Here is a 144,179-nt window from a genome sequence, read left to right as displayed (position 1 = left end):
CTTCCTACCCACTCCACTTCCTACCACACTCCACTTCCTACCCAATCCACTTCCTGCCCACTCCACTTCCTGCCCACTCCACTTCCTACAGGGTGGGACCCGGTTGTAGCTATAGGAGTTACTTCGCCTGGCCATGTTCCAGTCTCCTTTGCAGACAGGGACATTCTGGTGACCACAGCTGCTGTCCCGATGGGCCGCTCAGCCTGTTACTTCCACCAGCCCTCCTCATCCTAGCAGTACCTGATGCCACTGTATTGAAGCAACAAGTTGTCCTATGTAAGCTATGGTCTCCATTTTTATGTTTTTAAAAGTTACGCTGAGTACTTTTGCAGAAACTTGGTTGTTTTTAGCCTCATCATTGGTCTTTCTGTCCCATGGGCACTTTCAAGGGTCAGGGGCATTTCTTATCTGAATCTCTCCAGCACCCCTTTCTAAAACAGAACCTTCTTTCCTGTAGGGAACCCATTCCACAGGAGGCTCACTCTGCCCTTCCTGGTTCACTTGACCCAGAACTGGCCAATCCACATACCCTGTGCTCTTGGACATTGTGGCTTGTTCTGATAGGCACGTGAGCCGAAGAAACCAAATCAGGATCTTCCTTGGATCTTTTCTGATGTTGCCATCGGGAGAGGCCATGTCTTCCTCCTGGGGTTGTTAGGCTGGGAGGGTTTCAGTCTGAGGCTGCTGGTAGCCACTGGGTGAGAGCCTGCTTGAGAGACAGGAGATCCTTGATGGCAGTTCGTACTCTAGATCAAGCCCTGCCTGAAGCCACTACAGTAGAGCACCCTCCAGCCTGCTTTTTATGGCTGGGGTTTGAATGAGGTTTCTGTCACTTTCCCCTGAAAGCATCATAGTCGTACACTTGTATCCACTTGTGTTGGGTTTTTGAAAGTCTTGAAGAATTGATATGATGGAATGAACATGATGTAAAGAAGTGTGAACTAGAGGGTAGAATGAATGTAGGGTTACGTTTGGATTTGCCTTTAAAGACAATGCCACCCATTTACTGAGCACCTACTACTATATCCGCCTTTTGGGCTTCTTACTGCCATCCTTCATGTTGTATTTTATTCATTTTAGAGAGGAGAAAGTTGAGGCTCAGAGGAACTAGGAGACTTGCCAAAGATAACTCAGGTAAGAAGTAATGGAGCCAGGATTTTGCACTCAGATATTTGGCCAAATAACCCTTGTCATACTGATCTGGCTAATACGATCACTTATTTATTCATTCAGCACTTACTGGACATTGGCTTTCTGCTAGGCACTGGGGATGCAGAATAAATCAGATAGTACCCATCCTTCAACTGCTCACAGTCCAGAGGAGGCAATTGCATTAGGGTCATTATTATGGGTAGCATTATATCCTTTTAAAAGATATCTTGAAGCTATAACCCCTTGTATCTGTGGATGTGACCTTCTTTAAGAATAGGGTCTCTGCAGATGTTATCAGGTCAAGATGAGATCATTAGGGCAGACTCTAATCCAATATAACTGGTGTCTTCATAAGAAGGAAATTTAGAGATACTCAGGAAGAATACCGCATATAGATGGAGGCAGAGGTTGGACCGATGCATCTACAAACCAAAGAACGACAAGAATTGCCCGCCGTCACTGACAGCTGGGAGGGAGGCATGGGGCAGAGTCTCCCTACAAGCTCTTCGAAGGAACCAACCCTGCTGAAACGTTGATTTAGAACTTCTGGCCTCTAGGACTGTGAGGCGAGAAATTTCTGTTGTTTTGAGCCACTGTTTTTAGTTTTGGGTTCTTCGCTATGGCAGCCCGAGGAAACTGGTATAGTCATCTAGGGTTCCGCTTCTGGGAACCTGTGTTTACCTGAATCTTGCCTAAGATGCTTGTGGCCCAACCAGCTGCCCTCCTGTAGCCTAGAGCCCCACCCTCTCCATCAATGACATGTCACAGGCAGTCACTGTGCGAAGCCAAGTTTCCATGTGCCTGGCACCAGGACTCACCCTATATGACAACTTTCCCTTCACCTGGCCTCCAAACACATTCTGGCTCCATGGCTGCCTGGGGCCCCACTGTTTGCTTTGGACAGGCAGGTGCCCAAGGCAGTGGGCAGCTGTTACCAGGGCGTTGGCCTCCCTTTGTATTCTACGGCTGTTCTGTCTCCAGGATACGCGTCTCATGATTTCTCCTTTGTGATTAATGTTGAAGCCATTTCTTGATGTACTGTCCTTATAACACAGAGAAGGCGCAGAGCCCCGTTTGCCGGATGTGTTAGCACCTGTATTTGACCAGCCCTCACCCCTGCCCGTTCCTGCGAGTCAGGTAGGCAGCACAGATGTGGAGGAAGACTCAAGATGAGAGGAAATAAAGTCTGAATTAATCAGCGATTTGCCTAGGGTAACGATTAGCAACCATTTGGACCTGCTGCCTAGCATTTTAAGCATTGGCTCAACTTCTTTATGTTTTCAGTTCTCTCTCAGCACTGACAGAACTCTTCTAATAAAATGCATTCACCTGCTGATGTGTTTGAAGAGCAAAATGCCAACTCATTAAAAATGGTGAAACCCCCTGGTAGCTAAAGTGTTCCCTGTGGATGAGCTTAAACTTTCCATACTCCCAAAGAAGGGGGAGATGTCAGTCATAATTATCCCCCAAATGGCTGTCTTCCTGTCAATTAGACCATCAACACCTCAAGGCCACCTCAATATCACCTTTTTTTTTCTTTTTGGTGCCTCTAAAACATCTAACGGAGTGGGTGTTTCTGGCCTAGGACACCTGTTAGACTTGACTGAGTACAGAGCTTAATTCAGGATCTGGTAGCCCTAGTATGTTTGTTTTCAGGGGGTGGTGGTGAAGAACTTGGGCTTTGAGGCTTAGGAGTCAGACTTCCTAGATTAGAATGCCAGTGGCTGTGTGACTCCGGGAACATTGATTAACCTCTCTGAACTTCAGTCTCTCATCTGCAAAATGGTCGTGAGAATGAGTAAATGAGATAATGTACTAGAAGTAGTCAGTATTCAAGAAAAAGAAAGCCATTCTTGTTAAATGGTGACTGACCTCCCTGGAAGAAGAGGGTATTCTGCCTGCAAACTACCTTTGGACTCAAACTGAAATCCTTCCCCGGATCTTCCAGCCTATCACGGGAGGGTTCGGGCCTGCTCAAGTCTCCATGATCATGTGAACCAATTCCTTAAAATAAATGTTCTTTCTCTTTCCCTTCTCCTCTAGATAGATAGAGATATCTTTATATATGTACATATAGATACATATATGCTTATATGTGTGTATAGACAAATGTAGATATTCTGTTTTCATATATCTGTATCTATTCTATATTATATCTATCAGTTTATACACAAGTATATGAACATATATGTATCTATATGGATATACATATAAAGAGATCTATATGTATTTAGATAGGTACATATTTATCTACATAAAGAGAGTTGGTTCTGTTTCTCAGCTGGCTCTATTTCTCTGGAGAACCCTGACTAATGCACCATCCAAGGGACCCTGTCCCCAGAGGCCCACCCTCGGCCCCAGGGTCTCGGCAGCGGTGCTGCAGCTGTGGCAGGGTCGGCAATGCCTCATCTAGCCAGAGGACAATGCCTGGAGCCGCCTTTCAACCCACCTCTCTGTAAACAAACTACCAGTCAACCATTGAACAAGCACTACTGAGCCTTCAATTTTCATTATTTTCTTGGCAAAGGAAGGTGGAACAGTTCAGTCTCAGTGTGAATTTCTGTAAGAGATGATGGGGATGGAATGAGAAGAAATTCCTGAGCTTTACAAATCAACGTGGTTCTGGGAGCGGCTGCTCTGTACAAGGAGTTGTAGAAAAATCACTCTTGTAAAATAATGCACAACATTGTCATTGTCTAGTTACCTATTGCTGTGTAATAAACCACTTCAAAGTTTAGTGGCTGAAAATGTAACGATTTTATTTGCTCATGACGCTGAGGGTCAGCAGTTTGTGCTGGGTTCAGCAGGGTGGTTCTCCTGCGGAATCTCTTTGGAGTCCCCTGATCGCATGACTCTGTCAGCTCAGGCTGCTGTAACAAAAATATCATAGACTTTGTAGCTTAAACAAAACAACAGCATCTTGTTCCTCACAGGTCTAAATGCTGGAAAGTCCAAGATTAAGGTTCCAGCTGATTCAGTAAGGACTCTTGTCCCTGGTGAGTGGATGGACACCTTCTCCCCATTTCTTCTCATAGCAGAGACGGAGACCATCTCTCTTGTGTCTCTTCTTATAAGGGTAGTAATCCCATTCATGCGAACTCCATATTCAGAAGCTGGTTACCTCTCAAAGGTCTCACATCCAAATACCATCACATGGGGGATTAGGGATTCAACGTCTGGATTTCAGGGGAACACGAACACAGTCCATAAGCGTTTGGAACTGGCTGGTCTCAGATGGCCTCACACACATCTGGCAGTTGGCACGAGCTGTTGGCTGGGCTTTTCCCTCCATTTGATTTCTCATCTTCAAGATGGCTAGCTCAGCCTTCCTTATCTAGTGGCCCTGCGTTCTAAAAAGGAACATCTATTGTAAAAATGGAAGCTGCAAGCTCCCTTAAGGCCTCGGCTCAGAAATCGCCAGAACATCACTTTCACTGCATTCCTCTGGCCAAGGCCAGCGGCAAAGCCTTCCCATGCTCGAGGCAGGAAGGAATAGACACTACCACTTGACAGGGGGCAGTGCAAAGTGACATTGCAGAGAGACGTGCGGGTACCCAGGTGAGGATTTATCATGCGCAACTTTGCAAACGATCTACTCAGTTCACTAAGCAAATTGAACTAGTGAATGCAAAGGGTGAGTTATGTCTGGATACATCAGCAGAGGTGACAACACGATACTGATCAGAGCCCAAATCAGAGGGACATCTGGGACATGTGAGGACATTGTCATTTATTGTGCTTTTTGATTGAGAACCCAGCAGGAAAGGTTTGGGGACTCTGCCTGATTCAAAGTCTAGTCTATAAATTTTTTCCCTGTGAAATTAGATATTTGCCTCATCTCTGTCACAGCACAGCCAGAGGCTCTGGTTGGGCCCGTGAACGTATGTTCTTAGGTTTTCCTTGGCAGAAATTAGTTTTTTTTTTCCTTAAGAATTGTTTTCTCTGTCTCCAAGGCTGAGTCTTTGGGTTAATACTGGGGATCCACAATTCATAAATTTGTTCCTCTTGGTTCATTGTTTCAAAATGAGACTTTTAATAGATTCCAAAGACTTAAGAGTACTGCCTAGTCACATAATGAAGTTACTGTGCATGTGGCTGACAGGTAGCAATTTGTTATTATCCTTGTCCCTGATAAGAGTCGTGCCATGACAGTGGGTGCCTAATAAATATTAACTATAGCCCGGCCAGTGTGGCTCAGTGGTTGAGCGTCGACCCATGAACCAGGAGGTCACTGGTTCGATTCCCGGTCAGGACACATGCCCAGGTTGTGGGCCTGATCCCCAGTGCGGGGCATGCAGGAGGCGGCCGATCGATGTTCTCTCTCATCGATGTTTTATCTCTCTCTCCCTCTCATTTCCTCTTTCTCTAAAATCAATAATGGAAAAATAAAATAAAATAAAAATGAACTATAATAACATAAGCAATGAAAGAAAAGTTGTCTCTGTCTCAACAACCATCCGTAATGCATTCTTCTATTATGACCGTGTCTATTTTCTGTCAATGTTATCAATTATATGTAGAGGGGAACTGTACGTGTGTCTTTATTACTGTCAGTGTAAATGCCCTAATTTATCCTGCCACCGCGTTTCGCTGAGCCTAGCAAGTCAAAATATTTTTCTGTCCCTGCAGTGAAAGACCGCAGTAAGTTGATCTTGCTAACAAGAGATAATTATTAGCTTCCTCCGGAATGTTACCACATATGCTCATGTTACTACATAGTCCAGTGCTAAACATTCCAGGAGGATTAATATGTCTATGAATTCTGGACAAGACAAAGTAGTAGCAAACAGAGATAGGGCTGTTTTAATATTTGTTCCTGTTCCATTTGCATATCCATCACTAGCCATTTGTTAATGCCTGGGTGTTTCTATCTGCGTTGCCGCTGAGAACTAACGCACCTCTCTGCTGATACACCCAGCTCCAGAGAGCGAGCCAGGCAAGTCAGAGCCCTGGGTGATTCTGGCCGTCACGAGGTTAGTGTTCACGAGCAACTTCTTCGCAGGGTGACGCTTTCCTGAAAAGTCAGCAGTGAAATGGCAGGTTTGAACGCACGGTTCACTGACGTTCAAGGGTTTCTTCCTCACACGAGCAGAGCTACTCTGGCACTTGGGATTGTGGTTTGTTTGGCTGATTTTTCTGTTTTTGTTTTTTGCTTATTTGTCTTGTTGTGGTGGTGGTTGGGAGCAGGCAAGGGAGAGGCCAGGGGATTAAAAATTCAGCAAGGGATTGCCAAGAGATCCAGAGGTTGGTGGGGCTGCAAAGTCTTTGGTTGCCAACCTAAGGGACCAGAAGAGATGGAAACCTCCTGAGACACCGGGGCCCATTCACACATCGATTATACTAGATGCCCTGACCAGACTGCATATAAGTGTATATTAAAAACATTTAATTCTTTTAATACATTTATTTAGGAAAACTATGAATTCATAAAACTTTCAGTAAATTCATTTATTTAAGAAAACTTTAGATAAACCACAAGTAGGCAAATGTTGACATGTTACATTAATTTGAAGTTAGAATTTGAATGTCATGAAATGCTTAGGAAATATCTAGTTCAATCATTCATTGGTTCATTTCATCAGTCAACAAACAATTGTTGAAAGTCTCATACGGGCCAGATGCACGCTGGGCTCTGGGAATACCAGTTTGCTCCCGGAAGCGGGAGAAAGACAAGCAGACAGGCAGTGCTGATATGATGGCAGTTACAGAAGAGTCAGCACAGAGGGCCACGGGTGCACATACAGATGCCCAGGCCCCATGCTGGGGAGTCTAGGGGAGCCTCTGGGAAAAGTGACCTCTCCGGTGAGGCAGATGTGATGAGAGGTGACGCAGGAGGGGTAAGCAGGGCCCGGTCTGTGGATTCAGACCCGTGCTATGGCCCTGGCCGGTTTGGCTCAGCGGTTAGAGCGTCGGCCTGTGGTCCTGAGAGACCCGGGTTCGGTTCCCGCTAAGGGCATGTACCTCGGTTGCAGTTTGTCCCCGGCCCTGGTTGGTTGTGCGGGTGGCAGCCACTAGATGTGTCCCTTTCACGTCGATGTTTCTCTCTCTCTGTCTGTTCCTCTCTCTCCCTCCCACTCTACCTGAACAAAAAATGGAAAAATGTCCTCGGGTGAGGATAAAAACAAAAACAAACAAACAAACAGACCCGTGCTATGGCGTTTGGCAGTGGGAGGTATAGAAGGCTCTAAGAAAGAAAGTGACATGATCAGAGTGAGGCTTGAAAGACAAATCTGCTTACAGTGGGAAGGGTGGTATGGAGGCGTCTTAGGCTGAGTTACCAAGAAGCTGAGCCTGAGTTTGGCTTCTAGGGCAAGCAGTTTCTTGAGGGAGTGCTCTCAGGTTCAGCCTGTAAAGGTGTGGGAGGAAGCATGGCGAGGGCAGGTGGAGATGTGGTCCAGCCTCAGCCTCAGCCCCGCCGGAGCTCTGGGACACTGGGGGCCAGCCTTGTGCCTCATTATCAAGCAGTCCTGGCTGTGGGTGGTCCCCGGAGGGAAGGCAGAACCTCCCAAGCTCCTCCAGGTGAAAAAGCCTGGAGCTGTTCTCCCAGGGCAAGTCTCAGGAAGGGAGCAGCTAGGAGCTGTTAGCAGCCCCAGCCAGGGACCCGCGCAGGGTACCAGGACCGTCTACTCGCAGAGGGAGGAAAAGGCGGTATAATGCCACTTCTGGAAAGGCAAGGGCAGATCAGTTCTTCTAATGGAACATGTATCGGGCTTTCCAGAGAGAGCTGCTAAGTGAGGGATGAGAACCCGAGGTCCTTTCTGGCGGTTTGGCTGAGGGCAAGACCTAAGAGGTGCAGCGATCAGCCATTAGCCATGAAGAAAAGAGGTCGGCAGATCAGAATGTATCAGAGGAAAAGGCAGTGGAATTGAAGTAACACTGAGGTACATGTCAAGCAAGGCAGTGACGGGGCTATGCCTGCATTCTAAAAATAAATAATTCTCTCCGGTTTCCATCAGAGGCACTCAAGGTAATTTGCAAACATTTGCAGGCAAGTTTTCACAGGGCTGAACTGCAGGCAAAGCTCTCACTGACTTCACAGGGCGCTCCCAGGGGACAGGCAGCAAGGTGAGTCTTTGGTTCTGGGTAATTAAGACTTACAGCACCCTTGTTAGTGAAGAAATGCCTGCACACATCATTGCGATGCAGCGAGCCCTGCAGCCCTCAGCCCCTCGGCTGCCAGTGGCCATGAGAAGCCCACTTGAGCCGTCATTAATGTTGCTATCCTTCGCTTTCCAAAATCAGAGCATGGCATCACTTTGATTAAGAGGGGCAGTGACGTTACAGACAATCAGAGGAATCGGCCTGTGCTGATCAGTGTCCTCAGAGCTGCTCACTGATGGTGGGGTTGGTGCCCCCAGCAGGGAATAGAACTTCTCCAAGATAGACTCCAATTCCACTGTTGCCTTCTGAGCAGGCAAAATTCTACCCACCTGCACTCCCTTTTCACATTTCTCTCATCTTCTGCTTCCCTTCCTGCCCCCTTCTCTAAAACACAAAAGTGCTCACCGGTGGTCAGGCTTGGACAGGAGGAAATCTCTCTAGAATATTCTTTGGATCCCTCCTCTGGCTCAGGGTGGAGGAGGGATGAGCAGATGAATTGGTAGATACACATTGAGCCTCGCCATGTGCAAAGAATTCTGTAGCATATTCCTGGCCCCCAAAGAGCCTAAAATCTTGCAGAAGAGGCGCATCTCTTGCCAGAGTGAGGTGCCTACCAACTGGTGTTAGCAGCCCAGCTGTGGAGACAGCAGTCTGGCTTTGCATCTGGGCTCTGCCACATTATTGGGCAAGTTATACAACCTCTTTGTGCCTCAGTTTTTTCATCTATAATGAGGATAATAATAGTACCTACCTGATAGGGCCACTGTGAAGAATAAACATATTAATGAAAGGGTTTACGCCATGGTCATTACTCAATAAATGTGAGCAAAGCAATCAAGTAGTCATTGTGCTGAGTTCTTTATAGGGTTTATCTCATCTAATCTGCCAGCAACATATGGTCTTTATCCTCTTTTTACCAACAAGGAAGCAGGACTCAGAGAAGGTAAGTAACTTGTATAAAGTCACAGAGCTACCAAGTGATGAAGTTGGGATTTGTACCCAGAGCCAAGGCACTTAGCCATTATTCTACAACGTATCTCTTAAGAAAATCATTGAGAACCACATGCTTTAGGTACTCAGAGAACAAGGAGCTCCCTGGGACCTGGGGCAATCAGGAAAGGTTTCTGCTGAGTCTTCCGTCTGCATGTAGGAAGTTCATTTATTTATTCAGCCAATATTTACTGAGCACATAATATGATCAGGCACAGCACTGGAGACATTGTGAGTAATGCACCATTTCTACTGGCGATTTAAAGAGAAGGAAATTGACGATCAAATGCTACAGCAGAAGGATGGGGGCTCGGTAAGGGGTCACCTTGAGCAGGACCTTGAGGAGAGTGGACAAATCCCTCGGAGATGGCAAGATATGGGAAAAGAGAGAAGGGCAGGAAAGGATACTCGAGGAGATAGAGGCTTAGGGCATAGCTTGGAGGGCTGAAACACTTCAAGAAAACCCTAAGTATTTCTATGGCTAAAGCCAAGGGCGAAAGAAGGTAGGGTGGTAAGAAGTCATTATGATAGCCAACACCCTTTGTGTATTCGTGGTGTGGTAAGTACTTTGCACCGTCTTGTATTCTTTCCCTGGAGTGAACAAACTATGGCCTGTGGGCCAAATCCAGCCCATCCCCTGTTTTTATTTTTAGCCCGTGAGCTAAGAATGGTTTTTACAGATGAACATTTGCAATAGATTTTGATGATGAGAAACACTAACTTTGAACCTTAATTAAGCAAAATGTTATCCTTCTCCCAAAGAGAACAATGGAATTTATTGTTCTCATTAGCAGATCTGTGGTTTAAAAAAAAAAAAAAAATGATCCTCAATTATTATTATATTTCTAACTTTGTCAATGAAATATGTTGTGGAAATTTACTCTCTCTCTAGTTACGTAAGTACCTATATGATAGCCTTATTGTTGCATCTTGATTTACAACACCTGAAATCTTTACCACCTGGTTCTTTGTAAGACAAGCCTGTCAACCCCTGTTCTTTCTAAATGCCCACGTGGCAACATTCTTATTTAAGGGTAAGGGAACTGTGGCACAGAGCATTAACTGGCATGACTCAGGTTGCAGAGCTAAAAGGGGATGGAGATAGGATTTGAACCGAAGTAGTCTAGTCCTGGGCCGCACTCTGAACCACACTCCCACCCGGCATTTGGAGAGGTCTGGGAAAGAAGCCAAGGGCCTGATCTAGCGCAAGGGGAGAGAGAACCGAGGGCCAAAACTGCCTGATGTGGAGACAAGCAAGGAGGTGGCTTCTCCGCTGAGCGAGGCTTCCCTGGCTGCTGTGTGTGGACCCGAGCTCGGGCCATGGGCATGACAGGAGCAAGCCTTGATTCCTGGGAAAGATTTTCTGAGCAGGGGCATTGGATTTCTGGCTCAGATGACGGGGTGCAGCCGCAGTGCTGTCGGAAGAGCAGGTCTGATGGGCTGAGGGGGGGCAGAAGGGACGCTCAGCTTGGACAAGTGGAGCTGGAGATGCCTGAGGGATAAATATGTGGAGACATCCAGGAGGAGGGCAGATAACAGCATCTGGGCTCAGGAGTCTGGAGTTGGGCGTCATTAGCACTGGGGAACCAAAGGCGAGGAGAGTCAGAAGTCATGCACTCAGGGAAGAAATTATTCCCTGTGCCAAGAGGAACTAAAAAGTCTTCCTTCTCAGAATGGGAGTGGGACAGAGCCCTTTTTCATCTTTGTTCCTTTTTTTGTTGGTACGTGCCCCTAGTAGGAACCAAACCTGAGACTCTCTGGTCTGCAGGCTGACGCTCCAACCGCTGAGCCAAACGGTCCAGGGCCCTTTTCATCTCTGAAGCTCTGGGGTGCAGGGGAGTTAAGGCCATGGGTTCAGTGGGTCTGGGAAAAGGAAATGGCTTATCCATGTCATCATGTGTCTCGTCACACACACGCACACGCACACACACTTCAAAGGATCATGAAGGATATATATTTCTTAAACTCCAGTGTGTATTCATTTACACAGAATTATCTGATTAGCTTCAGTGGCTGTTGACTTGAGCATGAAGACGGTCACGTAAAAGCAGAGGGGAAATGCCCCATGTAACTGAGAACGCAAGGAGAATTTCCTTCCAGTGGAGTTTTGAAATAACAAAGGAAGAAGCAGCTCTGATTACGTAATTCTTACCTGGGAAAGGAAAACTCTTTTTTTTTTTTTGTAATATTTTATTTTATTTTTTATCCTCATCCGGGGACATTTTTCTATTTTTTGTTCAGATAGAGTGGGAGGGAAAGAGAGGAAGAGAGAGAGGGAAACATCGACGTGAAAGGGACACATCAAGTGGCTGCCACCCGCACGACCAACCAGGGCTGGGGACAAACTGCAACCGAGGTACGTGCCCTTAGCGGGAACGGAATCGGGATCTCTCTGGACCGCAGGCCGACGCTCTAACCGCTGAGCCAAACCGGCCAGGGCTAAAACTCTTTGATTATCTATGTATGCCCTGCATCCTCAGGGCCCAGAGGAAATCAGACGTGTCTTAAAGGAACCAAGCCTCACCACTGAATTCCCACCACTTCTTTTCCACTCTCTCGTTCCGTGGTCTCCGTAGCCTGGGGGAGCCGGTCTGCGTTAGGCTGAGTGGAGATCAGGTTAGTTCACCTGGAGGAGCTGCACTGCCTGCCGGTGGGGACTCGGGTAGAGGGAGAGGGGTGACATCAGGCAGCCAACTTGGGACAGGACTGAGTCAGCCTTGCTAGCTCCGGGAATTTGTACAGAGCTAATGCTTTCCCAAGAACTCTTGGAGCAAATGAAGAGAAAAATATGAGGCTGTCTGAAGCTGTAGAGGAAGTAAGGGTTTTATCGAGTCTTTGGGTGTGCCCAGTCTTTGGAAGTTTTGCCTTGGGTTTCCTGGGGGTGTCATGTTATAAGGTACCTGTGTGTCGAGTTATAAAACGGGGACCCTGCTGTCCCCAGCCCCCAATTCCAGGCAAGCCCAAGGTGAGGACTAGTGGCAGGGTGGAGGAGTCTGGGGTCAGGGCACAACTGCAACCTGCCCCTCCCCCAGCCCAGGCCTTTGTGTCCTACTCACTAATCTTCGGGGAGAGCAGCATCTGGACAGTGGGTGCTGCGGAAACCTGACGATGGGCAATTAATGCGTGTCCTCTCAAACGCCCACTTGTCCTTGTCCTTGGACAAACAGTGTAGCAATAGGCTTTGGGGCATCTGTTAGTTCATGAGCCCCCTTCTCCCCTGGATTTAACCTTATGGGGGGCATCCAGGAGGCCCTTTAAAAAATTGCAGGCACACTTTGAGTTGCTGGGGTCCTGCTAAATAAATGATCACACTGGTGTTCTAAATAGAACAGAGATCATATCAACAAGATCTAGGAAATCCATTCTAAGAAGAAAAAAAAGATGCAACACGGTTCCATATCTAATACAAGAAGGAGATTTCCATGAGATATCTTTCGAAGAGAAAGTGCATGTGCATATATACACAACAGTTGTGTAAACCACAATGATTATTTTGTCAGGTTTGCAGGGAGCATACAATGTAGGTGGAGGAGAGATTTGTATATTTACCTCTGAACTTGATCTGATTTTAATATCATTCTGTCCTTTCTGCACAGTTCCCTAGTGCCTTGTCAGGAAGAGTCGCTTACTAAGCCACTGCAAGTATCTTATAAAAATAGCAGACAATCTAAACTGTGAATCATTCCACTGAAGCCCAGTGGCCCTAGCACAACGAGACTCTGCGATGAGGTAAACAGTTGTGCAAACATGTGCTCAGCATTCTTCCCATGGCAGATTCAGTGCTAACCTCAGGGCGAAGGCAGATGCATAGGAATAGCCTGGTCTGAAAGGAGTTCACAGCCCAGTAGCGAAGGAGCCAACAGATTTTAAAAAGTCTATACCAGGCAAAGTTAAACCATTAGAGATCACTGGGAAGGGATCGCTCTGAAGTTGTATCGATGAAGTATAGGTCTGTGTGAAGTAAGGTGGTAACCAAGAAGCGGGAAATGACCCGAGTTAGTAGTTCAGGGGAAATGTCAAGCAGAGACATTTGAACAGTGTCTCAGACGATGAATAAGAGTTTGCAAGTGGAAAGGGGAGTCTTCTCAGCAGAGAAACAGCATGGGCAAAGGTTTGGAGACATGACTCTGCACAACTAATAAGGGAACAGTCAAGAGCTCTGCATGGCTGGACAGCACAGTGTACGGGAAAGTGACAAAGGACAAGGCTGGGAAAGAAGGCACGGTGGCTGGGTCAGGCCCAGTGGGAATGTGAGCCCTGAAGGTTTTCAGGCTGAGAAAGGCATGAGCAGATCGGTGTTGTAGATGGATTCTTCTGACGGCCTCTGATCATCAGAGCAGAGTGTCTCAGTGAGAGTCACCTTAGGTACAATACATGGTGGTGCAGTCATTATTCTCACTGACTCAGAAAATTGATGTATTTCCTAAAGTTCTTTGCTTAGTCTCAGGGAGCATTTATACCCTAGAACAGGGATCTGCAAACTATGGCCCACAGGCCATATCCAGCCCACCACTTGTTTTTGTAAATAAAGTTTTATTGAAACACAACACCTCATTCCACTCAGTAGTGTCTAGAGCTGCTTTCCCACTTGGGTTGATTTCAAAGCAGAGTTAAGTAGTTGCAGAAGGGACTATATAACTCTCAAGGTCTAAAATATTTATGATTTGGCGCTTTCCAGAAAAGGTTTGCTGACCCTTGCACTTTGGTTCTCCAAATTTCTTGCCATCTTTCCTGTTAAAATTAGAAACTTCAGCCCGGTTGGTGTAGCTCAGTGGTTGAGCATGAAGCCATGCACCAGGAGGTCACCGATTTGATTCCTGGTCAGGACACATGCCTAGATTGGGGGCCCAATCCACAGTAGGGGGCATGCAGGAGGGGGCCAATCGATGTTCTCTCTCATCAGTGTCTCTCTCTCTCTCCCTCTTCCTTCCTCTCTCTCTTAAATCAATAAAAAAAAAATGTTTTTAAAAACTAGAAACTTCAGAGCTGACTTTGAAGGTTGGCCTCATTATCTTTAGTACAACTCACCTCTGCCTTTATTAAGTAGCCAAATTCAATTGTACTTTTCAAACCATAGTGGGAAACAGTGAAGATTCATGTCCGAAGCAGCAGCAAGACAGGGGGCGCTGAGAACGAGGCAAGTCCTAGTGTTTGACCAAACTCGACACTCCATTTCTTCTCTGGGGAGTCCCCACACGTTACATCAGCAGCCCCCACGAATACCACATGTATTAATTACAAGAGTTCAAGAGCCTTTCACCACGTCCCGTGTTTAAAGCAGAACTAATTAGATGGTTGTGTTGATGGTCAAACTGGCTCCGAAAGTGGACAGATTCATGGGCGGACATCAATCATGGGCAGATATCTAACCATTTCTTCATGACTCTCTGCGTTCTGTCCTGTTCAGCATTTTTATTGGCACAAATAAATCAGAAGCCATGTTTATCAATGTGGAGTTTGCCCATAACAGGGTGGGGTGGGGGTAGGGAACAGCTGATAACTGGCATTGGTATGTCAGAATCAGTGTCCCGAAACATTCCTGATGAGCTGGAGCAGTGACTGAAGTGTGCTCTCGGCCTGAGTGACAAGTGTGAGGCTCTAGCAGTTCCACCCTAACATTCAGGGCCCCCGGGGCAAGAGTACAAATGGAGGCCAGCTCATATGTCCACATATTTAGAAGTTAACAATGCAAGCTCACAAAATGCTAGGCAAAAAGTGTTCTATGCCCCTACCTCGACAAATATACCTTCTTCAGCACCTAGAAGCCCAGATTCGAAGTCAGAGTTTTCTGAGTCCTTGGAATCTTAATGATGGAACGTGGCAGCAGGGGACAGTCAGCCCGATCCCTGGTCGTCAGCTCTTGACCCCTCTTTCTACTTCTGACCTGCTCTCAAGTCGCTTCCTCTTTACGGCCTCGCCAGGTGGTTACAGCTGTCATCTGGTGCCAGGGATCTGGCTCTGCCTTCTAGCTTCTGTGCTTAAGCCCAGTTTCTGCTTCTACCGCTGATTAATCTGTTTCCAGTTGCTTCAGATAACCTGTTATCTAACCTTCAGATAACATCCAGTGGTGTCCCTGATGGATTCCCCGAGGGCTAGGAAACAGAACCTGGCCAATCCCCTCCTACCTTCCAGGTCTTATATGATAACCATGATAACCCCAGGCCCCCACCCCCACCCCCACCCCACCCATGCCACTGCCTCTTGGATTTAATCACAGACTATGAACACACACTTTACTTAAATAAATTTGGGGCAGACAGGGGTGGGAGGTTTTCCCACCCACAAGCAATATATTTTTTTGAACTCCAGTATTTTTATTTTCAAAGGGTCACATATTTTAAGAAAAAGTTTTAATCATGTGATTCATGTATAACATGCATTCCAAAAAGTACACAAAATATGAATATATAACTTAATGAATTATACAGCACATGACCACCTGGTGAAAAGTGTCCCAGAAGCTCCCCTGACCTAGTGTCTCATTTGCTTCTCCCAAAAGGAAAACAACCTCTATTCTTTTTTTTCTTCTTTATTGATTTTAGAGAGAGGGGAAGGGAGAGGGAGAGACAGATAGAAACATCGATGAGAGAGAACATCGACTGGCTGCCTCCTGCATGCCCCCCACTGGGGATCCAGCCCACAACATGGGCAGGTGCCTTGACCGGGAATCAAACCAGCGACCTCTTGGTACATGGGCTAATGCTCAACCACTGAGCCACACAGGCCAGGCTCAACCTCTGTTCTGATTGCTGATGCTACTGTCTGGTTTTGCGTCTTCGGGGATTTTATGCATATGGAATCAAGCACTATTAGTTCCTTTATGTATCATTTGTTTCACTCAACATGTTAGTGAGGTTCCCCTGTGATGCATGGGCAGTTCTAGCGCACATTTTCATTGCCATGTACCTGTTATTTGAGTGTGCCACAATTTATTCATACATTTTACTGTTGGTGAGCATTTAGGTCATATCCAGTTATTGGGTATTATGATTAATACTGCGGTGAACATTCTTGTACATATCTGTTGGTATACCTGAGTGTGAATTTAGGACTGTATATGTCTAGAAGTGAATTGCTGGATCGTGGGTTTTGTATGTTTCCACTTAGTCAGTACTCCCAAACCATTTTCCAGATGGTTGAACCAATCTCTGCTCTTATTTTCAGTCTGTGAGAGTTCTGGTGGTCCCACATTTTTATATGGTTTTGACTGCAAATTCTTCTCCATGATATAGCCATGTTTGTTTCCATGATGAAAACTGTTACACATTTTTTGGTCAAAAGGGGAAAATGATGCTTCTGGAAGGTGCACTGAGTTTATCCTGTGACTTTACCTGTCCCAAGTTGGAGGAGCTCAGCTGTGCATCAACTGAGCTGACTTCTTGGTGGTTCTTCACTGGAATCATGATCACCTAACCTTTCACCAAACTGTTTCTTATGCACGGAACAGCTTCCCTCCTCTGCCCTGTGCAGCCTGTGCATCATATTGGCTGGATGTGTAGAGAATCCTCTGCTGACTTTCAATCCATTTTGCCAAGACAGTATTTATCTGAATAATCTTATTTCGATTACAGGTTCATCTATTTGTCACTTAGATTATTCTCTAAGTCCTTTCAAGGAAATGGACCATATACTTCTTTAATATATACCTCCATCACCTGCAAGAAAACTTGGGACCCCATGGGGAGCAATCAGTATTTGCAAACTGACTGACTGGCTCAGTGTAGCTTAAAATCCATCTTTATTTTTATATGATAGTTTAAGTGATTTAATGAGTGGCTGTCACTGACAAGGCACTTGGGAACTGTGCATAAAATGACACAATAATATAAAAATAAAGCTTTGCTCAGACACTAACACACAGAACTGTATTCTGTGTACACATTGCTCTTTAGACTAGAGAAAACAATTCTTCCTTCGGTCAAGAGAAGTTGTTTTCATTGATAAAAATAAGTAAATCTACATTTCCTTCTACTGCCTTATGTGAATGCTTACAAAAACAAGAATCATATATAATATTCATTTCAGCAATGAATATGCAGAAGGTGCCACATCTCTTTATTTAGGGATTTTAAACATTGCAGTCATGTTCATCATGGTGACTGTAGGCTTTTATAACGAAGACAGACTCATTTCTCAAAGTCATATTTAAATATCTCAAACGGTAGTGTTGGCCTCTTGGGTTTTGCACAACATACAACAGAAGAAGGAAGGTTAACCTCGGTCCCCCCCAAAAAGGAAAGAAATGGAGCAGCTGTAGGAATTTCACATAAGAAAGTGGCGGGATCAGGGAAAAGAAGAGCAGAGAATTCTCGAGGAGCCAAGTTTGCAACGAGAATCTGGATGTTGGCTTCATCTCAGAGCAGAGAGTGGGAGTTGTTCTCTAAACTTAATGATTTGCTAAGTGAGGTGTACAATTTTTGTAGTTGCATGTTTTGTGGCAATTTTCTCTTCTATTACCTTCAAAAATCTAAATACCAAAAATTGACAATCCAGATGGTTACCTGGACTTAAGCACACACACAGTTTCATAACTATGGTTTTTCTCCTCATTTTAGATTTTAGGATAGTTTCATTCATTAATTCATTTACCCATCCATTTGTTTAATTAAATGATCAGGCAACAAATTCTTACGCAGCACCTACTCCATGCCAAGTATTGTGCTCGGTGCTCAGAATACAAGGATGTGTCCTAGCCAGATATTATTCAAACAATCACACAAATAATCAGTGTGGGCACTCTGAAGGAAGAACATGTTTCAGTGGAAGTATATATTAGAAGGATTTGACTTAGGGAGACCTGAGCATGTCCTTGAGGAAGTGAGACTGGGCTGGTATCTGTTAAATGAGCAAGTGAGCTAACTAGGTAAAGTGGGGTCGGGGGAGCCCCGGAAATGGGAACAGCTCATGCAAAGGCCCTGTGGTGGGAGAGAATATCACTTACATGAGATTCAAAGGAATGTCAGGGTGGCAGGAATGGAGAGAGAAGAGGATGTGGGCAGGACCTGTGGGCCCTAAAGGAGCTTTGTCGATGAGCAAAGATGACACACAGGAAAGAAAAGGCAGAGGACCGGAAGGGATCCAGTTTCAGTGTGGGTTGTGGAACTCAGAGACATACAGGGACGAGGGTTTTGGAACTTGTTCTGGTAGAAACACAGCCCCTAGTCCGCAGCTCGGTCGATTATGGGTGTGCTCCGACAGCTGTTAGCTGCTGGGCAGGCTGCTCTCTCAGGCCCCGTGGGTAACAGGGAGGATGCTCAGGGGCGGCAGAGGGACACGCTCTGGCGGCCAGGTCTGCTGTCTCCTCTGCGCACAACGAGCCATTTGGACAGGAAGCCGCTGCTTGCCGCTCGCGGGTCCAAATGTGTTTTGCTGTAACGGTCTGACAGGGAAGCCTGGTTTCCACTTTAACAGAACACAGGGCACCCGACCAACCGCATAATCTCTCGCTTGAAAGGTGATGTGTGGCCTTTGTGTGCTGAGGCTTCAGTTTACAACCGAGATGGGATGTAGACAAATTCAAAATATAAACATTCTGGACTCGATTTATAACGCTAATAATAAAATACATTGTAACAGTGATTTTCACTCTCCAAGTTCTCAGCATTCAGAGCTTCCAAAGATCTGAACAAGATTTTCAGTTCAAGCTGTTGTAATGCATCGCATGCGAAGACCACAGTAACCCTGGGAGGGGCAGCATCCTTGGTATGGGGGCGTGGAGCAAGGGAAAAGGCAACTGTTTTCAGAATTGACTGAGATTGTACAGAGCAGGGTCTCTCAGCCTGGGACTGTTGACATTTTGGGCTCTGTCATTCCTTGATCCAGGGGCCTGTCCTGTGCACCTTATCAAGTTTATCAGTGTTACTCCCTCTACCCATTAGATGCCAATACACTCCACCCCGAGCTGTAAACCAAGCATTTCTCCAGACATTGCCAACTCACCCTGCCCTGGGAACCACTGTAATCAATCCATAATTAATAAACTTGGTGTGCTTGTTCTGTGAAGTAAAAGCAAGGACTGCCAATCATTTGAAGAATGTTTTTACATAAATATATTAAATTTTCTGTAGAATGTGGCTAGAGGTTTTTCAAACTAGAATCAGTTTGACTTCTCAAACTATTTAGACACATTGCCTCCCTTGAAACTTCCCCTTTCTATTCACAGAGAAAAGTGGAGCTTGTGATTCTGTAAGTCAGCTTTGTAACGTTTAAGTTTGAAATGCAGAAGCGGCTTGGCCATTTTTTTCCTTGGCAGAGAAACAAAAAAGAGAACCAGTGGTTGGCTTTTTCTGTGCTCTGGAGACTTTAATATTTCTCCCCATCTCAGCTTCCGTGGGCAATGGGACGGTATGAAGAGCTATGGCACGATCGTTGGGATGCTTACCCATAGCTGGAGGAACTGGAAAACGCTGTAAAATTTCCCCCAGAGAGTGAGATGCTCTGACAGGGGTGCGATGTCCCTTTACCTCCTCTGCTGGGACAGAAGTCACCATCCAGCTGGGGCTGCTGCCATCCAGCAGACTGACAACGTTAGACTTTCCGCCTGTTTACCACGCTGTACGTGAGCGACCTTGAAAACTGGCCAGATCTCCTTGAATCTCCACTGTCCTTTCTCTGAAAATAAAAATAAGAGCAGTGACTGAATTCGTGCCTGAGAGTTGTGAAGTTGAAGGAAATCACAGTTGGGGGGTCTGGTGGTGTCATTTGAGGGCTCTTCCTTCTCACCTTGGTGCTCCCAAGGCTTCTTAATATTTTGCCTATTTCTTATTGTTAAATTGGTTAGGTAGGCAGATGTTTCTTTTTTTTTTCCTAATCTTCATCCGAGGATATGTTCATTGATTTTAGAGAAAGAGAAAAAAGAGCACAAGAGAGAGAGAGAGAGAGAGTCATCAATGTGAGAGAGGAACATTAATTGGTTGCCTCCCATATGTGCCCCAACTGGGGATCGAACCAGCAGCCCAAGTGTGTGCCCTGACAGGGAATTGAACCCGCAACATTTCGGTGCATGGGATGTCACTCCAACCAACTGAGCCATCGGCCAGGGCCAGATGTTTCTTTTATATAATCAGAGATGCAGGATTTAGAAATGTCATGGAAATACCTGTTAACCACCCTAAATTGAAATCTGGTGTGTTGAGGTTAGATATAGACAAGTTTAAACTCATGTATATATAAAATATGCAAATTATATAAACTTACTATATATGCAAAATAAATTTAAGCTCATCTCTAATATATACAGTTGTTTACTCTCTATATATAATATATAAAATAGATTCAAATTATATATGTATATATATTAGAAAAAGCAAAAATCCCCTGGAAAGTATTATGCTAAGCGAAATAAGCCAGTCAGAGAAAGACAAGATCTCACTTATTTGTGGAATATAATGAACAAAATAAGCTGATGAACAAAATAGACTCAGAGACATAGAAGTAGGGTTCAGATTGACAAACCTCAGAGGAGGAGGGTGGGGGGATGGAAGAGATAAACCAAAGAACTTATGCATATAAGCATAACCAATGGACACAGACAACAATGCTGGGGAGGGGGTGGGGGCGGGAACGGGAGGAGGGCATCAATGGGGAAAAAGGAGAAACATCTGAACAAAAATAAATAAATATTAAAAAATAAATAAAAGTACTTGCAAAATTAAAAAAAGAAAGAAAAGAAAAAGCAAAAATCCTGATAGAGTCATAATGTGAATAATAATAAAATACTACTAAAAACATTAATATACCATGGCTTACATGATTTGAAAAAGGTTTTGATCTTTTAGATTTGGAAGATGTAAGCCATATCTACCAAAAATGTGAACAGAGTTAGAAAACAGTTAGTATGAATATCAGAATGCCCTAGAAAGCAGTCATTCCAGGCAGCCTGCTTGCTTATTTGGAGGGGAAAGAATTTATTTACAGCCCCAGAAGAAATATGGAGAGAGGGCTTGCTTTTTTGTTTTTGTTTGTTTGTCTGTCTTTGTGATCGGTGCTGCTGGAAGCGGGACTGGACAGGGAAATATTGGTGTGTTTATATGAAGGCTTAACGACTGATCCTTGGCTAATGTTGAAATGAGCCAGCTGGACTTGAGTTAGTCCAGGGGGAAGGGAAGTAAGCACATGAGTCCAGCATCTTTGAAAACGGAGCATGATTTTGGGACATTCCCGTGGCAGGAATATGAGATGTTTGTCTTACGGCAGAGAGTGGGAGGAAGAGACCTGTGAGTTTTTCCTTTCTGACACCCAGAGGTGTGTGCCCTGAACAATAAGGCTTCCATTCCTGTCCAAAATGACACAAGCAGCCCCAAATTTATGTCGCTTGCAAAGCACTTCCCCAGCTACCATTTCATTTAATCCTCAGAACAATCCCGAGAGTGGCTGTCTTTATTTTCAGCGGATAAAGCGGCTCAGAAGGGTCCAGCAGTTTTCTCAAAGACCTCGACTGGGCATCAGTGGAGAAGCAATTCTATCCCACACACCAAGTTGCTTTCCTTTTAAAATAAGTAAATAAATAAATAAACAAACAAATAAAAACTGAAAGCAGGATTCCAGGTGGAGGTGGAAATCAATTAGAGTGGTTTTATTTGCTTTAAAAAAAAACTTTCTTTCCACCTCATCACCCTTCCTTTTTAAATTTAATTTCCTGCTCGTGGTTTGACTAAGGTCATTTCTCATTTTCAAAAGGTAAGAAAGCCTGTCTTCTTGTTAATCGTCATCTGTCTCCCACGCTGAAACTCTCTGTTGGTTAGTTGGCCAAATCTCAACACGAGCTGCTGGTGAAGTGTGGCTGGGCGATATGTACATGAACAAATACATGTTGTGGTTTTAATTACCGCGGTCTCTCCAAGGACCATCTTGTCCTCCTACGTGCGTGGACTCCAATTCACCAGTTTGCAGATGCACTGAACAGAAGTCTGTTCCTGTGAGGGACAGAAGGTCTCTGCCCTCCGGAAGGCAGGACTCTTCCGATGATGCTGTGGCCGCCCCGCTCACTCTTCAGCCCTGCTCCAAGCATCCACGCCACGGCCACTTTCACTCCTCCTCCTGAAAAATGCCTTAAGTTTCTTGTTTGTTTGTTTGTTTTTGTCCTTCACTGATTCGGACACATTTATACTTTCCGGAGATACGCTTGAACCATTTGTGTTACCATTGGTTTGGTTTTGATGGTGTCCTATCAATAGGACAGTGAGAATACAATTTTAGGAACTCAAAACATGTTTAAACACAACTTAGTAAATGTTATTGCTCATCATTTGGCACTTGACCTTTGCAGTTTCATTTTATTTAATGTCATAATCGACGTGCTTGCTGTGAAATACTCCTGTTTTATTTTTGTCTTGAAGGCAGTAGTTTTTTTTTAATGTACCCCATTCAACTGTCTTCTAATAGCACCTTCCCTCAAAATACAGTGAGTTTCTATAATAATTCATATCTATTTATGTGTGTGCCTATCTATCTGTCTGGCTGTCTGTCTATCATTATTTATCTATATAAACTAGAACTGCTTGCTCTGGAAGGTCCCAGGACAGGTTAGCACAGTACTTGTTAGCCCCCAGAAGTGGTCTTTTGCCATATGGCCTCTGTTGAGTGTCAAATGAGATTACCTTGTCAAATTGAGACATAGTCATCCCCCACTAACACTCCCGACCTTTGATGGAGTAATTCTGCTGCCTGTCCACTTCACTCAGACTTGAGAGAGTTAATTATTTAATATGTTTGCAAAGTACATTGAGTTCCCTAGAGAAAGTGTTCCACATAAATATATATAAATGAATAATTAAAGTTGAAGCAGATTACTTGGTGAGTTCTTCCTTAACAGCCCCATTTTGCTAACGAGGTGTTTTAAAGTCACAAGCTAGGCTTGGTGTTTTGCCCCCTCCTCCTTTCCAGTGCCTTCTCCATCCTCCTCTTCTTCATTTCCTCCTGTTTAATTCTATTCCCCTTCTGTCAATTCTATCAGTGCCTGCCATACTGCAGGCACTCGGCCAATCACAATGATTTAGCGCAAGATCTATAGGTAAAAGCCTTCATTAACTTCCATGGGCGTCATAAGCTCCTCAGAACTCTGGGGTGAGATTAATAATTGGATAATGATTCTCACGCGTGGTGAAAATAAGAAGCCAGGCTCATGAAATGCTGAGCACGGCGTGGTGATCAGTAGTTGAGAAAACCCTTGTTAACTGACCCCCTTTCCCTGATCTGTTTCAAGTAGAACAAGAGCCCCCGATGCTCTGAAAATTAATATAAATGAAGTCAGATCCCTGCTACAACCTCGACTCCTCGTGGGCTAGGACAAAACAAGGAGGCTGCAATTGAGCAGCAGGGTTTGGAGGCTCACTGGACTATCTTTAGGGAACAGAGGACTTACTTAGATCACGTTGGAAGGAGCAACATACAGTCATTGTTTATTGAGTGGGATTATCCAAATCCCAGCTATTCCTTTACGTGAGATTAAGAGGAGTTCGGGAACAGTTCACGTCCATCCTGCTAAACCTGATCCGGTACATTTACATTGTAATCTGACTTCAGAGCGTGAGAGGTAAAATGAGCCCCTCTTATCAATTAATAGCTGAAGAAAAATGTAGATTTCAAGTTCAGTGTAAGAGCCATTTATTCCCAAGCAGGACAGAAGTGAAGAGCCGCTCCCTGTTATGGTGGGGGAGGGGGCAGGGAGGGAACAGGGGAAGTGCTGAAGATCATTTTTTTTTTCTTTCTCTCTTAAGAGTTTGAATTACTGTGCAATCTTGCATTTTCTAATGACCTGTGTTCGAGCCCTGGGGCTAAAGCAGACCTATAATGGATCTATTTCTGTATTATTCGGCAGTGGCGGAGTTTGAAACAGCAGTCATGGTAAATGCATTTAATGAGGCCAATACTTCCTTCTCAGTCCGGAGGTCACAGCCCTGCACAGCCTCTCGAAGTATAGAGGAGAGCAAGCTCTTCCTCAGCTCACTTCCAGAACTCTCCAAGGTTGCCTGTCCGATCCTGAGCAGACTCAGAAGTTGCTTTAGGGAGCTGAGATAAGGGTCCGGAAAAGACTCTGCCCTCACCCCCCAAATTGCCCTGCCCCGCTTTGCCCACCGCCACCCCCATCCCCATCCCACTTTCCACAATCAGAAATCCACTTCTCTGGGTTAAGGTATGGCTCCGTGTTCAAATACCTCCGGGAGGTATAACATATTTCCTTTACCAGTCATTAATAATTTAGTATTCGTTCCACAAACATTTGTTGTTGGATCTATTCATAACATGAATGAATTGGTCAGAGAGTGAGAAGACAGGTTGGCGTCCAACGCTGCCTTTCCGGTGGCAGCATGACCCCTCTGAGCCTCAGCTGGCACACCTGGAAGAGCAGGGGGACGGGTCGGCTGCTTCCAGTCCCAGCACTGTCTACCTCTAAGACAGCTGTGGCCTTGGGCACAAGCCAGACAGTGATGGGACACCTGGGAGAGCGGAGACACAACGGAGCGGGCACAACATTCATCAGAAGGCACAGGGTCTTTCATCTGTTTGTATCAACCTGAAGCCTTGGGTCAAGTTTCCAGAATTCAGCACAGAGCCTGGTACACAGTAGGTACCCTGTAACATTGGGATTAAAAAGTACGGGGAAAATGACGACACTTATATAGTTTTCTAGGGCTGCTGGGACAGAGTACTCCAGACTGGGGGCTTGGGACAACAGACATTTATTGTCACACAGTTCTGGAAAGCGGAAGTCAAAACCATGGTGCTGGCGAAGCCATGCTTTCTCTAAAGCCTCTAGACAAGGGTCTCTTCTTGTCTTTTCCAACTCGTGGTAGCCCAGGTGTCCCTTGGCTTGTGGCAGCAAAATTCCAGTCTCTGGCCATCTTCCCTCTGTGTTCACATGCTGTCTCTCTGTGCATGTCTTTGTCCAAATTCACATCCTCTCAGAGAACCTCGGTCTTGTTGGATTAGGGCTCACCCTATGATCTCACCTTATCGTGGTAACATCTGCAAAGCCCCTATTTTCAGATAAGCTCATATTCACAAGTACCAGGAATTAGAATACAATTCAGCCCCCAACTTAAAATGAACTGAAACATGGGTGTGAAAGCTCTTGCTGATTGGAAGGAGCCCAGTCCGGCCCTTCCTCCCAACCAGTAGGCTGCTCACAAAGAGTTTCAGAATAAGGACTGTGAAGTCCAGTTTAGGGGTATAGAGACCAATGGAGGGGAAGATGATAGAAAATGAGGTCAAGGGCACAAAAAGACAAAGTTTACTACCGTCACAGGGTTGCCTGGACCTCATTCAGGTCTCAAGTGAGGGAAGTGGTCTCAAACACCCATGTGCAAACCCAGACTTCCCAGGATGGGACGGGCCAGCAAGCGATGCCCACCAAGGACACACAGGAGAGAATGCAAATCACTGGTTCACACTCATCTTTTTGTCTCTTATTATCATAGACTCGGAAGGTCACTTAATGTAGAAAAGCTTTAGTAAGCACCAGTGAGGTGTTGAGCATTGTACTATTCAGAAGACAGATATGGTCCTTGACCTCCCGGGGCACCGGTTCTAAGGAATACAAGGACAGCCATGTATATATTTTATATCTTTTTTCCTTTCCTGTTTTGGGGGTTAGCACCAGGGAAGTATTGCATTCTCTTTGGTTAGGAACCACAAGTCTAAATCTCAATTCCAGGCTGAATAGTATTTTTCTTTTCCTGAAGGTTTGAATAAATCATCCAATCTGCTTAAGTTTCAACTATTTTCAGCATTTCTATTTTAATCACTAGTTTGGGCTGCTTAGGATCCCGGAGTCACCAAACCCTTTTGTGACTTAATTTGGGATGGGAAGGAAGAAGGAGGCAGAAGATGCCCTGACAACCGAACAGAGAAAATGAGCTTGAGCTACAGCCTGAAAGATTTGGGCAGACATGAGGGACATTTTCTTGTTAGTGACGACTGCAATTCTTTGGTTTGCAAAACTGTAATTTTGGTAAAGATAGGAGAGATTTTTATTAAAGGACGACTGTTTAGCTTTCACTCTGATTTGACTGCAAGGAGTCAGACGAACTCTCCATTCAGGTAAACCCTGGTACCTCAGGATAGTAAGTGCGTATAATCCATCCTGCTCCCTCTTCACTTTGAATACCAGGGAGCTCAAAGCTACTGATACCATTCAGTTAAAGTATCAATATTAGTCTAGGGCACTGTTTCCGTTATCTATTGAACAAACTACGCCTGAACTCAGTGGCTCAAAACCATTTATTTTTGTCTCTCACGGTTCTGTGATTGACAGGACTCAGAGGAGCGGTTCTCGCTTGGTGAGTCACATGCGGCTCCAGTCAGATGGTGGTTGGGGTTGGACTCTTCAAAAGGTCCACCTGTGGTATATGTTCAGCATGGTCTGCTAATTCACAGGTCTGGGACCTGGGCTGAGACGGCCGGCATGGCTGGAGGGTGGCCGAGCACCTCTCTATCCCTTCACGTGGCTGGCTTCCCCCAGGGGAAACACCTCCCTGAGGGTCATCATGGGAAATGTGGTTCATGGGTGGGGTCCACTTTGGAGATATGCTACCACAGGCGTTTGTAACCTCCTTCTATTCTTTATGGTCTTAGCAGAGATGTGTCCTTTTTTGTGAACCTTTTTTGGAAGCAGGAAAGTGTGAATAATACATATATAATGCTTTACTCTTGTCTAGGGCTTGATCATTCACCATGCACCCACCTGTGCTACCTTACCTGGCCCCCACGGCACCATGGGAGAGGACAGATCAGCGACGTTATCCCATTTCTATAGACCTGGAGACTGAGGTTCGAAAAGGATTAGTGACACAGCTAGAAGTGGTGGGCTAGGCCCTGGACAGGTGTGTCTGACATGACAATCTATGATCTCAAGCACCTGGCAAAGCATTGACAGAGACCTGAGTCTAAAACCCAGATGTGACGCGCCCCCCGCCCCTTGTTGCACAACCCCCGCTTGCCTCTCCATCACCCCCTTCAGCGGCAGGAGTTTAGGGCAGTGGTGTGAGCTGGAGTTCTTGAGCAAAGCGCCTCATCCAACCGAGCTCTGCCGCCTCCTGGATGTGGACCTGGGGTCTTTCCAGTGAATCAGTTTCTTCATCTGTAAAATGAGGCTGCTGCTGATATCATAATTATTAAATGAATTCATGCATCAAAGTAATACTTGATAAGAATTTAAAAGAAATCTCTCAGGAAAAACGGTAGAGATAAGTAGCGACTGAGAGAACTCTGGTCTAGCTTCACCTTCTGCATTGCTTTCCTTGAATTTATACAGACCTTGCTAAGCATCCATACAGGTACAGATGATCTTGACATTTCATTTGACTTGATCCTGTCTATTACTGATGGCCTGAGAGCTAAGTCGATGCTAATGTCTGCCTGAGCAGCGTGCTTTCAGCGGCAAGATGCAGTTGTAAAATACTGTCAGGACTTGTAGACACAACCGATGTCCCCCAAGCTGCCACATGCACTCTCCTCGATTATTTACGGTGACATTCCCTCCCTCAGTGCCCAGCCACTCTCTCCATTCACTCTCTGTCCCAAGTGGATCTGCACGTTCACACTCAGCTGCTCTGCACTCCACTCCTTTTCACACGTGTGTTCTTCTCAACGCAATCGAAGATTTCCTTCCACTCACGGACACACGCCCTTGACTTCTGCCTTCCAGTGTGACTTCCTTCCTCAGACCCTCAGTGTGCAGATATTTCTGTGCTCACTGAACCGGAAATGCTCCCCTCCCACCCCAGGTGCCCCAGGGATGGCGGGAGAGGTTTCTGTGGCCAAGCCCAGCAGGGCAGGACACAGACCTATGTTTCAGTGAGGAAGCTACCTGGCTGCGCCTGCCCAGGGGAGTTCAGTTCACAGAACTCTTTATTGGTGGCCAGAGCCTGGATCGCCCCCTTGCCCACCTGGACACGGCCAAACAGCCCAAGTGCAGTCCAGAGAGCATCTGGCAGCGGCTGCTTAGGAGGCGAGTGCTCCTGACGAGAGACAAGGCTTGGCTGAGGGAAGCCGCCTGCTTCTTCCCAGCTCAGGGTGGGGAACAATCGAGCTGAATATGCACCTATTCAGAAGGGCAAAGAGCCAAAAATAACCAAGAGCAATAGCATTTCGTCTGACAGGCCCAGAAATACAGCTCGGAGCACGCCAGGGCTACAGATGGAGAGATTCGCAGGCCTTCAGCATTCCCACAGACATACCCTGGAAAACTCAGGTTTCACAAATGCTCCCATGCCCTCTTCGCTACAGCTTCTCAAAGCAAGGGCTCTTGGTCCATAGGAGCAGCGTGTGCAGAGTCCCAGGCTTGAGGCTCAAAAGGTGGGGTCTGGCCCTGGCTGGTTTGGCTCAGCGGTTGGAGCGTCGACCTGCAGACCAGAGAGTCCCGGGTTTGGTTCCCGCTAGGGGCACGTACCAAAAAAAAGATGGGGTCTGGGCACCAGGACACGAGGATGGCATCTGGTAGAATATTCTAAGGAAAAAAAAAATAGGGAGTCATTGGTTAATACGGAGGATGCAGAGCACACAGGAAATGGATTTAGGGAAGGTAAATCCTGGGTGTCACGGGAAAAACGGAAGCCCTGACTGTTACACGTGGTGTGCAGATTCTGAAGGTCATCCTTGGCAGGAAAAAGGCCACGGTTTTCCCATCGAGATGGAAAGTGTGTTGTTTGACAGCAGTCGTCTCTTCTATTTTTGTTTTATTCTTTTCTATGTTGATGTAAAAGGCAAATGTCACAGTTCATTCATCTTTATTCTGAACATCTGAAATTGCAGAAAGGGAGGAGGGGTAGGAGAGGGAAGCCTGCAGGATTCCTGAGAACCCTGACTGCAGGAAGAGCACGGAGGAGAGAACCACGGATAAAAACGGAAAAGAAAGAGGGAAGGTAAGAAGGGAGACAGACAGGAAGGGAGGATGGAAGAAAAAGTGAAAAAGGCCCTGGCCGGTTTGGCTCAGCGGTTGGAGTGTTGGCCTGCGGACCAGAGAGTCCCGGGTTCGGTTCCCGCTAAGGAAATGTACCAAAAATAAATAAATAAATAAATAAAAAAAATAAAATAAAAAAAAGTGGAAAAAGGAAGATGATGGATTCGATTTTATTTAGTGAATAAGAACTTTCTATACACAGCATAAAGGGAATACACGGAGTTGATTAAGAAACAATCTTTGGTCTAGCTGGTGTGGCTCAGTGGTTGAGTGTCGACCCATGCACCAAGAGGTCGCCGGTTCAGTTCCCGGTCAGGGCACATGCCCGGGTTGTGGGCCAGATCCCTAGTGCAGGGCATGTAGGAGGCGGTCAATAGATGTTCTCGCTCATTGATGTTTCTATCTCTCTCACTTCCTCTCCCTCTAAAATCAATAAAGGAAAAAAAAAAAGAAACAATTTCTGCTTTTAAGGAGCTTACAGACTTGGAGGAGGAGATGAGGCCAACAAACCGACAGAGATATGAAGCAGGTTTAGCCGGTTGCCACATGGGTGACAGGCAGTGCTCGGTGGGGCAGAGAGACAACTGACTGAGTTTGAACCTGAGGTCATGAGGGGAGGCTCCCAAGAGCTGGTGGCATTTGCCTGGGCCCAGTGGCTTATGTCGGAGGGAAGTGGGAAGAATGAGCATTTCTTACAAGCAGTGAGTGGCCCCCCCTCCTCCTGTAACCCAGAGGTCAGTTGTTGCTGTAGGGGCAGATCTCTGTCTCCTACACATCCGTACTCCCTAGAAATGTCAGCATCCGCATGGACAGTGACAGTCCAAAGGTATGTTCCCGATGGGGCACAGCAAAGCGAGACAAAGACCAGTTATGAGTTTTTCACAAGCAAATTATATTCAGTTTCAAGCACTGTCTTTTATTATGTTGTTAGGTCCTTCCTAATTTGGGGATGGTAAGAGCGCCCTGACTTTTCAATGAAATCATGTTAATACAACATATTGTAAGTGCATCTGGGGGTTGATTTTTGCTTGTTTGAAGTATTTTTACTTGGTAAGTTAATAGTTGGTCCCTGAAGTTTCACTGATCTTACACCATTTCAATATCTGAGAACTACTGGCTAGGATGTCATTCAGTGCCCACCCAGGCACGCAGATTCCGTGAAGGTTCTGCCTTGTGTCTCTAGCCCCTCCCCCTCCAGGCCCTGGTGCTTCTCCAAGGAGCTTTGCTAAGGAACCCTGTTGCCTTCCACCCTCTTCCATGTTGAGGTATGGAGTTCGAGGGGACGTGATAAACGGACTCACTTAGGCAGTAAGAGAGGCACCAGATTAACACAGTCTCCCCAGAGGCCTTCACACCTTAGTAGAGTATGAAAACTTAATTCAAACTGATGAATTATAATGGTAGAATTTTAAACCCTTTCCCAGGACAATGGGAAAGCATGATATTTTTTTTTTTTATCCTCACCTGAGGACATTTTTCCATTTTTTGTTCAGGTAGAGTGGGAGGGAGAGAGAGGAACAGAGAGAGAGAGAAACATCGATGTGAAAGGAACACATCGAGTGGCTGCCACCCGCACGACCAACCAGGGCCGGAGACAAACTGCAACCGAGGTACATGCCCTTAGCGGGAACCGAACCCGGGTCTCTCCAGACCGCAGGCCGATGCTCTAACCGCTGAGCCAAACCGCCAGGGCGGGAAAGCATGATATTTTTAAAATAAAGGGCCTTCTTCTGAAATCAGACCCCACCCTTCAGATTACTGACACAAACGGCTAGAGCGGCAATGGCAATAACGATCTGTCTTCTGGATCAAAATGTCACACTCCACTGTGAATAGAAATCTTGACCTTCTCTTTCTCTGCCCCTCTCCAGTACAGAATTAATCAGTCATTACTGTCACCCCCTGCTCAGGGCCACAGAGTAACCTGCACGTCCCTTGTAGAGAACCAAATTGTGTTTTGGTCATTTTTCTGTATGCCTGCTTCTCCTCCGTCCCATGGAAAGGGACGGCCCTGCCACCTCTGGGTTCCGGGGGCCTCGGATAATGCCTGACACACAGTAGGAGCACAGTGGAAGATAAAAGTGAGACATTGAACATGCCAGATTAAAAATAGCCCGGTCTCCTGGGGGGGGGGGAGGCATACTGACTACAGTTAGGTAAATTCAAACCCTTCTCACAAGGCTTTGAAGACTCCAATTCCATGTATCCTGATTACAAACAACCTGAGGGAAACATTCAGTTCCCGGAAGAACCAACCAAGTCCGCGTGCAGTGAAGGAGAGAAACTCCGCAGAAAGGCCCAGGAAGCCAGGTGGAAAGCCCACGACACTGTGAAGTCCCTTTCTCCTGAAATGGCCAGCAATTTTCCTTCCACATACATTAAGAGGTAGAGTATATATTTTGGCATGCCTGAAAAAAAATATGGACATGATCTGGGTTGAAGTCACCAAGTCCTTTATCCCCTTGGGCACCTGACGGAATAAATGGTTTTCCACATCACACAGGAGAATTTGAATTCTTTGGGTCTGTGGAAGTGGGACAGCGTGATGGTGACATCTGTCAAACAAAGGAAACCTCCAGTGCTTTTATGTGGTGACTGCTCGATGGGAGAGAAGTGACCCTGTCTTCTAAGCCAGTGGTTCTGGAAATGGGGTCTCTGCACCAGCAGCATCAGCAGTACCTGGGAGCTTGTTAGGAAGGCAGCTTCTCAGGGACCCACTGGATCAGAAATTCTAGTGAGGTTGTCCGGCCACATGTTGTGCTCACGAGCCCTCTGGGTGATTCGGATGCAGGCTGAAGTCTGAGAACCACTGATATAGGTATCATCTTGCAGTGATTGGCTCTGGGCCAAGAGCTGGACCTAGGGCCACAGCCCTCAGGTGACCTAAAAATACTAAGGGATGACTCAGCTGAGGAGATGCTGTGGCCAGGCCGGTGGTGAGACAGCTGGGGGCATATCCAGGCCCAGGGGATTCCAAAGCTGGTCAAACCCAGCCCCAGAGACCCCATATTTACCACCAGCCTCCTCCGCGGCCTTTTGCGACTTGATCCACGGTGGTAGCACCTCCACAGGGAAAGGGCTGTGTCCTCTCAGACTCCCAATCTATTATTAGTTCCAATCCACACAAATCCACCAGTGCCGAAGGGAAGCTTTTGCTGACTTTCGAAGGTGGGTTAACTGTTTCGCAGCAGCAACCGCGGGCCCAAGCAGTTGTCTGAGTCCATAGGCATAGCCATGCCCTTCCCAGAGTGCCAGGGCGGGCCTAGAGCTAGGGGTCCCGCTTTGGGCCCCACGGACTGGCGACACAACCCTGGTGGGCGAGCAGCCAGTCCCAACCTGCACCCTGAAGGCCAAGATATGCCTGAAATTTTTTTTTTAAAAAGCTGTTTGTGCACTTCCAGAGCCTTGCCCCCCTCATTTGGGGCTTGAGTACAATTGCATTGGCCTAATTAATTAATTTTCTTTTCCCTCCAAAGTGGAAACCGGGGCACATGGATACAAATTAAATGCAAACCCGCTTTGGGCGCGGATACTCTGGACAATTAAAACAAAGAGCTCGGCGGCGGGGGCTGCAGGGACACCGCACAAAACCCTCAGGGAACAGCCAGAGCCTGCCGTGAACCAGCCGGCAGGGTGGAGCGCAAGCCCGGCTAATAATGTACCCACGGGGAGGCTGCCCCACCCCTGCAGGTGGACAGGTGGAGATCAGCAAGGGTCAAAATCCTTCCTTAAGGGCTGGAAGCTGGGCCGCTGCGAGGCGCAACTCCAGGGGGCACGCTTGCCCGGCGCCCAGCGGGAATGGCGCCCTTGCCAAAAAGCAACCGAACAAAACCCATTGCACCGGCGGGAACTGGGCTGCGCGCCCCGCAAAGGGACTGGGTGGGATTGGGCAAACGAGGGAGGGAGGAATAGAATGAGAAGGGGAGAGAGAAAAGGAGAAAGTGAAAAAAGATGGGATTAGGAAGACAGAGGTGAGAGAAGAGGGGAGAGGGAAAAAGGAAAACGGAGGGAGGGGAGAGGATCGCGAAAAGGAAGAGCGGGTAAGGGGGGCGGGGGACGAGAGGAAAGAAAACGAAAGGGGAGGCGGGCCGGGAGCAGAGCCACTCGGGCGGAGGGGCAGCGGCCGGGGGGCGGGACCGGGGTCCATCCCCACCTGCGTGGGCGCCGGCTGCTGGGAGGGGTGGGAGGCTGGTGGCCGGAGGGAGCGGCCGGGAGGCTGGCTGGGCAGGGAGCAGAGAGGAGGGAGGGGACCGGGACTGGGAGGCGGGGAGGAGCCGGCGCTAGGCTGGGGCTGCGGGGGCGGCGACGGCGGGAGCAGCAGTGGCGGCGGCGGGTCCGGCGGCGGCGGCGGCGGCGGCAGGTGGCCCCGCGCGCGGCGGCCGGCCCGGCCGGGGGCGGGCGGGAAGGTGGCGCCTCGGGCGGGGGCCGGTCCCTGCACCAGGTGACCTGTTCCGGCCCGGATCCGGGCGACCTCGCCATGCAGCGGCGCGGCGCGGGGCTCGGGCGGCCACGGCAGCAGCAGCAACAACCCCCGCCGCCCGCGGTCGGCCCCCGGGCCGCAGCCATGGTCCCTCCGAGCGGCGGCGTCCCCCCGGACCTTGGCGGTCGCCCTGCCTGCGCGCTGCTCCTGCTCTGCTACCTGGTGAGCGCCGGACCCTGCCTGGGTCCTCCCCTCCGCGCGGGGCCCTGGGGACGCGGGTGGAGGGGCCGGGGACTTCCGCCACGCGGAGTGGGTGCGGTGTTGCTAGTTTTCTCTTTTCCTCGCTGCTGCGCCCCGGGCACTCCCGGCACCTGGGATGGGTACCCAGGTCGCGGAGAGCGGTGCGTGCACCGGACTTGCCGCGCTGTGCTCCCGCTCGTGTCCCTTCCTCTCCCTCCCAGACTCGCGCCAGACCTGGGTCAGGTTTCCCCGAAGACCCGGCCTGTCCCCCACTCCACCTGGGATCTAAGGGAACCCGCGTTCCTTCCCCACCCCGCCGTGCCCCGCTCTCAAGACCCCTCCCTACCCGTCTTGCTTTTTTCTTACAATCTTCTCGCAGCTCCTTTTCTTCTCCTGCCCAACTTCGCCTCTCTCTATCCGCGAATGCCACCCGCCTCGACCCTCCTTCTAGTTCCCACCCTGTCCTCATGGCCCGGACCGTTTTCTGCCAGTGCACCGGGCGATGAGCCTCGCGTCTCCAGCGCTCTTCAACTCCTCCATGGTCACTCGAGCCAACTTGCGGATGCCAGAAAGAAAGCTAGTTCTTTGTAACACGCTTACTGCCAGAGTGGTGACTTTAGCTGCGTCTTGAACATTGTCATTTCTGAGAATACGTTTGGCTGATGCATATGAGTTACAATTTGCACACTTCTTGGCTTTCTGTTATAGTCATCAACTAAATGGCAGTAACCTATTTTTCAAAATCAACTCATTTAAAATACCAGAGTAATTTAGATCCTCAGAAAAAGGTGGGAGAAAGATCCCCCAATTCCTTCCTCGGCTTGCTTTCTTCTGCTTTGAGTTCTCAACAATAGTAAATTTACAGAAGGTGACACCCTTCCTGTCCAGCCTACCTTATGTTCCAGGATCCTGCAGAGACCTGGGGTTATCTCGCCATATATTACTGTAAATAAATGAAATGGAAAATGCTGAATCATGAAACTGATGTAATAGGAAATTCACAGAATGTGAAAAAAAACGAGCAGTGTCATTGTCCAGAATTTTTTTCATTTATGTGGCATTGTCATTATTCGGAGTCTGTCTTCTCAGAAGCTAAAAACTGCTTAGGAGACACTTGCAGGAATTAGAATTTGACTCCAAGGAAATGTGCCACCCAGCCCAAGTTTCTTTTAACATTCTTTTCTTCTTGGATGTTTCATGTCTTGAAGCAAGGGAGTATAAGAACGCAAATTGTATTTCTGCTTTTATCTACCTGTTGAGCAATCCATGCTTTTCTTCATATTTTAAAATTAGTCAGTACCAAATTTTGTGGTTGGAGCTACTTCATATTTTGATAAGAAGTTGTCAATGATTTTTTTTCATCCAGGAGATATTATTATTTAATATTTATGGTATAGAGTTACAGTAACAGACTCATAAATAAAATTGCCTTAACAAAAGACAGGGTTTTGGTTTAAACAGATGGTTCTGGTCCACAAGGCACTGGCTACCCAGAGGCAGAAATGATGTATGTGGTAGAGTTTGGGTAAAACATTAATGTACAGGTGGTCTGGAAAGTTCCACGTGGAAATCTTAACACCTGGCAAAGAGAAACTACTTCTTGACAATACCAAGAAATCACACTAAGAAGAGCAAAGCCTAGAGGCCTCATGGTCTGTGGGAGCAGAGACAGATGGTGGACCAGATATTTGGAGCAAGGTGGGTTTAAGAGAACATCATAGACGGGGGGGGAAAGGACACTATGGGTAGACTAGAGTGAGGGAGTGAAGTGGTGAAGTAGGGCTCCGAAAAGGGAGATTATAGAAAATACTGCCGTGTGGGAAATAACTAGAGCATGGATGAATGTCTTGGCAGGCGGGGACAGAGTGGATTTTGGAACTGTCCTGGAGAGGAAATGTCAGTGCTTCCTGACTGTGCAGTGTTCCCTTTAGATGGGCTTCAGGTGGGCCACTGTAAAAGGAAGGCTTTGATAATCAAGAAAGCCATTTTGCAACTGAATGAGAAGCTTTTGCAAAACCCAAGGAAGCAAGAGTGTGACTTGGAAGGTCAGCTTTTCCTTTTGTTCTGAAGGTCTAGCCACTTGCTAGGAATTTTGCTCTAGTATGTGCTACTTAAGATACTGCCAACAGGTAAGGCTTCTTGACCTTGGAGAGGGTTAGCCTGCAAACTGGGGGAAATGTAAACATCTGTGTGAAAAACATGAAACAACTGAGAAAAAAAATCGTAATTGCATGCATTCTGCTCATCAGAGATGATTTCCTGGAGGAAGTGATCGTCTGGGGAGGGAGGTTGGGCGGTGGAGGGTAGAGGTTGAGCAGAATAGCTAGGTAGGATCTCAGGAATATGTAGACACTGGAGGGAGAAAGCTGTCCCATAATTTGGAAGGCTAAATAATAATAATAATAATGATAATGCAAAGTTGTTTATATGCATTATCTAATGTTAATCTTAGCAGTGACCCTCTAAGGGGGGAGCTAATATGATCCCCATTCAGATGAGGTAACTGAGGCGCAGAGAGGGAAAGTTGCCCTGGGCCACACAGTCCACGATTGAAACCCAGGTCAATCCACTTCCAGAGCCCCAGTTCTCAGCCATGCTAACTTATTGCCTTCTGGGTGTAACCCATTCCCCTCATGCATAGATGGATGGGCCATTAGCAAAGCTTTTCTCAATTAGCAGCTACTGTGCAATTGGCCAGGATGTGAGGTCATGTCTAAAGTAGCCTAAAATATACAAAGCAGGAAGCACAGGCCACAGAACAGAAGCAGGATGTTAAATAGAAAAAAAAAAAAAAAAAAAGGTGAAACCAGAAGATATTTGCCGTCTGGAGAGGTAAGAGAGCAGGTCTTTATACAGTCCTGAGGCCGCTGGTTGGCGAAGTTTAGCACTTGAGTTTGTATAAATGTGTGTTCAAGTGTAGAGCCAAGTGTGCCTGGGAATCCATTCCAAAGCCCATTTTCTGTGATTTGGGAGCCAATTCCCAATTTGTGTTATCCCCACTGAGTGGCTTGTTCATAAGAGCTGGAAGTTTCTGAACAGATGCCTTTAAGCCCCTGCCCTCATGGGAAGCATGCTTCCCGGAGCCAGGGTCCAGCGGCGATGGGCTCCTCCCTCTCAGCTGGGACAGAGTAACCTTCAGTAGCCGCCTAAGAATGGAACTGTGACTGTAGCTAGGATACTGCCAAAGCATGAATAATTGTGATGAGGCCTGAAAGATAACTCACAGAATGATGCCAAGCAGATTTCTGAAAAGATGATCTCTGGTTCTAGCAGCTGCCAGAAAAATTCTGAGGTCACCAAAGGTCAAGATGCTGAGAGCCTCCCCAAGGGATTCAAAAGCAAAAGGTAATGAGATCGATTCCCCTGAGGTCACCAGTGCTGAGTGGTGTGGTCCACACAGGACTTGCTCTGCACAGATCCCCTTGCCATTCTCTTACGTAATTAACTCTTACCTTTCTCCAGACTTGGCTAGAACATCCTGAGGCTGCCTCAGCCCCGTCTGTGACAATGGCACTTGTAGAAGCCAGTTTTGTCCATTCTGAACTCTGGTCTCAAGGGAATACTTGTTTTCTTAAATGAGAAAACAAATCTCACAGTGGCTGGTATTATTGATGGTCAGCTGTAGACATTTGCACTTGTTAGACAACCAGAGGACAAAGAAACAAGAGGGTCCACAATGCAGATTTACATGAGGGCTGTTAGCCGATGGTGTCCATGACAGTCTTGTACAGAATTCTCTGTGAGTGGCTACTCGTTATCCCTCTAGCAGTCATCATGCATGGAACACAGGACCTGGAAGAGCAAACCAAAATAAAGAAACCTCATTTGTTCAGCTTGTGCAAGAGTGATTGTGAATATTTGCTATAAGACATCATCAAACTTCACATCAGCCAATAGCTTCCACATTCCTCCTCACCAGAGCTCCTAAGATCTCCCGAGCGATGGTGCTCGCCTCTTGCCTTCTGGCCTTTCTGTTCTGGTTGGTAAAAATGTAGGAGCCACGAATTGGCTAACCGTAGCAGCTGGAAGAAAGGTGGAAGAGAAGACATGAAGAACCCCGGTATTTTACGGAGAAGATGGTGCATTCAAGTAGTCCGTGAATAGCCCACAGTGGATTCAGTTACCCTGTTTATTGGCTCATCCAGTCCCCTGACAAGGGAACTGAGGCGGGAGGGCCGGGCAGCAGGTGAGGAGTGGCCGAGGAGATTCTGATTGGCAGCCCTGTCTCCCACCCTCACCCGAAAAAGCTGGGGAGGTGGCTCAGTGTGGTGTGTGTACTCGTGGACAAGGTAACATCTGCCCTCCCCAGACACAAGGCATAGTGACCCTATAGAATTTTGGCCACTTCCAACCCCTTCACCATGGGAGTGAGGAGAGTCCTGAGACTCCCTCCCCTGTAGCCAGAAAGTGTAGCCTGAAGGTGTAGAGGTAAGTGGGTGAGTTGAGGGTATCATTTGGGGTGTTTCTGGAAGACAAGAGTCACACCATCACAGACTTTGGAGTTAGCAGATACGGATTTGAATTTTTAGTTCTGCTGGTTGACCTTGGGCAAGCCGCTCTGAATCCATTTGACCTCTCTGAATCCATTTCACTTCCGCAGCTGGAATTCTCTGTCCCTCGGGGCTGTTGTGAGGATTAGTTTTGAAGAGAGAAGTTCTAGGAAGTTCTGTGTGAAAGAACAAAGTTAGACCTGAGTGGGAGAGACTGTGCCAATGCCTGGCACACAGGAGCTACTCAAAGAGATCAAATCAAACCAAACCAAACTATGGTTACCCTTGTAGGATTTGAGTTAGAAAGAAATGGCTTATCAAATCAGAGGGGGGAGGATCCAACACAATCTGAGTATTGACCGTTGTCTGTGACGGTGTGTCTCTTGCCAGCTCTCAGGTTTGGGAAGGCGTACTGGGCGACTGGGAATTGTTTCCCAAGGCGTCTCTCGATTTTGAAGTCCATATTGACATCATCGCCCATTCTGCTTAATTGCATGCTTTGTTGACGTAAACAGAATTTTTGCTTATTTCTAGTCGGCAGAAATTGGAAAAGTAGGCCTTTTAAGCCAATACAATTACCCTTTTGACCTATGGAAAGTTTGATCCAGCCAGTTTGGAAAGAAAGCCCTCATGAGCCAAGGTTTTCTTAGGTGACTGATGGGGCAGAATGGGCAGGAATGAGGAAAACAGGATTGTTGTTTGCATATCAGACATACCCACATACACGTATGTGTAAGTGTAAATGAACTTCCCGTAGTGAGATGTGAATGATTTAAGATTTTCTGATCTCTTCCTTCCTTAAGTAACAAGTGGATCATGTAGAGAAAAGAGCCAGGTTTTCTCAGCTCTTTAGAATAAGGGAGGGTTCTTTAAATAGAGTTTCGTCTTATTGATTTTGTTTAAAGGAATCAGATGCAGTCATCTTGAAAGAAGTTTAGGTGGTATTGATAGATTTTTTTTTTTTTTTCCCTCCATCCTGAAGATGCATAAATTCATCTGTTTCTCAATTCCCAAGCTGAACTGAATGCATTTAGATCTTCAGTGTTGGGTCTTTTATCATGAAAACACATTAACCGACCCATTTCTTTCTCTTATAAAAGATTTCAACACATACACAATTGCACAAAGACAAAGAAGTCTGTGTTTTGTGACTGTGTGACGCTGTCAAACTTGACTTTGATTAGGGCTTACTTCTGGTCGAACCAGATGTTTGTGGGCTCAGGCGTCTCTCAGAGCTCATCCCTTGTGTGCAGAGCAGATCAGAAGCTTCTGAGGTGGAACGTGGATGTGGCTGCCTAAATGGCATAATGTGAGGGGCACAGAAATGTCTCCCTACCCCCCAGATACTTTGCTGACAGCCACAGGGCCTTTGGCCTTTGCAGGCTAGGCATCATTCCCACCGGGAGGCACAGAGATGCTGATACGGACACGACTCCAGTATTCTGTCCTCGTCACATTAACATGGATGAACTTGCCAGGTGAACAGGAGTCCAATGGGGGTGGAGCAATAAGACATTTTAAAATTTTTGGTGTGGAGAAATGAAAAAGTTCTAGAATGTAAGGTGGTTGTCTGAAGGTCTGGAGGGACTGGACAACTGGGAGAAGTCCACCCCATGTGGGTATGGTGGGTGCTAGAGTGCCACCTTCCCTGACCTCACTCACAGTCCCCCACCTCAGCTTTGACCCCCAGGGGCCCAGTGAGATGCAGAGCGAATGGGCTCTTTGGAAGGAGATTGGTGAGGCTGGATAGAAAATAGAGAATTGTTGACCCCCCTACTCCACCCCATAGAAGAACTTGTGAATGTCAGGAAAGAGAGGGCACTCACGTTTGGATCAAGTCCTTTGGTTTATATGCAGGTGCCCCAGAGCTGTGGAGCAGTGAGCTGGGACGAACCACCAGGGCACCTGGTAGAAATGCCCATGCCCAGTACTTTGTTTCAGCAAGAAACACTTACCATCCAACTATGTGTCAAGCCGGAGACATAGCAGTGAGTGCAACATGAACTCCGACCTCATAATTTCTAAACAAAGGAACTTTTGGGTCATTTTTAGCTTAAGTTAATGAAACCTGACATGTGAAAATACCTATGAAGGTTGTACACGTGTCATGCCTGTAGCTGAAACTCCTTCAGTTAATTGCCTTGTTTTCCTGGCAGGAAACAGCTCGTAACCACACACATGACTTGAGCCAGGAAATCAGCTTCAGCTTAATCAATATTTAGAGTGTGATGTGTTGATAATCGGGGTTGGTTTTGTACATAACAGAGGTAGCCACAGCTCATGATGTAGCAGCTGCCCACTGGGTCGGCTCCAAACCACGAGATGCCAGCTTGCTACGTTGCATAGTTGCCCAGAGGAGCTTGTAACACCTTGAGGGATTTAGACCATGTTCCTGCAGTTACAATATGGTGACTTTTGGCCAGCACATCCTCAACATATTCAGAAAACATTGCCAATCCCTAAAGTAGTTTTTCTCTTGTACCCTAGCTGTCACTCATGTTTTCCCACTTCTCGAATAATCTTTCTCAATCCAGGCAATTATATCTCTTTTCGGACCTAGCTCCAACTTCTCATCCTGCTTAGATCTTTCTCGAAAGAAACAATAGCAAGATGTCAACACCACCAGGGAACCTCAGCAAAATAACAGGTCACGCCCCCACAACTACACGTGTATGAAATTATGCCTAATTGGGCTATTCATCTCATTTCTCCTATATGATCATAATTCCTTTACAAAGTGTATCTTCCATCACTTTCTGTTCTTTACAACTCTATCTGGAATGAAAGTTTGATACTCTAGAACAGTGATGGGCCGACTGTGGCCCGCGAGCCAATCCTACCAGCCGCCTGTTTTCGTAAACAGACAGAGTGCGCTGGACGACAGCCAGGTGTGTGGGCTCCCAAGTTGTCGTGCCTCAACACCACAGCAGGGGAGGGTAGCTGCGATGGACCCCGAGTGGCCTAAAACCTAAAATATTTACCACGTGGTCCTTTTTTTACAGGAGAAGCCTGCAGATCTCAAATCTAAAAGAGTGCCATCCAGTAGAAATAGGATGTGAGCCACAGGCGCAAACCACATGGAATTTCAGATTTTCTAGTAGCAACATAAAACAAGTAAACTGAAAAAGGTGGAATTAATGTTAGTAATGTATTTTATTCAACTCACTGTATCCTAATATCATTCCAACATCTAGTCAGTATAAAAATTATGAATGAGCTACTCTGCACCCTTCTTTATATTATTTTTGAGGTCCAGTGTATATTTTACCCTGTGATATCCCTCAGTTTGGACCAGCTTACTATGACTCGTGGCTACTATATCAGATAGCATATATCTAGAGCCCATAAACCTTGGATTTACTTTTACTCCATTTTGAAGCAGGTGGGAATGAAATAATCTTTTTATAAGTATGTGGCGGTTCCCTTACAAGCAGAAGGCCCTGGAGAGGGTGTGCAGTCAGGTGTCCTACACCTTCTCCATTCTCATCTGTCACTGCTGGTCTCTGCAGGGGTGAGCGGAGGTCTGGACAGTTGTGGGCCGTCAAGCAGAACTGAAACCGTGCTCAGCACACTGCACTTATTAACACGGAAAAGGGGGCTGGTGCATTTTTCGCAACAAGATGTAAAATAATGAACATGATTATTATAAACTGCACTTTGCAATGAAATCTAGTGACATCAAATAGCCTTTCCCCTAGCATTCTGGTTTTTTGCCAGAGTTCCTAGCATCAGCAATAAAGACGTGATAAAAAAATCAAAGTGGAGAACTGGGCCTGAGTGAGTTATTAAGATAACCTGTACAAGAAAAGAATGAGGAAGAGGTTTAAGTCATTCTTTGCAAAAGAACACGATGTGATATTTAATATACCGCAGCACGCCTTGGATTCTGCTCCCTATTGTCTCATTGTCTCACTAACTAAGCAAATGTTTCCTTCCTGTGAAACCAAGTAAGGGAAGTGTCCAGGCGTTTAGAATGAGGTGTGCCAGCCACCCATCGGCTGCTGTTCTGGTCCAGTTTCCATCAGCACCAGCTTCTTTGGCTTCAGCTGAACTCATCTATGGGCTTAACCACCTTGATTTCCATTTTGAGAAGGGAACCGCATCTTGGCACATCTGGCTGAGCCAATAAACTGCCATCTGTGGACAAATGCCGGGAATATCTCTGTTCACATGAGAGTAGAATTCAGGCTGGAGTTCTCGGGAGCCATGGAATGGCAAGTCTTCAGTCTTTCTGCCGTGTGCTGTGGGGTGGGGACCTGGGAGTGGGAGTCAAGAAAAGGAACCAGGCTTCTGGGCTTGCCTGTCTCTGCTCAGCCACCAGCTGGGTGATGCTGGAGACTGTCATCTCTTGGTTGCCATTTCGTTGTCCAAAACATGGGGTGGCTGGCTCATCACCGAGGGCTCATCTGCTCTAACCTTCTCTACTTCTAATTACAAGATTATTTTTATATTTGTTCTCCCCCCTGTAATTTAGAAGTATAAATGAGAACATAAAACAATTCAACCTCTCCCTGAGGGGGTGGACAGTTTGGAGTTTACATATTTCTTCCCACAGGTTTCCCATCACTCATCAAAAAGAATGGCCAGCCCTTCGAGTCTGTCTCCGCAATGTGGAGGAGCCATATTTTCCATGTTTATTTTTTAGGACAGGTGCTTCTCTCCTGCCCTCATTTTTTGGGAATATTCATGTAGTACACAACTCAATAGATACGTGGGGATGGCCAGTGCAGGTCTCTCCCTTACCCTGTCTCCTGGTCTCCTTGTCCTTCTGCATGTGGGCATCCAATGCTGTATGTACCCAAGCAAATATGTAACTATTTCCTCTCCTTTTTTTAACCCCAAATAGTACTTCTGAACTTTGAAGTTGAGAAAAAAAGAACCCACAAAACTTTGAAGATCATCCCATTATCTGTGCAGGAACATCTTTCTCGTGTTGGTAGCTGTATTGTACTCCAGGAGCAGGGGTACTAATTTACCTAACCAGCCCTGTCTTGACCGGCATTTAGATGTTTCCATCTTTTGCTGTTATAATCAGTGCTGCAGAGAAAAGCTGTAAACATAAGATTTTGCACAAATTTGAGTGTATTTGTAAGATAAAGTCCTAGACGAGGACTCATTGGGCCAGAGGGTAGGTGCATTTAGACTTTCAGCAGGTGCCGCTCGATTGCCGTCCACAGAGTCACGCCCACCAGCAGGATGTACGAGGCCATGATTCCCTCCACTCGAGCCAGTACCCTGTGTCACTGGGCTTTTGAACGGCTGTGACTCTACTAGGTTTAAAATGGCATCTCAGTGTAGTTCCAACGTGCATTTCTCTTCCTTTGAGTGAAAATTACTTATCAATGAACTGTCATTTGCTCATTGTTTTGATCGTCAGCTTTGTTTCCAGGTGTGGACTGGCAGCGCTGTACAATAGAAACACTATCCCTTTTTACAGACATTTTCATTGACTCCTTGCCATCCGTAGGCTAAAAGTCAACATTGTTTTGTGTGTGGTTTTTTTTATCCTCACCTGAGGACATTTTTTTGTTTGTTTTTGGTTCAGATAGAGTGGGAGGGAGAGAGAGAGAGAAACATCAATGTGAAAGGGTCACATTGAGTGGTTGCCTCCTGCACGACCCAACCAGGGCCGGGACAAACTGCAACCGAGGTACGTGCCCTTAGCAGGAACCGAACCTGGGTCTCTCTGGACTGCAGGCCGACACTCTAACTGCTGAGCCAAACCGGCCAGGGCAAAAGTCAACATTCTTTGGGCAGGGATTCAGTGGCCTCCAGAACCAGGACGCTGCCTTCTTTTCAGCCTCATATCCACACGTCCTCTCGTGTATTTTATCCCCTTTGTATTCTCTGGCCAAACCAAGCTGCTTGCCCCCGGTGCATCTGCATTTACAGCCCTGCCTTTTTGTCCCTACTTAAGCTGGCCACAACACTTGCAGTGTCTTCCCTCTGCCTCACTATTTAAAGAACTTCTCTTCATCCCTCAAAGCCCAAATGAAATACCATTCCTTCTATAACACCTGTCCTAGATGCCCCAGTCAGAATTGCGCTCACCTGGGGCTGAGCTCCCTTAGGGCTGACCTATACTTGAGTGCACTGGCCACGTTCTGCCTTATTCACTGCTATTTGTAAATGTGATTCCTTGACCCCGTCTTTCTGTCTTAGCCACCTTGGCCTCTCCTGTAGCCCTAAACTGGAAGTGAAAAAGGGTTTCTATTTCTTCCTTCTTTGGAGGAGACTACAGCAACCTTTTTATTAAAAATCGTGGTAAGCCCTGGCCGGTTTGGCTCAGCAGTTAGAGCGTCAGCCTGCGGACTGGAGAGTCCCAGGTTCGGTTCCCGCTAAGGGCACGTACCTTGGTTGCAGTTCGCCCCCGACCCTGGTTGGGGTCGTGTGGGTGGCAGCCACTCGATGTGTCTCTCTCACATCGATGTTTCTCTCTCTCTCTCTTCCCCTCTCCCTCCCAGTCTATCTGAAGATAAATGCAAAAATGTCCTCGGGTGAGGATAAAAATAATAAAAAAATAAAAAGTGTGGTAAGAATATTCATAGTGTAAAATTTTACCATTTTACCTATTTTAAGTGTACAACTCAGTGACATTAAAGGACATTCAGTGTTGTGCAACCACCACCACCATCCATCTCCGGAATCTTCATCTCGAAAAACTGACGCTCGATGCCTATTAAGCAATAACCCCTCTTTCCCGGCTCCTCGCAGCTACCGTTCTGGCCACGCCAGGGACCTCACATACGTGGAGTCATACAGTATTCTTTTGTGACTAACTTATTACACTTAGCAAAATGTCCTCAAAGCCCCCCCATTTATAGCATGAGTCAGAATTTTCTTCCTTTTGAAGGCTGAATACTGTTCCATTGTGTGCATATCACTTTTGTGTATCTGTTCAGATAAGCTTTGGGTTGTTTCTACCTGTTCGCTGTTATGAATGATGCTCCTGTGAACATTGCTGTATGTCTATGAACATATCTTTTCGAGTCCCTGCTTTCATCTCTTTTGGGTATGATAGTCCTAGAAATGGAATTGCTGGATCATATGATAATTTTTGTTTAATTTTTTGAGGAACCGTTGTACTGTTTTCCACAGCGGTTGCTCCATTTTACATTCCCACCAACAGTGCACAGGGTTCCTTCCCAGTTTCTTGACATCTTTTCCAACACTTCTCTTTTTTTAAAATAAAAGCCATACTAATGAGTGTGCAGTGGTCCCAAGTAACCTTTTTGCGATTGTGTGTTGGGTGCCTGAATCGCAAAGTGAGATTTAAGAGACCTGTCTTAGTACCCATTCATCATGCTCAAAACCTCGCCTCGACTTCGTGGCCCAACTTTCCAGATTTCTTCTGGAACAAATGTCCACATGGAGAGGGCTTGGTCACTCAGAGAACTAGATAAATAAACAGGCAAATGAAATCTTTCTCGGCACGTGTTGCACCAGCCGCGGTGAAAGAATCAGGCAGCACGGTCAGTGGTCCCAGCCCGCCTCTGTGTGATTGGAGCAGTGGAAAGCCCCTGCTGATCCATCCATCACGCATGCTTGTCCTGGCCCAGAACTGACCGAAGAGAATGAGGCCAGGTTGGAGTCCCTGTCGTGTTTCCTCTCCGGTGCACATTGAACTCTGATTTGGCTGCCTCTCTCCAGCGTCTGAAGTCAGGACAGCAGTTTGGAAGTGTCTGAAGGCAGAGTCATCGTGGCTGGATGTGTTAGGAACTAGCTCCTCCATTTGGAAACCAGCTTTGCGGAGTCACCTTGTGATCAGCAGATGCTGCTGAGTCTGGGGAGAGAGTTAATGTGGTCTAATCTTTTGTGTGTGTGTGTTGGTTTTTCTCAAATTGTTCATTGGTGGTTTGACACCTTTTATCTTTTGCATTTGTTGCTTTTATGGAGATGGATTCATTTATTTATTTATTTTGGTACGTGCCCCTAGCGGGAACCAAACCCAGGATTCTCTGGTCCGCAGGCCAATGCTCCAACTGCTGAGCCAAACCGGCCAGGGCTTATGGAGATGGATTTAAAAAAAATTTTTTAATTTTTTTATTTTAGAGAGAGAGGAAAGGAGAGGGGCAGAGAGATAGAAACATCGATGAGAGAGAACATCGACTGGCCGCCGCCTGCATGCCCCCCACTGGGGATTTGGCCCATAACCTGGGCATGTGTCCTGCCGACGATGTGAACTGGCGACCTCTTGGTACATGGGTCGACGTTCAACCACAGAGCCACACCGGCTGGACAGATTTTTCTTTTTATCCCGGGAAAATCATGATTCACGTATCTGTTACTATGATAATTTTAAAATTTTATATATATATTTTTTTCCTTTTCAGAATTTTGTACCGTCGTGGGGCCGGCAGACCTCCCTGACAACGTCGGTGATACCCAAAACTGAGCCGAGCGTGGCTTACGAAGACTTCATCTCTTTCACTGTCGTGGAAGGAAATGTTCGCAACATTTCCGAAGTCCTGGTTGAGTATCTGTGCTCCCAGCCTTGCGTTGTCAGTTTGGAAGCTGTTGCCTCATCTGAGTTCAGAAGTAGCATTCCTGTGTACAAAAAAAGGTGGAAGAACGAGAAGCACCTTCACACCAGCAGGACACACCTAGTGCAGGTGAAATTTCCAAGCATCATGGTTTACAGAGACGACTATTTCATCAGACACTCCATTTCCGTGTCGGTGGTGGTGCTCCGCGCCTGGATCACTCACAGATACAGTGGTGGAGGCGTGAATGGCAAATGGGACGAGAACTTGCTACACGCTGTTGCAAAGAATTATACTCTGCTGAAGACAGTCCCGCCCTTCGAACGCCCTTTCAAAGACCATCAAGTGTGCCTTGAGTGGAACATGGATTATATTTGGAACCTTCGGGCAAACAGGATTCCCCAGTGTCCTCTTGAGAATGGTAGGTCATTCGCCTTGGCAGGAACCTGATTCTCCTGTCTTCAGGTAGCCTGTGCCGTGAGAGGGGCAGGAGAAGCTTATATTAGCAGTGGGGGAGACAAGGGAAAGGGAGCCTGTAATGTTAGACTTTGGGGATGACAGGGGAAGAGTGAAAAGGTGAGGAGAGGAGAGAGAGGGTCAGAGAGAACAGGACTGAAGAAGAAAGAGGGACAAGAAGCCAGGGAAGGGGGGCCTTGGGAGGGGTGGATCTGCTTGAAGTTGGAAAGGAGTACTAATGCCACTGAAACAAGCATTGGAAGGGTCTCCTCCTGTCTCCCCTCAGAAACCCCTCCAGCGTCAGTGAGTTTCAGGGCAGCATTGCTTCTCAGCCAAGTAGCTGGCTTCCACTCCCAGCTCTTCCACTTCCTTTCTGCCTGTGTAATTTCGCAACTCTTGGAGCCTCAGTTTCTTCTCTGTAAAATGGGAATAATAAATAACAATTCCCTCAGAGCAGTGTTGTGAGAATTAAAGTAGATGATAGGTAATAGAGTCCAAACTCTGCATTTTATTCTAAAAGCCATATGGTCACAGCCACTGAACGGTCCATCCAGGAGGCTCCTGTGGCGCCCTTCAGTCTCCCTTGAGCATTGGGTTGGAGCTCTCTGGCTGTCCGCACTTAGAAGAAGCAGCGGTCTGAAGATCTCCCCGTTGGTGTGAAGGGCACCTTGCTAGGTGGATGCTGAGAGCCTGCCAGCTCCTCTCCCTACCCTGCAGTGGGGAGCCATCCTGGGCGTGCTGCCAGGAGCCACCTGGGTCTGGTAGTGTTTCCCGAAGTGTGGCCCTAGGACACACTGCAACAGAATCAGCCAGGACTCTTGTTGCAAATACAAATCCCCAGGCCCCATCCATTACGTGGGGCCCTGGGCTCAGCATTTACATGTTCCCATGACTGACGCGCTAAGGCTTGAGAAGCTCTGTACCAGGGGCGGAGCCGGGGAACTTTGATCCGGGGTTACTGTGGTCAGACCGCCCGGAAGGCTGGGTGGGAAGAGGAAATCCATGGGCCTGGAGCAGCTGAAGGGCCTGCCACCTCCTAATCTTCAAGAGGACTGTTTGGGGCAAGGCGACTTAAAGACATGGGGAAAACAATATTTCCTGGGGCCACCCCCAAACAACCGTGCATAAAATGCAAACAAAGCCCTGTGCATTACATATACACATTACCTATATACATTATAGCCTGTCAGAGGCCACTGGCCATAGAATCCACACATTTGGCAGTTTACAAAACTATTTTGAGATCATTACGGAGTCACAGGAAGTGGCAAAAATGGTAGCGAGTCCTGCGTGTCCTTCCCCCAGCTTCCCCTAATGGAGACGTGTTCCGTAACTAGAGTACAGACAGTGTCAAAGCCTGGAAACTGATGGGGAGCTACACTCTGCTACAGACTTGACTCCGATTCCACCACTGTCCACTCCACTTTTGTGCGTGTATAGCATTCTGTATGATTTCATCCTACATTTTGTTTTAATAGCTGTGTTCTGTGCCTGGCTTATCCCATACTGGTGTGGTGCTTTAAGTAAGAGATATCTAGCCCTGGCCGGTTTGGCTCAGCGGGTAGAGGGTCGGCCTGTGGTCCAGAGAGACCCGAGTTCGGTTCCCGCTAAGGGCACGTATCTCGGTTGCAGTTTGTCCCCGGCCCTGGTTGGGTGGTGCGGGTGGCGACCAGTCGATGTGTCCCTTTCACGTCAATGTTTCTCTCTCTCTCTCTCTCTCTCTCTCTCTCTCTCTCTCCCTCCCACTCTATCTGAACAAAAAATGAAAATATGTCCTTGGGTGAGGATTAAAAAAAAAGAGATATCTAGAAGCGGAAGGCGAACTCCTTCTGTGTGTGCACTGGGTGTGGGGGTGGGTAATTAAATGTTGAAATCGCCGAGCCGCGTGCACTTGGAAGATCTGTGCCGTCCCTCCTCCAGGCAGAAGCCCGCGCTAGCATCATCTGGAAGGCCGTCCACACGGGGACCTAATTTGTTAAGGAGAAGGATGCACAGGGCACACAGCTATAGGTTTGCTTTGCCTTCAATTTTGTCAGGGCTTAATGAATCCATTTCATGTTTGGCCAAATCACATATTTCTCATTAAAGAATGACTGAATTTCAAGCTGGAAGTTTTCAACTGAAGTAATTTACAAACTGGCTGAAGGCTCCCAAACATACCCTTAAAATGTCTTTTTTTTTTTTTTTTGGTTAATCCTCATCCAAGGATATTTTTTTCTATTGATTTTTAGAGAGAGTGGAAGGGAGGAGGAGGAAAGAGAGAAACATCGATGTGAGAGACACATCAATTGGTTGCCTCTCACATGAATCCTGATGGGGCTCGGGTTCGAACCCAGGTACGTGCCCTTGACTGGGAATCGAACCCGCCACCTTCCGGTGCGTGAGCTGATGCTCTAACTACTGAGCCATACCATTCAGGGCAAAATGTCTTTTTTCTTTTCTTGTTCCTTCCCATATTCACAGGCTCAGGTTTTTCTCCCCACCTTGAGGCCACGCCTTTTGGGGTGAGAACCAATCTAATACAAGCATAACGCAGAGGAAAACCCTTTCTGAGAGTCAAAGGTACTGAAAAGAGGGAGGAGCTTCATGCACCCTCTGCGTGCTAGGCTGTGATTTGTTCACCATAAAAGGGGAACATTCCCTCTCTCTCTCTTTAAAAGACAAATCAAAAGAGTGTCTGCAGCAGCCTGTGGGAAGCATCCACGACCTTTGTTCTCAACCTCAGCTGTGCTGTGAACAGGGCCAGGCCTCTGGCTTTTCTTGGCAGGAACCCTTGATGAACAAGAGTCCAGTCAGAACAACGAGGTGGCATTAGGGAGCCTCGGGGGCGCCTTTCATGCCTGGTCCCTGTCTGCAGCCAGCGCTGGTGGTGGGTATGGGGGAACATTTTCTGTGTCAAGTGCCTGGTAGCCTACAAGGGCTCTGCATCTGAACTGAAGTACGTCCTGACTGCTTTCATTTTCTTTTGCCTTTATAAAGAGAGTGAGCCAAAGTTCCCATGCACAGAGTTCGTGAGCACGGCCGGAGTGACTGCACCAAAGGCTGAGGCTAGGCCCCCGAGGCGTGGGCTGTGTGTCCACACCCACACCTGCAGCTTCTCTCCTGTGTCAGGACCTGTCCCAGGCCCAGCCGGGGTCTGATTTTCGGTAGAGGTACAGCAGACTTTTGTCCAGCCCTGCTGCATAAACCCACCCCAGGTCAGAAGTGGGCAACCACTCAGGACCCGTGTGTGCCCAGGCTCGGCCACCTGCCCTGTGGTGCACCTGTTCCTGCTGCATTCCAGGTTGCATGGGCCATAGGTAGCCAGGCTCACCACGCCTGCAGGTCTACTCACTGTTGTCTGTTTCCTTGAGGGAGGGGACCAGGCCTTAGATGTGCTCTCTCACCTGTCACACGTGAACCTGACTCGTGTGAACTCACCAAGAGAAAGAAATCAACCCCCCAGGTCAGTAGCTGTAGGCCCATTGTGTCCTGTCACAGCCTATTGTGAGAGGCCACTAGTCCTGTCCCCTCTGTCTTCAGACTGTATCACATACTCAGTCGCCTCTCACCACAGTATTGCTGTCACATGGTCTAAGCCACCAGGGTCTCTGCCACCACTCCAGCCACAGCCTGCAGGTGGCCCCAAGCTTCGCCTCCTCGCCCACGTAGCAGCCAGTGCCAGCAGGTTACCTCGCCTGCCACAGGCAGTTACTCCTACAGCAGTTACAGAAGGTCAGCCCATGTCCGTTACCGTGGCCTGTGGAATCTGTCCTGCCCCTTCCTGCCCCGTCTCCCGCCCCGTCTCCTGCCATGCTCCCCTTGCCCACCTGTTCTAGCCACGCACGCCTGTTTGCTTCTCCTTGAGTGTATGAAGTTCATTCCCACTTTGGGTGCCTGCTCCCTCCTCGTAAGATGCTCCTTCCCCAGCTCACTTCTCTTACGTCATTCATACCTCTGCGCAAATGTCATCGCAGACGTGTGACTTCCCTGACCACCTTATCTAAGACAGCAGCTCCACCCCCAGCCCATTGTTATCACCTTCATTTTTCTTCATGGCCTTATTGCCACTGAACATTGTCATCAACTTGACTTAGTTGCTTTTTTTGCTGGTTGGGCGTCTCCATCCCAGAAACGCAAGCTCCATAAGGACAGGGTCCTGGTTGGTTTTGTTCCGGAGCCACAGCACCTGCGTGTGTTGAGTGTGCAGAGACTATTTGTCGCTTGAGTGGTGAGACTGAGTAATGGATGCTCTTAGCCAAGGGGCAAGGACCTTTTTCTCTCTTTGCTTATGTGTGACTGTCACACTGTGACAGCATCCTCACACTGCTGTGTTGCCACATTAGGGAGTGTGTGGGGGTAGGCAGTGGCTGTGTGCCTTCCCTGGGGCTCACATCCACACACACAAGCACACTCACACACGCACGCACATGCTCTCACACACGCACGTGCACACAGTTTCCCAGGTGGTGCCCATTTGGACTATGCTGGTTAAGACTGCAGCCTCCGGGTCAGTGATCATCCTTTGTGACCACACATGAGCTCACCTTTATCCAGTGCACCTGTCCTTGTAGTTTGAGTCTGATTAGTTTGATTCTGCACCCCTACGCCTTGGCTAACGCAGGTCCATTTACCTGGGATAGCACCATCCCTGGCTTCCACCCCCCCCGTGTCTCCCCACCACTGCTACCTGCCATGTCTCCCTGGCAAAAGTATACCCATATTTCAGTAGCCAGGTCAAATTTCAACTCTTCCCCCACCCCGCCTTGAAGCATTTTTCTTTGCTTTCTTTCTTTTTTGAACCCCACAATCAGAAATTAACTCTCTACCCTTTGGACTCCCCTAGCCCTCTGTTGTTACCCACCACTTCATATGGTATGCATTGTGTTCAATTTAATTAAACGAAGGGTGATCGAGTGCCTCCTACGTACCAATGTCTTTACTAACTCTGGGTGCTCAAAGATGCAGACACAATCCTTCCTTTCCTCTCTTTAAGTTATGTGGGAGGTAAATACAGCTACCAATGGGAACGGCTGCCTCCATCACTGCCAGGCACTGTGCGAAGTGCTTTTGGTGGGTATGTAATTTAGAGGTGCCCAGTGCTCTAGGTCATATTTACAGAGGAGGAAACTGACTCAGAAAGGTAGAGTAACTTGTCTAAGGTCACATAACTATTCATGATGGAGCTGGGATCTGAACCCAAGTAGTTTGGTTCCCAAATGCCCACACTTCACCATTAGTCTGTACTGCTGCGTGAAACCACGGAGCTCTTTATTTAAGTCATTAATTCATCGGAGAAAAGTTACTGAGCAGTCTTTATGTGTTAGGTGCTTTGCTAGGCTTCTTCACAGAGGAGGTGACATTTGAAGAGACTTGAAGAATGAGTCGAGTTTTCATCGCCAGACAAGCAATGTGGGGAGGGGCATCCAGGCAGAAGGGAAAGTGTGAGCCAAGGCACACCGAGGAGGGAGTGCAGCCTGATGAAGGAATGGTGGTCCTTGGATGTGAGGGATGGCAAATGGGTTTCGTCCTGCATGCCGACCTAGAGTGGTTGGGTGTGGCACCTCCAGGGTGGTGTTGAGAAGGACTCTGAGGCCGAGTCTGTGCCTAGTGAGAATGAGTACCATGTGGAGTGAGCACCAGTGTCTTCCACGCGGTGGACAAGTGGAGTTGCAGCTCTCAAGCTATGAGTTTGTTCAGGTAGAATCTCAAGTGGAGATGAGCCGTGTGGGGAGTAAGAAAGGCAGGTGGGAGCCATGTCAAGGTGTGTTCAACGTTCTCCCCTAATGTTTCCCTATACGAACATGTTTCTCATCTTTCCTTAGTTCAGAAACTGGGGAACGGGGCAGTTTCCTTCTTTTCCACTTTCCTTTTCCTTTCACTAAAAATGTATCCTCATCTTTAGACCTATTGGGTTGGAAGGATGCTTTCTGAGAACAAAGTTCCATTATAACAAACTAATAGAAGATTAAGTCAGATATTGGAGCCAGACTTTACCTGTCCCTGTGGAAAAACCAGTTTATGCAGCAGGATTATTCAAGTCAATGATATGATGATACTTTGTGTAATTACAAGAACTATATATTTGGCACTTAAAAAAAAAAAAAAAAGACTTAGTTCCCCAGTTAATCACAGTAGTCTGAATTTTTCCATGAGAACACTAATTAATGCCTTGTATCTGCATTGCCCTTTACGATTTTCAGAACATGTTTTCCATACACATTGTCTCATTTAATCCTCACGGTATTCCCATAGGAAAGAGTATTCTTCTCGCTCTTTCTTTGTGGAGCGGGGGACCAGGGTTCAGGGTGCTTGTTTGATGGGAGCCCAGGCTTCCTGATCCCTCTGACGGTGCTGTCCCGGCCTTTACTGAAATATGCTCATACTGTCCTAACCCAGGTTCTAAACGAGAAGCAATGCCCCTTTTTGAAGTTGAATTTTTACTGATGTGAATCATCCTGTTTTCCTTACCCACTGGACTTTGTCTCTTGGAAGCAGACTGGACATCGTGGTGGCCCAGGGAGACCTCTGACCATGGCCAGCTCCTCCCTGCCTGCTCAGGAATGCTCAGAGAAATTTTCCTCTTCTCTTTCAGCCAAAAGCAGTAATACATGTACCTGATTTTAAAAATTCAGATAGTGTGAGAGGCTTTGGGGGAAGAGTAGGCTCCCACCCCACCTCCACCACACTCTTCTGTCCCATCCCTAGAGGCAAACTCAGTAACACTCATTTCTCATGTCTTCTCCCAGAAACGTTCTCTGCACCTGCAAACATTAAGTCGATGGCCCCTCTTCCCGTGCGCGCGAGGGAGGACTCTGTTAACTCTGTCCCACACTCACTGACAGTACAGCAGAGATTCTTCCACATCAGTACGTGCTACACAACCTCATTCTTTTCAATAGCCTCTTAGCATCCCGTTGCCCAGAGGTCCATAATGTAACTTGTCTGCTGCGGATGGTCATGCAGGTCATTTTTAGTCTTTTACTATTTACAACAAGGTTTTGCCAAGCACCCTCATTCATATATCTTGGTGCATACACATAAGTATGTTTGGAGGAAAAATTAGTGGAGTGGAATTTATTTCATTCCTAAAGACTCCTTGTCTTGAATATTGCACAGACTCTCTTAGTCATCCACTTCTGTGCCTAGCATCTTTTGGGGGAAGGTCTGACCCAAATCATACTTGCTAGAGAGTGGAGTGTTTGTTCTCAGTCTTCAGCTTGAAGGAAAATAAAACCTCCGCTCACCACTGCCTTTTTAATGTCCTGTGTTTAGCAAGCATTATTGAGTTACCTGCTCCTCCAGGTTGGATAATCTTAGCTTGCTGTCCTCCAGGTTCTGTTTATAGATTTATTGTACAGTTATTCCTTGCAATAAGACTGTCTCTTAACTTCTCCACTAACGAGCTGATCTCAGCTGCATTGTTGTGACTTTTTGGTGCACATCCCAAGTAGGGCTTTGTTATGTGGAAACAGGACCTTCCCCAGAGCAGGTGTGCGTATCAGGGCTCTGGTCACTGAGCCGAACTGGACAGTGGGCTATGCGACCCTCCCAGCCAGCCTAGACAAGGGTGATATTCAAAATACTTAACAGCCTCCTGGCCGGTGTGGCTCAGTGGTTGAGCATCGACCTACGCTCCAAGAAGTCACCGATTCGATTCCTGGTCAGGGCACATGCCCAGGTTGTGGACCAAATCCCTAGTGGGGGCATGCAGGAGGCGGCCAATCGATGTTCTCTCTCTCCCTCTCCCTCTCCCTTCCTTTCTCTCTAACATCAATAAAGGAAAATAAATGGAAAAAAACCAAAATACTAACAACCAAGGGAAGATGGGGGCCTCACTCAGTGTCCCCAGGTGCTGCCCTAGTGTTAAAACAAGATGGTGCTGGGATCCCTGCTGAGCCAGGCTCTACCCCAGAGGAGAGGCTGGGGTGGGCGGTAGGTGCTGGGGTCCTGGATGTTCAAGACAGCACTAATCATCTGACTAATAAGGACATGTTTCAGTGTGTAACAGCCAGTGTGGCCTCATAGGGGCATGCCAGCTGAACACCAGCCCTGTTTCTTGGGGAGGCCTTGTGACATGTGATGAGGTTTAAGGAAAAGCCCATTGGTCTGTAGTGGGAGACCAGGTTTGAGTCATACCTGGGTCTCTTATTAGCTGTGCAACCTTCAACAACCTAACACTTATCCTGTCTCCAGATGGAGGAGTTTGCTCCACATGATATCCAATGCCTTTTCCTGATCAAAAATTGGAAGAAATAAAACAAAATAGTCAAGGGGATGGGTTCCAAACCTGAATTTTTTTCCTGGTATTTTATGTCTATGTGGTAATAATAGCCTTTTCCTACTTAGCTTCCTCATTCTGAAAAAAACAAAGGAATGGATTTGGGGGAAGGACCTGCAACAAGAGAGACTAGTATTTGGCTTGGGCAGCATGGGGCCACATTATAGAATTGTGGAAAGTGTTGGGCCAAAGAGAGGTTCAAATCCTGACTTGGCTACGATAGTCATTTGTTAGTTTACTCTTTCCCTCAGTCACTGTTCTGGGCTTTGGGAATGGAACAGTGAATGAAGTAATGTCCCTGCTCTCTTGGATCATACATGCTAGAGGAATGGGCAGGGCCCTTCACCTCTCTGGACCTCAGTTTTCTTACCTGTGGATTCCTTCTAGGTGATTGACACTGGCTGTGATTCCCCACTCTGGTGCCCAGGAGAGCCAGCACTAACCAATCATAGCGCTCCAAACAGCCCTAGTCAGGTCCTGGAAAAGAAGCCTGTATGTCTTCCTAGGCTAGATAGATTCTGAAGTCCTTTCCTGCCACAAAACTTTATTTGCACTAATTATTTCTAATTAAATGTAAAAACAGTGTAATACCGAGTGGATGCTGCAATAGAACTCCAAATCATAGAACCAGTGAAGCTGTAGATTTTGCAAGAGAACCACCGTCACTTGGGTCTTGTTGGCTGCAGAAGGTGTGTGTTCCTGTAAAATGATTGTAGTTCTCTGGGTCTTAGGTTTTCCCTCCACTGTCTTTGCTGCAGGTTCTCCTGCTCAGCCTGCTTTACACGGATCCTAAGATAAAGGACAGGCTCCTCGACGTTTGCTTTTCATTCCTTTCCCTTTGGAAACCTCCTCCATGAAGCCCCCCTTTACCGGAGTCAGGTTGAGCAGCATCAAATCCTGCTCGTTTTGATAAGTGCTTCTAATGCACACTGGATAACTCACCAGCAATCGCTAACAGGGTGGGGGAGGGGTGCAGAAGGGGCTAACATGGCCATCTGGTCTCTTCTGTTCCACTCAACACCATGGAAGCCAAACCAAGGTTGGGTCAATATCATCCTCTTGGTGATTCTTTTCTCCCAGATTCCAAAGTCACACTTACAGTATTTTTATTTCTAATCTCCCCTCTCTGCCCCCATTGTAGACCAGCAAGTCCAATATGCCCAAATTGAGCTCAAATTGAGCCCAAATTGTAAAGAAAAAAGGTGTGAAGTGTTTCTGTTGGAATTAATAACTCCACCCTTTTGGCTTTCTAAATGTATCTCTACATAACAAAACAGGTAGATTTGTGGGCACCAGGGAAAATTTGGCTTACTTATTTCTGTTAGGCATATACACAGAGGTCTGAGATTATGAAAACTTTGCTCCTATAATTTCCAAGTGATAAGGAACCAGAGGTAACTCTTTCTATAACAAAACATCTTTTCTCATAGAGAAATATGAGCTGGGGTGTTCAGCATCCCAGGCTGAGGCTCCCATAATTTGTGCCCATACTGGCACTTGGTAACTTGCATAGAAATCCACCCTTCCCTCTCCGAGAAGCCAAGGAAATAGATTATTTCCACCATTTAACCATGGACGTTTAAACTAAGGAGCATTTTAAAGGAAGAGAAAAGTGGTCTTTATAACTAGGTTGAGTTCAGTGAATTCATTTCTCTTTGGGGGAAGGGAGGCATAGGAAATAAGAAATTGACATTAGCCTTGTTAAAGCAATAGGTATTAAATATAGACAAAGTAACTCAGCTCTTTCTGTACGATTTGTTATGAACGCCCTCTTTTCCAGAGCCACTGACTTCTCCCGCATTTGCAAAATGAAATGGAAAGCTCTCTATTTAGTTTTAAGAGGTATGGTTCGTAATATTTGCATAGGGTATTGTACTGAGTATATTAGGAGAGTCTACACAGAAGGAAAAAAAAAACTATGCAATTTTAAGAGCATAGATTCTGAAACCAAACTGCTTGAGTTTGAATCCCAGCTCCACCTCTTATTGTGAAAACTTCTCTAAGACTCAGCATCTAGTAAATGGGGATGACGATAGAACCCACCTCACTGACTGTTGTGAAATTAAATGAGATTTTCCCTGAAATGTGCTTGGCATATTCCCTGGGTATAGCCTAAGTGTTAAATATAAGTTATTATTTTAGCAGCCGTGCCTTTATTTCTCCATCTGTAAACTGGGGGTACTCATGGGTAAATGAATTTATTTATTTTTTTACATTAAATTATTATGATTATTTTACAGCAGTTGTTAGCTCTGTGACCTTAAGCAAGTCATTTTACCTCTTCATGCCTCAGACTTCTCTGCGGAATGGGAATAACCGTACAATCTCATGAATGGGTTTGCTAGGAAAACTAACTGGGATCGCTCTGTAAAGTGCTTCGCAGGTGCGGCTGGCATGTATTCCACGTTTGATAAATGTTTGCTAATATTTGCAGACTGTTTCATTTTAACGTTTGAGTGGATTGAAGCAGAGGGTTCCGGGAAGAATGCGATTTGAGTAGCAATGCTCTTCTGGAGATAACAGAAAGGCAACCATCTTGTCCTTTGCAGACGTGGTCACCCTCCTGGGCTGTCTCTACGCCTCCAGTGGAGAGAACACGGGCATCGTGAAGAAGCTGCCGAGGTTTTGGAACCGTGAACTGGAGGCCACCCGACACCAGCGGATAGATTACCCAGTGTAAGAATGGGCAGATGATGGGGGCTGGTGGGGCCATGCTCTTTTTATTTGAGGACCAGAGTAGGCTAGCGGAATCCCTTAAGACAAACCTTTTGTCATATGCTTTGAAAAAAATGTTGAGATCTGCATGGTTTAGGCAGAATTTGTGGACCTGAAAACCTCAACGTATTCTTGAGTTATTCTTGCTCTTAGCAATCCTCAATTTGCCTTAGCTGGTCCATATCACGGTCCCAGGAGAGACTCGAGTGGGGGGCAAGGTGTTGGAGCCTGAGGCCTTTGCAGAGTTTCGAGTGCAGCCTGCCACAGCCAGCACAGATTGCAGCCTTTGTCCTGCCTTTTCTGTCTTGGAAGATTGGATGAGCTGCTGGAACTCTCATCACTCCTGATCTTCGTTGATTTCAGCAAAACCCAGATACATATTTTTTTCCTTCTGCTGAATTAAAGATGCTGAAAATGGCTCTGGGTTCACCTCAGACCGGATGGATTTAGCAGAGTGATTTAATTCTTCCCATGCTGCTGGCTGTAGAAAGATCTTGAGTCACTTTACTGAGCGTATGTTCTTGCTAAGCTTCCTTGTAATAACTTATCTTCATGAGCTTGCTCAGCTGGGTGGGTCAGGAGGGAGCTGTGTGGCACCATCTGTCTGCATTATCTTACTACTGATTTGGAGGCCAGATTGTAAGGCCCAGAATATTCTAAAGAACTTGTTTGGAAATATCCCCAAAGAACTGGAGGCCACTGCCACTTTAACCCACACTATGAATTGGTTAGTGGGTGATGGAGAGAACTCTATGCATTTGTTTTGACCTTGGTTCCTGTTTCACGTGCAAAAATGCAATTAATTCCAGCGCCTCACCTCTGAGCTGCTGGTCACTAACTCAGTGTGTGACACCAAGCAGGTGTTCAGCAAATATTTGCTGAATGATTGTTGGATCATATATCTTGGCTAAATCTGTCCTAGTTAAGTTAATGACTGTTATTTTATCCTTACTCCACAAATCACAGATGTACAATATATATATTTTTTTCAACCAAAGTAGTCCCAATTCAGAAATGGAACAGTTAGATTAGTTGTTGCATATCGATCAGCCAGAACCATGGTACTCAACCTAATGTATGCCTCAAAATTGTATATATGTGTCCCAATTAGCATAGAGTGATGCTATTTGCAGATTCTGATACTTCTACCTTACGCTGTTATCTTTGAAAGAGACAAAATTGCTCAAAAAGCCCTAATTATGTTTTTTTTTTAGCCACCAAAATTAGAATAGCTTATCAAATCACCTCTTATTAAAATCCAGATTCTCATTCTGTGTCTGGCTTGATAAGCCTTAATCAAGAATTCAAATGGCCAGCATGAGAGATTCTCATAGAGGCGTGGAAAGAGGGTTTTAGGCGCGAGGTAGAATGTCTGCTAGTTTTGTACAATAATGCTTAACTCCTGTCTTTTTTTTTTTTTAATTTGTCTTTATTGTTGAAAGTATTACAGATGTCCCTCCTTTTCCCCCCATTGACACCCCCTGCCCCACTTCACCACACTGTTGTCTGTGTCCATTGGTTATGCATATCAGCTCTTTGGTTTATCACACCACCCCTGCCCCCTTCCCGCTGAGGTTTGTCAACCTGTTCCCTACTTCCAGTCTCTGGATCTATTTTGTTCGTCAGCTTATATTGTTCATTATATCCCACAAATAAGTGAGACCATGTGATACTTGTCTTTCTCTGACTGGCTTATTTTGTTTAAATAAGTTACTAGAACCACCTCCTTTGTCTCAAAATCAAGCCTCGCAAGCTGGTCTCCCATGATGAACACAAAGGCAGGTCCATCCCTTCATTGGAAAGAAAGTGATTGACTGGGTCATTGTTAACTGTGATTACCTGTTCTTGGACGATATCAGTCTGCAGAATTTTTTTCCCCCTCACTCTTATAGGTTTACTGTTTCATTGTGGCTTTATTTACTCCATTATTGCAAGGCCGATCTCTGCGGGATTCTGTACTTTGTTAATTCTAATGAGATGTACGGCACGCCTTCTGTATTTCTTACCGAAGAGGGTAAGTATGAAACGGAACCTTAAAACAATATTGTCTTTTCTCATGCTCTGTCTGTGGGTAAATATGCCTGTCTAGAATAAGGAAGGTACTGTCAACGTGGCAATTTAGTGAGAGTGATGGTTTTCAAATGTGGGCTTCAAATTAAACTTTTTTAAGGGAAGCTTACAGTAACTGTCTTCTTGACAATGGAATGCATTTATGAGATTTCTTTTTCTTTTTTGCTTTGTTTTTGTTTAAAGAAAAAAGGAACGTGATCTAGTCTGGTAGCTTCTTAGGATAATTGTTGAAAAGGTGTAACCGCTTCATTCACTCCTGGGTATTTTTTTTGTCTTTTTCATGGGGTTAAATTTTCCTTCTAGGCCACTTGCATATTCAAATGCATCTTGTCAAAGGAGAAGACCTTGCTGTAAAGACAAAATTCACCCTACCTTTGAAGGAGTGGTTTCGCCTGGATATCTCGTTCAACGGAGGCCAGGTACTCGCACGCTGTGGCTCATGGCAGCATCGTCCCTTAGCCTTAAGCGTTGCTGTTAAGTCAGGAAGCAAGAAAAGCCCTAAGAGCAAATTTGTGGTAAATGATAAACTCTTTACAACTGTACATTTTTTCAATCAAACTTTTATTGATGGAAGTTTAAATCATAAGAATCTCATCCCATTTAATTGGCTTTTAAAGTGCTTCTTTCGACCATCTTGTGAATGAGTAAATAAAATAGCTAGCTCTAGAGCCTCAGTCATCTGAGGAATTCAGTGCATTTCCCCCGGCCAGATAGGCCTTGTGGAGATGAATGTTATATAGTGTCATTGGATCAACAGCTTTTTTTTTTTTTTTTTTTTTTTTTACAGGAAATTATTAGTTGAGTAGTCAAGAAATATTTTGACTGTTTTGGGCAGTTGAAACAATTGCTTATGTTTGGCATAAACAGACAAATAATAATTAGCAAACCTAAGCGATAATTCTGGTGGACGAAGAGTGTTTATCTACTTTGCTCTATAAAACAATATTCATAAGTGTTTCAAACTCTCATCATGCAGATACTATGGATTATGGCAAATCTGTTCTTATAATTGGAGACTATTCCATTTTTCAATCTACACAGTGTCAGTATGCTACTTTTTGTCTGATGATTTTATTTTCTCATCAGCTTTTCTTATTGATTTGTGATTTTTCTGGCTACAAAACTGGAAGAGACGTCTTGTTTGTCTTGTGTATTATTAGATAATACGAAGACTTCCCTTGGTGGCTAGGGTTATCACATTTTCTTTTCGGAAGAGAAAAGAAATCAGGTCAGTTCATGTTGCTGTCCTGAGAAGATTCTGTGAACTGTTAGCTGGGATTGTTTGTATGTTAGTCTGTTTCTTTAACGATGTTCCGTGACAAAGCTGCGGTCCGTGTTTTGGCTTCTCATTTACATGACGATTTTGACGGCGTAGCTTGATTTTGAGGTCAGCTTAGTACACTATGTGTCACTTAGGTATCATAGCAGAGCAAATGACATATCTTATTCTGCACCTGCTGTATGCAAGGCACTGTGCTCAAGGAGCTCATAGACTATTTAGGGAATTAAAATTAAGCTGCTGTCGGGATGTCATAAGGTGAGCTTAATTGCCAGATGAGTCACATTGATTTGGAGGAGAGAGACAGTCTTCACGCTGAGGTGCTCAGGGAAGGTTTCACAGAGAAGGCTCCTATGGATGGGCAGAATCGGCATGGAGAAGAGAGCCAGGGTCTGCACGTCACCGGGGGCGAGCGGATCAACCACTTTGACCAGAGTAGAAATATGCAGACTGTGGGACCCTAATAGAAGGAAAAGAGTGTCCTTAGGGCTAGAATATGGAGAATCTTGAATATCGTGGAATTTAGATTTCTACTTACAAAGCTGCAGGGCTTCATGGAAGCTTTGGGAGAAGAGTAAATCAGAGTAGGCCTTCCATTGAAGAGAGAATTCAGTGGCAGAGCACATGGTTGGATAAAGCAGGAGAGAGGAATTAGGCAGACCAGATGGGGTGGAAAGAAAAGAAGATTTTTTTTAAAAGTAGATTTTTTTGTCTTTTTTTTTTTATCCTCACCCGAGGACATTTTTGCATTTATTTTCAGATAGAGCCAGAGGGAGAGAGGGAGGAAGAGAGAGGAACATCGATGTGAGAGAGACACATCGAGTGGCTGCCACCCACACAACCCCTACCAGGGTGGGGGACAAACTGCAACTGAGGTACATGCCCTTAGCGGGAACCGAACCTGGCCTCTCTGGTCTGCGGGCTGATGCTCTAACTGCTGAGCCAAACCAGCCAAGATTTGTCTGTTTTCTTTCCATTCCATTAGTTCTGCCTAAAAAATGTGGGTACCGAAACAACACTTGTTTTTCTACACAAAATCCACCTCTGTGGTGGGGCTACCATATTCTTTGCTTTTACTGAATGGACATATTGACTTAAAGTGAATCGTTGGTTTAGAGAAACAACTGGCTTGAGTCATTTTCTTCATATTATATATGGCTGAATTGGGTTGGGTTTTTTTTTTTTTTTTTTTTTTTTTATCCTCACCCGAGGATATTTTTCCATTTTTTGTACAGATAGAGTGGGAGGGAGAGAGAGGAAGAGAGAGACAGACAGAAACATCGACATGTAGGGACACATCGAGTGGCTGCCACACGCACGACCAACCAGGGCCGGGGACAAACTGCAACCGAAGTACGTGCCCTTAGCGGGAACCGAACCCGGGTCTCTCCAGACTGCAGGCCGACGCTCTAACCGCTGAGCCAAACTGGCCAGGGTGGGTTGGGTTTTTAAAAATATGTTTTTATTGATTTTAGAGAGAGGGGAAGGGAGAGAGACAGAGGGATAGAGAAACATCTGTGTGAAAGAGAACATCGACTGGCTGCCTCCTGCATGCCCCCCACTGGGGATTGAGCCCACAACCCAGGCAAGTGCCCTGACCCAGAATCGAACAGATGACCTGGGGCATGGGAGGATGCTCGACCAATTGGGCCACACTGGCCAGGGCTGGGTTGGCTTCTGTGGGTTAGTTTGTGTTTCATAGACACAGTGTGATGGGGCATCTTTGGGAACCTACTTAGGCCAGCACACGTCTGGTGAACACTGGCTCCGGGCTGGCACCTGGAGACTAACAGGAGCCCCTGAGCTCCATGGGTTTATGTTGTAATCCAAGACGCCGAGGAGAATGCATGACAGCGAATGACAGCTAATCACGTCCGGGACAAAAACATTGTCACCATTGAAATGCCGGTGACAATTCTCTGTGCTTAGGGACAAGGCTGGAAACAGCTGTGCATGAAGCAAGTTCAGCACCGGTCTTGTTTCTCCCTCGGGAGTTCACGGAATTTGAGTAAACTTGCAAAGACTCCGTGCAGTATCTTCTCATGCATTTCCTTGTCTTTCTTTCTCTTTTTTTTATTTAAGATTTTTAATTGATTTTTAGAGAGAAGGCAGAGAGAGAGAGCAAAACATCAATGTGGGAGTAAAACATTTGCCTCTTTGGTTTGTAGTTTGGAAAGACCTGAAACCCACTGGGAAAAGGTGCTTTGATGGATCTTTTTACCAGATCAAGTCATTTAGAGAAATTAAATTTCTTAAGTCTTGCCCTGGCCAGTTTGACTCAGTGGTCATGGATTCAATTCCCGGTCAAGGGCATGTACCTGGGTTGCAGGTTTGATCCCTAGTCCTGGTAGGGGTCACTTGGGAGGCAACCAATCAGTGTGTCTCTCCCACATGGATGTTTCTCTCTGTCTCCCTCTCATTCTCCCTCCCTCCCTTCCACTCTCTCTCAAAATCAGTGGAAAAATATCCTTAGGTGAGGATTAACAACAACAAAAATGTTTTCTTAAGTCTTAAAATATACCCAGGGCTAGTAAACTGTTACTTTTATCTTCGCAGAAACTGATCAGGCAAAAGATTGTGCAGCGCATTTTGAGTAATGTATAAGGACTGAATTGATGTGGGGCTTTGAGGCATAACTGGTTTTTGTGCATCTCTCCCACCGCAGATAGTGGTAACCACCAGCCTGGGACAGGATTTGAAAAGCTACCACAATCAGACCATTAGGTAAGTGTGGTCTTTCTTTTGATCCAAAATGTTGCTGAATGAGGGTTAAGGAATCTTCATGCCTTAGCCCTCAACCCTAACATTATTCCCACACCTCCTTACTCAGCTTTCCCAGCATGGACTCGTCTGCCCTGTGGCTAGTCTTTGTACTTTTTCTGTTTCTGTCCACTAACTCTCCTGTTTCCCCCACAACCTTTTTTCAAAGCAAGAAAAACCTCTTCTCTCTCCAGATATCACTGTAAATTCTTTTTTTTTCATGGCACTTTGTATAATTCATTTTCTTTGAAAATTATCTTCTACGGAGGATTCTGAAAAATAAATCAAAATATTAATTTTGCTTATTGAGAATGCTTGGTAACATTGGTCTAGTATAAAGCATAAAAGCAGACAGTCTTCATATTTATGTTTATAATCTAAATCTGAAATGTATGCAACTGTTGATATTGGTGTAACTTCTCATCTTTATAGAACTGTTCTCTATAAGAGTTACAGAAACTAAGCATTGGGTCCCTTGCCTTGTATTTCATAATTTTTTTGGATTTGCTCCTTTATCCCTGTATAATAGTGGGTTTCATAGTGGCAGAACCATGGGGCAACCTTCCTCAGGAACTCAGGGTGCCCCATCATAACTTGATTGTATCTATAATAAAATGCTTAAGAATAAGTGTAAAGAACAGAAACAGAATTTACCAGCTTCACATGTATAATTTTTTAAAAAAAATGCGTTCAGGACAGCTGGGCACTATGTCTGGGCAGGGGTGGGGTCGTCCCTCCATCCGGCAGTCATTCGACTACTCCCAGCACAAAGCAGCCTTTCCAAACAGCCTCCATTCACTCAGTCCCCTCACAACCCACATTTTCTTGAAAACCAGTTATCGCAGAAAGAAAAGCAAACGGGAGGAGACGGGCTAAAAGGGTGCATGCACACCGCCCCCCCCGCCCCCCACCATTTCTCTTTACATCGAAGCCAAGCTGCTTCCTCCAAGGCCCTGGACACACAGAACAATCCCTATTGTCTGGCCGGATTAAAGGATTACTGTTGTGTAGAAAGGCTAAAGACCTGTTATTCCTCAGCCTGCAAAGAAGCGGTCAGTGGCGGCCTGATAGCTCTAGCGTAGCATAGACACCGAGGCCTAAGACCAGAGCAAAGTCTTCAAGTGCACCAGGTGGGTTTAGACCCATCCAAGAGCAGCTGACAGGCATGTGTTTTGTTGTGTAGCAGGTGGCGCTGGGCTCCTCTCTGAAGAGTTCAAGAGTAGGACGGCTGGGAGTTTGCTTCGGTGAAACAGATGATTGGGTTCCTTTGGAAATCCTTAGGGTGCCCAGTTCCATGCAGGGGGCCCCGGAAATGAAGGGTTTGCGTTTCAGGATATGAAGTCTAAAATAATACCTTCCCCTTTCTCCCTTGACACCCACATCCAACTCCAGGACACTTAAGACAACCGATTGAATTTCACAGGGTCTTTTTCATTTTTTGTGTAAGGGCTTCCTTTCCTGCGAAATCCCAGAAGTCTAGAGGCTGACATGAGAGAACTGTGGACAGAGAGATCACAGTATGATCCAGGGCCGGGAACAGGGTGAGATGAGAGAGACCAAAAAAAAAAAATAACAGCCCTCAGGTTTGTACACGTTTGCTGGGGCTGCCGGCACAAAGGACCACAGACTGAGTGGCTTCACATCAGAGGTGCATTGTCCCACAGTCTGGAGGCTCGAAGTCCAAGGTCAGGGCGTCAGCAGAGCCGCCAGCCCTCTGAAGGCTCTCTCCGAGCTGAGTGGTCCCCCATGGCGGCAGCATCTCTCCAGCCTTCTCACGGCATCCCTCTGTGTGCGTGGCCGTTTCTGTCCGAATTTCCTCTGAGTGTGAGGACAACAGTCACATGGGATTAAGGACCCCCGCATGGCCTCTTCTTAACTAACGACACCTGCAATGACCCTACTTCCAAATAAGGTTACAGTATGCGGTACCGGGAGTTCGGACTTCAACATAGGAGTGGAGAGGGGGGACACAATTCAACACCTGGCAGTAATCACGATAACTAACATTTACTACAATATTTTCTACAGTCAAAATTAATGTAAAGAATCCAGGATGAGCAAAATATCACAATGTTAAGAAAGGACAAAATCAGTGTGGTCATAGAAGATTACAGAGATGCAGACTGACTTCCAGGTACATACCAATTGGACATCCCAGTTAAAGCCTTGACGTGACTCCCTACCTGGGAATACTGGCAGTGCCCAGACCAGGAGTGCCCTCACCAGCACCTCAGCTGCCCTTCCCCCACCCCTGGAACCTCCCCCATCAGCAGAGCAACTAGAGAGTTAACACCTGGCCCGCTGGGGTCCCAATGCTTAGATATTTGGAATCCCACTTTCAGAGCAGGCCAAGCCAGTGAACTGAACGTTCCAGATGTTTGTAGGTGTTCCAAGGAAAGCCTTTTTCCCTTCCTTTCTATTTGTCCTTGGAATGCAAATGTAATGGTAGCTGTCCCAGACGCTGGTGTAGGAAGAGCAGTAACCAAGTGCTCAAAAGTGCCGTGCCACTCCTGCTTGGAAGGCTGCCAGTAGCACTTGGTGACAGGGAACAGCAACCTGCACAGTACTGAAGTCATTCGTCCGTCCATCCATCCACCCATCCATCCATCCATCCACCCATCCACCCACCCACCCATCCAGTGCATATTCACTCATCCAGCACACTTTCCACATGCCAGACATAACGCTGGGCTCTGGGATTAAACACAGTCAGTCCCTGCCTTCATGGAGCTAAAAAGTCTAGTGGGGGAGGCAGATCTTTAAAAAATCACAAATAGATATGAAATGACAAATTGTGGTGCATGCCGGGAAGCAAGAGAATGCGGCAGCCTGAGAAGATGACAATGGCGGGGTCAGCATTCAGAGCAGATCCTGGGAAATGACATTGAAGACGAGCATTACTCTGAGGATGAGGGAGGCAGCTGATTGGTGGCTCTGAGTTCCCCTGCGAAACCCCCTGGAGCTGGACCTGTTTCCTGATGCCGAGCCCTGTGTAACAGCATTGCTGCTGGTGCTCCGCAGTGATCAACCAGAGCGCTCTCCTCTGTCCAGTTCGAGTAGACACTGTGCCAGCATGTCTGAGGTTTTCAGAAGGGACCGGCCTGGGCTCTGGAAGAGCCCAGCTCAGCATTTATGTCAGCGAAATGGATGGCTGTCAGGCAGTGCACAGTGCAGGGAACCACGTGCAATTCAGTGCAGCCGCTGAAGGTTTCAGGGGAGGAGGATGTTGGCGATCAAGCTGGAGAGAGCTCCTATTTGGTTATAGTATCATAATGATGAAAAACTGAAAAATACAGTCCAGCACCATAGGACCTAGTGATTTATTGGTCAGTTGAAGACTTCAGTTAAAGCAAAGATTCATTTAAAAAAGATACCTTAGATGTTTTATTTTAATTAAAAAATAGACAGGTACCTTCTTTTGCCCGCCTTCCTGGGTAGGGCCTTTCCTCTGAGGACGGATCTCCTGACTGGAGTTCTCTCTGATGTTTGCACAGACGACATGCCGTTTCTGTGTCTCCCCATGAAAAGGCAACAAAGGCCCCTGTGAAATGATCAGAGCCCACAATTCGTCTACATGTCTTCAGTTTCTTTTCCCAACCTTTCACAGTTATCCTAATTCCACAACAGTATTTTTAGTAACCATTTTTTACTGAGTCGACCCAAAGTGTTCAACTCAGTTTTTACAGAATGAACACCTTCTGCCTCATCCATATTTTACTGGGTACCATAACATTTAACTGGATTGTACGATTAAGTGATCGTACGGTTAGCATCGACAGACTTGGGAACAAACACATCTTACTTGTACTAAGCATGTCACTCAAAAGTCCAACAGTGGACTAGTTAATAACAATAATCATAAAGTTATGGTGCTTACTCTGTGCCAGGTACTGTTCTAAACGCCTTGTTTAAATGCTAGTTCATCTAATCCTCACAACAGCCCTGTAGACAGGTACTGTTACTATCTCCACTGATGAAAGGAGAAGACTGAGCTCCAGCGTGTGGGGATGGGCCACCAGGAAGCTGGTGCGCTGAGCAGAGTTCCGTTAAGAGCTTTAACTGCAGAAGCTTTGCCCCACATCCACTGAGTGCCAGGTATCTCAGGAGGGTGGTTCGAGTCTTTCCAAGGCCTGGAAAAACAGAGTCGATTCACAGCTCAGAGATAATAACTTGGGGTCCCACTTGAAAAAAAAAAATAGTGAGGAGGAGACCATCATCTCCTCATACCTTCAGTTCTGAGATTCTGCAAAGAGAACTCTCAGGAGGTGAAGCGCTTCTTTTCGTGTGAGTTACCTTTGTATGAAGCGCATTTTGAAGTGTCCGCTCCGGCTGCAGACAGGGGATGCTCTCTGCCCATCTCGTCACTCCTTTGTCTTCCTCTACAGCCAGTGTACCTGCTAAGGGGCAGGTTCCTTGCTAACCGTCAGTCCCTCTCCTGGGATGACCCCGGTTGCTTGGCTTTTTCGATCCAACTCCGGTAGCTTGCTCTGTCCCCATGAGCATCACCCTGGCCCGTTGCCCCTGTGGTTCACCGGGCTCCTGGCAGCCTGCCTGACATTTTGTGCTCTTCTGACTGCCTCCATCTGCCCTCTGTGCGCCCTGGCTCTGTGCTCTCTGCCTGGCTTCTCACTTGGTACCTGCTTGACGTCCCCACCGCCACTTGCTGTTCACATATGCTCCGATCCCACCTTTCCTATTTTAATTTTTATGCACATGGTTTTAAAAAAATCAAAATTATATGCAAAGATATACAGTTAGATGGCTTGCTTCTATCTCTGGCCCCATCTATTCTAACCCCTAACACCACTACCCCGACCTCCCATGCCATGGGGAAATACTGTATTTGTTTCTTACATATACTTACAAAGTTTTTATGCAAATGCCATAAAAAAATCTATCTCCTCTTTTCCTCGATTAAAAGTATACCCTTTGTTCTGCACTTTTATTCTTATGTTTTTCACTTCACCGTGTATTTTGCAGATCTCTCCAGGTCAGTACCCAGAGTCCCCTGTCCCTTTCTTTCTTTTTTATCCTCACCCGAGGATATTTTTCCATTTTTTGTACAGACAGAGTGGGAGGGAGAGAGAGAGAAACATCGACGTGAAGGGACACATCGAGTGGCTGCCACCCGCACGACCAACCAGGGCCGGGGACAAACTGCAACCGAAGTACGTGCCCTTAGCGGGAACCGAACCCGGGTCTCTCCGGACCGCAGGCCGACGCTTTAACCGCTGAGCCAAACTGGCCAGGGCCCCTGTCCCTTTCTTAAGCTGTATAATAAGAGAGCTCCTGGCCAGGCCCACGGGTGGATGTGGGTCTGTCTTCAGGAGCAGACACCTGAGTTGCCTGTCTTTGGTGAATAGAACCAATGCTGCAGGGAACAACTTTGGGCATTTTATTTGTGCTCGATCCCTTGAGTCTTTGCAAAATGGACTTGCAGTGTGTCACCCACACTCACCTTTTATCTTTGACCAAGACTTTTGACCTTACTGTGTCCTCTTCCTCCTCACTTTAAATTTACATAAGTTCTTATCTAATAGGATATGTTTTACGTTTTCCTCCACAGATGCCTTCTATCCACTCAACAATTTTTTTTCCTTTTAGAACAAAAATAGTTCCTGTATGACTAGCAATTCCAAATAATTTTAATAATTCCAAGCAATTTCACCAGCCTCAATAACCAGTACTTTTTGACAGTGAGCCAGGCACTCAGCTAGATGTGTTTTGTTCGTTTTTTATTTTTATTTTTTTTATCCTCACCTGAGGATATTTTTCCATTTTTTGTACAGATAGAGTGGGAAGGAGAGAGAGGAAGGGAGAGAGAGAGAGAAACATCAACGTGAAGGGACACATCGAGTGGCTGCCACCCGCACGACCAACCAGGGCTGGGGACAAACTGCAACCGAAGTACGTGCCCTTAGCGGGAACCCAACCCAGGTCTCTCCGGACCACAGGCCAACGCTCTAACCGCTGAGCCAAACTGGCTAGGGCTTTTGTTCGTTTTTTAATCCTCACCCGATTTTTTGATATTTTGTTCAGATAGAGTGGGAGGGAGAGAGAAAGAGAGAGAGAGAGAAACATCGATGTGAAAGGGACACATCGAGTGGTCACCACCCACACAACCCAACCAGGGCCGGGGACAAACTGCAACCGAGGTACGTGCCCCTAGCGGGAACCGAACCCGGATCTCTCTGGACCACAGGCCAATGCTCTAACCACCAAGCCAAACTGGCCAGGGCTCACAGCTAGATGTTTTATGTGTTCATATTTCACTTAGCTCTTTTAAGGATCCTATAAGTGAGGAACTAATTTACTAATGAGAAATCTCAGTCTCAGAGAGGTTAAGTGACTGAGTCCAAGGTCACAGAGCTGGTGAATAGCAGAGTTGGAATCCTAACCCAAATCCACCTGACCCCATAACCATCCCATCTGCTAGAATTCAGAGTGGATGGGCTTATGGAAATTTGAGGTAAGTCAGTGAGGGTCAATGAAAGAGTCTCTTTTTAAAAATCTGGTTCAAACACGATGCCTTTGTGTTTTTCTGCAGATTCCGGGAGGATTTCCATTATAATGACACCGCTGGGTACTTCATTATTGGAGGGAGCAGGTATGTGGCCGGCATCGCAGGGTTTTTCGGACCCCTGAAATACTACCGCCTCCGCACGCTGCACCCTGCACAGGTGAGCCCAGGGGATCGAGGCAGAGTTTGGGGGTGCTCGTGTGTGTGTGGCTCAGGGGCCTGGAACCCCACGTAAACAAAAGCTTTACTTAAGCTGGATCTCTCATCCTCTCTGTCATCAAACATTATTAATATTGAGTCTTTCCCCCTAGCTAACACGATAATAGATTTCTGTTAATGTTTGGTTCATTTAGTACTCATAAAATGGAAACCATTTACTTCCCCTGTTTTAATAACCACTGGTTTAATTATAGAGTAGGTTTTTTATCAGGCTGTTGCCTATCCAGTGATTAAACTAATGAAAGGAGAGAGTCTTAGTTATTTGGTAAAGCTTCCTTTATATGCTATTATTTAAAGCAGCAGAAGAGGGGCCGCTCCGGCAGATGAGACTCTTGGTTGTGTTCACGGCCCCTCAGAGACGGGCCTCTGGCGCACTCGGGCTGACGCAGGGGGCTTTGCGTGCAGAACTGCATCTGCGTCTGGAGGGCTCCCATGTCCACACCCACGCACAGATGGACCTGGTGGGGTTTCCCTGCCACAGCCGGCAGGGCTGCTGCCCTGTGTGCAGGCTGCCCACAAAGGGCCCTTGACAGCCCTTGTTTTTCCTGCCTGGGCAAGGAGGTCACGGAACACCTGAACAAGGAGCTTTCTGTCATTCCTGTGACCCTGAGGGGTTCGTTCTGGGAAAGGTAGGACTCACTAGACAGTCATTGAGGAAAAATGAGGATGCGTACCACCCATAGGTGCATCTTAGAAGAGGGGAAAATGAGATTTATTCGTCTGTGCACCCGATACTGAGCTCGGCTCTGTGCCAGGGGCTGCGGTGTCCAAGGTGAAGTAAGATAGTAGCTTTTAAACTTTTTTTAAGGTGGTCCACAATAAAAAATGTATTGAATATCATGAGCAGTACATGTGTATACGTACACATATATACACACATAGACCTACACACACATACATATATAACACAAAACTGAAACAACAGTTTTACTAAGAATATATACCCATGCTGTATTCATTGTACTCAGATATTTTGTGTTTTACTTTATAAAAAAAAAAAAATTGCCCTGGCCGGTTTGGCTTAGCAGTTAGAACATCAGGCTGCAGACCAGATTCCCAGGTTTGATTACGGTCAAGGGCACATACCTCGGTTGCTGTTCAGTCCCTGGCCCTGGTCAGGGTCATGTGGGAGGCAACCAATCAATGTCTCTCTCTCTCTCTCACTTCCTCTCTTCCTCTCTCCCTTACTCCCTCCCTCCCAATCTATCTGAAGATAAATGAAAAAAATATCCTCGGGTGAGGATTTAAAAAAAAAAATTATTGCTTATTACTACCCACTGAAGTGATTTCATGACCCTCTAATGGGTTACAACCTGCATTTTGAAAAACACTGAGTTGAGATAAGGCTTCTGCTCTTAAGGAGTTTCCTTATCCCTCTTCAGCAGATACATCATGAAAGAATGTGGTATGTGCATTAATTCAGATGTGAGCATGGTGTTTGGGAGCGCCGGGGCGGGAGCATGGGCGTAGGCAACCAGGTGAGGGTGGGGCGAGCTGTTAGGGAAGCTTCCCTGAAGTGATGACCTTGAATCTGGCCCTTGGAGGTTGAGTAGGAGCCTGCCAAGCAGAAGAAACTGGGAGGAAGGTGTCAGCTGGCACAGCGCAGCAGACTTAGCACCCCTTGAGAGCTGAAGGGGAACGAAGATGATTTTCTGGGGGCAGCACGTAGCGGGGAGCAGGCAGAGGGTGGAGGCCTGGTCTCTGGGAAATCCTGACACTTAAGAAGCTCTCTGGAGGAGAAGATGCCACAAAAAGAAGCTAGAAGGAAGTGGCCAGAGCCAGCATGTCCTTGAATGACACCCTCCCTTTGCAAATCCAGATTGGACGATCTGAGTGGGCTGGTGATCGGTGGGAGAAGGAAATCAACCCGAACACAGCCTCACAGGTATTGATGGGTGTTTGATGACAATTGTTGTTCATTCGATCCTCTGCCTTCTTGTAGATTTTTAATCCCCTCCCTGAGAAGCAACTTGCTGAACAAATCAAGTTATATTATGAGAGGTGTGCGGAGATTCAAGAAATAGTGTCCGTGTACGCATCCACAGTACAGCAAGGGGGCAGGAGCCAAGACGCATGTAAGTATTGAGCTTCAGGAAAGCAGTCTTTAGCTCTGGGCGTTTGTGTCAACACATTTGGCTTCTTTCTAATGGGGTGAAAATGGAAAGTACATGACTTGGCCGATGGGGAGAAGTATGACCTCCGCAGATGGATGCGAGGGAAGGTGTACATTCCACACTCCACCTGAATTCCAACTAGACCAACAGCCAACACGAACCCCACCTGCCTCGTAGCTTTAACCATACATGACTTAGTTTAAGAATACAAGTGAGAGTGTTTTGAGTCTCGCATTTCATTATTCCCATTCATAATGGGATCTTAGGCCAGTCTAAGAAAATAAAAATGAATTGGAAAATAAATTAATCATTAGAAATGTTTCCCCATCGGTGCACTTTTGTCTTGGATCATTAATATCCGAATATTAGCTTTCAGAAATGTTGAACAATGACTTTGTTGTTTGGGGCTCGGTTTTATTTTTTAAATCCTTGAAATCGACTCGTTCTGGAAGACACTGGTAATTTGTAACAGAAGGAATGAATTTCAAGTAGACGGCTTTCCTGCCTGCTCATATTTGCACGGACATCCTTTCGCTCAGACAGGGTGTTTATCTGCTATAAAACTTGGTCTCATCTTGTACTCCAGTGTTCCAGCTTGGATCTGGCACTTATCAATTTCTCTGGGCTATAGATCTTCTTGCTTGATACGGTGGCAATGGAGTTAGTCACATATGTTCCTTCTGGAAGGGAAGTTCCTGTGGGGCCTTTGCCACCAGCAAAAGCAAATTGAGTATTTCAGTCCTGCCCACATATCTCACAATCTCCAGAGCTGCACTTGCCGTTCCAGGCTATGGAGGAATGGATGCGTCTCAAACACACCCCAGTCCGACAGGGTTCGCAGGAGATGGTCCCAGGGAGTGATTTGAGATGGAGATAGGTAAATGTGGAAAGACTGGACTTCCCCGTTCAATTTAAGAATAGGTTATACTGGTCCCCAGCTGCTGCTCTCTGTGCTGAATCATCCAGAAAATACGGTGCTGTCAGAGAGAGAAAGATATATAGGAAGAGTAATATCTTGAACGGGAAAGAAGCTGATATTGATAACTGCTGAGATTTTAGGAGAGATGGCCTGAGTTGGCAGGCCAGCCTTGCATGCTGATCCGTTTGGGGGCATTGGGAAGATTTCCCTAACGTCCACTGCCTTGCCTCCCTGGGGATCTTTGGGCTTGGCTCCTCTGCTCACGCTGCCAACAAAATGGCCTAGATATTGGCCTCCTGGGGACCAGTCCGAGGCCAGTTGCTCATTCTGTAGAATTATTCAACAGCCATCAGCAACTTTGGCACATTTCCCTTTGACTTGGCTTTGAATTTGTAACCTCAAGGCAACGGCATCGTACCAATTTCAGATCCCTAATGCAACCCAATCCATATCCAGTAACATTACATCTGACCTCTGATTTCCAGTTCCACTTAGGGAGAAGGGGTGCGGAGGGGTGAGACTTGCCCTGTCCTGAGGGGAGTGGTATCTTATGCTTCCCTTTCCTGCAGGTGGCCTGCGGAACTCCTACCTGGACCTGAGCCGCAGGTATGGGAGACCCTCGTGCCGAGCCTTCCCCTGGGAGAAGGAGCTGAGAGCCCGGCACCCCAGCTTGTTCCAGGCCTTGCTGGAGACGGGGCTGTTGACGGGTAATTGTGTCTGTGCCTTGCCTTTGGACCCCGGTTAGGAAGGAAGGCTCCCTGTTTCCCACTGTTTGGCTTCCCCTCTTTTGTGATTTATGCCTCCAAGTTATTTTTAACCCTACTCTTCTAGCTTAACTTTAAATTTAAATTCTCCCTTGTCCACAACCTTCAGTACATCTATCCATATGCCCAACACTAAATACAAAAACTTATACTTAGGAATCACTCGAGCAATTCTTATTTCAAGCCAAGGCCACAGGTGGACAGTCTGCAGCCAGAGCTGGTCCCCAAGTGCAGTAGGTTTGGCTCACACAGGGTTGTCAATTAAAAAAAAAAAAAAAATTAGCAGTATCAAAAACCTTGTGTAAAAATGCAGATTTTTAGCTTTTCTCAAAACGTTCAAAAATCTGGCAACCTGAAAAGGAGAATCATCTGTAACAAAAATTAATCAATAAAAAAAAAAAAAAACAATCTGGCGACCTGGCCTACATGGCGGCGACCCCGGAGGTGAGTGGTTGGCACAGGCTCGCTCGGGCCACTGTGGCCTCTTCTCCTGGGCCTTCGGCTGGCACCTGCCTACCCCTTTCACGGGTCTTACTGCCTGGCCATAGACACGTGAATTTGAGACCCTGATTTAAAGCACACTTTAAGCACCGTCTCAGTCTTCTGAAATGTGGGGCCAGCCTCTCCTGTCACGGTTTGGGTTTGCTTAGGAATTCAGTGCACCCCGTAAGGCCACCAGGTCTCTCGAAACCATGTCTGTTAGGAAGAGGAGAGAGGCTGGAGAGGTGCAGCCTGGGGCAGGAGACACCAGCGGGTGGTGACGATAACTGTCTTAGTGGTCAGAGGCAACCTGCGGTGTTCCGGGCACACAGCTAGACCCTTGAGTCCAGGCATTGCTGAAACGGACTGCTGCCTCACGTAAGCACTCCGTAGGAATGGCAGTATTCCATGGGAAAGCGCCCCCCTCCAGTGTCCTGAAATAACTCAAGCCATATGGATGTTTCATCTTTCATTCATTTGATACTTGCTGAGTAACTGCTCAGTTACTTGGCTAGACTTCAGAGATAGATAAGACCACATAAAGCCCCTGCCCTTCAGGGACAGACTTGAAAGCAAAGAAAAAAGCCCTGGCCAGTTTGGCTCAGCGGTTAGAGCGTCAGCCCGCAGTCCAGAGAGACCCGGGTTCGGTTCCCGCTAAGGGCACATCCCTCGGTTGCAGTTTGTCCCCGGCCCTGGTTGGGGTCATGTGGGTGGCAGCCAGTCGATGTGTCTCTCTCACATTGATGTTTCTCTCTCCCTCTTTTCCTCCTTTTCTCCCTCTCGCTCTATCTGAATATGAATGCAAAAATGTCCTCGGATGAGGATTAAAAAAAAAAAAAAGGTAATGCAATTGAATAAAGGCTGTGGGAGTAGAAGGAGGGAGTGGTCAGTTATACCAGAAGGGCTGGGATGTTCAGAGAAGGCTTCCTGGAGGAGGTGCCACTGGGACTAATTCTTGGCCGGTCAACAGGTATTTACCAGCTAAGTAAGGTGGGGGTGGGCATCGCAGGCAGAGTAGCTGCAGAGAGGTGGGAACAGCACAGCAGTTTAATGATGGGCAGGGGTTCGGGAGGCAGGGAAATACCTAGAGACCTAGAGAGGGCTGATTCCCACCAGAGCTCAGACACCACCCTGAAGAGTTTGGGCTTTGCCTTGTAGGTGACAAGGACCTGTTGAAGGGTTTCAGGCAGTGGGTAGAGGTGAGATCAGATTTGGCATTTTGAGGTCACACGGGCAGCAGTAGGAGGTTGGGGGAAGCCCGGCCGTGGAGCTGGTCCAGGGGGAGGAGACGCGGGCCTGCACGGGACAGAGTGATGGAGTTAATGAAGGTGTAAGGAGGTTGGCTCTGAAGGACCCCTTTGCAGGCAGGCAAGGGAGGCCTGTGGAGTCGTGCGGCAGCATGGCCTCCGTGATCTTGGGCAAGTTACTTCATTTCTCTGAGCCTCAGTTTCCTTATCTGCATAATGGGGGTGAGAATGGTACCTCTTCCCCTAGTGTTTCCTTAAATGAATTGATATAAGTACAAAATACTCAGAACAATATAACACATAGTAAGCTCTTTGTAAGCAGTGTTTCTCAACCCCGGCACTGTGGACATTTTGGACTGGGTTCTTTGTTTTGCGGGTTCTGTCCTGTGCTTTGTGGGCGATTTAGCTGAGTGTGGCCTCTACCCACTAGATATCAGGAGCACTCCCACGATTCCCTTCTCAAGTTGTGACAACCAGAAATGTCCCCAGACATTGCCAAATGTCCCCAAGGAGCAAGGCGATTATTACAGGGCAGAGACAATTCCCAGGTGTCGTTGGTCATCTGGGAGGTGGTGGAGCGGCCCCAAAAGACAGGGGCACAAGAGAGGGGGAGGTCTGTGCTGGTCAGTGTGGGCAAAAGGGACCAGGACCACGTCCACATTATGAGATTTCTGATCACATTTAAATGTAGTTTTGCCGATTGTGAACATGAGTGAATCATTTTCACAATTCTTTTTTAAGTAAATACTCTCAATAGAATGTTTACATGTTATTTTTACAGCTCAGAGGTTTCATTTATAAGAATTTTGAATTACTTCTTCTCCTTGGAGTTCTGGAAGTGGAATTTAATTAAAAACCCAAATCACGTGTTCCCCAAACCCTAAGACTTCCTGGGCTGTGGTGCTATGACACTGTCACATTGTGGCCCTGAGATCTCTGTGGACCTCAAGCCCCCTCCTGCCTTCAACCCCTATTCTGGGTTACATTGACCTGTCGTAAAAACTGGGGAGGCTTTGCAGAGGTCGGGCAAGAGTCCTCATTAAAATTCATCTCTACCTGGCACACTGCCCTTGCTTGGGGCTGTGACGGGGTCCTCCCGCCAACCCCGGAGAGATTGGTGTTAGACACTGTGCCCACTTTCTAACAAGGCTGAGAGAATTGCAGAAAATGTGATTTTGTACGTTGAGGGTGAAAACATAAGTGTACATTTTTTAGCATATCTTTCCTCTGGTCTATAAAAAGAACAGTAGTAAGACTGGTGTGACTATGACCCTGTTCCTGGTTTCCCACGTACCCTTCCTTCCAAGTTCATCTTGCTGTCAGTGTCCAGCTGGCTTTGGACAATCTCGTTAACGGGCTGTTTGCATTGTTTTCTGCCGCTGCCCTGAGCTGTCCAGTCTGTTGACTGGTGGACTCGAATAAAGTCCATCCTCATCATGTTACAGTTTTCATTTCTGAGATAAGCTGCAAGAATGGACTCAGCATCAGATGTCTGATGCTTGGAATTCTTGCTGTAGGAACTGAATAGGTGCACCCGCGAAGATAAGAAATTTAATTGTGTCAGGAATGTCTTTTTTTTATTCTTTTGGAAGGAATTTAATTGTGTCAGGAATTTCTTTTTTTTTTTCCTTTTGGTAAATCCTCACCCAAGGATATTTTTTCCATTGATTTTTTTTTTTTTTTTTTTTTTGAGAGAGAGCATATGGGATGGGGGAGAGAGAGAAACATCTATGTGAGAGAGACACATAGATTGGTTGTCTTTTACACGTGCCCTCACTGGGGCTGGGGCTCAAACCTGCAACCCAGGTACGTGCCCTTGACCAGGAATCAAACCTGTGACCCTTTGGTGCTCGGTTGATGCTCTAACCATGGAGCTACACATGCCAGAACAAGGACTTTCTTGTCACTCATGTCACAACTTTTTGTTCATTCATTTACTCACTCACTCATTCACTAAACTAGTGTTGACTTAGTGCTGTCTGTGAGCCAGGACAAAATGACCATGGGGCTGTGTTTCTTTCTATTTAGGTAAATATAAAGAAAATATTAACTCCCCTAATTTCTGCAGAGGGAATTAGTTTGTGAAACTTTCTTTTTTTGGCATTTAAAAAAAAATAAGACAGCGTGAGACACTGGGCTGTGATTTCCAGTTCTTGGCAACAGCGTCATCTCTTCTTGGCGGCCTCTCCCCGGCGAGACGGCCGACTCCTCTTCCAGGCTGCCACGCGTGCACGGTTCAGACCAGAGTGTTTTTCCCCACACTGTGTGATTTTGGGAGGATCATCGGCTCTCACTAAGCCAACTCCAAAGGAGCCATGAGAACATATCAGGGGATAGGGAATTGGAAGCCTGGGCTTCAACAACAGGCAGAAAGAGTATACAGGAGTGTCCTCTGCATTCCGGCTAAATGTGGTGAGGAGTGGTCGCCGCCTGCCAGTGTTCCCAAAGATGGAGCTGTAGCCCTGGACAGTGTGGCTCCATGGTTAGAGCGTTGGCCTGCAGACCAAAGGATTGCAGGGTCATTCTTAGTCAAGGGCACATACCTGGGTTGCAGGTTAGATCCCTGGCCCTGGTTGGGGCACATGTGGGAGGCAACCAATTAATGTTTCTCTCACATCGATGTTTTTTTCGCTCTCTCCCCGCCTCCTCCCTTCCACTCTCTCTAAAAAAAAAAAAGAATTCAATGGAAAAGACATCTTTGGGTGAGGATTAAAAAAGAAGATGGAGCTGTATTTCTTCCCACAAAAGAGGATCATCAAGTATTTATATCCTCACTCTTTTTTTATTTATTTATTTATTTTTAGAGAGAGAGGAAGGGAGAAGGGAGAGAGATAGAAACATCAATGAGAGAGAACATCGATTGGCTGCCTCCTGCATGCCCCTCACTGGGGATCGGGCCCACAGCCTGGGCATGTGTCCTGACTGGGAATCGAACCAGCGACCTCTTGGTGCATGGGTCAACACTCAACCACTGAGCCACCCTGGCCAGGCAATATACCCTCACTCTTTAAGGAGTGGAGTTAAAAGAATATATTTTTTTGTGTAGTAAAACACAAATAACATAACGCTCCCCATTGTAGCCATTTCTAAGTGTATCTTCAGAAGTGTTGAGGACAGTTACATTGTTGCTCAGCAGATCTCCTGCACTTTCTCATCTTGTAACACTGAGCCTCTGTACCCACTAAACAACTCATTCCTCACTATTCTACTTTCTGTCTCTGTGAACTTGGCTATTCTCATATTGATGGACTCATAGAGTATTTGGCTTATTGCATGGAGCATAAAGCCCTGAAGGTCTCTCAGTGTTGTAGCATGTGTCAGAATCTTCTCCCTTTTTTAAGACTGAATAATATACCATTGTACTTAGACCACATTTTGTTTGTCCATTCATCTGCTGATGGGCATTTGGGTTGCTTCCACCTCTTTGCTATTGTGAATAGTGCCGCTATGAGCATGTGTGTGCAAATATTTCTTTAACACTTGGCTTTCAGTTCCTGTGAATATATACTCAGAGGTGGGATTGCTGGGTCGTGTGATAATTTTATGTTTAATTTTTTGAGGAACCACCCAACTGTCTTTTCTTAGTGGCTGAATCATTTTAGATTCCCAGCAACAGTGTACAAGGGTTACAGTTTCTCCACATCCTTGCTAACACTTGTTATTTTCTGTTTTATTTTGTTGTTGTTTTATACTAGCCATCCTCATGGGTATGAGGTGTTAACTTATGTTTATAATTTATATACTGGGGAAAGTCTGGTTTAATAGCAGTTGAAAATAATGTTGTCATAAAGTGATACAATGTCTGTGAAAGAGCTTCATGGGTGGAAAGGTACCATATGGACAAGAGGGATGGATGGGATTGCTTGAACAGAGCTCATCTCCCTCTGCCTGAGTTACAGCCATTTGGTCCTATATGTGTCTCCATCACTCACTCAGTTGCAAGGTCATTGAGGACAGTTCAAGCAATTTAAGTATCGCACTTACACTTCGGATTCTCCACAATGCCTGCATGGAGCTGGGCATATGTTAGCTGCTTAGTTATCCATTCTTCCTCCACGTGACTCTACACAGCACGTTTCTGCACCAATCCCCACAAAGAACATACCCATGCTTTTCTGCTCACCTGCCCTGCTAACAGCCTTAAATCCCTACTCAGATCCTGCCTCCTCATGTCATCTTTCCTGCCCCCCAGGCAGACGGCTCCATGTCCCAGGCTGTCCCTGCCATGTTGTGGGTCTCCCCTGTACAGTGCCTGTCTGACTCTTGATTTGCCCGCCTGTTTCCACAGTGGAGCTTAGATGACAGGAATAGAAGCTGGGGTTTCTTTGAAGACCCTCAGTAAGTATTTGTTGTGTAACTGAATGCACCCTAAATGAATAAGTCGATCCCATTGTAAAGACTAAAAGTCTTTGTTGGGTCAGTGAGTCCCTAAAGGCACGAGGAGTTGACTTCTGGGAGACACAAGTTCAAGGTCTGCACTAGCCAAGCCGTGACACCGCTCCAGACCGAGAGTTCTGTGGGCTTGTTTGCCCTCTCTCTCTAGTTTTCCTGTTTCTCGCACACTCCTTAGCTTGTTTGGAGCCCCAAGAGCTGCTGTCCTGGCTCTAAAAACACCTCTACAAATGTAGTTCTGTTTCCCAGGTCTGCCAGGACACTGTTCGCCAATCTCCCCCGCAGCAAACAGACCAGAATCCTTCTTAGTCTCTGCACACCCATTAAAACGATCTCTTGAAATGCAGCCCTCATAGTTCTTGCTTTCATTGTAGCTGCAGTCTAGCTGCTGAGGTATGTAGGTGCCCAGATGTAAGACAGCTCCTAGGTACATAGCACCCACGGGTTGAGTACCTCCGAGCACTATGCTGGGGCCTGGGGCAACCATGATGAAAAGCGTGGACCAGCCCACACACGAGTCTCTGCCAAGTGCCAGGGAATGCGAAGGAGGGAGGCTTCTTACTTGCTGACAGCTGGTGCACTAACCTGGTATGAAATGCCCCTGTCCCCTCTGGTGGTTCCTACTCTGAAGTACCGGAGGACTAGCCCCTCGCCTCCCAGAGTTGGCATGCCTTTGAATTGAAGGTGGCAGCGCCCCTCGGGGCACCCAGCTGTGTGCACGCATTTGGATGTGGCAGAATACACTTCCTTCCTCCCAGCATCCCGGGCCGCTGCCCTGCATCCCGATCTTGCTTGGCACGGGAATTCTCCTGTGCTGCTCTGTCCTGAAGTTCACCACTGTCCCGGTGCTGGGTGGCCAGACCCCGTGCTCCGGTCTTCAGGGGGACCATTCTGATTGGTCAACCTCGATGTTGTTTCCTGCGGAAGCTCCAGTTCTGCAAAAAATGGTCCTGTCAGAGCATAGAAATCGCCCTGTTAGCATTTGGACTTCTCTGATGCTAGGATGGCAGCAGTTCAGTATGCACATTTTTTGACTATTTAAGAGTTGTGCGGGCTTTCTTTTGCTCTCCTGTCACCTTTCCTGGTCAGAAGGGAATGTTTTGAACTCAAAAACCCTTTGAATGGGGCCCTGGCACCCAGGGAGAAGGGATTGTTGTGGCGGGAGAGAACTGAGAGACCACCAGAGCCAAATTAAAGCCAAATAGAGAGCAAAGCCGGCGGCGACTGATCCCGAGTTCTCGGAGACCAGCCCTGGGGCCTCCAAATGTTGTGGCGACAGAGTCAAAGACAGACCACTAGAGAATTGAAGTCCAAATCAGAGCCGTTTATTAGCCGGCGTCTGATTCCGAACACCCCTGTGACAGTGTTCGGAATCAGCCCTGATAAGCTTTATTACAAGCCTTTTATATCTTACAGCAAATAGGATCTTCTTGATATAATGCCCAGGGCCACAGCACTGCTGTATAGAATTAGTTTGCGCCCTGGCTGGTTTGGCTCAGCGGCTGGAGTGTTGGCCTGTGGACCAGAGAGTCCTGGGTTCGGTTCCCGCTAGGGGCACCTACCAAAAAAAAAAAAAAGAGAGAGAATTAATTTGCCTCGTGGATAACAGGAACACCCAGGAGCACCCAGGAACACCCAGGTATTTCAGGTATTTCAAGGTACACTGGGTCACACTTAGCCCTGAGCTGCACAAACACAATGCAAGCCTAATTCCTTGAGATTGTGGGGGGGGGGGGTCGAGTCTCTGACTCAAGACCTCCAGGCTCCATGGACCCTGTCAAACACGTAGCCGGCTCCCAACAATTTCTTGGCTCAGGGAGTATTTCAATTTACTGAGGTTATTTTGACTAAACAGGTTCAGCTAGAGGGCATACGGTGACTTTCCCAATCATCAGTTATGGAGCAGCACAATAATTTACCAATCATCAATTATGGGGTTCTCAACATGCCAGCACAGGATGGTGGGGGCTGGACTGCTAGAGGGGTGGAGTGACCGTGGCAGTGGGGGCTGGAGGCCAGAGGGCTGGTCGTGGAAGGAGGAAGGACAGACGCGGGGCAGGTGGGATGTGAAGACAGGGAGGGACAGGTGAGTGAGAAGGTGAGCTGGCCAGCCCCTCCGGACATCTGCCCCAAGGCAGAACTGCTTGCTCCCTTCCCCCTCTATCCTGCACTGGGCACCCCCACGTCCACAGGAGTCGGTGACTGTGGCTCCAGGAAGTCCGAGGTCTGCCAGCAAACGGTTCTCTAGAGAAGACGAGGCCTGAGGCTGGGCGCCCCCAGAGCTGACACCATGTGTGTTCTCCTTCAGGGCCGGGGCCTGACTCCCGCCCCAGGCATCGCGGTGCTGAGTGCAGGACGCGGTGCTTCTGCGACCGGCCGGAGGGCTGCTGGCTGCCCTGGCTTCGCTGAGTTTGTTAACTCTTCTCATTGCGACGATTGCAGTGTTTATTCGGAGACTCTGAAATGCGGAGCACGGAAATTATGTTACTTAATAATTCCAGGAGACCGTATCCTTTAAGTGCTGTTTTCATTGTTGTTCACTGCAGAACCATCATCTTAATTTTTTTAATTTAAGAAAGCATACATTATATATATATTTTTTAATTCACAGAAGCACAAAGAAAGGGCCATCCTTGTGCTGCCCATGTAATCCCTGATGACAGTACCAAAAGCTGGGGAGCAAGGGACAGAGGGCGGGAGGGAGGGAGAGAAATTCCATGTGTAAAACCAGAAAGTGTGCACAGTTCCGTGGAGCACAAATAGTTTACTTTTGAGGTGGAAATGCGGTACCTCCTTAGGTCTCCGAAACCCAGTGGGGCTCACCCGATCAGCATGCAGATGCGGAACGCCCTGTGTTTTTTAAGCTAGTAAACTTGGTGGAGATCTTTTTCTGGTTAAATGGCATTTTCTCCTTGCACTTTTTTTTTTTCACTTTCAAACTTCTACTTTGGATTCATTACACCTTTTGGAAGCTTGGAACTAAAAATGACTTTTCTATTGATGTCCCCCTTCCTCTCACAAGAAATGAGCCTGTCTTTCTCCTTCTGAATTCTCGATCAGATGCCGACTCCAGCTCCGTCAGCCCGTGGCCACCTTCTCATTTTCTGCTTTTTGCCGCTTTTAGCGATGAGCGCACGCATGCGACCTCCTGATATTGCTATTTGGGAAAAGAGGAAGCTAACCAGTGCCCTGGCACCTGGAAGACAGTGAGGACTAATTAACTGGCGATGCCTGTTGTTTCCTTAGCTTCTGGTGCAGGAAGAAGAAAAGGAAAGATGTCTCTTTTCTCTGTTTTGTTTGTTTTTCATTACATCATTAATCTCCATAAACAAGGCATGTTTTTTTTTAGTTACAGATCGACTAGGAAAAAAATGCATATGCTAAACCAGATGGGTGAAATTAACAGTTTCATTAAACTGGTTTGAAAATTGCCAGTTCCACAGTGATCAGCAGTGACATCGTGGCTTTGATTTGGGGCTACAGTTAGAATTCAAACTTGAAAGAACGTGCAAAAGGGAGCAGTGTTACTTTCGACGTGGTGTTGTTGTTGTTATTATTATTATATTCACTAGTGCAGAAAATTGTTTAGATTCTCATGCAGAGAAAATACTGATTGGTAATATTTGGAGGGAAGCTTATTTTAATATGTGGAAGAGCTAATGAAGCCTTTTCAACCTGCCTGCGTTTCAGTCTACATCGTGCTTTTGTGCTAAGGCTTAGAGCTTTGTGAATGATTTCCCTGTTGCTCCTCATTCTCCAGCAATCCCAGCTACCTGGACGCTCCCACAGATACTTTGTGGGGTTCTGTGCCAGGGGCCAGCAGGGCAGGTGTTTCATTTGGAGTTTCATTTGGTTTGGAGCCTCTTTGAGCCTGCAAAGCTGGTGTCCATGGGTAGTCAGCCAGAGCTCATCGTCTTAGGGGTTCGGCAGAGCAGGTGAGGCAGGGATGAGTCGTGAACAAATGCTGATGTCGCCCTGCTCGGAATGTGGGCAGAGGGGCATCTGAGATAGTACACATTTAAAAGTAAATACGGCCCAGCCGGAGTGGCTCAGTCGGTTGAGCTTCATCCTGTGCACTGAAAGGCTGCCAGTTTGATTCCCGGTCAGGGCACACGCCTGGGTTTGATCCCCAGTCAGGGAGCGTACGGAAGGCAACCGGTCGATGTTTCTCTCTCACATCGATGTTTTTCTCTCTCTCTCCCTTCCTCCCTCTAAGCATGTCCTAGGATGAGGATTAAAAATAGAGTTGGCCCTGGCCGGTTTGGCTCAGCGGTTAGAGCGTCCGCCTGTGGTCCGGAGAGACCCGGGTTCGGTTCCCGCTAAGGGCATGTACCTTGGTTGCAGTTTGTCCCCGGCCCTGGTTAGTCGTGCGGGTGGCAGCCACTCGATGTGTCCCTTTCACATCGATGTTTCCCTCTCTCTCTCTTCCTCTCTCTCCCTCCCACTCTATCTGTACAAAAAATGGAAAAACGCCCTCGGGTGAGGATAAAAAAAAAAAAAAATAGAGTTGAAAAGTAAACATATGAATGAGCAGAAGTGGGATTTATTTTGCAGCTCCTTAGAATGCTGCAGGCGGACTGCGTCCAGCGAAGGCTCGAACCCTGTCTAGCCGCTGAGTAGGATGGAGTTCTCCTCTCAACTAGGCAAAGGGAAAATTCCAAATGAGCTCTTCAGACTCCTGGTGGAAAGAGGTGTTGTTACCCAGATATATCCCTGCGGAGGAGCAGAGGGAAATGTTCGGGGAGGGTCACTGCCATGTTGTTGGTTAAACAGAACCACTAGGAACACCCAGGAGTCTGGGGACAGAGCGCCCATTAGAGCAGCAGCACCTCCACGGCTGCAGTACCAGGGACGTTTCGAGAGAAGGAGCTTCTGACAGCCAAAGACAGACACTCACGAGATGTGGTTAGTTTTGTAAAGTTGAGGGTCATATATGCAGAGAGAGGTGTATATGAATTATTGTCTGTGCAAAGGAAAAGTTTGGAAGCAGGCATACCAAGCTTTTAACAGGGTTTCTCTTCGCTATTTAAAGAAGGATGGGGGGAATAATTGTTTAGATTATGAGAATCAGTTTGCTAACCCTGACATGAAAACATCCTGAATTACTTGACTGCTTTTTAAAAAATTCTTCTTTTATAGTGATTCTTCTTATTAAAGTATCCAAAAGCAGGAGCATTTTTTCAGAATCTTCATTAGAATCATATATGCTGCCTGATTAAAGACCATTTTAAATTAGTGAAGAAAACTTTAATGGAGTTTATTGTACTTTTGAAGCAAAATCCATGTAACAGTGACTACTTGTAAAGATAAAAAGGGCACTATTTTTAAATCTTCTGAGAATAACTTGGTTTTATTTTAGAGAAGGGGGAGAAGGTTAGGAGCAGAGGGAACTTCTGTTTTTATTTTATGAAAATCTGCATTGTTTGATTTTTTTTTTTTTTTTAACAAAAAAGCTGCTATTTTTTTTTTCACTTTTTCTTTATCCTCACCTAAGGATGCTCCTTTGTGTTTATCTTCAGATAGAGCAGGAAGGGAGAGAGAGAGAAACATTGACGTGACAGAGACACACCAAGTGGCCGCCACCCACACGACCCCAACCGGAGCCGGGGACAAACTGCAACTGAGGCATGTTCCCTCAGCGGGAACCGAACCCGGGACCCCCTGGTCCGTGGGCCGATGCTCCAACCGCTGAGCTAAACCGGCCAGGGCAAAAGCTGCTATGTTTTTAGGGATTAAAAAAATACAGAAAGAGCCCTGGCCGGTTTGGCTTAGCGGTTAGAGCATTGGTCTTTGGACCAAAGGGTCATGGGTTTGATTTCCAGGCAAGGGCACATACCTGGGTTGTAGGTTTGATCCCTGGCCCTGATCAGGATTGAGCGGGAGACAGCCAATATATGTGTCTCTCTCACATCAATGGCTCTCTCCCTCTCTCCCTTTTACTCTAAAAAGCAATGGAAAAATATTCTTCTTCTTTTTTTTAAATTAATTTATTTTTTTATTAATTAATTTTTGTTACAGACGTTTCTCCTTTTCCCCCCACTCATTCCCCCCTCCCCCTCCCTCCCTGCCCTGTCCCCAGTTTGTTGTCCATGTCCACTGTTCATGCATACATGCATATAAGTTCTGTGGTTTATCTCTCCCCCACCACCCCCTCTCCTGGGGATTGTCAGTCTGTACCCCACTTCCACGTCTCTGGGACTACCCCATTCCTCAGACTGTTATGTTCATTATATTCCACAAATAAGTGAGATCATATGATACTTGTCTTTCTCTGTTTGGCTTGTTTCTCTTAGGATGATACTTCCCAGGTCCCTCCATGTAGTCTCAAAGGATAAGAGATCTTTCTTTCTTTCAGCTGCATAGTACTCCATTGTGTATATGCACCACAGCTTTTTTATCCATTTGTCTACTGATGGACACTTGGGCTGTTTCCAGATCTTAGCTATTGTAAATAGTGCTGCTACGAACACGGGGGTGCATATATTCTTTCTGATTGGTGTTTCAGGCTTCTTAGGGTATATTCCTAGAAGTGGGATCACTGGGTCAAATGGAAGTTCAATTTTTAATTTTTTGAGGTAACACCATAGTGTTTTCCACCGCGGCTGCACCAGTCTGCATTCCCACCAGCAGTATACTAGAGTCCCCTTTTCTCCACACCCTCACCAACACTTGTTGTTTGATGATTTGTTGATGGCGGCCATTCTGACAGGTGTGAGGTGATACCTCATTGTTGTTTTAATTTGCATCTCTCTGATGATTAGTGATGTTGAGCATTCCTTCATTTATCTCTAAGCCATTTGTATGTCCTGTTTGGAGAGGTGTCTATTTAGTTCCTCTGCCCATTTTTTAATTGGGTTCTTTGTCTTCCTTTTGTGGAGTTGTATGAGCACTCTATATATATTGGAAATTAACCCCTTATCTGATATATCATTGGCAATGATGCTCTCCCATAGAGTGGGTAGCCTTTCGTTTTGGTGATTGTATCTTTCGCTGTGCAGAAGCTTTTGAGTTTGATGTAGTCCCATGTGTTCATTTTCTCTTTTGTTTCTATTGCCTTAGGTGATGTATCAGTGAAAATTCTGCTGCGTATGATGTCTGAAATTTTTTTGCCTACAGTCTCTTCTATGGATTTTTATGGATTCATAAGTCACATTTAAGTCTTTTATCCATTTTGAGTTTATTCTTGTGTAGGGTGTAAGTTGATGGTCTAGTTTCATTTTTCTGCATGTAGCTGTCCTATTTTCCCAGCACCATTTATTAAGGAGGCTGTCCTTACTCCACTGTATGCTCTTGCCACCTTTGTCAAATATTAATTGAGCATAATGTCTTGGGTCCATTTCTGGGTTCTCTGTTCTGTTCCACTGGTCTATATGCCTGTTCTTGTGCCAGTGCCAGGCTGTTTTGATTACTGTGGCTTTGTAGTATAACCTGAAATCTGGTAATGGGATCCCTCCAACTTTGTTTTTCCTTTTCAAGATTGCTGTGGCTATTCGAGGTCTTTTTTGGTTCCATATGAACTTTTGAAGTATTTGTTCTAATTCTGTGAAGTATGCCGTTGGTATTTTGATGGGGATTGCATTAAATCTATAGATTGCTTTGGGTAATATGGACATTTTAATGATGTTAATTCTCCCAATCCATGAACAGGGTATGTGCTTCCACTTTTTTGTATCTTCCTCTATTTCTTTTTTCAATGACCTGTAGTTTTCTGCGAATAGATCCTTTATTTCTTTGGTTAAGTGTATTCCTAGGTATCTTAATTTTTTTGCTGCAATGGTAAATGGGATTGTTTTCTTAGTTTCTCTTTCTGTGAGTTCATCATTGGTGTATAAGAATGCCATCGATTTCTTGACGTTAATTTTGTATCCTGCTACTTTGCCAAATTCATTTATTAAGTCTAGTAAATTTTTGATGGAGTCTTTGGGGTTTTCTATGTATAGTATCATGTCATCTGCAAATAATGACAGTTGCACTTCCTCCTTTCCAATTTGGATCCCTTTTATTTTTTTTTCCTGTCTGATTGCTGTGGCTAAGACTTCCAGTACTATGTTAAATAAGAGTGGCGAAAGTAGGCATCCTTGCTTTGTTCCTGTTCTTAAGGGAAATGCTTTTAGTTTTTGCCCATTGAGTATGATGTTGGCTGTAGGTCTTTCACATATGGCCCTTATTATGTCTAGATATGATCCCTCTATTCCCACACTGCTGAGCATTTTTATCAGAAATGGATGCTGGATTTTGTCGAAGACTTTTTCGGCATCTATTGATATGATCATGTGGTTTTTATTCTTTATTTTATTTATGTGGTGTATCACGTTTATTGATTTGCGAATATTGTACCAGCCTTGCATCCCTGGGATGAATCCCACTTGGTCATGGTGGGTAATTTTTTTGGTGTATTGCTGGATCCAATTTGCTAGTATTTTGTTCAGGATTTTAGCGTCTATGTTCACCAGGGATATTGGCCTGTAGTTTTCTTTCTTTGTAGTGTCTTTTTCTGGTTTTGGAATTAGAATTATGCTGACTTCATAAAATGAGTTTGGAAGTCTTCCTGCTTCTTGAATTTTTTGAAATAGTTTGAGGAGAATGGGTGTTTGTTCTTCTTTGAATGTTCATTAAAACTCCCTCGTGAAGCCATCCAGGCCTGGGCTTGTGTTTGCTGGGAGAGTCTTGATTACATCTTCAATTTCTTCTGTTGATATTGGTCTGTTCACGTTTTCTATCTCTTCCTGGTCCAGTTTTGGGAGACTATGTGTTTCTAGAAATTTGTCCATTTCGCTTAGATTGTCGAACTTGTTGCCATATAATTGTTCATAGTAGTTGTTAACGATCTTTTGTATTTCTGTGGTGTCAGTTGTTACTTCTCCTCTTTCATTTCTGATTTTGTGTATTTGGGTTCTCTCTTTTTGTTTCTTGGTGAGTCTATCTAAGGGTCCATCAATCTTGTTTATCTTTTCAAAAAACCAGCTCTTTGTTTCATTGATCCTTTGAATTGTTTTTTTGGTCTCTATGTCATTTATTTCTGCTCTGATCTTTACTATTTCCTTCCTTCTACTTGCTCTGGGATTTTCTTTTTGTTTGCTCTCTAGTTCTTTAAGTTGTGAGGTTAGATAGTGTATTAGAGATTTTTCTTGTTTTTTGAGGTAGGCCTGTAGTGCTATGAACTTCCTTCTCAGAACTGCTTTTGCTGCATCCCATAGATTTTGTGTTGTTGTGTCTTCATTTTCATTGGTTTCCATGAAGTTTTTGATTTCTTCCTTGATCTCCTCGGTGACCCATTCATTGTTTAATAACATGCTATTTAGCTTCCATGTGTTCAGATGTCTTTATATGTTCTTCTTGCAATTGATTTCTAGTTTCATGCCATTGTGATCTGAGAAGATGCTTGATATGATTTCAGTCTTCTTGAACTTGTAGAGATTTAGTTTGTGCCCTATCATGTGGTCTATCTTTGAGAATGTCTCATGTGCACTTGAGAAGAATGTGAATTTTGTAGTTTTGTGGTGTAATTCTCTGTAGATATCTATTAAATCCATTTGGTCTAGTGCTTCATTTAGAGTCTCTGTTTCCTTGCTAATTTTTTGTCTAGAGGATCTATCCAGTGATGTCAGCGGGGTGTTGAAGTTCCCTGCTCTGATTGTATTGCTATCGATTTCTCCTTTGAAGTCCTCCAGAAGATTTTTAATATATTTTGGTGCTCCTAAATTGGGTGCATATATGTTTATCAAGGTTATATCTTTCTGTTGGATAGATCCTTTAAATATTATGTAGTGGTCTTCTTTGTCTCTAGTTATGGCCTTCATTTTGAAGTCTATTTGATCAGATATGAGTATTGCTACCCCAGCTTTTTTTTCCTTTCCTTTTGCTTGGAAGATTTTTTGGAAAAAATATTCTTAGGTGAGGATTAAAAAAAAAAAATACAGGAAGAGGATCAGATTCCATTTGTTCAGTAAGGTGGTTTTTTTTTTTTTTTTTTTTTTTTTTTTTTTATCAGTGCCTACTATTTGGGATGGAGAGAGTTAAGGCAGACCAGCTGCAATCTCAGACAACCCCGGAGGGCTGGAGCTTGGAGTTCCGGGAGCCAAGACATATGACTTCCTAGAGCTGGGGTTAGGTGGTGGGTAGGCTCCTTTCCCACAGCTTAGCCACCTGCCAGCCTATGTGTCCGGAGAGACTGGCACCAGCTCATGACTTAGGTTTCACAGTTTCATCTGTGGACTTCTGCAAGGGGATTGCCCTTAAAAGAAATCCAATCTCAGTCTGGCTGGTGTGGCTCAGTGCACTGAGTGTCGTCCCATGGGCTGAGAGGTCCCAGTTAGACTTCTGGTCAGGGCACATCCCCAGGTTTTGGGCTTGATCCCCAGTAGGGGGCGTGCAGGAGGCAGCCGATCCATGTTTCTATCTTTCTCTCCCTTCCACTCTCTCTAAAACAATCAGTAAAAACATATTTTTAAAAAAGAAAAGACATCCGATCTCAGATCTTCCCATTCCGGTTTTCCCACTTTAGAAACTCCGCTCTCTTCATTCCTTTATGGAGTGCTCATAGAATAACTTTCTTCTTGCACCTGAAAGTTGTTAATACTATTTTAGTTTTGGATAGAATGAAGAAAGTCAAAGAAAAATGTTGGACATAACCATTTCTAGGCAGTTAAAGTTTTAGTTTGAAATAAAGTAACCATACCTCTTTAAATGTAAATAGGGTGGTCCTATGTGATCTTTTGTAACATAGCACAGAAAGTAAACATTCATTGTCTGAATTAATGAACAAGAGAGAGGAGTAATGTAAATGGACTTTAGAAGACTGATACACTTACGTGATAGGGCCAAATAACTTGCTAGTTTGGGCTTCAAATGTTTATCAGATTTAGAGAGGAGTAGTTAGAAGGAATTTTCTATTGATCAGGAGGTGGGTGCGGCAGAGTGAGTAGGAGCTCTGGCTTCCTGACCCGCGAAGCTGGATTCTGAGGGTGGCTCAGCCGCTCACCGGCAGCTTTTGTACCTTTAGACCGGTTAGTTGACCTCTCTAGGCCTCCATCTCTTCTTCCGAAAAAATGAGGACGCTAATAATAGTACCCACCTCATAAAATTGTTCAGATTACATGACATAATTTGCATAAAACACCTAATGCAGTGTTTGGCATTTTGTAAGTCTTCAAAAAAAGTTGACTCATTCTTGTTACTGAATTTAGAAACCCACGAGAAAAACTGGGGGCCAAAGATAGGAAAGCATCTCAAAATTAGTTTCTTTTGTTCGACTTTTTATAGCAGCACCTCGGAACTATTTCTGAAATGAAACATGTTCTCCTTCTGAGAGTCGTAGAGGGAAACAAGTCTCTGGAAGGTTGGGGGTTCCTGATGTGGTGCTGAGTTACCCCTGACTGAGTGAATTACTCTCTCAAGGCGCTGCCTCAGCTGTGTACCCCACATCACTTTCCCCAGGATACTAGGCTGTCATTTGGTGCCAAAGGAAAAGCTATTTGCAGAATGACACCATGGCGTCCCCAAAGGGTTTGATTTATCTCCCCGGAAGGTGGTATATTTCAAGGCTCTGCAGAACCAACCATATTAATAACTTAGGTGGTTTAATTGGCTTTTCCCTCTTCTTTCTAAAGCCGTGTCGATCCATGGTCATTAATTGCGTGGGCTGTGAATTGTGTTATTTACAGTGCCGAGGCACCAGCGTGAATCCGTATCGGAAATCGGCGGGATGATATTTGAGAAGGCTGTAAAGAAACTCTCCAGTGTTGATGGTCTTCAGCAGATTAGTTCTGTCGTCCCCTTCCTGATGGATTCCAGCTGCTGTGGCTATCATAAAGCATCCTACTACCTCGCAGTCTTTTACGAAACTGGATTAAGTGTACCTCGGGATCAACTGCAGGTAGAGTATTTCATGGGATCCAGGGATATCGGTCACCCACACCGTATTTGCAGAGTAATGCGCTCATGCCGCAGGGGCAACTGGACAGGTTTGTGCTCCCAGGATTCCTTTAGAATCTTTACACTCAAGAACAACATCCTAGGGCTGTGTCAAATACAGGCTCCGACTTTCAGTGTCCCCTGCTAGGCTCGGGGACATCATTAGTATATGCTAAGGAACAGTTTGGGCAGGGCTTACCAGAATCCCGGCCCTTCAAGAACAGGCACCTTGTACCCAGTTCTTGTAACTGCTCTGGCTGAGGGGCCATTATCTCATGACATCTTAGCTATAATGAAGTCATTTGGACTTCTAAACCAAGTTGTTGTTTTTGTTTTTAACTTTTTTTTTCTCTATTGATTTGAGAGAGAGAGGAAGGTGGGGGGAGAGAGAAAGAGAGAAACATCAGTGAGAGAGATTATCGATTGGCTGCCTTCTGCATGCCCCCCACTGGGGATCAGGCCCACAACCTGGGCATGTGCCCTGACCTGGAATCGAACCAGTGACCTCTTGGTGCATGGGTCAACGCTCAACCACTGAGCCACATCAGCTGGGCTAAGCCAAGTATTGATACATTCCACACGATTTTATTTTTGGTTCTGGATCCATTTCTTATGCCACTTGCATAACATTTGGAATCATGTTTGTGCAAGTGCTGCTAAACGGTCCCTGGTCACCACGTTTCAGATTTGTTCATCCTGCGCTTGGAGAGTCATACTGTTTGGATATGCCCAGGTGGCTCCGTGTTTCTTTTCAGTGACTTCAGTGCATGTCACTGGCTTATACGAGCTCATGATGGATGGTGTGCGTTCCCGGTTTCTGAGGCACTCCCCCCAAAGGTGGGGTAGACCAGAAGATTCTAGCCCTGTCTCTGCCACAAAGCGGCTGATTGGCTATGGACAAATGACTTCACCTCTCTGGGCTGCGTGTCCTCCACTCTGAAATGAGGTTGTGGGGCCAGCCTCAAAAGACCCTCCCCAACATTAACTTTCTGAGAGCATGAGGTCCGCTATTCGGATGATCTGGCCATAGATGGAGTACCTGAAGCCGACCAGGGTCCCTCAGAAGAATCAGTGGATACGGGAAGATACAGCGAGAGAGGTCAGGGGAAGGCCCCCATTTGCACTGAAGAAGGGCACAAGCCAAGGCATTTTACGCTATTAGACATTTAGAAAGACAAATACCTGGCAATCTGTAAACCTCAAGAGAACAGCTGTGTTTTCTTTTCTAAAGATATTTTTAAGGCATGTGAACATGTTTTGGAATGACTAGGATCATATATAGGGAAGGGGCCAGATGACCTCTCAGTGGTTGGATTTTATGGCCCTTATCTCTAGCCTTGTAAACACTGTCCATTTTTTCCTAACAGGGCATGTTGTATAGTTTGGTTGGAGGCCAGGGCAGTGAGAGGCTGTCTTCAATGAATCTTGGGTACAAACACTTCCAGGGTATTGATAACTACCCCCTGGATTGGGAGCTGTCCTATGCCTACTACAGCAACATTGCCACAAAGACACCCCTCGACCAGCATACCCTGCAAGGAGATCAGGTATGAAAGACCAGTGGGGGGAAGTGCTCATGGCCCTGTTACCAGGACTTCCTGAATTCTTAGTGTCTGCACTGTGGCTGTCCGCATCCGCTGGCCTCCGGAGGCTGAGCATCACTGAAGGGGGAGCAAAGCTTTCTTCCCTCTCCAATTCGTATTTCCACCTGTGCTCTCCCACTGAACGGAGGGACAGTCCTTCGTGTATCCATGAAAAGCTTTTCATGAATGGGAGGACTCATATGCAAAGGGTAGCTCTGTCCCTGAACAGATTTTGATTTTGTAAGAAACATAGGTATCGCCCCGGCCAGTTTGGCTCAGCAGTTAGAGCATCGGCCTGCGGACTGGAGAGTCCCAGGTTCGGTTCCTGCTGAGGGCACGTACCTCAGTTGCAGTTTGTCCCCAGCCCTGGTTGGGGTCATGTGGGTGTCAACCACTCGATGTGTCTCTCACGTCGATGTTTCTCTCTCTCTCTACCTCCCCCCGCCCCCCGGCTCTACCTGAAGATAAATGCAAAAAGTATCCTTGGGTGAGAATAAAAAAAAAGTAAGAAACATAGGCATCTTCTTGTCTTTGTTCCATGACCACGTGACATGGTGGATCTGGAGCTGTTAGGGAGACTGAGCAAGAAGGGCGCCTATCAATATGTAATAAGCAAGAGGGATCTATGATATAAAGAAGCAGGATCCATCCCTAGCTATGTTCCCACTACTAGGCTCCCTGAGAAGCGTGTCTCCATTATGGGATCCTTGCTGGCCCAGTGCTCCCCAGTGCCCGACAGCACATGACGTCTGCACTGACTCCAGCCCCTGACCTTGCAGGCTCCCAAACCCTTTTGGCTCTTTCGGCAAAGGTATCAGTGGCTCACGTCTACTCACAAAACATAATGTGTTACATTAGACCCACTGATGGATTGTGTCCAGACTTGTAAGGGTGACAGCAGCTGAAAGTACAAGTAATGGAGGCCGGGAAGCAGAAAAGCGAAGCTGCCTCTAGATGCCAGAGACGTGTGTCCAGTGGCGGTGGACCAGGACATGCTTGGCCTCTTGGAATGTATTTACGCGTCCTCTTTCTCCAGAAGGGATTTGAGATGCTTTTTGTCTAGCACCAGTGTTTGAGTTGAGAGGAGGTGCAGGTAGTCTGTCCTAGAAGTCTGCAGTTCTTTCTGTAAAGGGCCCAGTAGTAAATATTTTAGGCTTTGCCTACACAGTCTCTATCGCAACTGCTCAGCTCTGCCAGAGACAGTATGTACATAAAAGGGGCGCCTGGGTTTAGGTAGCCGCTGATACTACGTCAACTGCTTTGCTGGATTTGGCCTTGATCGAAGCCGTAGACTCTTGATTTTCTCTACTTTTGCTTGGTGAGCCTAGGAAACATGCTTGACTGGGTCGGGAATGTGGAATCGTAGGCTGAGCAGCTAATTGGGAACCAGACCACTCACTGTTCCCTCAGAAACCCACAGTGCAGAAACCGTGTGCTTTGATGATTAGGAATGGATGGTTTCCAGAAAAGAAATCTACAGTGACTGCTGTGCGGTTATGAAATAAATGACTCAAAGATATATGCTGTCAGTGAACATTAAACACGAGTCAAGCTATAAAACACCAAAAGGCTGTCGGCATAGACATCTAATTCCTTCAGAAAGTGATTTCTTTTGAATAAACTCACACATTCTTATCAACAGCATATGTAGTCTCTCAGTGCATATAAGCCAAGTGCAAAATTTGACCTCCATTTGACAAGAATTAATCTAATTGATAAAGTTTTTTAAAAAGTATTCTGAAAAACATTCATACAAAATCAAGTCATGAAATGATATTGCCGTTGTTCTACTAAGCCTGGATGTGTTAATGATGTCCTATATGTATATATTATACTTTTAAGAATTCTAATTCAGCATAAATTAGCGACGGGAAATGGTATGTTGCTAACAAGCTCCTTTTCTTTTGAAGATTTGACACATGAAATGATATGATTATGAAAGAAAATGTTTAATTGGTCAGAACCAGTGAAGATGAATAGAAATGATCCATCTTGCAGCTGAAAAGTCGTATGATTAAGAATGCCAGATACGAATTACACAGTTAGAAGAGTTGTATCATAGCTCATTTTCTTAAGAATGTGTAATTAATGGCTTCTTGAGAATCGAAGCAGGTGCCATACGTTGGTGTAAATGTCCTTTTGTTGAGAAATCTATTAATTCGCCAGCAGCACGTAACAGATGAGGAGATACGGAAGGCCAGACCCCTAATTAACAAGCCGAGGATCCATCAGAAGTTCTTTTCTTGATTCTTGTTTCATTGTCTCGTTTATGTAACTCAAGGTTTGCGTCACTTTATCTTCTGTATAAGTAACCTCACTTCGCGTCACTTTATGATTTCATGGGGCTCTGCTAAAGGTTGAAGAGACAGGACCTGCTCTCAGGTTTTGCTTGTTTCTGTAGCTTAATCACAAATCAGTGCCTCTCATTCTCATCACCCTTCAGAACTTGCTTTCCTCCAGTTTGGTCCACAGCCTCCTCTCCCTACACCAGCTAGAGGGCAGGGTCTCGTCTCATCCACGCCCCTGATTTCCACTGTCCTCCACATGCTGGTGGCACTCATACCTTCCTCTTGGCCTGAGCTGTTTTTCACACCCGCGTCTGTGATCCTGACATGCTGCAAGGGACACCCAGCCTCTCCTGCTCTCTGTTCTCCACAAGCACCTTGACTGATGGCACCACTTCCCAGGCTACGACTGGGATGTCATCTGTGCTCCCCCATCCTCCTGACAGCCACAGTCCCCAGCAGCTTCCTTGTCGCCCCGCCTCTTCCCATCTCCATCCCTGCTGCCACAGCCCACGTGTCCTTTGTCATCTCCCCTGAGCTGCTGTGGTAGCCACCCGTTACAGGCTGAACGGTGTGCCCCCCAAATTCATACGTTGAAGCCCTTGCCCTCAGGACCTCGGAATGTGACTGTGTTTGGAAATGGGGCCTTGAAAGAGGTAATTAAGTTACAGTGGAGTCATTAAGCGGGCCCTAATCCAATATGACTGGTGTCCTTACAAGGAAAGGAGATTGGGACGCAGACAGAACAGACAGGGATGACCATAGGAGGACACAGCAAGAAGACGGCCGTCTGCATGCTAAGGAGAGTAGCCTCAGAAGAAACCAAATCTGCCAACATCTTGATCTCGGACTTCTAGCCTCCAGAACTAGAAGACAATAAGTGTCTGGTTTAAGCCACCCGGCCTGGGTATTTTGTCACAGCAGTTCTAGCGGACTAATGTAGCTCCTAACTGGTCTCTTTCCGTCACCCGGCTTAGCCCTTCCCCTTCTCTTCCCACGGAAGCCAAAGTGAGCTGTGGACAGTGGAGGGTCTCGACCTGGCTACGCATCAGAATCACCTGGCAGCTTAAAGAACACATCTACACGGGCTCCACCCCACAGTCTGTGGAAGTGAGGGTGGGGCCAGCGTATAATGTGCTCATACGTATTTTGAAATCTCCTCAGATGACTATAATGGGCAGCCGGTGTTGAGAAGCACTGACCCAGAAACACTGAGCCCAGCTCGTCACTTGGCGCAGGAGTCGCTCCTTGACCTGATTTCTCTCTGCTGCCCCAGCCTGTCTCAGCCACACACACACCCGCCCAGCCTGCCCACCCTGGAGAACCCAGCCTGTCTCAGCCACACACACACACACACACACACACCCGCCCAGCCTGCCCACCCTGGAGAACCCAGCCTGTCTCAGCCACACACACACACACACACACACACACACCCGCCCAGCCTGCCCACCCTGGAGAAACTAAGCTTCTGGCCACACCTCCCAGCCCCGCGGTCTCCTCTGCCTGGTGTTCTTTCTGCAGGCTCACCAGCCTCTTCCTGCCTGCTGACCCCTCCTCCTACTTGAACACAAGGCTTAAGCTTCACCTCTTCCTTCTCCCCTTTGCCTTGGGGCCTTGGCACCAGGCACCTCCCTGCCGTTGCTCTTATGAGGGGCGTTGGGTACGGGGTCATAGACTCGGCTTCCCCAGGAGGCTGTGAGCTCTGAGACAGCCGCCTTGTCTAGTCACATCAGTGACCCCAGGGCCCAGCAACGTGCTTGACATATAGTTGGCACTGAGTGTTTACTGATGGGATGATGGACAGGCTGGGGTACAGAGCGTCCAGTACAGTGATGCACACAAAGGGACAGTAATTTGTTGACTCGGGGGCTTTGTGACGTGACCGGTGTTCATTGTTGATGGCCAGTACCCAGAGCAGTGGCCGTAACTCCGCCTCTCTTGTGTTCACACCTCCTTAGTATGCAGCAGCCCCTTTGGAAAACCTTGGTTTGTGCTTTCTTGTCTCCCCATCGTTACTGACGCTATTCTCTCATTCTTACTTTAAAATCCCAAAATGTTCAATTTCAACAAAGAACATGCATGCACACCCTATTGGGAGCCAACCATTATAGCTGATCTTAAGACCACCCACCCCGGCAGCTTCCTGAAGTTAGCTGAGGTCGGTGCTCTAAGTGTAGGCTCTGAAACAGGCCTGCGCCTGAGCCCCGGGGTGCCTCAGGGAACGCACGCGCTCCGGGAAAGGGGCCGTGGGGGGCCTGCTCCCAGCTATGAAGATTTTCTCCTGTCTTCCATCCTCGTTCTCTGTCTGTCTCTCTCTTACTCCCTCCTTCTCTCCTCTCCTCTCCTCGCCACCACTGGTTACCTCCCTCTCTCTTTGCCTCTCTTCCTTTTTTCTTCTTTCTTTCTCTCCCTTCTTAATACCCCTGCCTCATTTTCTCCCCCCTCTCTCTCTCCCCCCTCTCTCTCCCCTCTCCTTTCTCTCTCCTCCCTTTCTCTCTCCCCTCTCTCTCTCCCCTCTCCTTTCTCTCTCTCTCTCTTTGAAAAAGTTAAGGAGGAGAAGAAGAAAAACAACTGAAAATCCAAACTCTCTAGTTGAACAAAACACTTCCGGCTGAGAATTCCATTATTTGAGCAGCTCAAGCTTCGGCCCGTTCCAGGCTCCTCACCGACGACTGTGTCCCCTGGCGTTTGAGCTGAAGCACCTGCGCGTTGGCCACACGCTTGGCAAAGAGTTAACAGGCTAGAGTCCTTGTGCCCAGGCAGGATTCCAGGACCTTCCTGCTAGAGGACATCATGGGGAGCTGGTCAGAGGTGTGACTCTGGGCTCAAGCCAGCCTGGCTTCCGGGGCCAGGTCTACAATGTGACCGACCTTGAGTTCACCTTCTGCACCTCGTTTTCTTTCTTTGCATATAAATCGAGGACAGTGGTATTTGGGTCACAGCCTTGTTGTGAGGACTAAAGGGGGGAAAAGCAATACTTGTTAAATACCCAGCACAGAGTTGGTTTTAATAAGAGGTTGTGGGCATCATTGTTCTTTCTCGTTGTTGCTCTTTGCTTGGTGGCCTCCCGAGTTAGGCATCTGGCAGGAATTAATACCTGTTGAGTTCTGAGTCCTCACACTGTCCCCAAGTCTCAGTGCCCTGAAAGGGACTTCTGACTCCACACAGTGACAGCGGAGAAGGCAGCTGCAAGACCCTCTCCGGAATGGGGGTGTAGGCTATAATTTGTGCATTTAAGTACATTTTCAACTAACCAACAGAGAGGCCAGAAGGGAAGCCACCTCCTTGTTCTCCGAGGCTCCTTTCCCAGACTCGCCCCGATCCAGGGGTCCCGCCGCCGGCCTGGGCCGTGCTGGCAGGAAGTCTGGGGGGCCTCGCAGCACCGTCAGGTACGGCTCATGGTGCCTAAGGGGTGACCGGGAAACGACGGACCTGGGGTTTTGATAAAACAGCCCAAATTTCTAGTTCAAAACGAGTCTTTTTTTTCTTCAGAGGAGTCAGGGACTGTGGGGCACAGATTGAAACATTTTGGAACCTTCCCTTTGGGTTCGTCCTGAGCACCCCGGCACCTGCTTGCTCCCACCCTCGGAGTTAGCATGCCCTCCTCTTTGCCAGGTGGAGTGAATGTTTGGAAATAGCCAAAAGATATTTGAAGCTGAGCCTGCTAAATAAAAAGGATTAGTCATGCAGGATAATAACCCTTTGGGATACAAAAAATAAGGTTATACTTAGAAAATATTGATTTACCTTTTTTACCGCTTCGTGTAAGGTGGCTCTGAAATCAGAGGCACAAAGTAGACTTCTGAGCAGCTTAAGTGATAGAAGTGGAAGTGGAATAAATTTTGTCCTCCCAAGGCAAACGCTTTTATACGAACAAAAATACTCATTTAGATACATTGGGTTTGTTTAACAAGAACTTGATCTGATGATAGATGATAGATAGATGTAGTGGGCAACCTTCATAGTTCAATTATTCATCTAGTTTTCCCTTGAGCAATTTCTGGTGTAAGATGTCTTGACTTTGGCATGCCCGTATCACTTAGATGTTTCCTTTCTCCTTTTCTTCCGTTCCTTCTTCTCTCCCTTCCTCCCCGCCTTCCTTGCTTGCTTCCTCCCTTCCTTTTCAGGCATACGTTGAAACAATCAGACTGAAAGATGATGAGATACTCAAGGTACAAACCAAAGAAGATGGAGACGTCTTTATGTGGTTGAAGCATGAAGCTGTCCGGGGCAACGCGGCAGCTCAGGTGAGAATGTGGTCCGCTGCCCTGGTGACCCTCAGCGGTGACAGACCCGGCTATGCCGTGGTAGCATAGTACCCAGACCTCAGTGGCTGAAACAGTGCTGGCTTGTTTCTGGCTCACACTCTGCCTGACAGGGGTTGGCATGAGCTGTGCTCTCATAGTCCCCAGGAACCCAAGCCAACAGCCTTCAACAAAACACAAGTGTCTGAAACCACGACAGCAGGGTAATGACCATGGCACATCACAGGCGGCTCTCAACGCCTCTTCTCAGAAAGTGACACACGTCACGCCTCCCATTTCATTGGCCGAGGCAAGTCACTTGGTCACTCGACTTCAGGTGGCCAGTAAGTGCAGTCTTACCCTGAACCCAGAAAGAGAGAGCCACCGTACTTATGACCAGTCCTAAAGGCTACCAGCAATTGCACGAGCTAGAAGCAAAAAGGAGCATTGTGGGGTGCGGGAGAGATTCGCTGGGCACTGAGAAGCCCATAAATCCAGCCAGAAGAATAGAAAACCATGTGCCAAAATGATCCACCCATCTCTTGAACATGTCTTGTCCTTTCAGTGGGCTTTTAAGAGGTACTAGAAAGGGGAAAGGCTGAAGAACATCCCCATCTGCCCCTTTGCCTTGATTTCACTGTGAAGAGCCCCCGCTGGGAGCCAGCTAAAGCTGATTGCCCTGGGAGGGAGGGGCCTCCTTCCCAGAGGGTGCAGCCCTTGGCTTCCTGCTCCTGGTGAGCAGTGTTGGGAAGAGCCTCTGGTCTGCTACGCAGGCAGAAGACCAGAAACAGAAAGAGAAAGAAAACAGAAAAGAATAAATTCTTCAAAAGCACGCATTTCAGACCCTCTAGTAACAGGTCTCCCACACTCTGTAGAAGTCTTCTTAGCATTTCAGGAAATATTTCTCCGGAGGTTGTGAGTATTTAGCAGAGATGGGGTGGGGTGGGGGTGGGGAGGAAAAGAAGGAGAAGAGAGAAGCAGCAGAAAGAAGGAAAGACCATCGGGCCCACATGGGCTCCATTCTTGGGCGTCTGCTCGTAGCCTGCGCGCGTTCTAGCTCCAGAGCCACTTCCTGGGTGCGTTAGAGCCTGCACAGAGAAGCAGTGGACACTTCACTGTTCGGCAGAGCTTTGTTGAGTGGTTTCTCTGAGCTCTGCGGGGTGGAGGCTGAGGGGTGAGGGCAGACAAATCACATCTTGAGGTTTCCACCCCCAGAGGGCTCCCAGGCTTGAGTGTAATTGTGAAGCCAGCCTGTGGACACGGAGGAGATAAATGCTGTAGAAAGACACCCTCGCTGATACAGATGTGCCCAGGCCCCTACACCGTTCACAGGGCCGAGGACAGGCAGTGCCTCCCAAAGAAGGGGGTGTGGAGGAGAGGAGAGGCTGATTGTCTGCAACCAGCCGCGGCCCTGGGCACAGTTTGTTCACATGCATAGACGTGCACACACAAGCATGCTTGCACAGATGCACTATTTTCCATTTGTGTCAAGGACCTGCATTTACACAAGTCCACTGTTAGGGCTCTGGCCCCCAGCTGGAAGATACCACGTGTCTAACTCATTCTGGTTCTCAGTAGAAAAACATTCCAAGCCAGGTTTGTCCTCCCACCTTTCAAAACCTTTTATGTTGAGCATTACACGGGAAAGTCATTATTCTGAATTGCTATTGTCTTGAAGCAACGATTGGCCCAGATGTTGTTCTGGGGGCAGCAAGGTGTGGCCAAGAACCCCGAAGCAGCGATCGAGTGGTATGCCAAGGGTGCCCTGGAAACCGAGGATCCCGCGTTAATCTATGACTATGCCATTGTGTTATTCAAGGTAAGAATCACTCTGTGCTGAAGCTGTGCAGCTCTCAGACTTCCCGAGCAGTCTCCTGAAGGCATGCCGTCCAGTGGGGCCCAGAACCAGAGAAACTCCGTGCACGCTTCTGCCGCTCTTCACGGAAGCGGTACTGGCTGAAAAGGCAGAGCCAGAGCAGCCCCCGATCTCGGTGTCAGTCATTAGTCTTAAGCCTGGCACCTGGGTTCTCTTTGCGTCTGCAAGAGCTGTGGCATTCTGGAGGAGACACCCATATTTTATGGCTCAGTCTGTGGCCGCCAGCCCCCAAAGGTGCTGCAATTTTGCCACCAGGCCGTGTTGTCATTAAATTACAGCTTAAAGTGTGTGTTTGGGCTGGATCCCAACAGGCCTATTGATCAAACAAAGATCTTGGTTTTCAGCCTAGAGAATAGGGGCAGGTGGGAAGACCGTTCACCCAGGACACCGGATGGCTGGAGCTCAAGTCCCCTCTGCTGAGTCCTTGGAGTTACCTGATCTCATGGGACAATGGTGATGGCCACACATGGAATGAAATAACACAATGAATGGGCTTTGAGAACTATAAAACACCTTGTGTTTTATCCAAAATAATAATGGTTCACAGAAATTGAGCATTTATTACCTGATTCACATGTATGAACGCATTTAATCCTCACAACAACCTTGCGAGGTAGGCACTCTGGTATGTTATTGCTATTTATGTATATGGTAACAGGGAACAAGAAAGGTTTCATAACTTGCCGAAGGTCACACAACTGGTACATTTCAAACCTGGGACTGGGACCTAGACAGTCTGGCTTCAGAGTCTGCTCTTCACTCCCAAATACAGAGACATCAATTCACCAGTCTGGGAAAAGTAAAAAGCTGTTGGCTCTGGTAGGGAACCCTTAGACCCTGTGTTCATGCCCAAAGAAAGCAGCTGCCCCCAGATAGCAAGCGTCCTCAAACAAAGGCATGGATTCATGTGGCCAGGCCCATCTCCAGAACCACAGCTGTGGCCACTCACTGATTAACAACCATGACTTTTGCTACATGTGTAACCTTCCAAAGCCTTAAAACCTATTGGTTGTTATGGTTTCCAAATTTATGGCCTGGACTTGGTCTTTCCAGTTGTCAAATCAACATGGAAATGGTTTGACTCTTAGCCATCTGACAATGCATTCATGCATTTGTTCAATAAACACCCATTCAGGGCAGACACAATGCCAGGCTGTGCTAGATGGAGGGCCATACAGATGCACGGGCCACGCTCCTGACCTCAGGGGGCTCATACCCCGATAGGGAAGACAGGACAGAGACCAGCATGAGGAGAGGCACCCGCCCGCCGGAGCTGGGGCTGGCCACTGCCCAGAGCGCGTGAGTCAGACCTTCCTTCTGCGCACCAGGAACTCAGTCTAGAGGGAGAGGCAAATACATAAATTACTCTGCAGGTGACAGAATGTTTCCTCGGGGTCTAATTTCCCACACCTTAAAGCTTTTCTGATTTTACTGCATTTTAACTAAGTTATTCCTAAGTGGGATGAGCGAAGCCCTTCCCCAGCATTTCAAGAACGAGGCCTACCTCCGGCCGGAGTCCTCTGTAAGTACATGCCATGTGAAGGCACCGTGCAGAAACGGGCTTTCCGAACGCGAAGACCCACAGTGTGCACTGGGCTGGCACTGTGTGTGCGTGCGGCTTATTGTACTCAGATGGCGCCGCGGCGGAGGCTGCCGTTTGTCCAGGACAGTTGGGTCCCTCCCACTTTGTACCCACGTCAGGATGGAGCTTTGACTTGCACTGCGTGCCTGTCCCCCGGGAACTCACTCGGGGAATGTTACTGAGCACTTATTATGTACCAGGACTCTACATTGCTCTTGCTTAACAACTCCCAGTACTACTCAGATCTGAGTGTAGTGCGTGGTCTTTGTGCAAGACATCACCCCAGGCCTGATTAAGTAACAGATGCACCGGAACATCCCTACCCTAAAACTCTGCTATCTCAGTTCTGGCTGCAGATCTAATCGTGAGGTTTTAGATAAGTCAGCCTCTCTGAGCCCCGGTTTTATGTCTTCAAAATAAAGAAGATAGAAAAGATAAACTTTGGCTAGCAAACAGCCTGGGATTCTGGTGCTTTTCCAGAAGTCAAAAGGTTGTCCCATTGACACCTCCGGTTATGCCAAGGAGCCTCCCGTCCCCTCCCGCTCCTCCTCCTAATTAAATGAAGTCATGGTGCACTTCTGAAAAGTATTTTCACCTTCCACTTTGCTTCAGGTCGTCGGTTTTATTAAACAGGCAAGTGAAGTCTAATAGGAACTTCTTGGTGTATGTCGTCTAACCTTTAGCTGGGCTCAGTTTTATTTTGGGTCCTGAAAGATAGAGAGACAAACATATTCTGTGTGTTTTCTGAATCCTGCAAGGAGGTTATGAATCGTACTTTCTCAGCACAGAGCTGAAATGTGGCGTAGTGGTTATAAACTTGCCTGCGTTCAAATCCCGCCTCTGCTTCTCACTCACTGTGTGACTCAGGGCACGCTTCTGAGATGGGAGCGATGGCAGCCCCTCGGCAGGGTTGTCCTGAGGATTAAAGATGACAGGCCAGTGCTTGACCCATGTTAACGCAATAATGTTTACTAATGCTGTTTCATTTTCTATAAAGCTGCCCTGGCCGGTTTGGCTCAGTGGTTAGAGTGTCGGCCTGCGGTCCAGAGAGACCCGGGTTCGATTCCCGCTAAGGGCACGTACCTCAGTTGCAGTTTGTCCCCGGCCCTGGTTGGTCGTGCCGGTGGCAGCCACTCGATGTGTCCCTTCACATCGATGTTTCTCTCTCTTTTCCTCTCTCTCCCTCCCACTCTGTCTGAACAAAAAATGGAAAAATGTCCTCAGGTGAGGATAAAAAAAAAAAAAAAAAATCATTTTCTATAAAGCTAAGTGTTTAATTAGAGTTAAAAGCTGGATTCATTGCAAAGCCCACTCGCCTTATATTACATGTAACTTCATCAACCATTGTGTCTGAGACCAAGACTCCATGGGGTACATGGAGGGTGTACGTGTCCATAACAGACTCTAAGTGAGCTTGGAAGAAGTAGTGGTTTTCACCTGTCTCCCCTCGCCGTCCATCCTCATTGTCAGACTCATGTCAAGAGAAACGTACGAGACCCCTCCCGCCCCCCCATGTCCCCACACAGTCCTGCAGATGTCTCAGCACAGAGGTCCTCTCTTGAAGTAAGAACCCCAAAGCCATTGCTGTCTGTGGTACAGCGAACTCCTCTGCTGGAAAAACTTGATTTTGCTAGAGGAACCTTGTTCGTTTCTGTCAACATCTGACACAGCTGATTCCAAGGGGTCCGAACTTCTTCAGAGACGGTTCTCAAGCTGGTTCTGAAGCCACAGTGTCCCACCCTGGGGACTCCGGTGAGGACCTGGGAGGCTGCAGAAGACAGCCTAATAACTCTTGCCTGTCAGACACAGATAAAGTGCTTTGTCTGGCTGCAAATTAGATAATCCCCAGAGAAACACATCCAGGATGACCAAACTCACTTAACCTCAATCACAGATTCCCCCAACAGCACCTGTGGATTGACGGGTGTGCCAGCACTCGATGATAAATGGGGACTTGTGTATGGATGCTAAACTGGGAGGCTACGGTTGTTGCCTCTGCCTCACAGATAGAAGAAAAATGATGATGATGATGATGATGATGTAACGACACTGCTTATAGAAATCTTTAAGGTTAGGTTTATTCCCTGGCCGGTTTGGCTCAGCGGTAGAGCATCAGTCCACAGACCAGTGAGTCTCAGGTTCGATGCCAGCCAAGGGCACGTACCTTAGTTGCGGTTTGTCCCCGGCCCTGGTTGGGGTCGTGCGGGAGGCAACCAGTCGATGTGTCCCTCTCACGTTGATGTTCTTTCTCCCTTTCTCTCCCTCTCTCCCCTTCCCACTCTATCTGAAGAGAAATAGAAAAGTATCCTCGGGTGAAGGTTTAAAAAACAAAAAGAGATTAGGTTTATAATTAAGAAGGTTTGGGTTTAATATTTTTTAAGTATTTTATATCGAACACTGACCTGTGTGAGATTTTTGAGTGCATGCTGGGATTCTTTTCTTCGTAACCATTGCTGTTTATCCTTGCTTAGGGTCAAGGAGTGAAAAAGAACAGACGGCTTGCCTTGGAGCTCATGAAGAAAGCGGCTTCCAAGGTAACGCTTTTGCATTTTGTCAGAGGAAAACATTGGCACCACACCCCCACTCGAGAGAGTAAATGGCCACTGTCTGCCTACAAAGCCCGAGGTAGACATGGAGTGGGGCGGGAGGGGCCACCAGCTTTGCAACATCAGTCGTTTCTGAGCTACACACATACAGAAACCGCCGCAGTGGGGGCGGCACGATTCAAAGGCTGAATTCACCTTCAGTCAATAGAATTCAGGCCAATTTTGTTTGAAGGCTAAAATTATAATCAAGGCTGCCCTGATAACAAGCAGCGGGGGCTCCTTGAAAGGAATGGATATAAATGCCGTTGAATTAGGAAAACCAAAAGCTTAATTCCTTTGAAGGTTAACCCTGTCATGGCCAATGCCCATGTGCTTCTCCGCCTTGAATAATGGGGCTGTTTATCAGGTTTGTTGCCAGGTTTAGGAATTATTTTGCTTTTGTGACTATTTACTCTTCAATGTTGTCATCAAGCCAGCTATTTTCAGTATAGCACTACAGAGGTTATAGCACGACATGCTTGTGAGGGGACACACACACATGCATACGTATCCCAGCGTGCAAACACATGCACATCCCAGTGCATGCACAGCACACATGCACACTCATGCACATGCATACAGATGTGCAAATAAATAGACCCGTAGAAACCATTGTAATGTTACAGCCTTAACAGGCCCTTTGTAGCCCTCTGGCTCCCGGATGTTTCTGTCTCCAGGGCTGCTCCTGTCTGCCCTACCACCAAGGCTCCCGAAGTAACCAGGCTGGTCTTCCTCATTCCCTTCCTCTGGGGAGCTCAGAGTGTCTGTTTTCTGTAGGACCAGAACTTGGAGCGTGCAGTGAGAGCCAAGAGGCTTTTCCCCACCCATGTGGTGGCAGAGGGCATGTGCCAGGAGAAGGGAGCCCCCTGAGGTGCACACCAGCTCCTCACCCAAACACAATTCCAGGGCAGAAATAGAAGAGCGGCTGGGTGCTGGTCAGGGTGTCGGTTCCAGAGCACTCCAAAGCGGGGCAGTGGTGGGCTTTCCTGGCAGGTGGGAAATTTGCATCTCTTTAGCCATGCTGGCAGTGCGTTGGTCGGATGTGCTCCACTCTGCATGTATTTTTAGCAGGCTCAGATGAGCAGTGGGGGAAACGCAGTTTTCTGGCCTGGAGTGTCACATCCTTAGAAGCGTTGCGAGATTCCCACTCGCTCCCCGGCAGGGAGTTATTAAGCTCCTACTCTTTGTCAGGCACTGTGGTGAAGGCTTCACATAATTCAGTGTTTGGAATTAGCCAGAAGTCACTTGAAGGCAAATCTGTTGACCAAGCAGTAAATGTCCAGAACAAGGGATGAGTATTTAAGAAATAAAACAAGGCTTCTTGCAGGGTTCCTGAACTCGGTCCAAGTATAATTCCTGAAGGAGTTGTGTGGATATTTTGAGTGATGACAGGTGCATTTGAATGAGCTGCGGTCTATGGAGGAAGGCACTGCAAAAGCCACTTGGATATGTCCATCCTGGGGGTTTGTTCCAGAGCTGGCCTTGCCTCTTTACAGTATGTCACTGAAATGACCCAGCGGGACCTGCCTTGTGCCTGGTACTAGGCGAGGCTCAAGAAGAACGCTTGCTCTTTCCCAAGCGTCACCTCTCTTGGGGGCCCGCAAATCCGAACCCCACTCTGGATCCTCAGGGTGTCGGATTTGGGTTCCATTTTGTTGAGCATGAGCATTCTAAGAGTGGCTTTTGTTCATTCGTCAAATCCTTACTGAGCACTTCTAGGCCAATGTAGGTGCTTGGGATACAAAACAAAGGTCCCTGCCCTCGTGGAGCTTCTGTTCGAATGGGCTCTGTTCGTGTCTCTCCTGGTCTTCCTGGCACCCGTTCCTCACGAAGACCAGCAGGCGCAGCCCTTAGGAGCTCTGAAGAGGGGGAGGGCTGCAGGCTGGGACCAAGGGACACCTGGTTCTCACCTGTGAAAGGGAAGGTGAAAGAGATTTGGTTCCCCACTTGGGCTCTAACTTAACAAATCTCACAGACACACATCCTTTGCCCCTCGAATTCTTTCCCCTGCTCATTCAGGGCAGGAAGGCGGGGAGGAAGGAGCACACACCCCTGCAGGGCACCTGAGCCTCCGGCAAGCAGGCTGGAGGCTGCCGGTGGGAGCGGGCGGGAGCGGGCGGGAGCACCTGGGGAAAGCAGAGGCGGCCCCCTGAGAGCGTGAATCAGCACAACAAGGAAGCTCGAGGCTAGAATCGCAAACTGGCCCTTCCTGGCACCAGCCCCAGGTTCAGACACGGTTCCGAGACTCCCCTCCCTCCTCTCTCACCCTGTGCTTCTGCCTCAGCCCCGCTTTGGGTCGCTGCGCAGTCACAAGCACCTGTGCTTTGCAAGTAGGATGTCACAGCTGCTTCCTTCGGAGGGCTTGTTGGTGTTCAGGACAGAGTCATCCACAGAGGGGCAGACGGTCACTAGAAACCGTCCCGCCACGGCAGGCCACGGGCCACCTGTTGTAGCTCAGCAGTCATGGGTGTCAAGGACACTGTTGACACTGCAGGACAGTAAGGGTTTTTGTAGACAAGGGCGTGGTGTCAGCCAGAGGAGCTGAGTGAGGGATGATTCGGGGCCAGCGTGCTGCTGAGCTGGAGGCAGCAATCCCAGCGGCAGCTGCGTGAAATCCACCTGGGGAGAGCGAGTGGGCCTGCGTGTTCCAGCACTCGGCCTTCTTCAGTGCCGTCTGCCCCAAGGGAGACAGGAAAGGTTTCGTTCAGACTCATGCAGAATGTTCTCACAGCCATTGATTCTCTTTAGGCTTCTTTAACAAAATAAAAAACAAAACAGTTTTTTTCTTGTTCTAAAATCCAGGGCTTGCATCAGGCAGTCAATGGTCTGGGATGGTATTACCACAAATTTAAGAAAAATTACGTCAAAGCGGCAAAGTACTGGTTAAAAGCAGAAGCAATGGGGAACCCAGATGCGTCATACAACCTTGGAGTCCTGTATTTGGATGGCATTTTCCCAGGAGTTCCTGGAAGGAATCAAGTGAGTAAGACTTGAGGCAAACTGGGCAACTGTTCAGTCACACGTTCATGAAGCTTCGTGGAGGTGTAATGTATGCCAAGCCTGACGGGGCCCTGGGGGAGGCACAGACATCACCCAAGACACAGACCAGGTTCTCAAGAAACTCAAGGGTCCAGTTGGGAAGTAAGATAGTGAAGAGCAAAGGATGGCATTTAGCCAGGTGCCAAGGGTGTGCTGCTTGATATGACCCAGACAGTTCTGGAAAGGGGGAATGTTGAATGCCAAGCAGTCAGGAAGACTTCCTGAAGGAGGGAGACTTGGGCTGAGGAGGGAAGGGGAGATGGCAAGGTGAGAATGCGTGAGAAACCAAGAGACGGTGCAGAGATGGATCCTTCTGGAAGAGGGCTGGATTCCGATAGGGTGGCCTGATCTGAGAGCACATTTAAACATAATGGAAACAACAGTGATGATCTTTCGTGTTTGTTGAGCACTTCCTCCGTGCCAGACGCCCTCAAAGGGTTTATGTGCACAGCCCGTGTCATCCTAACCACCTCTGGAATAATTACTATTATGTCCATTTTACGGAATAAGCAACCAGCGCTCTGGAATGTTCGTAACAGCATCAAACACTTACTGGAGTCAGGACCTGGATCCCTATTGACATATAAGCTCATCATTATTACTAGTAATATTGATGACAATAGTGTAATGAGTTCCATTACATTTAACAAAAATTCACTGAACGCCCACCCTGTGCCAGGCGCTCATCCAGGCCCTGGGCATACAGCAGCCGACACGACTTCTCTGCCCTCAGGAAGCTTACATGGCAGTTGGGGAAGAAAGACGGCATTGAATGTGTAACCCGAGGGTGTTATAGGAGAAATCAAGCAGGAGGAGGACAGGGAGGGTGGAGACTGGGGAATACTCTTTTACAGAGAAGGTCTCTAATAGTGTGACATTCGACAGCTCCTAAAGGAATCTTGTGGGTATCTGGGAGAACATTCCAGAAAGAGGGAGCAGCCAGCGTAAAAGCTCTGAGAAGAAGCTTGAGGAACAGCAGGGACGTCAGAGAGGCAGGAGCAGAAAGCAAAGGAGATGGGGAGGTGGGAGATAAGGTCCGGGAGGCAGGTGCCCAGGTCATTGTGATGACTCAGTCGCTCTGAGCAAGATGGGAAAGCACCGGACAGCTTTGAACTGGGCAGGATATGCTGCGTGTTAAAAGGCTCCTGGACACTAGCGGAGACGAGGTTTGCAGGACATGAGAGGGAGCAGTGGGCTCATGCACGGAATCCAAGTGAGGAAGGACGGGCAGTATCACAAGAGGGGCTGAGATGTGACTGGATTCTGGATACATTTTGAAGGTCAAGGTGACCGGATTTGCTGGTGATTGATTATGAGGTTGAGGAGGGACAGGAGGAGTCAGGACAACTCAGGAGCACGTGGCATTTATTGAGATGGCAAGATTGGGGGGCATTTATGGGATGGGCAACAGCAGACCTGGTGGGTGGGCAATCAGAAGATTGTTTCTCGTGAAGCACCGTGCTAATCCTGGAGAATTTGTTTTCTTATTTAATCCTCGCAACAACCTTTCATGCTAGGTACTATCAGATACAACATTTCTTCAGTTGAAAAAAAAAAATCTCTCAGGTGGAGAGATGCCCATGGTCACACAGCTAGTAAGGAGCAGAGCTGGGATTTGAACCCAAACCTGTCTGACTCCAAAGCCCATTCTTAAAAATGTCAGTTAACTGCCTTAAAAAAATAATAATAATTAGCAGAACATACACCTAAGTGTTTTATTTTTTCCCTCCACTTCTCTCTGACTGTATGTGAAGCTGTATATTTTTACTCATTGCAAAAGTCCTCCCACACATCTGGGAGCGTGGATTTTTTTAATTGACATTTGTAATTCTCACTTTCCTACTAGGAGTGCAGTTTTTGTGCATGAGTGTGAAAAAGGTTAGGGTAGCAAATGCCTGAATTTTCACCTCCCGTGACTTCTGATAGAGTCTTCTGTCTTGCCGGCCGGGGTTATGTGAGGATCAAGTGAGATGACAATGATATTTGTGGTTACATGTTGTCTGACTTGCTGGGCAAACCTCATCAACAGAAGAGCTGTGGTCGAGGTTATCACATCCAGGGGCTGGCTTCTGTGACTGGCTGTCTTTCTTGAACGTGACTTGGTTTTCTTAAAGATATCAGACGTTATAAGCCTGTGATAATACCTTGGCTCTGGTGAAACAGTCCAGCCAGGAGGACTCCTCACTCCGGAGAGTGACATTTATCCGTCTCTCTTCACAGACCTTAGCTGGTGAATATTTCCATAAGGCTGCGCAAGGCGGACACATCGAAGGGACCTTGTGGTGTTCTCTCTACTATATAACAGGCAACCTGGAGACGTTCCCGAGGGACCCCGAGAAGGCCGTTGTGTAAGACTCTACCAGATGTTGTGTGAAGGGAAACCACCTACAGTAGTCCTCCCTGCTCCTCTGGGGATGTGTCCCCAGACCCCAGTGGGTGCCTGAAACCACAGAGAGTACCAAACCCTATAGACAGTGTTTTTTCCCTATACATACAGACCTCATTTAGAGGAAGCACTACGGCTTCTCTTTAGCACCTCCTACCCTTCTGCTTTGGAGCCGCTAGTACATAAATAAGGGTGACTTGAACACAAGCACTGTGGTACCGCAACAGCCGATCCAATCGCTGGCACAGACAGTGACTAGGGGGGAGCAGTGACTAGTGTCTGCAGCACGGAGATGCTGGACAAAGGGTGGAGTCCCGTCCCGGCAGCCAGAGGGGGTGGCTCGAGGAGTCATCCCAATACTCATACTGGCACACCATTTAAAACTGACGAGTTGTTATTTCTGGAATTTTTGTTTAATAATTTTGGACTGTAGTTAACTGTGAGTGACTGAAATCTCGGAAAGCGAAACTACGGATAGGGAGGCTACAGTACTACAAGCACTGTGCCTGAAAAAGAGAGTTCCTTTTTATTTTTGCATTTTTAAATATTTATTTTTATATTGGGTTCCAGTCAAGATGGCAGAGTAGAAGGAAAAATAATTAAATTTCTTAATAATTAAAAAAAAGGAAATTTTTTTTTATTTTTATCAGCTTAAAACCTGATATAGTTCACATAGTTTAAGAGCCAAATAATTTGAGAAGACAAAAATAAAAATAATAAGGAAATAGGAAATCTCTGGCCTACACACTCCAGGCTCTATTCCCTGCTCCCAAGAATAAATCACTTTCACATTTTAACTTCTTCTTTTTTTTTTTTTGCCTCTACCACTAAATAACGTGCGTATCCCACTATTTCATCTTATCTTCATTGTAGGCGTTGTCTAACGATGTCCTGCTGTGGAAGTTAAACATACAGTCCTCTCTCTCTCTGCTCCCCCACACATTCACACTTTTTGTCTCTCCTGTCTTCCCAATAGTATGTCATCATTTTGGTTAGATTGGTATCGGGTTTTACATTTCTATTCACAGCTGAGCCATGTAGTATTCCATGACTACCTGTTCTTTCTTGCACAACTTTTTGTTTTCTGTGGAGTAATAATTGTATTTTGTTGTTCTTCAGTGGCTTGGCTTTCTATGTACTTAATGGTTTTCTATGTACTTGATCTCCAAGTTCTTCTACAACTGTCTAAACCTCTTCTCGTTCTGTGCAGACCCACCAGGAATTCTGTTAATTTAATCTTCTTGGTGACGTCTCTCCTGGAGTCTCTGTTAGGACATAGCTGCCCTCCTGAAATTAACTTTGTTCCCTTTCCCTTCAGCTCTGGCTTTCTTAGTCCGCTGTGGAGGACCCTATTTCTTCCTCTTGGTTTACTCCTGTATTTTGGTAGAACATATGCTACAGTAGCTTCTGAAGAACAGAGAACAGGAGACACGTTTTTGATGTCATGCATGTCTGATAACGTTTTATAGGGGCTGGCAAACTAGGGTCCACACATAACATGTGGACTGCCAAGAGCTCAGGATGCTTTCTGCATTTTTAAAGGGTTGTAAAACAGACAAAGAAAAACATGCTGCAGAGACCGTATGTGGCCCACAAAGCTTAAAATATTTACTACCTTATCCTTTACAGAAAAAAGAGTTTGCAGACCTCTGCTTTAGATACCCTCACACCGATAGTCTGGCTCTCCAAAAGGTTGCTTTAAGACATTTGAGTATAGTAATACCTGGTGGGTTTTTTGGTAGAATTTTCATGTTATATTTTCCTCTATCCTCTTTTCGATCTTTCTTTGTCCTTATTTTATCTGATTTGTAATTGGGTTTTGTGTATTTTTTTAGTCAGTTTGACAATTTTAGTATTTAGTTGGTATAATTAGACCACTTACATTTAATGAGGATATATTTGGTTTTAAATCTACCATTTTACTATTTATTCTATATCCCCATTTCATTAGCTTGTTAGTTATGTATTCTTTTAATATTCTTTTAGTGGTTGTAAATATAAATATTACAATAAGTTAGTTCATTATTGATAAACCCCCTCCAGTATAACTTAAGGAGCAGAAACAAAATAGGGAAACCTTATAATATAAATCAGTACAAATGTTTCAGTGAAGTACTAGAATTCTTGGTAAAGATTATCTTTTCCATGGTGAAGGGATCAAGCACAAAATAGTCGTGAGGATGTCAAGCATAGCAGAGAGAATATGGTCAGTAATACTGTGATCACTGTCAGGTGGGGGCTGGAAATATCAGGGGGCGACCTTGTAAAGTATATGATTGTCTAAGCACTATGCTGTATACCCAAAACTAATACGATATTGAATGTCAACTATAATTTAAAAATAAAATTTAAAAACTATGCAAACAATGTTATAAATCCCCATTCTAGAATAAAGGTAGGACACAGAAATTAATATTAATTCATTACCATACAGATGTCAAAATAAAGATTATCTTTTCCACCCTGGCTGGTTTGGCTCAACAATTAGAGCATTGGCCTGCGGAATGAAGGGTCACAGGTTTGATTCCAGTCAAGGGCACATACCTGGGTTGCAGGTGTGATCCCCAGCCCTGGTTAGTGTCGTGCAGGAGACAACCAATCAATCTGTCTTACATTGATCTCTCTCCCCCCACCACCCTCATCTCCCTCCTTCCCTTCTACTGTCAAAAAATAAAAAAGATTATCTTTTTCTATATTAGTGGACCTTGTTCATTAGGGAGTTTTCCTGTCTTTGTTTCCATACACAACAACTCCTCAGCATTGCTGAGAAAGGGCACTGAATGCAAAGCTCTCAAAATGCATCTCTCTTTACCTTCTTAACATTCCGTTCTGGCTTGTTGCTCTATAAAAATTCTAACAAGCAAAATATTCCCCAAGTGGGATTTATTGAGATCATAGGAAGAAAAAGCAATTATTTAATTTGCCACCGTTTGGATATTTTTCTCTTCCCTTTCCTTTGCAGGTGGGCAAAGCACATAGCTGAGAAAAATGGCTACCTGGGCCATGTCATTCGCAAAGGCCTCAATGCCTACCTGGAGGGCTCATGGTAAGCTCGCGACCATGTCACCGTGAACTCCCTCTGCCCTTACCTTTCAAGTCGTCACTGTAGTCTTACGAGATGGAGCTTAAAATACAACCCAAAAAAAGCAATTTGCAGGGAAATCACGGCCTCTCAGTAATACTGTTCGGAGTATTACAGACTGATTGGCTGTTGATTGGAAAACATAGCATTTCCATGTTTAATTATACACAAAAATTAGTTCTCTGGGGGAGCAGCCACGTTCATCAAGTTGAGAGACACGGGAATGTGTTGACTTCTCTTCCCTTCAAGCTTGTTTCTCCTGGTTTTAGAGTCTAAACACAGCGCAGGGGCTGTTCAGGACCCTCTGCCTCTCGCTGGCGGGTCCCGGGAGGTGCAGGATTTCCCCCTTGTTTGTGGGAAGGAGAGAATTAGGGCTCCGGCCAGGGGCCTGGGATTGCAGGAAGTCCCTCACAAGACCTCGCATGTCGTAGCCGAGCAGACTCCCATGTCCACCCGCCCTCCAGTGGAGTCAGCAGATCTCGTGCTCACTCGATGGCATAAAGGACACCCCATGACACCGTGCATGAGGACTGCAGATTCCCCCCGTGTGCTGTTCCTTGATTTTACAAATAAGGGCACGTCTCCCAACGCCACCTGGCTTCATCTGTTTTATTTTCTGTCAATTCTAGCACTCGGTCTTACTTTTCCCCTGGGCTACATTTTCTTGGCTGGTTTATTGCCTAAATGATCTGGGTATTTCCGCAATAACGGAAAAGGCTATGCAAATCAGCACACATCCCTTAGGAACACTGCCTCGGAGACATTAGACCGGACTTATCATCGATCACACTCTGATCTGAACCTTAATTAAAAATTTAAATATAAGTCCAAAAGAACGCCGTTTTCTCCTGCGGTTCATGGGTGCCCGCGCCATCGACGGATAGCATCTCAGCATCGAGCATCGTAAACTAGATAAGGGAAATCAGCCCGGTGAAAACAGCACCAAATAAAAACGTTTATTGTTAACATCCCGTGAAAGTTGATTTAATCTGTGACCTTACTTTGCACAATAGGAAAGGATTTTTTTTTATAAATTATAATTTTCTAATTGATACATCTTACAGTTTGGGTGCTGTTTTATCTTGCACAAGTCCCAAATTTGACTCTAACTCATTCCCTGTTCTCACCCTCCAAACTTCCCACCTTTTGTCCTTACAAGCTTCTTAAGGGGAACTAGGCATTCAAATATCAAAGTGTTTATATGTGGGGTTTCCCAAAGGGAGAGCACATCTGTAAAAAGCCCCCCCCCACCCAGACACACACACACACACACACACACACACACACACATCCAGGATGTCCGACACTTTTTCCCATAAAGAGAGGATCTGTCAGTAGCTTAGCTTTTCTGCCTACTTCTGAATTTAACATCACTTGAACATTTAAAAACTTGCTGTGAAAGTGAAGGGTAATTAAGATTTGTGTGGCCTGTGGTCTTTCTTAGAATATTGGGCCCCAGGAGATGGATTTGTTGTTGTTGGAGAGGATGGGGGAATTAAGTGTGTTCTACCCCGACAGTGAGTTTGGATTCAGTTCAGCAGACTTGACTGAGTCCACCCACAGGCAGGGTGCCATGAGCTGCAGGGATGCCAACAAGTTGGACTGGGGGTAGCTGGCTGCCTCAGCTCTTCGTGCTGACCTACCTGCATTTTCTCACGGGGCCTATGTTCCGTCTGACCTCTGGGCCTCTGCACCTACCCGGAAGTCTTGCCTAACTTCTTACTCCCTTTGGTCCTTCCACGGATCATGATTGCCCTTGACTTGTTGATTGCCCTCTGACTTGAGCAAATGAACCAAAGCAAATAGAACAAACATAACTTAAGTGCCATGGACAGTATGTGAAGAACACTGGGGATTCTGAGGAGGAAAAGATGCTACCTGGTTTGCGGGACTTCGGCCAGCCTTTGTAATGGAGGCCCTGAGGGATAGGTGGAGTGTCTACCTAGCCATGCACGGCACAGCATTTCTGGTGACGGGACTCACAGAAATAAAAGCAAAGAGAGAGGAAAGTTCTGGGGGTGTCTGGAAAATTCTAAGCCACCCAGTTTGCCTGGAGGCTAAGATTTGTAAAAGGGAGTGGTATACAACAGTTCCAAGGAGGTGCTGCTACTTTATGGGATTTTGAATGGAAGGTTATATACTTTTTACTTAATTTGTGGAGCAGCCAGGAGCCATTGCCCGTTTGGGGGCTTCTGAGGTGCTTCGGCAAACAACTGCGAATAACGGCGAAGAGAAGGGAGCCTGCCAGAATCCAGGGGAAAGCTGAGCGTTTGAGTCAGAGAAGTGGCATGAACCCACTGAGTTTTTCTCTTCTTTTGCCATATAGGAATTGATGCATACGAAATAATATGTGATATATATGTGCAGCATAAAAATAAAACAAACACCTACCACCCCACTTGCGATGATGAACTGGTGAAGGCCCCTGCATGGCGTGTCCCTCCCAGATGAAACCCACCCCCACCCCCAAACCCAGAAGTAACCAGCATCCTGAATCTTGCTCTCTTTACAGCTTTTGTCACACATGGGTATATTCCCAAGCAATAGAGTTAGTTTGGCTTGTTTCTGAGCTTTCTATTATTAGAGTATCATTATACATGAGTTTTCAACTGTTTCTTGTCACTTAACATTGTGTTTCTGAGATTCATATATTTTGATGCACGTCTCGGTAGGTCATTCATTTTTGCCTCAGTTTACTTACCAATTCTCACATGAACACATATTTGGGTTGTTTCCCTTCTCCTTTGTTTTTAAGAACAATATGACCATGAACCTTTTTTTGTATATATCCCGACCCATATAGGGAGAGTTTTTCTAGAATATAAACTTAGGAGTAGGGTCACGTGATAATGCCAGTTGTTTTCCAACTGATGTCCTCAGTTTGTTCTCTAGCCAATCTGTACGTTTCTGTTTCTCCATAGCCTTGCTAATCCTGATGCTGGTGCTAAAATAGTGTTAAAGATAAGTGTCGATCTGAATGTAAGGCCTTTCATATCCTAGGAAGAAACATCTAGTCCCCATTGCAGTGGGAATTTTCGTCAAAATCTGTTTGAAGCAGCGTGCTCTGATCTCTCCGAGCCCCCACACCTGCCCCAGGGGTTAAGCAGGAACTATAAGAGCCTGGCCTCCGCCCCATATGGCTTTTTTGGATGCCATCTATTTCGCCGTAACAGAACTAAACCATCCATCAATGTCTCAGGTCCGTCCCCTTTCTGCATTTTCGGCGAGTGAATTTATTCTGGACGTTGTTTTCAAATTACACGTGTCAGTTTGACGAGCTTGTGCTTTGCTGTGTTGCTCCAAGACTTCTGTGGGGTAGCTTGAAAGAGGAGCGTGTTGGAGAGAAGGGCTTTTTGCTGTATCGGCATTCCACGGGAGACGGCGCTGTCATGCCTGGGGCTGTCCTCGGACACCAGGAGAAATCAGCTGAGGAGAGGCCGGCTGTCATGTTTCATTTCTTTCCACCTTACCCCTGCGTGTGTGTTGTCTAAGAACTATGTGTCTTATTGTCCTTTGTCTTAAATACACCCCAAACGCCTAACCCAGGAGGCTTGCCCGATCACAGTGGGCTTGAGGCGAGACAGGCAGGCGTGCCAAGTTCCAGTTGAAAGAGATTCACCTTTTGGGTTCTGAATTCCACTGAGACCCCAGGATTGTTTTTCATCCTTCCAGTTAGAGCTGCTTCAAGCATTGTTAGGCAGGAGCACAGAGAAAATCATATAATTGTTTGAGAAGCTGCTCGGAGGTCCTCAGAGTCACAGTCCACAGCCAGCAGTCCAAGAAGTGCTTACAAAGCTTCATTAGGAAAGTTCTGTGGACGTATATGCCGACGATGAAGCGGAGAGTTGCCAGGGTGCCCCTAGCTTCGTTCTTTACTCTGAATTTCCTCCTCTCCGTGCCCGTGCTACCTCCCCGTTGGAAGGACTGTCTGGGAGACAGGTTCACGTCAGTGCATTGGAAATAAGACCTGCAGCTCTGGCTGGCTTCCTGAACCTTGGGGACATTTCTGGGAGGGCGGAACAGTTTTGTGGCTTGTTTTAGGGCTTCCTGCACATAGCTGAGGACATCATTGTTCCATGAATATGAGCCTAGAAATATCGCCAATTAATACTTTCAGGCAGTTTCAGCTGAAGCACCAGAAGAGCCAAATCCTGTGAGAGAACCTCAGTGTGGGTAGGGTTTGGCGGATGTGGTGAGTCTCAGAAGTCGTAATGAGCTGAGGAAGTGTGATCTCCAGTGTATGAAAATAGATGGCGGTGGAATCGGAGTGCGCCGGCCTCTGGTGATTGCTTCTGCAAGATGGAAGGCAGAGGTGGATTTCTGCTCAGTGTTTCTATTGACCTCAATGTTTTCAGACGTCTCCTTTGATGGATTGCAGTGCTTCTTCAAAGGAAATGCACAAGGATCCTATGAAATTTCCTCCCGGCTTATACAATAATTGGACAGTGAAAGTCTTTCTGTAAAACTAGCTTCTCCCGTCTCTCCACCACCACCAAAGTAACTTCAGAGCCAAGATACTGTCTTTATAAAGTTTGTCATAGTGACTCTGTCATACGGAAGTGTCAACCTCGTGTCCCCTTCCCCACTGCAAATTCTGATAGGCTACCTGACTGCTGTCTAAGAAAAACTCATTTTGTTACAGTTTAATAGCAGGAGTCACCTTCCATGCAGTCACAGCCACAGAGGGAGCCAGCTTGACATTTGACCTTGGGCTGGCAAGCGTACACCATCTTGTTCCTTCATTCACCTCTGGGGGAAACTGAGGCACTGGGACAAGCCCGAGTGTCTCAGAAGACACTGAGATTATAAGACCTTTGGAACAGGGCCTTATTGCAGGATGATGGGGACTTTGTGCTGGGACTCTCACACACACACCCCAGTCTGATTTGAGGATTCTTGTCACCCGACATGATTTCTATAGTCTGTGTAAGAAAATGCCCGTGCATCTCTTTCCTGGTGTTTCAGCTGCAGTTGTGGGCTTGTTGGCTGACTTGCCTATGCCGGGGACCCTGCTTAGCCAGACTCGTCTCTTTAGAGTCATGGTCGGCTGCTTTGGGTGTCTTAGAGACTGAGGAATCAGCTCACTCAGCAGCCACATGGCCCGTGACCTGCAGTATGTCTCATCGAAGGTCTGCTGTTCTAATTTGACTCCCCAGTCACCTCTCTCTGTCCCCGAGGGATGCTCTGGCAGAAGCTGCTTTAGCCGTGTAGAAAAGGTGATGTCCGAGTCTGCTCCCCTTATTCCCCTAGCCCAACCGCCTCCCACCGTTCCTTAAAGCACTTCCTAGTGGAGTGAAAATCAAGGGAGAGTTCTTCTTCATGTCAAGCACTTAAAATGAAAAACAAGCTTTCGAAACAACTTTTTATGGTTAAAATAAATCTTATAAACTAGGCGACATGAAGAAAATGGAGGAAATCAGATAAGTCAAAAGTAAAGAGTAAAAACGACTTGTATTCTCACCACCTAGAGATGAGGACTGTTAGCATTTTGGTAGATAATTTTTATCTGCATATATGTACCTCTGCGTGTGTGTATGCATGCATGTATTCGGTTTGATTTCTGTTACACAAAAATGGAATTGCCCTGTTCTACATCCTGCCTGTTTTATTTCACAGAACAGATCATTTTGCATAGACATCTTTCCACATTTTTAATTCTCTTCTCCATTTTTCATGGCCTCTTCTGAAAGTGGCTGTACCGTGGGTTAATTTAAATAGCCACTGATTTTCAGATATTTAAGTTCTTACCATTTTAAAATGTTTTCCCTCATATCAAAAGCTCTGCAATAAACTCTGATGCCACGGGATCCTTGCATGTCTCTGATTGTTGCTTTAAAAGAGACCCTCACAGGGAGAACTGTTGGGCAAGGGGTCTGTGCGTTCTTGAGACTTCCCACGTGGAACCATTGCATTAATTCGCCCTTCCACTAGCTGAGGTTGTTGGAATATGTCCATTTCCCCCAGCCCTTGCCGTTCCTGGTATTACGACTCGTATGCCAACCTTTCAACAGATGAGAAGTGGTCTTATTGTTTCGTAATTATTCAGTTACTAGTGGTGCCGAACTTTTATTTATTCCTGTGTGTTTCTGGTCATTGTTATCAGACCCCTTGTAAACCGCCTCTCCTTCGCCAGACGTCCAATGCGCCACAGAAGCTCGGCTTTAATTAAGCTTGTTTAGAATCCTAAACCCCATAAAGCCTTTCCCAAACAGAGGACTTTGTTTTCATACCACTATCTCCTCTAAGCAAGGATGGAAGGATTCAGGGACCTAAGGCTGTTCAGCAACCCGGCTGACATACCATTCGGCCAGTAGAGGTAGCTGTTGTATTAACTAGCTTCCAACCTTATCTGCCAGTTCAGCCTTTAAGACAGAAAATAAATCAGTGCATGCAGTATTTTTAACAACGGTATTTAAAAAAAAAAAATCATGGTTTTGTGCTTTTAAAAAAACTGCTTATTTTGTGCACTTATGTTTGAATATCGAGCTCTCTGTGAATATTAGTAAGAGCCACTATATGAAATTTATTATTAATCATCTATTTTTAGGCACGAAGCTTTGCTGTATTATGTTTTAGCAGCAGAAACTGGAATTGAAGTGTCACAGACAAATTTAGCACACATCTGTGAGGAGAGGCCAGTAAGTAAATGTATTCTCCGAATAGAAGCTCTAAGGTTAAGGATGATGAATTGGGGTGTTAGGGAGACAAAATTAAGTCACTCGGCCGAAATATTAACGAATTAACTTTTTCTCCCCCCCTCACCCTCTTAGGACCTGGCCAAGAGATACTTGGGTGTTAATTGTGTTTGGAGATACTATAATTTCTCTGTTTTTCAAATCGATGCTCCTTCATTTGGTATGTATAGAAAAATGGAGGCTTTTAATCTTTAGTAACAGGAAACATCCAGCAGCTTTTTGTGCGGTGTGATATTTCTAAGCAATTAGGAGAGTGGGAGTCTCTGCTAGTAAGATCATGACTGACTCTGCTCTCTGCCCTCAGCAGCGTATGTCTCCTGGCCCACTGTGCAGTGTAGGCTCGGACCCACCATTTCTTCAGTCAGTGAGAATCCAAAAGAGAAAGCTATTGTGGAGAGAGTCTCTGAGCCAGTGGTGGGTTCCCTGTCTTCCTCTGCTCTGCTCTATATGGTAGGGGGCTGCCCCCAAGAACTGTGGTTCCCAGACTCCTTTGTTCTGGAGCTTCTGAGGAGTGTCAGCCAGTGGGAGGCTCTGGCAGGAGAGTGCAGGATGGAGGGGGGAGGAGCCCACGCATTTCTCTCCTTCTCTCTGCTTTGGGCTGTCAGGGTTTCCGTGGTCCCCGCTCCTGCCTGGCAGTCCACACTGATCCCGGCTGACCAGAGGTGGTAGTGGCTTCCTGCATTGCTGATGTTTGGGTCGCCATTTGCCTTATCAGTCTTCCAACCCCCTGGTCACCCCTTCCCAGTGTTGAAGTCCCTCTTTGAACTGCCTTACGTGGATTCTGTTTTTCTGAGTGATACATACCTTCTTAAACAAAACTTTTCCCTCGGAGGAAAAATAAAATATATAGCTTAAGTAAAATAGAGAAATACCCTTTAGTCATCAAACCCAGGCAGCAAAATTTCAGATGTGAAATGAAAGTGCCCCCCAAATCCTCGGCTGATTGGGCTGCGATTCCCACAAATAGATCTATTCAGGAGAGCTACCAAGCAAAGCAAGAAAATGTGTCTGGAAATATGGATACTCAGCAGAAAAGTGTTATGTGTTGTTTTTTTTCTACTGACACATGGGGGAAAAAAAAAGCAAAAAAACCTAAAGATGTTCTGTATTGGGAGTCTGGTAGGAAAAACTCTCCATCATGGGAATGGGCCGGTCGTTTAAGATGTGTCTGGAATAAAACCCCTTGACAAATGCATCGGTGCTTTTTGTCCCACAGCATATTTGAAAATGGGAGACCTTTACTACTATGGCCACCAAAACCAGTCACAAGACCTCGAGTTGTCTGTACAGATGTACGCCCAAGCAGCCCTGGATGGAGACTCACAGGTAAACAGCGGCAACGACAGACATGAGTTCTTGGTGCCGCCCATTGTGAGGGTGCGAGGCCTGGGGTTCTTACCAGCCCTCCCTCGTATGTGCTTCAGAGATTACAAAGGCGCTTCCCATCCGTGTTTACAAGTCCCTCCCACAGACCCTGTGAGGCCACCAAGCATAATGGTGAGCCTTTGATGAGCACCTACTTATTTCCCACACCGTTCTCATAGCAGCCTCGTGGGGGTGGGGATCATCATACCCATTGTATAGTAGAGGATACCAAGACTCTGACAGGGTGATGCGCTGCTCAAGGCCAAGCCATCGGGTAGGTGAAGCAGCCAGAGTTTAAACCTAGGTCTTCTGGCTCCAAAGCCAGGAGTCTTTCTACCAGATTTCATCCAACTAACTCACCAGGTAGAAACTCAAGAAATTGGCGAAGTGTGGTCAAAATGGACATGATTTGCTTGTGTAGTTGGGCCAGCACTTCAGTGATAGGACTTTGCTCTCCATTAATTTTTTTTTAAACTTATTTTGGGATATTTTTTAGATTTATAGAAAAGTAGCAGAAAGAGGACAAGAGAGTTGCTGTATAGCCTTTACCCAGCTTCCCCTAATGGGAATATCTGGCATAACCACAATACCATTATCAAATGGAGAAGTCCACGTTGGTTCAGCGCCATAAAGTATACTTCAGACTTTACTTGGATTTCACTGGCTTGTCCACTAATGTCCTTTTTCCATTCCAGGATCCCACACTGCATTAGTGTCATATTTCTTTAGTCTTCATTCTGTAACACTTGCTCAGTCTTTCTTTGTTTTTCATGGCCTTGATACTTTTTAAGAATATTAATGAGTGAAGCATTTTGGAGAATGGCCCTCAATTTGGGTTTGGTTTCTGTTTTCTCATGAATAGATTGAGATTGTGCATTTGGGGCAAGGAGAACACAGCAGTGACGTGTCCTCATTGTGTCCTATGAGCCGTACATGATGTCTTATTGCCGGTGAGGTTGAGCTCAGTCACTTGGTTAAGGCGGTTTCTCCCCTGTAAAGCTAATATTTTTCTCTTTCTAATTTATAGCTCTCAGGGACAGAGTTTGCAACTTTGCAACTATTCTATTTGTCCTCAAACTGCTACCTACTAATTTTAGTATCCTTCGATAGATCTTGCAACAGTTATTACTGTGGGGTGCTAGTGATGAGTCTCTGTTCTCTCATTCCTTCTACATTTGCTGATCAGAATTCTCTTGTGAGGATGTCAGGGTCATTTTCACAATGGAAGTTGGAATAGTTGTTACCCTTTTAGGCAACAGGTTGCAGGTGATTCTTTGGGATTTGATCACAGAGCAAACGTTGGAAACTCATCCCTATCTTAATCTTTTTTGTTTTCAGGGGGTCCTACATCAGAGTGGTTTTTTTACCTGGGTTAAAGTCCCTTATCTCTATCACTTTATAGCAATTTATATATGGCAAGTCACTAAATCTCTGAGTCTTCGTTTTCTCATTTGTGAACTGGGAATAATAACATCGACCTTATAGTTTATGAGATGTTCGATGGAGAGCGCTGGGCCCAGCACTGACTACACTCAGTGGCCATTATCTATCCATTATTACGTCTTCTGGAATGAAATACAAATTGGTGCTAAAAGGATTTGCTTTGAGTCAAACTCCCTTAGATGATATCTATTGATACTGAAAGTTAGATCTGGACCATTTCTTTTTTCTATCTGATTTTTAACTGTTGGAAAGATAATGTTATAAAAACACTAAAAAAAAATCTTAAAAGGGAAAAAAATCAAAGGATACACCCACCACTCCATAGCAGAGGCTTTGCTTTACTCCTGCATGTCTTCATGGTCCCTTCAATCCCGGCGACAGGCAGGTGTCTCTCTGTCATGTTAACTACAATGCACATGCCACACTTTCACAAAGTGTAGGAATATGTGCATTTATTGCATCGTCCCTGTAATTATTACTCCTAACTGCTGTCCCATATTCAGCTAATAGACTATAATTTATTAAGCTTTATCTTATTGGTAAACGTTTTATTATTTGTTTGCTAATTTAATCATTGATTCAGCACATTTATTCAGTCCTACATGTCTGGGACACTGCCCAGTGGTGGGAACATAAGATTCAAAACACAGACAATATTCTTGCCTTCATGGGATCATAGCCTATGAAGGAAGATGAGAAGGTCCTTTCTTTCCTATTGTGTTTAATTATAGCTAGTACTACTGTGAACATTTCCATAGTTCCATCTTTTATCTCCTTTTGAATAATTTCTTTATAATCTGAGGGATAGTAATTACTAAGTCAAACCATCTAAATGGTTTTACAGCTACCTTCGAATGGTTTATTGCCGATTTGCTTTCTGAAAGCGTTTTCCTATTAATATATCACCAAGCAGTGGTTAAGTGTTAGAGGGTAAATGAAATCTTGTCTGCACTGGATGTTTTCACGATTTAATTTTGCTAATTGAACAATTTTAAGTTGATACTTCTTTATTGTTTTAAATTGCATATATTTGGTTACTAGTGCAGAGGGCCACTTTTGTATATATTTGTCTGTGATAATTTACTCTTCATAATTTTATGTGAATTTTTCTATGCTTTTTCTTTGCCTGTTTATCTATTGAAGTTTTGATACTTTTAAAAATTTACATCACAATTAGTTTTTTTTATAGATTTGCCTAGTAGAGAATGAACCTTAAGCTATTACATTGCATATAAATATTCCCCTAGTCTGTTTTCCCATTTATTTTCATCTTGTTATTTTTTATATTCTTCAGAGACTTAAAATTTTTATAGGTAATTTTTTTTTTCTTTTCTTCTAATACGTTAAGTTCTAAGAGTACCTTCCTTTCGGAGCATAGCGGAATGTTTTATTTTCTGCATGTGTGTGTATCTTAAAGATACTTAACACTTCCAGCTGTTTACTGGTCATCTGGCAGCATGTGGAGGTTAAGACTGGAGACTCGACCCTGTCTGCTTCTGCCTGAATCCCAGCTCTGCCCCTTTCTAGCTGTGTGACCTTGGGCAAATTTCTCAACCTCTCTCTGCCTCAGTTTCCTCATCTATAACATGGGGAGGATAATACTACCTATCTTAATTTGTTATGAAGATTAAGTGAATATATGTAAAACAGAACAATGCTTCCCATAGAGCAAGCACTCAGAAAATGCTAGCTGCTGTTATTTTACTTTATTTTTAAAAATATACGTTGATGCACAGAGACAGGTTTTCTTTTTCTTTTTTTCACTGGAGAGAGAGAGAGAGAGAGCGAGAGAGAGAAACATTGATGTGAGACATAAACCTTGATCGGTTGCCTTCCTCACATACCCTGACCAGAAATCAAACCCTTCCTCACATACCCTGACCAGGAATCAAACCCGCAACCTCGGGGTGTGCCCTGACCAGGAATCGAACCCACCACCCACCCTGGTGCACAGAACCATGCTCCAGCCAATTGAGCCACACTGGCCAGAGAAGCTGCTGTTATTTCTATCATGATTACTGCATAGAATGCTTGTGAGAGCCTAGTTATACACCCAGGCGGGTGATGAGTCTCATTGAGATTGTTGTCAGTGGCAACCGAAAGGAAAAGTCCAAAAGGAGACTGTGTTATTAAAACATAACCATGAATTATTTGAAGGGCAGCATTCCAGTGAAATTTGTAAAGCCCTAATGCTAAACACGGCTGTCATTTATGTATTTCTTCGTCTGGCCACGTGATGGACAGTGCATCTCCTCCAGGTAGCATGACGGCTTCCATCCGTGATGAAGGACCTCTACCGCCAGGCTCCTCCCTACATTGTTTTCCTGGACCTGTACAGCCTGATGAGGCAGAGCTTACCCCTAAGGATCAAACACAGGATGTAGAAGGAAGACGCAGGGAAATGTACCAGAGGGAAGGTCTGTGCCAAGGAGAACTTTGAGAGGAGGTTTTCCACACTGGCCTAGGAAAGCGGAGGCAAACACTTACCCATTCTTCTGTGTATGAGAGAGACTCCCTACATTAGAATGTAGTCATCAGCACCCCAGCTACAAGAACATTTGGCTAGATTTCCGTCATGCTGATGGTGGCCCAGGGCGAAGTGGTAAGTGATGGACACGGCCTTCAGCTTGGCGTCCTGGTTCCGTTGGTGACAGAGGAGCACGTTTTCCAGGGGCTTCTGTTTCGGGAGAATGAGCAGGAGGGGACAGATCCCCGGTTGACTGGCTTCCGAGCAGATGGGCCCCAGCATCCTCTGAAAGCCTCCTGGTTCTCCTGCAAATAAATTTCTCAGATGCATATATTTAGGGAAACAATTCATCAACGACGATGACAAAACCATCTGGCTCCAGGGACTGAAAAAAAAAAAATCTCGCGGTTGTAAAAGTTTACATTCTGATGAAGGGTATGTGTCTGGGTTTTATTATAAGAAGGTGATGAGGTTGGTTTGTGGCTTGTTTTCAGGGATTCTTCAACCTGGCCCTGCTGATTGAGGAAGGTGCTATAATCCCACATCACATTTTGGATGTCTTGGAAATTGACGCAACGATCCATTCGAATAACATCTCCATCCTGCAGGAACTATACGAAAGGTGAGTTCAGAGCCTCTTTAATACTGTGGAATCTGGAGGAATCCAGCTGGGTGCCCTTGGCCTGGGGTTCACGTTAACCTGACTCTAGCTTTTTAACGTCCCTCGTTACACGAAGCGCTCAGGCTCCGTTCTGAAGAGAGAACACTCAGCTGGACCCCAGCTTACTTCCATCTTCTAGTTTCTGAGGCTCAGGATACAGAACGAGCTTGATCTGAAGTTAAGGTGCTGACCAAGGTTTTCCGCAAGAGTGGAAAAAATAAGGTGTCCAATTAGACCACGCGTTTCTGCAAGATAGGGAGGCCCCTGACGTCCGGACTTCGGACGGACACTTGGACAGAAGCATTTCTCTGGCAGCCCCCATGCTTCAGGGACCTGTCGGCTTGTTATTAAGGACAGAGTGTCCTTTTCCTGAGATTTCTGGCAGGATCCTAGACTTTGAGGACAGGCCTCAACCCTGAGCACTGGCTTTCTTCCACCATCTCATCTCCAGTGTGACTGCTTGTCCCCAGGCAGAAGGGGTGGGTTTGAGGATCTGAAAATGCCGGTCGCAGGTCATGCCGCCAGCGTTCACGTCAAGGTGCCCTGTGCCCTGTGCCTGTAGGTGCTGGGACCACAGCAGCGAGGAGCCCCTGAGCCCCTGCTCCCTGGCCTGGCTCCACCTTCACGCCCGGCTCCTCTGGGGTGCCGTCCTGCACTCTGCTCTGGTAGGTGCCACCTCCGCCAGCCCTGCCCTCGGGGTCCCTGCCCCTTTCAGTCACCTGACCTGCGCCTCTGGTGTTCGCAGACCTACTTCCTGGGAACCTTCCTGCTGTCCGTGCTGATTGCCTGGACTCTGCAGTATTTCCAGTCTGTCTCAGGTAAAGACTCCTAAAAGGCCAGGGCGATAGAAGAATGTAGCCAGAAAAATCTCCCTTACCAGGGAATCCCCCTCTCCCTCCTCCTGCCTTTGGCTGTGCTATTTCCTTCTGTGAGGATGGTCATTCCCGGGGCGGGCTTCCTCCTAGGGATGTATCGGAATGTCTGGCTGATGGAAGACCTCAATTACTATTCTATTTTTCAAAGTAAGCAGATTTTTTCAAAATAAGAAGCTTAAGAAATTGGACTGAAATGCCTTCTCCCACTGTAAATATCTGCTAGCAAAGTTCTACCTCTGTGAGCCTTAAAACCCAGCTCCGAGGCCCCTGCAGCAGGAAGGGTTGTTCTGCCTGTGCCATCAGAGGACAGCAAACCAAATGGGATGATAACCAAGCACCTGAGATGATGAAAAATACCAGGCCACATGGATGCCGAGGGGGGATCCGAAGAGGGATGTAAAGTGTACATTTATTTTGGTGTGGTTTCCACTAGTTACTATTATTCTTCTGCGCTAATGCAGGGCAGTAGTTAAGGAGATGGACGCGTCCGTCACCTGAGTCCAGGCTTAACTACTTATTAGCTGTGTGACTGATGACGAGTTATTTCACCTTCCTGATCCTCCAATTTCTTGTCAGTAAAATGAGGTTATAATAGTAGCTACTTCTCAGGCATGTCAAAGGGATGTAGTGAAAGAAAAAAAAATATCCAGGACACTGACCAAATGACTGCTGTAGTTAAATCTTAGCTATTATATTTATCTGGCATATAAAACCCTCTCCGTAAATATTAGCTATTACTGTTATCTCCCATTAGATCATAGGTTGAGTCAGAGGAGGACCTGTTATCTGTGATCTCGCACCTAGTAAGGGATTCAGATTTGCAAACGTCTCATGGAGGGTTGTAGTTTTCCACCCTCTAGGACGGCTGAAAAAAGGGACATAATCACTCACGAAGACCGACAGGGACATTTACAAATGGACACATTAGGACTGGACATGGCATTTGAGCCTTCGCACAGCCATTATTTATGTTGCAAACAATGAAAAGAGAAAGGAGCACATTTCACCTCAGGTTTGATGGTGAAACAGAAGTCACTGCTACGAGAGGCTTCTGGTAAAATACAGAATCATTTCCCTCTGAGTTACCCGAGGAGGTTAGCAGGGACCCCTCACCCAAAGCCCTCCCAGGTTTGGGGCCCAGTGACTGCCAGCCTATAAATGTTCCTCATGCAAATTCTGTCCCGTCCCAAAATTTGTTGCCATTTATTTTGCATCTTGTCAGTGTTTTCCATTTCAAATGGTCTTTGTCATTTTTACTCTGTAGAAATATTGTTATGATTATTACAAATGCAGTTCCATTAGAGGAGCTGGAAATTGTCTTTATGATTTTATGCCAGCTGGTAGTCATGAAAATTCATGGGCTGCTGGAATTGCTTCGATCCGAAGTCGTGGCTTTTTCCTTTCCTGTGTCTTCGTCATCAGTCCCTCCACACTCGGCCTCCCTGTCCGTCGGCCCTTCCGTGCACGACCCTTCCTGGGCGCCCTCGGCTCCTCCACACATTTTCTTCGTTGTTTGCAAACTCTCACTGTTGCTTCTTCCTTGACGTCCCTCCCTTCCTGTTGACCAGCCTCAGAGAAGCCTGCATGGGATCTTAAAAATAATTTAAGTTTCTGAAGAATCGAGGCCAAAAGGATGAAGTGGCTGCCCCTTAATCACAAAATAAAGTCCCCGAAAGGGTGTGGGGCAGCAGAACTTTAATCTTTTCCAGACTCATCCTACTTTAAAACAGTCATTATCCCGTGTCTCCGACCTGTCGTCCCCTTACAGAAGAAATATTTTGCAGCACATTTTTGGTAACCTGAAATGAATGATAATTAACCTGCCTGCACACAGAGTTTTTAAAAATGCCCTACCACCAATATAAAGGGGAAGTAAAAAGAAACTAGATATCTTAATAATATCTTTTTCAATATGTAGATTCTAGCCCAGTGCTTCTTTAACTGAATGTGCACACCAGACACCCGGGGAGCTTGTTAGAGGCAGCTTCTGATTCGGTAGGTCCTCGATGGGCCTGAGATTCACCATCTCCACAGGCTTTCGGGTGATGTCCACACTGCTGTCCCATGGACAACACTTTGAGTCATAAGGGCCTAGACGTAAAAAAAGAAAACAACTTCCAAAATGTGCACCATAGTGATGCCTACCAGCCCTGTTAGAACTAAGGTTGATTTAAAATATATAGTAAATTATTTTCATGTTTCAGATTGTCAGCATAAGTGCAGATATGTCAATAACTCTGAAATCAGCGATGGGGCACTGGGGTGGAGGTGATAGAGGGGAGGAGAGCGGAGAGGCCACTGCAAGGAGCCCCTCAGAGGGCAAAGCTTTTACCACTGGTGTTTCCCCTGCGAGCCCGTGCAAGGTCCCAGGGCCTGCCCCGTGGGAAGGGGGAGGATGGTGCAGATGCTGGCGGTAGCCATGGCGTCGTGAAGCAAGCAGAGCAATGGAGGGGGGCTGCTTTCGGAGTTGGGGGCCTGCCTTCCGTGGCTTTGTGTAGGATTGTGCTGTCAGGTAGGGAACTTTGTCATTTCATGATTTGCATTTTTCCAGTCAGTTGTTTTTAAAAATTAGTGATTTATGGTCGAACCTTTAAATTGAGCTGTCCATCCATTTTGTGTTCAGCTCCAACTACCTTCATTTTCCCCCTGAGTTTATATCCTCCGTGATTTATACTCAACGCCTCACTGCATTCGCCACATTACATCGTCCCGGGCGCAGAAGCTGCCGGCACACGGCTGCAGCTAATGGCACGGACCCGGGGCTCAGGCTGCTGCGACGGGCCTGCCGCTAGCTGTGTGACCTTGGGCGGCGAGCTCTCCGTGCCTCGGTTTCTCCTTCTGTAAAACAGAGGACATAGTACCACCACCTCCTGTTCTAGTTGAGAGAACAGGATCTAAAGTGCTTAGAACCCTGCAAATGGCAGCTCTCGGGAGTAGTGTCCCAGAGGCATGCCACCTGCTCTTGAGTTTGGGGTTAGTGGCATCGCACCCACAGTTACCAGAGCCTAGCATGCTTTTCTGTTGTTAGTCTCTTCCCAAAACATCAAATGCTGTTTAAGGCATCTGAACAAAGGGATTGACGAGTCTATCAAAGGCACCAAAACGAGTACACAGATATTGCACACCTCTTTTAGTTCTCGTCAGGGGACTTATTTTTGACGCTTAGCTTCCATTCCACGGGCAGCTCAGTCCTTCTTGGAGCTGACCCCTCCCAGGGTAGCGCAAAGGTCCCTGGGTCTTAGGTGACATTAGGAACACGCATGGTCACAAGCCTGGAAGAACATGCACAATGCCCCAGGGGCTACACTGTCCCTCCAGGTCCGTTGGTTTTGCAGGTTCTGGGTCACCTAGGAGCCCCATCACCTTTGCCAAAGCTGACACCATTAGCCTTCCCCCCAAGTCTTCCTGTCTCAGGTGGCAGAAGGTGCAAGGTGAGGGCTTCGCGGATGGGACAACCCACAGCCAGGCTCGGCCACTTTCCCAGGCTCCAGAAGCTCCGTCCTGCTCCACTGCCTCTAAAGCGCTCTTCCTCTCCCCTCCCCATCGGACGCCAAGCGTAATTGCCTTAATGGACTCAGGCTGTAGAAAAAAATCAAAAAATCCCAAAGCAAAGTATGTCTAGAACCATCTCCATTTCTACCCTGCCACAAATCTCCCCTGGACAAAAAAAAAAAAAAAAGACACGGAGCCTGGCTGGCTACCCGAAGGAAGGTAACGGGAAGAAGAGGGGAGAAAATGTAACTGGCCATTTCAAAGAAAGAGTCCCGCCCTACCAGTGTGAGTGTGAACTTGGCGCCCAAATGGCGTACACGGTACCGAGCAAGACTGGCAAGCTCGGCGCCACTAGGTAACCTGAACCGATGGCAGCCTACTCGAAACATTCGTCCTTTAAACCAACTCATCCTTTCTGCCTACGTGGTTGGCCTAGTATACAGAAGAAGATACAAACAAGAGTAATTAAACCTTTTCCTCCCCTTTTCCTGTCCTGTACATTTCCAGTTGATGAGGTTTCTACTAAAATTTTAGTGAAATGTCACAAAACGTGGTGCTCGTGGAAGAAGCCTTAGCCTTAAATTAAAATCAGATTTAATGGTGAGGTTTCACTTTTCTCCTCTCTCATTACCCGTGGCGCCTCCCAGTGTCTCCACCCAGGAAATATTTAAATGACACGGATCACATTTGTACTGGACCCTGAGCGGCCCAAAGGAAGTGGGCCAGACATTCTTCAGAGCCCGGGGTTGCCAGGGCCCCCCGCAGCACCCCTCCCGCCCGTCACTGCAGGCATCCTACTGTCTCAGCACATACCCAGTACAGCCCCTCACATTCTCCTTTTCTTTTTCTTTTTTAATCCTCACCCGAGGACAGTTTTCCATATTCTGTTCAGATAGAGTGGGAGGGAGGGAGAGAGAGAGAAACATCAACGTAAAAGGGACACATCGAGTGGCTGCCACCCGCATGACCCAACCTAGGCCGGGGACAAACTGCAACCGAGGTACGTGCCCTTAGCGGGAACTGAACCCAGGTCTCTCTGGACCGCAGGCCAACGCTCTAACCACTGAGCAAAACCGGCCAGGGCAATATACCTGGTTGATAATTTTTTTTTTTGTGGTACGTACCCCTAGCAGGAACCAAACCTGGGACTCTCTGGTCCGCAGGCCGATGCTCAACCGCTGAGCCAAACTGGCCCATTCTCCTTTTCTAATGCTCCCATCTGGTCAACGGGCAAGCAGATGTTTTTCCTACCATGTCCCACAACAGGGGCAGGCAAGCTTTCCTGTAAAGGGCTGGAAAATAAATGTGGGGCTTTGAGGGCCGTCTCTGTTGCAATGACTCAGCTTCCCTTCCAAGTACAAAAGCAGCCATTGAAAAAAAAACGGTGAGGCTGGTGGCCAACAAAACTTGACTATGACCCAGCCGGTGTGGCTCAGTGGACTGAGTATAGGTCCCAGTCTGACTCCCGGTCAGGGCGCATGCCGGGGTTGCAGGTTCCATCTGATCGATGTTTCTCTCTCTCTCCCTCTCCCTTTCTCTCTCTTTAAAAAAAAAAAAAAAAATCGCCCTGGCCGGTTTGGCTCAGCAGTTGGAGCATCGGCCTGCAGTCCAGAGAGACCCGGGTTCGGTTCCCGCTAAGGGCACGTACCTCGGTTGCAGTTTGTCCCCGGCCCTGGTTGGTCGTGCGGGTGGCAGCCACTCGATGTGTCCCTTCACATCGATGTTTCCCTCTCTCTCTTCCTCTCTCTCCCTCCCGCTCTATCTGAACAAAAAATGGAAAAATGTCCTCGGTTGAGGATTAAAAAAATAAATAAATAATTTTTTAAACTTGACTATGGATATGAACATTTGAATCTCATATGTTTTTCACATGCCATGACATATTGCTCTTTTTTTAATTTTTGTCTCATCATTTAAAAATGGAGAAGCCATTCTCAGATGGTGGCCATACAGAAACAGAGCCACACCGAGCCCGTGGGCCTGTGTGCACCACGCAGGGCCAGCTCGTGACCGTTGTCACTAATGTACGGAAAACCGTCCCCTGCGCAGCAGTGCTCCAGAAATCACTTCTGTTTGGCTCTGGAATAGACTCGGTAGTTTTTTAAACAACACGCTTATGTTCCCGGCCACCTTGATTCTAGTCCAGTAATCCAGTTAGCTCGCGTTTCAGGTGAGCGCGGAAAAAGAGGCCACTTGAAAGATGCAGAGCTGAGGGGGGCTGTCCAGTGACCCACTGCAGGCAGGGAGAAGTCCTTCTCGTGTGGGCAATGACAAGCTTGCTGTGGACACACGAGCGTTTTTGTGACCCTCTGACAAGAAGACTGAAATGGCGGCCATGCTGATTATGCATTCCTCCTACGTGTACACATTGGCACTTTCTTGTTTTAATCAGAAAACTGATTGCTGATTTATCTTGTTACCATGGTGATTTAAACATTTCCCTGAGCTTGAAAAGGAAAAGTGCATGCCTTAGTACTCCATTAACTTCCTCAGAGATCATCAGAGAGATCAATTGGAGGGCCCAAGGGGGTCCTGGGCCATCTGATCGAAGCCCCTCTATTCACAGATGAGGAAACCAAGCTACGAGATTCATTTACAAATGGAATGTCTGCCATTCAGTATCTACCCCAGAGTCATCTGTTAGTGGTAAATAAATTAGATTTGACCAGATCAAGTCTCTGGACTCCAGCCAATGGTCTTTATACTGCATCCCTGGGCCTCCTGCTCCCTGCCACGGTTAGATCACCTGCCACACTGATGGCTTTAATCTAGAAATGCCACATCATTATGTAACACCCTAGATCCCCACCTCGCCACTGTCCTGATCTTACAGAACAGTCTCTGGATTCACAAGATCTCCTGTAAGTATTGAACGGATTCTTAGGAGAACTGCTTTATGTAGCCTGAAAAGCCAGAGGCTTTGGAGCCCACTGTTGAATTTCTTGGAGATGACCAGATGTACTTAGAGGTGCAACTCTTAAAAGGTTTTTCTAGAAGTCGGATTGCTAACATATAGTGGCATTTCTTTTGTTTGTTTGTTGTTTTTGTTAATCCTCACCCAAGGATATCTTTCCATTTATTTTTGGATAGAGTGGAAGGGAGAGAGAGAGGGGGGAGAGAAACATCAATGTGAGAGAGACACATCGATTGGTTGCCTCCCGCACAACCCTGATGGGGCTGAGGATCAAACCTGCAACCCAGGTACATGCCCTTGACCGAGAATTGAACCCAAGACCCTTCAGTCCATGGGCAGATGCTCTAGCTGCTGAGCCAAACTGGCCAGGGCTATGGTAGCATTTCTTAACGTCAGTACATTTCAGGATGGACATTTGGGAACCTTTGAAAATAGTTCTGGGAAGAGATTAAACAAAGAACTTACATGCATGTATGTATTGCCCATGGACGCAGAAAATACTGCAATGAAGGCCTGGGGTGGGGTGGGAACCAGGTGGAGGGGGCAATGGAGGAAACATGGGGGGACATCTGTAATACTCTCAACAACAAAGATTGTTTTAAAAAATGGTCCCACCGACTGAAAACTAAGACTCCAGGATTCCTGAGCTTAATTAAGATCTCTGCTTAAAAGCAGCCCAGCAGTTGTTTGCACAGCTCTGGCCATTGTGCTGGCCACCTGTCCCGAATCCCTGCAAACAGACCACTACCCTATTTCACAGAGGAAGAAACTCCAGCTCAACATGGTGAAAAAGCTTGCTCAAGCCCTGGCCAGTTTGGCTCAGTGGTTCAATTCCTGGTCAAGAACCTGGGTTGCAGGTTCGATCCCCAACCCTGGTTGGGGTCATGCAGGAGGCAACCAATCAGTGTGTCTCTTGACCAGAATCGAACCCGTGATCCTTGGGGTTGATGCTATAACTGCTGAGCCAAACCAGCTAGGGCTAAAGTAGAGAACGCTATAAGCCTCCCTAACATTTATGGTGGTCCAACTGCCTACCTACAGGGAGATTGATAAATAATTAAACCTAGTATATTACGTTTTCCAAAACTTAAATATATTTATTTAAATAAAATAATTTAAACTAAGTTTGAGATATCATCCAAATGGAGTAAGAATGTAAATAAAACCAACACTCTTTCTCTCTTTCTCTGGACCGCAGGCCGACGCTCTACCTGCTGAGCCAAACCGGCCAGGGCAAATATGTTTTTATTGATTTTTTTTTTTTTGGTGGTATGTGCCCCTAATGGGAACCGAACCCAGGACTCTGGTCTGCAGGCCGACGCTCAACCACTGAGCCAAACTGGCCAGGGCTTCTAATTGATTGGTATAATCCATAGATTGCGTTGCTTCAGCACCAGGGGGGAAAGAGATGTGCCCACAAGAAACAACTGCCAGAGAGTTTTTCTTTTTTCCATTAAAATATTTACCTGGAAGTCACAGCATAACTGCAGAAGTTAGAGTCCCAGGATTCTGGGACCATCAGAAATCTTTTTTTTTTTTAACTTTTCAAATTGATATTAGAGAGAGAGGAAGCGAGGAGAAAGAGAGATAGAAACATCAATGAGAGAGAACACCGATTGGCCGCCTCCTGCATGCCCCCCACTGGGGATCAGGCCCACAACCTGGGCATGTGCCCTGACCGGGAATCCAACCAGCGATCTCTTGGTGCATGGGTCGACCCTCAGCCACTGAGCCACACTGGCCGGGCAGAAATCTCTGTATATCTATTCCATCTGCCATTTCAGAGAGGGGGACACTAAAGTCTAAAGAACTTCAATAATGGGCCCAAAGTTGCTTGTCTAGTTGGAAGCATGTCCTGGCTTGCTGGGGTCTAGGTGTGGTTGTGTGCCCTGCACGCACTGCTGTGAATACCAACCGCCTGTTGTGTGTGTGTCTCTGCAGCCAACGGTTTCCATCTAACACCAGCCGGGGCCTCGCCAGACCCCACCACTCCCGATGCAAGTCCAGCTGTGACTCCAGCTGACGATGCCTCTGCTCAGGACCAGCCCACAGTCACTAATAACCCAGAGCCACGTGGGTGAACCGTGCACTCCAGGTTTCTCCCGTTGAGACAGAATCCTTTCAACGGGTGGTATTGGAAAGCTGGGACCAGGGCATTGTACTGATAAACACCTTAAATGTCTTGTCAACTGGATGCAAATTTTGCACTTGGTGTCTTTTTTTTTTTTTTTTTAATCAAATTACAAAGAAGTACCCAGACCAGACAGTGGTACTAAAGACATTCAAACAAATACAAGGAACATCCTGATCATAGGGGTATGTTGGGGAGGTAGCTGGGTCACTAATGATGTCTGTTCCTGCTGACTCAGAATCATAGTTCACCCTGCAACATATCTGAATCCTTATATACTGGGACGTAGTTTAAGAATCTTAGACCCTTGTTCATTCCCTTTTATTTATAACAGAAAATTGTGACTTTTCTACAGGTTAGATAATATTCCAGTACATGTGTTGGCCACAGCCCTGCTCCTCGAAGTCCAATCAACAGATTTCAATTTGACTTCCAACACCCAGCAGTTCTAAGGCGCCTTGAAATAAATAGGTTATGTCTGCAAGCGCAGGGGCGGCGATGGCTGTGTGAATTGGTTTACATTTTCTCCTTGAATTTTCCTGGGGTCATCGTGCTTCCGAATCATTCAGTGGCATTGTTGGACATTGCTCACTTTTCAATTGCAGTCCATAATGTAACATTTAGAAAATTCTTAGTATTTAAGTGTAGCCTTCTTCACGAATTACCCGTTAGAATAGACTGGCAGCAGTGGGATGTGCAGGAAAAAAGCCTTTAGTTCTCAGTCATCCCCACCCCTTATGCCTGCCTGAGTCCACGTAGGGGTGTGTGTGTGCGTGTATGCCCACGCACACGGGAGACAGAGGGAGAGGAAGAGCAGGCTGTATGCTGCTAAGATGGTAATGCAAATAAATCAGTAATGCAATATTGTGGGTCCAAACTACTCTTTGCACTACTTTATTTACACTAGTAAATAAAAATTATTTTTATACCATTGACTCCCAGGAAGTGTTTTGTTTGATCTTTTCTTTTTCATAGTTACTGTTGTCATTGTACACAGTCCTCGGGTTCACGCATTCTCCTCAGGAGGCAAAACAAACACAGCCCTCCTTAGGAGAGGGGTTATTTCTGGTAACCCCTGACCGCTGGCTGCGCTCCAGGAATCCCAGCTCAGGGTCCGACCCTGATGTTTGCACAGGATCAGACCTTGTTTCGGGGCTTCTGGCTGCACTGAGGCGGGATTCCTATCGATCTGGGCTAAGTTTGCAGTGTGTCCTTTCTCCTGTGTGTACCCTTGTTCGATAGCAAAGCGTATCCTTCCTGCTTGTGAGTGAGCCAGACTTTGAAGCCCTAGATTCAGGTTCTGGTTCTGTAACTTCCTAGCTCGGTAACCCTGGGTGAGTAATTAACCCTCTGAGTCTCAGATTGTTGTTTTATAAAATGGGGGTAATAACATTCACCTCTCAGGCTTTTCATGGGGCTCAAATGAGATAACGTTTGTAAAACTTCCAGGTCAGTGCCCTGAATGTGATTGTTACTCTTATGAGGAAGGGAATTCCGGGGGGCCAGGCAGGGGCTCTGCTCTGCCTAGATTCTCCCTTCATGCCCACACACCGTTCCTGAGTTGCTAGGAACGTAGGCTGCGGGCACTCACTGCCACAGCCCTTGTGGGAATCACCATCGGCTGCAGGGAGCTGCCCAAGGTTCCATCCTTGTAAGAACAGCTGATAGGCTTGTTGATGTAGGGCAGGCTTTCCCAGTCTCCTACTATTGACATTTGGGGCTGGATGGCTCCTTGTTGCCCTGGTCTCTACCTACTAGATGTCAATGGTGCACAGCTCCTCCCCCCTCCCCCCACTGGTCCCCAATCCCCCAGTTGTGGCAGCCAAATATATCTCCAAACATTGCCAAATGTTCCCTGACAGGGGGGGGGGGGGAGTAGGGCTAGGGGGCGGCCCTTTCACCTCCCACTTCACCTTGAGAAAGAGCCATGTGCAAAACCAGAGGTCCCTCTCCTCACTTTGGAATGGCCCTGGAGAGCCGTCTCAGCTCCAGAATTCCACCTGGTGTGGCTTCACTGTAGTCCATTTTTCCCTCTGCCCAATTCTGCCTTACTTGTTTTCATAGAGGACTTCCTGACACCGCTCCCACAAATCTAAACACACACCCCACCTCAGAGTCTACAACTCTCGTAGTCTGCTAGAGCTGCCATCGCTGGGTGGCTCAGCCTACAGAAACGTATCTCCTTACAGTTTTGGACACTGGAGGTCTAAGACCAAGGTGTCAGCAGGGTTGGCTTCTTCTGAGGGCTCTCTCCTTTGCTTGTAGGTGGCTCTCTTTCTGTATCTTCACAGGGTCTTCCTTCTGGGTATGTCTGTGTCCTAATCTCTTCCTCTAATAAGGACACCACTCATATTGGATCAAGGCCCACTCTAACGACCTCATTTTAAAGGCTCTGCCTCCAAATACAATCACATTTTGAGATACTGAGGGTTGGGGCTTCAACATATGAATTTGGGGAGGAAACAATTCAGCTCATAACACCAACCTAAGACACCATGAGACACTGGTTCAGGTCCAGAAAATGGACTCGTGGAGACATCTGACCCGACAGTTGTCTGAACATGCTCATCTCCAGGTGATGCCAGAAAGAGCTGGGGTGGTTCCAGCACCAACCCACTTCCCACGAAGCTGGTAGAATGCCCACCCATTCACGTTCTGGCTCATGCTCCTGTTCTTTTGGGAATTCTCAAGCTATGTGATCTGTGTCCAGCCCATACCTCTCAAGCCTCGATCTCTCTCTTTGCTCCTCAAGTTATAAGCTCAGTCCCATAAGGCTGCTGTCCAAGCTGGCTGAGAGAGCCCTCTCAGTGATGGTAGCATGAGGTAGGGGGGAAGGAAAAAAGGAATGAAAAGAAGGGGTCCAGGGGTCCAGAGGCAATATTTAGTTACTTCCCTACTGTACCCTCCACTCGGGACATTCTTAGATCAGGGGTGCAGACCAGTAGATTGTGAAACAAATCTAGTCAACAAATATGATTTCATTGGCCCATCAAATATTTTTTAAAATTTGAATTAGTTGCTAACATCTTATAATCAAGGATTTGGGGTGTCTCCTAAACATTTTTGGGATGCGAAAGAACTGGGCTTTTATTGCTGCACAGCAAGAACTCGCCGAGCTGAGGAGGTCTGCTCCTTTGGAGAGAACCTGTGCTTTCCGGTTGCCGCAGTCCCCACCGTGCCCTGCTGCTCTACACCTGACCCACTTGGGTGTCTGCCTTTACAATCCATGGTTCGCACTTCCCTCTCTTCATTCTTCTTCTTTTTTTAAATCATCACCTGAAGATATATTTCCATCGACTTTCAGATAGAATGATAGGGAGGGAAGCAGGGAGAGGGAGAGAGAGAGAGAGAGAGAGGAACATCGATGTGAGAGAGACACATTGATTGGTTGCCTCCTGCACAAACCTGACCAGGGCAGGGGACTGAACTGCAACCACGGTATGTGCCCTTGAGCAGAATTGAACACATGACTCTTTGGTCTTCAGACCGACGCTCTAACTGCTGAGCCAAACCAGCCAGGGTCTTTATTCTTAATGGCTTTGTTATGACAAGTCTGAGAGAGATCCCCCAATCCATTTCTTGTCTAATCACTGCCAAGCCTCTAGGAGCTGAGGAGGTGGTAGTATTTCCACATTTTGGTAGAAAGAGATGCCAAAGTGTGAATCATTTGGAGTCCCAAAACTTTCAGAATAAAATGTCAGTTAAGCCCTGGCCAGTTTGGCTCAGCGGTTAGAGTGTCGGCCTGTGGACGGGAGAGTCCCAGGTTCAATCCCCACTAAGGGCATGTACCTCAGTTGCAGTTTGTCCCCTGCCCCAGTTGGGGTCATGTGGGTGGCAACCACTCGATGTGTCACTCTCACATTGATGTTCTTCTCTCCCTCCCTCCTGCTCTATATGAAGATAAATGCAAAAATGTCATCAGGTGAGGATTAGGAAAAAAAAATTTTTTTTTTTAAGTTAAAACAGTAGTGTTTTCTACACCAGCAATAAGTAACAGAAAAATAAAATATTAAATAATACCATTAAAGATAAATATTTAATAAAATATATTGTAAATTAAATATGTCATTTACAATAACAATGCAATTCTAAAATGCCTAGTAATGACCCAACAATAAACTCATTAGATCTTTACCAAGAAAATTTTAAACTTTAAAAGTATTTTGAAGAAGATATAAATAAAGCAATATACTGTGTTCATGGATAGAATAACAATATATGAATGTTAATTTCCTTGAAATTAATCTGTAAATTGAGTGATATTTCAACCAAAGTTCTGACTTTTTAAGAAACTGACAAACTGATTTTAAATTTTGTTCGGAAGGATGTCAGTTCGTGCCTAGCTAAAGAAAGTCTGAAAAACAGAAGAGAGAGTGCTGACCTACTAAATATTATTATACTACAAAGCCACAGTAACAGAGTGGGGGTGGTGACACAGGAATAAACAAAAGGTTCAAAGGAAAACAATGGAGCAGACCAGATACACATGGAAATTGGGTGTATGATAGTGTCATCACAAATCAAAAAGACCAAAATAATAAATAGAATCAGTTGGACTGAGAATGGAATCTTTAGTAGAGTTAGGAAATTAGCTAACCAGCTATAGAAAAATAAGCTCCAATCTATACCCCGCCCCATCCTTTCTTTTAAAAAATCCCAAACGAACTGAAGACATAACTGTGAAAGCTGGAACTGCGAGGCCGGGAGGAGAAAATGTGGGAGAACATGTAACACCTTTGAGTCGGAAAAGATTTTTTAAACAATATGTAGATTTCCTTTTTAGAAAATAAAGGATTTCTGTTCAAGAAAGTATACCGTAGGTAAAAGTCGGTAGATTGCTGACAGCCCGGGAGAAGTCATCTGCCACATCCAACCCCACAAAGATCCGTATCCACAAGGTGGAGGAAGACAAGCGACCACACAACCAGCAGAAAGCCCGGCAGAAAAAAATAGTGAGCACATGATCAGGCAATTCATGGAGGGAGAAAATCTAATGACTTCCTAGTAGATGAAGAGCTGTTCAACCTACCTTGAAGTCAAAGAAATAGAGATAACAATCAAAAGATATCACTTCATAGCCACAAATTTGCAAAATGAGACAGACAGACCAAGCTCGGAGGACGTGGGGGGATGGAGACGCTCATGCCGAGCTGGGGGAGGGCAAACTGGGGAGCAGCACGGCAGGAGTGAACCCAGTGAAGTATATGCTTACTCCCAGCAAGTGACTCCCTCGCGCGGGCTGCACAGATGGCACAGGCCCCGCAGGGAGGGAGGATGCTCAGCTCGGCTGTTTCGAAGAGCAGGGATTGGGCCAGCCTGCCCCCCGGAGGAGGCGTGTGGTAGATGAGTGCGATGGGAACAATGCCCCAGTCAGAGAGGAACGAACTAAACTTATGAGCAGCAACATAAAAAGATGTTAAAGATAGATAGATAGATAGATAGATAGATAGATAGATAGATAGATGATAGATAGATAGATAGATAGATAGATAGATAGATAGATAGATAGATAGATAAAAGAAAAAAGTAAGAAACTGAATCAGATCTATATCTCTAACTATTTATGTACATTAAAAATTAGAACCCCCAGCCCAGCCGGTGTGGCTCAGTGGTTGAGCATCGACTCATGCACATGCCCAGGTTGTGGGCCAAACTCCCAGTGGGGGGTGTGCAGGAGGCATCCAATCGATGTTCTCTCTCATCGATGTTTCTATCTCTCTCTCCCTTTCCCTTCCTCTCTCTCTAAAAATAAATAAAGAAAAAAAAATTTTTAAATATCAGACCCCCAAACAATATTATAGACATCCAATAGCTCTCACCCTTGGCAACATTCACGTTTGGGGCTACGTAGTTCTTTATGGTAGGGGGCTGGGCTACACATTGCAAGATGCTCAGCAGCACCCCTGGCCTCTCTCTACTAGATACCAGTCAGCACCCTTCAGTTGTGTCAACCAAAAATTTCTCCAAACATTCCCAAGTGTCCCCTGATGGGGCAGGGGTGGGGAAATTGCCGAGGTTGAGAACCACTGGTTTAAATTTTATATCATATAGATTGGAATGGCTAGTTGCATACTCAGAGGCAGGGATTAGGAGAGGAACTGGGTGAGGAAAGGAAAAATATCACAGTAAAAAATAGCAGGGTCTTGCCCAATGGTGATGGTGTGCCATGGACTGGGAGCATGATTGACTCCAACCCCCTGTTCAATGTTACTGTTAATCGATTGCCTCTTTCCAGCACCCTCGTCCCTCTCCTAGCCTCCTGCAGCATAAGTCTGGCTCAGTGTACCATGGAACACACTGCTCAGTGTGAGGTGGATATTTGTTAAGTCAGGGAGTCTAGCTGTCCTGCATCATGAAGTTCAAGTTCTCTGCTGTTTGTTGGTGTGTTACCCCTGCAGTCCCACAAATGACCAGCCTGAGCCAATCAATAGATGCAGAACCCAAGCCGAAGACCAGGGGCTGGTAGAGGTAGGGGTACACCCAACACTGAGAAACATCAGGACTATTTATAGACCCTTTTTCAGAGGGGCTTCCTCATGAGCAGAGGTGTGGATCAGGTATCTATACGAATGTGACCTCAGCTGCAT

The 144,179-nt window shown here is 46.4% G+C and overlaps 1 protein-coding gene across 1 annotated transcript; it reads left to right on the top strand.

The window, feature by feature from the left end:
• Positions 1-33,620: 33,620 nt before the first annotated feature.
• Positions 33,621-138,459, top strand: SEL1L3 (SEL1L family member 3). Its single transcript, XM_036240545.1, has 24 exons — positions 33,621-33,785; positions 46,627-47,197; positions 58,042-58,168; positions 60,100-60,221; positions 60,581-60,696; positions 64,222-64,280; positions 70,864-70,996; positions 72,998-73,130; positions 74,658-74,795; positions 92,635-92,846; positions 94,252-94,431; positions 100,883-101,002; positions 102,678-102,818; positions 106,929-106,991; positions 109,845-110,021; positions 112,302-112,429; positions 115,430-115,513; positions 122,097-122,187; positions 122,320-122,404; positions 123,461-123,570; positions 128,014-128,141; positions 128,743-128,845; positions 128,926-128,998; positions 137,403-138,459. Exons 1-24 carry the CDS (start codon positions 33,621-33,623, stop codon positions 137,540-137,542), a joined length of 3,399 nt encoding a protein of 1,132 aa, XP_036096438.1. The 3' UTR covers positions 137,543-138,459.
• The last annotated feature ends 5,720 nt before the right edge of the window (positions 138,460-144,179 follow it).

Source organism: Molossus molossus, unplaced genomic scaffold (assembly GCF_014108415.1).
Source record: "Molossus molossus isolate mMolMol1 unplaced genomic scaffold, mMolMol1.p scaffold_m16_p_1, whole genome shotgun sequence".
NCBI lineage: Eukaryota > Metazoa > Chordata > Mammalia > Chiroptera > Molossidae > Molossus > Molossus molossus.
This window is presented reverse-complemented; position numbering and strand designations above follow the sequence as displayed.

Coding starts and splice junctions, on each gene's coding strand:
- SEL1L3 (XM_036240545.1), top strand. CDS start 33,621: ATGCAGCGGCGCGGCGCGGGGCTCGGGCGGCCACGGCAGCAGCAGCAA. Junction 122,405..123,460: donor AATCGATGCTCCTTCATTTG/GTATGTATAGAA, acceptor TTTGTCCCACAG/CATATTTGAAAATGGGAGAC. Junction 128,999..137,402: donor GTATTTCCAGTCTGTCTCAG/GTAAAGACTCCT, acceptor GTGTCTCTGCAG/CCAACGGTTTCCATCTAACA.